The 117,488-nt window shown below is 35.3% G+C and overlaps 2 long non-coding RNA genes, 1 other non-coding gene and 1 pseudogene across 3 annotated transcripts; 2 read left to right on the top strand and 2 right to left on the bottom strand.

The window, feature by feature from the left end:
* Window positions 1–2,186: 2,186 nt before the first annotated feature.
* Window positions 2,187–2,303, bottom strand: LOC120362943 (5S ribosomal RNA; annotated as a pseudogene).
* Window positions 2,304–12,741: 10,438 nt separating this feature from the next.
* Window positions 12,742–72,788, bottom strand: LOC141581191 (uncharacterized). Its single transcript, XR_012513720.1, has 3 exons — window positions 72,460–72,788; window positions 48,221–48,337; window positions 12,742–12,955 (listed from the first exon to the last, which is right to left on the bottom strand). It is a non-coding gene; the product is annotated as an uncharacterized LOC141581191 (long non-coding RNA).
* On the top strand, window positions 69,679–100,672 carry LOC104652914 (uncharacterized). The gene is made up of 3 exons (XR_746202.1): window positions 69,679–69,859; window positions 84,447–84,621; window positions 100,257–100,672. It is a non-coding gene; the product is annotated as an uncharacterized LOC104652914 (long non-coding RNA).
* On the top strand, window positions 97,302–97,408 carry LOC120362835 (U6 spliceosomal RNA). The gene has a single exon (XR_005578637.1). It is a non-coding gene; the product is annotated as a U6 spliceosomal RNA (small nuclear RNA).
* Window positions 100,673–117,488: the final 16,816 nt, after the last annotated feature.

Genomic DNA, 117,488 nt, shown 5'->3' on the forward strand with positions numbered 1-117,488 from the left:
ATTTCACTAGAATTCTGAACACACGAGTACAGGAGTTTTGGTAAACATGTGTGTGCATTTCGATTGGGTCTATCCCTAGAATCTGAAATGCTAGGCTGTAAGGTATGCACGTATTTAGCTTTAGAAGACACTGCCAAACAGCTTTCTCTGAGGCTGTACTAAACTATACCTCATGCCAACAGTGTATGAAACTTGCAATTGCTGCAGAGCCTCGCCAGCACCTGGTATTGCCGGTCTGTTCTCATGATAACAATTCTGGTGAGGAAGTACAAGTATCACATTGTGGTTTTAACCTGCATTTTGTCAATGAGTAATAAATAGGAGTAACTTTCTCTGTACTTATTGACCATTTTAATGTGTTTTATGTGAATTGTTTAAGTATTTTGCGTATTTTACCATTAGATTTTCTATCCTTTCCTTATTGTTTTCAGGTGTTCTTTACAAAGTCTAGATATGATTTTTTTTCTTTTTGGTGGGGTAACTTTTTTAGAGTTACATTCCTTTTTAATTCATTTAATGTTATCATTAGATGAACAGAAGTTATCCATTTATCTTTTTGCTTCAGTTTAAAGCTATTCATGTCCTGTTTCTGAAATCTTGGGCTAGTAAGTCATGAAGATGATTGCCCATGCTTTCCTCTAAAGCCATTATTGTTTTACTTTAACCACATAGACCCCAGTCAATTTTAATTGATTTTTGTGACTTGGATGAGCAGAGATTAAGATACTTATTTTTCTCAAGTAATCCATTGACGCAGCATCTTTATTGGAAAAACTACATGTTGCCCAGTACACAGCAGTGTTACTTTTGTGATAAATTAAGTTGGCATATATATGGGTAAAGAGCGGGGGATAGGGAGATTGGGGAGGGAACGATATGGGGAGAAATGCCAGATATAGGTGACGGGGATGGAGGCAGCAAACAATATTGACATGTAAGCACTATGCAACAACCCTGCATGATCTGCACATGTACCCCAGAACCTAAAGTACAATTAAACAAAACTATTTCTTTTTTTTTTTTTTGATTTTTGTCTCATTTATTAACTCTTTGAATGATGCTAAAGATTATTGTCTCATAATGAGGGAACTAAAATCTAATTCATTAAGAAAATAAAACAAGACCCTGGTATTTCCACTCTGTTACTTGAGGATTTTGGAATGGGGTGGAAGCTAACTCAGATGAATTTATTTTCTGTAGCCTTAGACACAAACTATTTCTTAGTGAATATATCAAACACATGGTAGAAAATTAAAGAGAATAGTATAATAATCCCATATTATCCATCTCAAAGCTTCAATGATTATCAGCTCATGGACTCTTTTCATATACAAGCACTCACTTCTCTCCACAATCCCAGAGATCACATTATTTCATCCATTGATATTTCAGTATATCTTTCTGAAAGATAAGCTCCTTTTTAATAACGTTCTGTATTATCATACTGAAAACTAACCATCACTTAATATTATAAAATGTCCACTTAGTGTTCAATTTCTGAGTCTCATACATTTTTAAGGAGCTGTTTATCCAAATTAGAATTAAAAATGTTTGTAAGCTGGGGCAACATAGTAAGAGACCCCATCTCTTAAAAAAATTTGGCTGGTTGTAGTAGTATGCACCTGTGGTCCCTGCTACTCCAAAGGCTGAGGCAGGGTGATCGCTGGAGCCCAGAATTTTGAAGCTGCCGTGAGGTATGACTGTGCCACTGCACTCCAGCCTGGGCCGTTAACAGAGTGAGAGATCCCAGCTCTTAAAAAGAAAATGCTTATACATTGTAATTGGTTGATAGGTCTCTTCACTCTCTTCTAATCACTACATTTTTCCCTCCCTTTCTTGTGTGTGTGTGTGTGTGTGTGTGTGTGTGTGCGCATGTGTGTGTATGTGTGTGTTCTTTGTGATGCATTTTTAAGAAGCTGTTTCATACGTTTAGTAGGGTAGTCCATATTTTGGATTTTGTTGTATTATTCAATGATGGCTTCCCATTGGAATAGGATTGTTGTAAAAAAGTATTGATTTCTAAGTACTGAAACAAAGCAACAGTTACTTCATTATCACCAAAGTGGAGTACTAGCTTAAATTTGTTCTAATAATACCTAATGTTTAGGTAGGAAATACACCTACTTTTGTAAGCAGTTCATCTAAGTAAATATCCATAATGGGTTTTATTTATTTTTATTTTTTAAAGCCTACAGCATCCAGTATTCCTAGGTGGTCTCCCATCAAAGTACTAACCAGGTCCAACCCTGCTTAGCTTCCGAGATCAGACGAGATTGGGCGTTCAGGGTGGCATGGCTGTAGCCGCCTTAATGGGTTTTGTATACACCGTCCAAGGGCGTCTTAACTCTGGCACTATGGACACTTAGGGCTGTGTGATTCTGTGTTGTAGGAGGATGTCCTACACTTGGGAGGACGTTTAATGCTATCTTGGCCTCTTTACTCTAGATGCCAATAGCAACCCCCAGTTGTGAACACATAAAACACTTGTTGTCATTCACCCACTGTTTGCCATTTTTCATCCCTGTTCTTTATATTTTCTCACCTTGATCTGTTCTAAGTTCCTTGAGAACAGGTGCAGTGTCTTAAGGATAGAGTTGGGGTTAGTGATCATTTTTCTGCCTGAATTGGGGATAGTGATCATTTTTCTGCCCGCCACCCCACCCATAGGGTGCTTCTGAGGACCAAAAGAGATAATCCTCGAAAATAATCCCTTTGAGCACTTTGAAGCGCCCTGGGAAAAGTGCTGGACATTTTTAGATCCTGATATTGGTTTTGCCTCAACATTTCCTGCAGTGTTGTGCTCAGCCCACTGCTATTGGCTCCTCCATTTCAAACCAAGCATTTTTGTGTAGTCAGCAATGTTTTTCCATCAATTCTTCTTTCCTTCTTCACACAAATCAACCAACATTTTCCTCTTGACTTAATTCCCACAGTTTCAAGTTACAGCTTTCCCGGCCTTGTGTCTCAGCTTCTCACACACTAATCTTTCTGTGTTTCCCACAGTCAACCTCCCTATTTCTACTCCATTTACCTACACTCCCACCATTCTCTCCACAAATACCCTCCCACGCCATTGCTTCTAATTTATGTCTTCCTCTTCTTCTCTATCTTAATAACATTTTGTCTGCTAATTCCTAAAAATCCGTTGATGTATTCCCTTTTGTATTTCCTAAACATATACAATCATTTTTTACTACATTATTACTTTTGAAATTATTGAGTGTCAAAGCACAAAAAATAAAATTTAAAAAGTTAAATAAAGCATAGGTCCTGCTCTTGAGGATCTTGGGGAAGAGGCAATGGATAAAATAACTTCTGTGCCAAGAGGTCTTCTTATAATGATGCCTCTAATGGTGTTGTAAGACTCACAGATGAAGCAAAAAATTTTGCCTTGAATAGGTAAATTATATCAAAAAAAGTGGTGCTTCTATTTTGTTTTAAAAGGTGTTAACTGAGGAAGAAATAGGGAAAAGGATTCTAGGCCTGGAAAAGATCACAACTCTCTCCTGGTATGAAGAGTATTCCTTAAGATGGATGCATAGAGTCTCCGAAGTTGAGTGCCTAGAATTTTGTTCTATGGATGCTACTTCATTGGTATATTTTAGTCATAAATCTTACACACTCTTCTATTTGGATTGAAATCTCCAACAGAGGTTGGGCTATAAATGGCATCAAATACCAGACTAATCCACTCACTGATATTTTGAATAAGCATGGCACTGACAGTATGCCCCAGGTTCTGAATGTCCCGCAGGGCAGCACATCACCCTTTTCAGTTGTCTCTAGAAAGAACAAAGTATAGGTCACTTTTCCTGTCCAAAAATAGTCAGCATGCTATCGTGGGCAACTGATTGTAATTTCAAAACAAAAAAGCCACATAGAATTCTCTTTCATACTGGCCATTTGTAATGAAGAAGAGATTTCAATTCAATGAATACATAAGGCAGTCTAATTGCCTTTTTCTTCATGGTTGTGGTCAGCACAAGAGAGAAAATGTCTCCGTTTTCTTTACTTCTTGCTACTCTTTCCCTTTCTCTTCCCACTCCTACTCTTCTTCCTCCCTGTTCTGTTTCTTCTTTTCTTCCTCTCTTTTTCTTCCTTCTTTCTTTCCTCATTTTTCCTTTCAAATCAGAGATCCTATCTACATGACAGTTGAGATTCTCCTGGCTGGATGGGATTTGTGAGTGAGTGTGTGTGTCTGTGTGTGTGTGTGTGTGTGTGTGTGTGTGTGTGTGTGCGTGTCTATCATGGTTTGGGAGGAAATGCTGAGAAAACGTACTCGAGCCTGTCAGAAAGGCCTGATCATGCCCTAAGTCTTCTAATTCTTCCACTAATTTCGTAATGAACACTAGACAGCCTTTTATTTATAAGTTGGTATGCAAAGGGAGGTAGTTTGTTTTCATCCGTTTGCTCCTCTCTGTGCAGTTAGTAGGGTTGATGTGCCTGTTCCTGCTGCAGATGCTTCCTCGGTAGATCCTGAGTTGCTTGGCTGATTTTCAGGAGTTTCAGGGATACTCTTATTCTACCATGAGTGAGTTTACACCGCTAGTTGATTTGAGAAACATACATCACGTTTAAGGGCAGAATAAAACTTCTTCTTTTGTCAAGTTACAAAAGCAGCAAATCCTTACTGGCTGTAGTCCTCTCTGGGGAGCCAATGCCAGGCAAATTTATTCTTTCTATCCGTTGTGATAAGTAAATCTACACAGTGAAATGTCCCCAGGAAGATCCCTCCATGTTGGACATATTGTATAATTGCCTTCTTTTTTGATTCTTTCCTGTTCATGCTTCTTCCCTTCGTATTGACATTAAGGTTTTCTAACTAATTTCTCTCTCTCTGACTTGGTGTTGAGGTTCATTGCTAACAGAGGGTCACAATCCTCTCCCATCCAGACTGTTTATCCCCACATGACTTAAACAAATCACTGATAAATATACTCACAACATTATAATCCCTTACAAAATACTCACCACAAAATAATTTAAATCTTGTTTAAAATGTTGAAAGATCATTTTGTATGCTTTCACCAGCTGACTGAGAGACAAAAGTCATAGAAGGAGGAAATTCCAAGTCTTGCTAAAGATTACTCTGTAAAAGATAAATCTTTTCTTAAGTCAGAATACAGCTTTCTATACTTCTTGAAAAACTCTTAGCAAGTTAAAATTCCCAATTCATTTTGTGTATAGCTTGACCTTCCTTGTTAATGTCATGACAGGCATCTATTACACTAAATTGATAGCTTGAAGAGTTCTGGATCAACATCAGGCAAACAAGAACAGGAATAGACTTTATGTAAGGGCTTGAAGGAGACACCATCACAGTCTGGCCTTCCCTTTCTCTCCCCAGCAGTTCTAATCACATGGTATGAATACATGACCACAGAATCTAAATACATGACCTGGTAGGAGCATTTCTGTGGTCACAGGGACAGATGGCAAAACTTCCAATTGCATCAGCTCTCTCCTTGCTACTCAAGAAAAGGCACATGTTTCTCGTAAAACATGCTTTCATCCTGCTAGGGCAGAGACTGAGAATGGCTGGAAATCACTTTTCATAGTCGTCACAGAGTCCCAAGAGTGGCTTAGGTAGACTTTTCGCCCTTCTGTGCTTATTCTTAGCACCTAACAAGAATCAAAGTTTGAAAACTTGTCAGCTTCAAAAAATGTCTTAAGTTGCTTTTCAGCTGTACTTTCTTTTCCTATGTCTGAAGTGGAAGGAAAGTAGCTGGAAGTAAAATACTGCATTAAATTTTTTTTATACCTTAGTGAATTAATATATTCTACTTATATGGACTTTTTTAAATGAAATGATTATTAGGGAAAATATATGCTGAAACATCTTCAAAACTTACATTTTTTCACATAGATACTAAACTAAAAGAATTTAATATGAAATTCTTGAATATAAACTAAGAGCTGATGTGTTCAGAGATAACACTTGAAACAGTATCAAGGTTATCGGACATAATCCAGATGTGTGTCATCATTTACAAAAGTAAAGCCAAAATTATCTTGAAAATTACAAATTTGGTGGGTTATTTTTAGTGTCAGCCAAGAGGAAAACCCAGGGTTTGTACCGTAACAGCAGTGCTTGGTTTTTATGAGTCTGGAATGTAGTCATCAACACAGCTGAAAATAAGCAACAGCATCAGTGTATGCTGGAACAGAGACTGCATTGCAGTCGGTGTGTGTGGACAAAGACTAATTCTTAGTATTGTTGGAAAGAGTGACTGCCACATCACAAACCGCTACTGTTCAAACTTCTCAGAAGCTGCATGCAAAATAAAATAAATAAAACAACCATCCAGCAAAAACTTTACACAATACCACTTCAATTTCAATAGCATCCCGTCATTTGACCAGGATAAATAGGTTTCATATTCATATTCAATCTATGAAACCAAATATTCTTTAACTAATAGGATAAGATGATGTCTCTTTGGGGGCAAGGGGGAAACACGTGAGCTTTTATTCTTACCTGAAAGAAAGCTTTGGAAACTCTGGGAGTAAGCAAATGAACACAGCACATTGATTTGTTTTCTTGTGAAAGTAAAAGTCAGGGGAACTGTACAGCTACAGCATGGCTGATGAAAACCTTTAACCTATTATGGAACTAACATGTGGTCATGCTTTCTCCTCAAGCAGCTACATTCAGTGAAGCTGGGAATCTTTTTGCTAAGGCAGGAGGAAATAATCTTGAGGGAGTGCATTGTCAATAATCAGAATTCTGCAGAACTCAGAGGCTAGGTGTGCGCAGTGGAAACTGAAAATGCCTTTGGCTATGATGCCACTTACACATCGAACACCTCCTTACATTCTTCTTTTCCCGAGAAAGAGGGGAGGTCAGCAACACTCAGCTCTAACAAAGGCCTTTTGAAGCAGGTGGAGCTGAGATTGTGGCCACGAACCAGCCCTGGCTGTGATCAAGCCTGTTTTAAATACGCTCGTCTCTTGGAATGCTTGGTTGTTGGAGGTAAAACAGTGAGGTCACAGATATATAAAGAAATGTAATAAATATAAAACAGGAATGATTTGATTCTGTTTTGTATCAGTAAAAATGTAAATTTAAATTACGCATAGCAAAAGAGAATATTCTAACTGAGAAAAAAAAAGAAAATGAGAAAAGAAGAAATTCAGAAAATATAGCTTGGCTTGCAATATTCATACTCGGGTTTCTGCTTAGTGCTTTTCAGTATGTCATCTCATTTAGCCCTTTAATTGTCATCATATCTTTAATCTAATGATTAAGCCAATATTTAGCAAATAAAAAACTCAGAAAGGCTAAACAAATGGCGCAAAGTCATAGACACATAGATAAGTATAATATGAGAAACATAAAACAAAAGCTATGAATGTAAGAAATGAAAGGGTAAAGTTGGCTTCAGATGTCAAAAAAAGGAATATTAGAATTATTATGCATCAAATATACCTCTAAGACATTGAGTAAGGAAAGACTGACTATGTAAGCTTATGAAGAGAGATTGAATTTAAAATTGGAAAACAGTTGGCAGAATGTTGAGGAAAAACATGAAAATGTAAGGTAGGACTTTCTAGAACACATAAACCAGGACTCTTCAGAAAGTAACTATTGGTGTCATGCTCAGAAAAGAACCAGTCCCCAGACCCAAGACACAGATGCTACATATGGTATCCCTTAAAATGGAAGAAATTAAAAAGTTAAATTCTCCAGTGCCTTTATTGAAGATTTACCTGAAATCTTACCCATTTAACAAAATTGCTATATTATTATCTCTTAATACTTATTTGTAAATGAAAATTGAAACATTTATTCTTGAGTTTTGTCAAGTAAAATGTGGTGAAACTGGCAGCCCAGTTACTTGTAAACATTTTAAAAATAGCTTGGGAATGGATTTGAAATTGTTAGGTATGCCTTGCTGACTCCTTTCTGGTTATTCCTCCTACTAATTTGGTGCCACTAATTGCTGTAGGCTTCTATTATTAAAATGTGGTTAGCGAAAAGGTTATGAGTTATGTCCACATTTTGCCTTTGAGATCATAGACAGTGAATCTCAGTAGATTATAAAGGGTAGTTTTAGTAATCTGGCTGCTGTCATACTGAAGCTATTTCTCATGACTTGCATACACATGTGGACAGATTTTTTTTTTTTTTAAGAATAAGCTCAGAAAAGGATAAGCTGAAAAAAAACTTAAAATCATTTTCAAGAGTTTCATAAAGGTTGGTAAAATGACAAGAGTGATAAGAATTTGGTAGCTAAACTCTTTCTCTGGTCTGGATACTCATTTCACTACTACTATGAAATTATCCCTTACTTTCTTGTTCTTTTCTTTTATTTGTCCATTATCTTATTTTCTAATTAGTCTGAAACCATTTAAAATGTTTTGTAGGCTGCACTGTGCATTCTACATAAGTATGTCATCAAATACAAGAAAACGAATTCTGAAGATTAACGATAGAGTGAAAATGGCTTATCCTCTGTAACCATTTAAAAGGGAATGTTATGATCTATTTCAATGTCATGTACAAAATAATAAACAAAAATTGGAGCTTGTTTCAAAATCAGATTATAAAATTTGAAGACTGTGAAAGAAATGCCAAATGAATAAAAGTTTTAAAATTCACAGCAAATTTATAGCTTCATTTTGAAGTCAATGAATTGTGAATCTATGTATGTTGAAATAATGAACAAATAACTTATTCAAGGGGATGTCTAGAAAATGTCCACTGACTACAAGCTCAGAGTAAGTACGTGAGAAAAAAGAAAAATAAATACAATATAGTATTTAGAAGAAAATGAAAAACACCAATACTTTGGATGCCTTGGATTCACTTCCTGTTCATATCTTTGTTTTAAAATCGATCTGAGAGCATGGAAAAGTATGCAAAGACTTGATTTGGTGTGCAAAAGACAAAATGTCAGTGATGTCAGTGACTACCACATACTCAGAGTGAGAATGATAAAGGGTGGGAGGGAAAAATTGGGCTGCAATCAAAATGAACTGCCGCAGAGGCTGTACATGCTTCTCAGATTTCAAGTAGTTCTAAATCTGAGGCGTGAGATGACACCTAGACTAGTTGTATTGGTAAGTTCAGAATCACTCTACATTCATTATCCATAAACCTGTATTTTCAGAAGAGTTCAAACCTAAAAATTCTAGAAAACAGAAAAGAATGAATGTTATGAAGAGGCAGGAAAATACTGTGCTTTCTGCCACTATGAAAAGAACGGCTTAATTAATGACAGAAATTAGCTTTAATTAATCATCTATTACCGGTATTGCAGATTTCAGTTCTGTTTAAATCTTCATGATATAGTGACTGAGGTTAATGCAAGAAAATTGCACATGCTGAACTCCTTTCTTGCAGTAAAGTGATGAAAAGAGATAGGAGTCAATTACTGAGAATTTTTTAATTTTGATAAATGGTTATTTGCATCTAATATTGAAATGCAGCAATTGAACCATAAACTGACTATTCAAAGCAAGGGGGCAATTGATCTGGGAACTCAGCAACATGCAATGGTTATTTTCAGATTTCTACAATGTAATAGGGAAAAATGTCTGACTGCTGTTAAGGACAGAAGAATGAGGCCTCTGAGTGTACAAATCACTGAAACGAGCAAGAGTCTTGTATCAAAAAGTAGATGGAAACTTGACAGGTAAGCACTAATGAAAATCTAGTTTATATGAAGATAATGTATTTGAGTTCTGCTGGTTTAGCAAATGAGAAAGGTTAAATGGGAATACTTTTAGTTTTCAGCCATCTGATCCACGTAATGATCATTTAAAAAATCACAGTGGTCAACATTTCATAAACAAAAGGCAGCAGTAGATCACTAGGCATATTAAAAAAAATGTAGAATTACTTCAACTCAGCATCACTACCTAAAAGGTGATCCAATACAGTTAGAATTAAGTTTTTGCGTTTAAATGAATATGAGAAAAGAGTGATAGAAAATTGAATAAGAAATAATTTTAAAACTATAAAATTGAATGAATTGTGTAATATTTTTTAAATGGAGTGGCTGAAGCTGAAATTTAATGAGCAGTAGTGAGCTTCATTTTATTAACAAATATTTTTAAAAGGCTATTACGTGTGCTCTAGAAAATTAGTGATACCAAATGTTCAGTATCCTTAAGCATGTTTTTAGGTGAGAAGTTAATCTTTCAAAAACACTAATGATACTGATTTGCTTGTTAGCTTGAAGAAAGAAGATAAATGATATTCTTTTATCTGTGTATTCCTAGGGGCTTATCCTTTTCACTGAGGAAATTAATTACCAGCACTCATATCCTGATAAAAATCCCATTCTCTCCTTGAAGTTCTCCTTTTTTTTAGTAATAAAATGCAATGTTATTTTTCCAAATTGGGAAGTTGAAATGGGATGGTCATATGTCAAAATCACTTTGAAAAATGAGGTGACAGTAAATCCTGCAGATATCTGATGTCACAAAAACATCATGTTGGAGAGTAGAAATCAAAAGACAAAAGCATAGGTTGATATGACATATTGTTCAATAATGGTAATAATGCTGGCATGTGACACTTTCAACAGCACTGTTACCCCTCTTCAAAAAATAACAGAGAAAATTTTCTGAACATTTTAACTTCCTCAACGTGTAAATAAAGTTGAAAAGAAAAGATTCTGTATTTCTAATTTTAGTAAGAAATTTAGAGCCGAGTAATACGTTAATAAGGTCACAGAAATTGACTTGATCTATAAAAGTAGAAACAAATTTCTGAATATGTTAGAATATTTAAGTCAAGTTTATTGAGGTGTAACTCATATGTGTTAAAATTTATCTTTTAAAAAATATGCAGTTCAATGATCTTTGACCAATATTTACCACAATCAAAACACAGAACATTTCTATTATCCCACACGTTGTATTATTCAATGAATACCCTGTTCTACCCCTGCTCTGGGCAACAACTGATCTGTGTTCTGTTTGTAGAGTTTCCTACCACTTAGGTTTTTTTCAGAAGATCACATATATGAAAGCATACTGAATGTAGCTTTCTGTGTTTGTTTTTGTTTATCTTAGCATGATGTTGTTGAGCTCTGTCATGCCATGTTGTAACATGTATTAATAGGTTTTTATCTCATTGCTGATTTACTAATCAGGTATTCCATCAGGTGGATATGCCAAAATTTATGCACCCACTGACAAAAATTGGGGTTATTATGAGTACAGTTTCTGTGAATAATTGCTTACAGATCTTTGTCTAGACACATAGCTATACTCTTCTTTGGTAAATACCTAAGACTGGGATTGTTTTGGTAAATAGGAGTGAAATTGGTGTGTTTTTCAGTTTGGGGTTACTATGAAAGAAGTTGTTCTAAAAATTTGCTTACAGATTTTTGACCGGACATATATTTTTATTTCTATTTGATAAATATTTAGGATTGGAAATATCTAGGTAAGTAAAGTTTTAATTTATAAGAAACTATTAAAGGTTTGCAAAGTTTAGTTGCTCTGTGTTCCCGCTGGCACTTTTTTTTGTTGTTTTTGTTATTTTAGTAGTTGTTCAGCATTTAATACTACACATTTCCCCAATTTAGATTTGTCCTAAAATTTCTGACAGATTATATTTTCATATTTATCAGTTCAAAACATTTTCTAATTTCCCTAGTGATTTTTTTGACCAATAAGTTACTTACGAATTTGTTGTTTAATTTCCAAATATGATACCCAAAGAGCATACTTAGTATATTTTTAAATCTTTTAAATTTATTGATATTTGCTTTATGGTTCAGAATATGGTCTATATTGGTATTTGATCAACATGTACTTCAAATAATGTGTCTTCTGATGTTATTAAATAGTGTTCAACAAAGGTCATTTATGTCCAATTGGTAACAGTGGTATATATCTTTATCTTTACTGCCTTCCCCCCCATTTCATATCAATTACTCAGAAAAGAGTGTGCCCATCAACTATAATTGTGGATTTTTCTGTTTCTCCTTTCAGTTTTTGCCTTCTAGGTTTTTAAGTTAGCAGTTACATACACATTTAGGGTCATTATATCTATTTGATGGATTGATGTTTTTATCAGTATGCAATATGCCTGATTGCCATTGATAGTATGTTTTCTAAAATCTACTTTGTTGGATATTAAAAAAGGAATTCCATGTTTCTTGTATTTGGTATTAGCATGCATAGCTCTCTTGATCCATTTAACCATTCTATATATTTATGTTTAAAATGAATTTCCAACAGGTTTTTTATATATACAGTATACACATATATACATATATATCTATATATCTATATATCCACTATGACAATTTCTGTGTTTCAACTGAATGTAAATGCATCTAAAGTAATTATTAAAATCTTCAAGTTTAAATCTCTTATCTTCCAGATTGGTTTTCATTTGTTCTCTCTGTCTCTCTTTGGTCTCTTCAAGACAACAATTTGGAATAATTTAATCGTTTTTTATTATTCAATTTTATCTCCATTATTTTATTTTATTTTTTTTAGTAATTGCTCTAAGATTTACTCTCTATATCTTTAACTTATCACAGTCTAAAATCAAATAATAATACTCTACTTCACATACGTTCTAGGAATCCTACAACAGTTTTCTGCCACTCCCTTTCTCCATATTGTAAACTCGTCAATACATTGTTACTAGTTTGCTTTAAAAAGTCAATTATTACTTAGTGTTTTTAAAACTAAGAAAATAAACTTCTTTTATACTTACCTGCACTTTTATAATTTCAAATGCCCTCAAATCCTTTGTGGAAATTCACATTTCCAATTGCTATCATATTCCTTCATTTAATCATTTATTGTAGTTTTTATTTGTTATCAGCAACATCTCTTGGCTTTTTAATATAAGAATATCTTTTTGTTTTGGTCCTCAGTTTTGAAAGATTTTTATTTTGCTGAGTACAAAACTCCATGTTGATAGAAGTGGAAGGAGAATCATGTAGGATAAGATGACCAGAGAAGCCTGCTAGTAAGCACACTGTGGAGAAATAAAAAGGGCGAACAAAAGTAATAGGATTTGTCAATTAAAACACCATTCATGTTCCACAGGACATTGGCTCCGTATTCTTTAGAATTAAGGAGAAAATATAGATACAGCTATAGATAGTAGCCATAGCTTTTTTTTTGCAAGAAGATTGGTAGGAAAATTAGGAAAGAGAATAATAGATAGGACAGGATAGGATAGGATTTAAACACGCACACACAAAACAAGGGCTAGTTGATAGAGCAAGTTTCAGAATCAAGCAGAGAGAGTTGAATTTTGCAGTATTCGTTTTCTTTTGCTGTGCAACAAATTCTCACAGATAGAGCAAGCAAAAAAAATCAATTCCCATTTATTAGCTCACCCTTCTATAAGTCAGAAGTCTGGAACAAGGTGGCGGGGCTCCTTGCTCAGAGTATCACAAAGCTAAAATCGAGACTTCAGCTGGACTGACTTCTTACCTTCAGGACGTAGGGGACAATCAGTCTACAAGCCCATGCTTGTTCTTGGCTGAATTCAGTTCCTTTCAGGTGATGTTCTCATTTCCTTGTTGGTGTTAACCAGGGCCTGGTTCAGTCTCCAAGAGGGCACTCCACTTCTGGCCATGTGTCCTCCTCTATCTTTGAGCAAACAGTGATGCTCTGAATCTCCGAAATGCTCTTTTGCAACCATCTGGAGGAACCTCTCTGCTCTTAAAAGAGTTACGTGATGAGGTCAGCCCCACAAGGATAATTTTAACGTCAACTGATTAACACTTAAGACTTTTAATTAGATCAGCAAAATCTCTTCACAGAGATACCTAGATTTGTATTTGATTGAATAACTTAGAGAAATTGTGTACACACAAGGGACCAGGAATCCTAGGATTTCAGGGGAAGGTGTATTAGAACTCTGCCTACTACCCAGTACAAAATGACTTGACCTAGTTAAAAATAGAGAAAAGTGGCCAGGTGCAGTAGCTTACACCTGTAATCCCAGCACTTTTGGGACGCCAAGGCACGTGGATCATAAGGTCAGGAGTTCAAGACCAGCCTGGCCAAAATGGTGAAACCCTGTCTCTACTAAAAATACAAAACTTAGCTGGACATGGTGGCAGGCACCTGTAATCTCAGCTACTCAGGAGGCTGAGGCAGGGAATTGCTTGAACTTGGGAGGTGGAGGTTTCAGTGAGCCAAGATCGTGCCACTGCACTCCAGCCTGGGCAACAGAGTGAGACTCCGATTCATTGAAAAAAAAAAAAAATCGAGAGAGAAATGTATTTCTTTCTCTATTTTAATTGAGATAAGATATGTGATATTTTATTGTATAAAGAATAATGAAACATTAAGAATACTTTTATGAAGAAAAGGAGGAAAGTTGAGAAATAAAAACTACATGGAAAAATTATCAACTGAATATTAGAAAGGCAGGAGTAAAACTGATATTTTGAGGACTATGCAATAGAATAATCAACGTAAGTTAGCGTAGGAATCCATACTTCTCTAAAGACCTTTTGGAATCTGGCAAGAATGTAGCTACGAAGAAATTACTGTTACAATGGAGAACATTCAAGCAATTAAGAGATCCTTCGCTGTTAGAGAAGTTACAGTGAATGGCTGAATGTGTAGTTTAGAGTGATAAGTTGGTCAAGAGAAGACAAAAAAGCTCTGAGGTACTGGAAATTGTAGTGTTTAAAATAGGAAATATTATAAGTCATAATGAGGAGAAAAATAGAAAGTGGTACATGATAAAAAGCTAGAATGCTGCTCTTGAATTTAGATCTAGAATCAAAACATTAAAAATACATTTTTTCATCAAATGACACAAGTTGATAGTAATGACAAAACGTGATTATATGTTGATGTGTGGCTAGAGTAGAGATAAAGAACATTACTTAATAGGGTACATAATACATAATATAACATAATAATGTACATGACTAAAACATTCTGAAGCCAGATATTTTAGTCAGGGTTCTCTGGAGGTACAGAGCTAATAGGAGATATATGTGTATATATATATATATAAAATTAACTCACACAATCACAGGATCCCACAGTAGGCCACCTGAAAGCTGAGGAGCAAGGAGAGACAGTCTCAGTCTCAAAACTGAAGAACTTGGAGTCCGATGTTTAAGGGCAGGAAGCATCCAGCATGGGAGAAAGATGTAGGCTGGGAGGCTAGGCCAGTCTCGTCTTTTTATGTTTTTCTGCCGGCTTTGTATTCTAGCTGTGCTGGCAGCTGATTAGACAGTGCCCACCCAGTTTAAGGGTGGGTCTGCTTTCCCCAGCCCACTGATTCAAATGTTATCTCTTTTGGCAACACCCTTGCAGACACACTCAGGATCAATACTCTGCATCCTTCAATCAATCAAGTTGACACTCAGTATTAACCATTACCACAGGATAATAACTTTGATTTTTTACATTTTTAATGTGCTTTTGTTTTAGTCTTTATCCTACTTATTATATATGCACATGCAAGGCCGGAAGAGTCAAGTAGTTTTTTCTTATAACAAAATAGAGAATTTATTATACCCTCTCTGTCAAATTTGCCTGACTATAGAGGCAACTATTTTCAACTTTTAAGCTGATGTTTTAAAGATTTGCTTACATATTTCAAATATCAGAATTATATACTTATGTCTTGACTTTCTGTTCAATTTTAGATATTCTCTAATTGTTTTCTCCTATGAAGAAATGAGGTTTAGCAATCTTTTAAACTCAGCCCTTACCACAATTGTGTATCTATTTTCTTTCTTTCTCTCTCTCTCTCTGCATCTCTTTCGCTTTCTCTTTCTCTCTCTCTTTCTCACAAACACACACACAATCTTCCCCCATGTTATCAGTATAATTATCTCATAAGTTTGATTCTATCAGTGTTTACACAATTACATGTATGTAAATACTAGTCTAAGCTATTTTGTATACTAAAAGTATTTTTCCTTCTTAATCAAATTTTTCACCCTCGAGTTGAAAATTACCTTATTTTTACATGCTTTTTTTTATGTACTTCACACTAATTCAAATCCAAGCTCTTCACCAATTGTCTAAATTTCCTTTTAAGATGTAACATTTAAAGGATAAAATTTACCTTTTGAAGACATCAATTCTGAGGACTTTGGCATCATTCTGGACTGATTTTCCTTATGCCTGCTATACATCTGTCTTCATGGAATTTTCATGTTACCATGACCCAAAAGATGCCCTTTACTTTTTCCTATATTTTCTGTATTTCCTGCCTCCACCTTTGTTGGCACATAACCTTATTTTAATGAAGCTCATTTAGAGTAGTTTCTTGATAAAAGTACCTGGTAGATTATTTGCAAACATTGGACATCTCTACCGTAAGATTTATGGTTTGGCTGAGTATCAAGCCCTAGGTCTCATAATTTTCTCTTAAAATCTTGTAGACAATGCTTCATTGTCTGTAGCTCCCAGTGTTGTTCTTAAGCAGCCTGAGGCCTAACTCCTGAGACTTTTCATGTGATTCATTTTTTCCCTCCCTGGAAATCATAAAATCTTATATTTGCCCCCAGTGTTCTAAAATTTCATGTCGATGTACCTTGGTATGGGTCCATTTTTAAGTCTATTTTGCTGAGTGCAGAGTGGGGCTTTGACTCTCACGACCCTGGTCCTTCAATTGTAAGAAATATTCTCAGTTATTTAATTGATAGTTTTCTCTCCTCAGTTTTTATTATTCTCTCTCTTTCTGGCACTTCTGTTACTTGGATGCTATACTTCTTTTACTTTTCCTTTTTTTAAATACACTTTTTACTTAATTTTCCTTTCTTTTTAAATTTTATATTTCTCTGCTTTTAGGGAGATTTCCTCAACTTTATATTTGGATATTGCAAGGGAATTTTTTTAAATTTTGCTGAATTCTCTAAGCATATCCACAAAATGCTTTTATAATGTAGTGTCTCAATTTCCAAAATTTCTTATTTTTTCTCTGTTTATTTTGATCCTTATGTTTTTTAACTTGGAAGTCCACAGGTGGCTGGTGATCCTTGAGGGTCTGCTAATATTTAAAAGTAGGACACTGAAAAGCTGACTTAGAGCATTGAGCCCCCAAGTGGAACTTGAAACTGTAATCTTCACTATAGGTTTTGTCCCTTTCTTAAAAAACAAAAAAAAGCATTTTTTTTTTTTTCTTGGCTAAGTCGATTCTCTGTATAATGATTTTCAGCAGCCTAGAGATTATAATCTTGGCTGCTGTCATTCTGGAAGATATGTTGGGGAGAGAGCTACAGGATCAATATTCAGTATTGTAAATGTTTGTTTAATTATCCTATGTTCAACAGAATACCCGACCTTTAAATGTCCCCTAGTCCAGAAACCTTCCATCTTGCCCACCTCCGTTCATTTTTTTTGGTACAAAATAAATCCTATGGAGACATACAATGATTGAGAAGAACTGAGGTTCTAATTTCTTCTTTGTTCTTTTTTAAATTGCTTTTTTACTTATTGATTTTATTGAGGAATAGTAGGCATGCAATAAATCCCTTCTATTGAAAGCGTACAACCCAATGAATTTTGATAGTTGTATTAGCACATAACCACACAACCACGATCAATATATAAAATATATCCATCACTCACAAAATATTTCTCACATCTTTTGCAGTCAATTCTTCCTTCAGTCCTTACCCCAGGCAACTACTATAGTTGATTTTGCAATTGATATAAATGGAATACAGCTTGTAATCTTTTGTGTCTTGCTTCTCTCAGAATAATGATTTTGAGACTTATCTATGTTGTTGTATTCACAATGATTTGCTTCTTTTAATGCTGAGCAGTAGTCTATGGTCTAAATGAACTTCCTTTATTTTATTCATTTTACTATGAATGGACCCTTGAGCTTTTTCTAATTTTTGACCATTTTGAATCAAGCTGTTCTGAACATTTAGGTATAAATCTTTATGTGGACATAGCTTTGTTTCCAAGGCATAAACACTAAGGTGTAAGATTACATTTCTAAGAAACTATCAGTTTTTCAAAGTCATTGGATCATTTTATAGGTACTTCACATCCTTGTCAACACTTGTTACTATCCATGTTTATAATTTTAGCCATTCTAATGGGTATATGGTTTTAACTGTTGCTTAACATTTTAAACGACTCATCCTTGTTTTAATCCACCTTGCCCTCATTTCCAACAGAAAACTGGCACTACAAATTTATATTTTTTAAAGGGTATTCTGTAGTATAGATAGGGTTGTTTCTTGGCTTTTTTTTTTTTTTTTTTTTTTTTTTTTTTTTTGCAATGGGTTAAGAATTCAATTTTCAGCATGGGGAGAAATGACAGATACAGGTGAGGGGACGGAAGGCAGCAAACCACACTGCCATGTGTGTACCTATGCAACAATCTTGCATGTTCTTCACAGGTACCCCAAAACCTAAAATGCAATAAATAAAAAAAAAATAAAAAAAATAAAAAAATTAAAAAATAAAAAAATAATAAAAAAAAGAATTCAATTTTCCCAGATGGCCAAATCAATTTCTGTCTATTCATGTCCTTTCTGTCTTCCAAAGTGCAGTTGTTGTTATATCTACTCTACTTATCTTTGTCCTTGTATGTGTTCATATTCAAAAGTCCCTCAATCTTACTGGGATTTTTGGAGGAAATATAAGAAACAGGTTGTATTTAATATATCATCTTCATCCCTCTGGTATTTAACAGGTTTATTTAACATTTAAAATTGTTGTCAGAGCACAGACAAGGTTACAAGTAAAACAATTAATTAGATGTTAAGATACATACTATGAAAATAATGAGAGAAATGATGGTGTATGATACATAAGTGTAGATTCAAAAAGGCATATATATTAAAAAAGGAGTTATTTTGAAAAATTATTCTTATGTTGGTGTGATAGTTTGACAGGGCCTTGTGGAAAAATAAGGGGTTAACATATCCTGTTTTTCAGAGATCATGGGGAAGTAGTAGGAGAATAAATTTACTAGAGAGAGATAGAGAAAACATGAAGTAACTACCTCACTAAAATAGAAGAAGGACTCATTTACATTGAGGCATTTTGATTGTGTTTTAAGCACTGAGTGCTTTGTTACACTAACAGCTCCTCAAGGTGTCATATTTGATCTGAAATATACTTTCAGATATTTTGGGGGATCCCATTCAAATTTTTCATGGGATAGAAAAATAAATTTAAATAATCTGCATGACCTTTTTCACTATTCCGTGTTTTCAACAGAAAGCCTGAAAACACCTAAATAAGCTATGGTTTTTATTTACACCCCTTTCCAAACATCAGTCTTTTACAAATAATCTATTTATTCATTTAAAAATATATTATGAGTGCCCTCTATGTGCCAGGGATGTTTTAAATTTCAACTTCAAGCTTCTCATAAACTATTTTAATATTCTTAACCATTTTACCAGAATTTAAAATTTTGCTATCTTAAATATTTTAGTTATTACACTGTTTATAACAAATATACTCTTTTATAAGCTAAATTTGTAATCAAAGGAATCAGAAGACTGCTGCTAAAATTTAATGATTTTTCTTGTTAATCTCCTCTAATATCTCTCATAAAAGATTCTTCCTCTGTTCAGAAATCCTCACCACTTACAATTCTTATTTTCATTGTAAGAAAAAAAAATTCTCAGCTTTTACCTGCAATTAACTGTTCAATTTACTGCAATCTGACTTCCCCAGCTTTCCACTGAAACTCCTCTTAACATCATTAACAGCTACCATTTTGCCAAATGCTAAGTATTTACTCTGTCTCTATCTGCAAAGTTTCAGCATCCTTTCACAAAGCAGATCCTGTGTCTTTTCTGAAATACGTCTCTCTGTTGGCTTCCATGATGCCAGTATCTTCTATTTTTTTCTTTCCTCCCTGGTTACTCCTGTTCCTCACTTTTGCCTCCTTGAATGAGTGACATCAAAGATGTTCATTTTATTATCACATTATTGTTTGATGTGTCACATTATTTGTCAGTGTGTTGCCACACTGGAATTTAAGTGTTAGAGGAACCATATTTTCTTATATGATAGAAATATTAATGAAAAAAATCAATTGCTTCAACATACAGTTCAATTAAAGGAAGAGCTATATTCCATTGTGAAACGAAAATGACAAATAATACTTTTTTTCTACAACATAATCTCCTCTAAAGAGTTTTGACACATAATTCTGAGTTATTATTTATCTAGAGCAGTATAATCAGAATAAAGATATCCTAGAAAAAAATGTAATAGAGAAAAGTTTAAAAGTATCAGGATTGTTTAACCTCGAATAAATATTTAGGATGGGCGTAATAAATCTATTAGATTACTCCAAAAGTTCTTATGTGAAAGCTGAGATAGATAAAGTCAGTGTACATACAAAGATAATAAATAATCTTTTTATAGGAGATAATATTCTGACTTGGGAGGGGTGCTGATTATCAGAGCTCTTTCTAATTCTCGAAGAGCTTACTGCTTAGCTCATAGCATTATAGTCACATTTAGAATAAATTGTCTAGTCTGCAAACTTAATAATGCAGCATAAATGATGGCCTTTGGAAGGTCAGTTTAAGCTACCCATGTTTGAGAATGGCTATTTGAAGAAAAATATCAATATATCAAGGAAGCAGAAATATAAAATATGTTACAATTTTCTGATAGTTGAACTTGCTGTTAATGTTTAGTCCTTCATATATTTTTACATACCTATGACAAGAAATTAAGTTAGACAAGCCTAAATTACTCATTACGTTTTACATTTGATATGTGGAAAAACCCATGGCAATTATGAAGTAACGTTATATAGAAAGGGTTAAATTTTAAGCTATTTATGTACAAGATTAATTCTCACCAGGTATTTACTGATGTAAAGATAGGATGATATAGCTTAATCTCACATTCAGTTATACTGTGTCACAAACTAGAAAGACTGAAGTGCTTCGGGTAGCCACGTCTTATAATCGTCCCCAAAAGAAGTACTATAGATAAACCAAGCCAAGATTTTAAAATATGCACTTGATAAACAGCCTAGCATTCACTTTTATCTGTTTTATCAAAGTGGATGTTTTAATAAGGGGGGGAAACCCTAGTTTCTTTTTTTAACCAATGTCCAAATGCAACTTGAAGAAGTTGGTAGGAACATTTTAAAGTTATTTTTTTAGAATCTTTTACAAAATGTTTAGAGTGGCAAGATGCAGTCCGTATATCCAATAAGAATTTTTAACTACTGGTAAACAATATATAATGCGTGTTTTTAATGGGTTTAAATGTATTTTCCAGCTTTTAAACAATTAAAATGTTAAACATTATAATTAAGCATTAAACATTAAAACAATTAAACATTACAATTTAAATGATAATCATATTTATGTAGAACTAGATATAAAAAATAATCGAGTGATGAGAAATACAATAAATCAAACCATCAAATTGACATTGTATAATGTAAAGAGTTGGGTGAGACAAAGCAGTGTCTTCTTTGGGAGAAGTTGTGAGTGGAGCAGTTAAGACATGTGGTCTTACCTAGACAATAGGTCAAATAAACTGGCTACAGTCTTTTGTTTGTAAAAAATAATGACATACATTAGCAGTAGACCAGCATTAAGAGTTTCCTGTTTTTCTTTCAAACTGTTGACTGTTAAAAACACATCTGTAACATAGCTTGCTATTACTGCATTCACTTGTCCATTGAATTTAATACATTAAATTTTCTCAGTTTTGAATAAAGGTGAAAAACTCTAACATTTTATTTCATAAAATGATTCTGGGATTAATACATATATTTCATTGTTGGTTCTTCCCTTAGTCCTTGCAGCTATTAGATTTATTTATCAGTAGTCTCTTCCATAATAGAGACTATCCTGCAACTTGAAGATTATTTACTTAATAAAATTCACATTGCTACTCACCAGATACTAAAACTAGGTAAGCATGCACTGAGCCACCCAGCACCCAGATGAGTTAAATTCATGTTGCACTATTACTAAAGATTAAAGCGCAGTTTTTTTAGTGATCTATAAAATTCTATATTTGAGAGCATTTCTGAAATACCATACCAAGGCTTGAAATATTTCCATACTAAAGCATCTATTTCTACCCGAGAACAAAATGATTAACATGTTACATAAAAATAAAGAGGTAGCAACAGAAGTTTATAATACAGACAGTGCCTGAAAATTTATTCTTTTTTAGATCAAATTAAGTGGTGAGCTCTTATATACAATTCTTTTTCTTGATTCACTGTAAGACCAAAAGAAAAATCTAACTCAACTTAAAGCTACTTATTTATAGCAAGTATCATATCTATTAAAGTGCTATTCTGAGTTTCATATAGACCCATTATCTATGTCCTATAACATGACAAATTAATATAAACATATCTCCCATCTGCAGTCCAAGTGTACAAAGATTATCCACCTGATCACAGCTGGAGTAGAGGCAACCATTATATAATGATTTAGCTGCAAAGCTAGCCAAAGGCATTTTTAAGACCACAACTAGTCAAATGCTCCTGTAAACTTTTAGAAAAATAAGAATGTTGAAATTATTAATTAAAAATGAAAATCTCAAGCTTATATGTTTACATATAGTTTGAAATAATTTTATTCTCTAAATAGTTTATGCATCTGTAATAAAATGACTTTCATTTTGTTTAAAATGTTTTTGTTTTATTTAACAAATATTCAGGGATTTTTTTTAGGTGATGAAACGTATAATCTTTCTGGATATTAATTTTGAGAAATACCCTATTTGTTAGCCAGTTTTATGATCTTGAAGAAAGTATTTTACCTTAGGATGTGATAGATGGGAACATTACTTGTCCTATCCACTAAATGAAGAGACTGGACAGATGATTTCTAAGTCCTTCCAAATATTACATCAGCTTGAATTCACAAAATGCATATAACATTTAATTTAAAAAAAAAAACAGTAGTGTTTGCTAGAAGAAACTACAAACCGAGTGATGATTATGTTTCAGTTTAACAAGGACTATTCAAGGAGGCAGAAATAGAAAGAAGAGTGGAATGGAGGAGATGCTGATTAAAAAAAAGAGACATCACTTCATCACTCTTTCAAAACCGAACCCCTCCACCACCAAAAACATCCTGAAGACTGGAATTGAACATCTAAACATAAACTAAAAACAACAGCATAAGCAACAGAAGATAATATGCTTTCAATTTCAGAAAAATTGATTATTTACAGAAAAGTCAATATACTCCCTAGAATAGCTGTATAAATAATTTACCATTTTAAATATAATGGATTGTAGTCTCTAGAGTGTTTGTAAATACAGCTATCCCTCATTATATGTCAACCTAAAGTGCAGAAAACTCAACTTTAAAAAAACTAAAGAAAGAAACTGATGTGTTTTCAATCAAGAGAAATCATGAAATTAAGAATTTTCAAAGATGTAGTACATTATATGCTAGTGCATAGTACTCTTTAGTGAAATAGTAAAATATTCTAAGCCCAGTGCATAATAGAGTAGTATCTGTAATAGAGGATTGAGAGAGAGAAAGAGAGCTTCTTAAGATCAAGTAATATCCAGTGATGGATAACATGCCTGTGATCCCAGGGATGGACAATTGAAATGCCAGTGTTAGAAAAGATGGTATGTGTTTTTAAGGAATGCTTTTAAGTGTGGCAATTTTAGCAAAGAAAAAATTGAGCTATTACTGTAAGACTACATATAGTAGGATGAGAATTATTATAGTATCATAAAATATTTAACTTTTTCATTATATTTTTCAAATGGCTTTGAGAAGCGTAATTTGTTTTTTTCTATGTTTGAGTAGTTAGTCTTCTCTATAAAAATAATTATAGCTTTAACAAGTTTGTTGGACTAAACATACAAAAACACTGCAAAATCTGCATGAAAACTAGTCTAAGTCAAAATTCTCTTAGAAATAAATTGGTTGTTTCCATGTGGAGAATTCCAGGAATTGTACAGATTCTATACTTTTGACTGAAAGACTTTAGAGTAATACATATTAAAGATCTCCTCATGAAGAAGTAATATCTACAGTTTCACCAGAGTTCTCAATTTAGTTTGATTCTCACCCTCTACACCTCGCTGCCCTCCTACTACCAATCCCCCAACCAAAGATGGATATTAGGAGGCCATGACAAGTGACATAATTTGCAAACAGGCACAAGTGTTTCAGTGTGACCTAACTAAAGTATTTTTCCTGATAAACTACTTGGTATTGGGGGAAGGTGACTTGTGAATTACTGGTCAGTGGAAGGCTTTCTGTTCATGTAGATTTAACATAGCTCACTACTGTGTTAGCTTTTGCATTATTGTCTCCAAAATATGACAAAAGCATTTAGAGGAGCCCCCACCTTCAACCAATTTTCAGTGTAGCCTCCATTTTCCAAGCTTCCCTTGACTTTACCTATTAAAATAAGCACTCACATATCTTAAAAAACCATTTTCCCTGAGGTTGCACTATGATGATCAACAGAAATTTCTTTGCCAGGAAAGATAATTTTATCATTTTATTTTGAGTCATTCTGCCTAAAGTGAAAATTACATTGAGCAAAAAATTCTACTGAAATTGTATATTTTACATTGTTATGACAAAAACTTAAAATATTTCACATAAAATTTTAGTGAATTGCTTCAAAACAAATGTCATTAGACCTTTTTCTCACTTTCAGTTTTAAATAGACAGATGATTTTCTATGTAATGTTTTAATATTTAAGCTATGATGTTTACATACATCACTAATCAAATACCCATCAAGTACTTACTGGTTCTTTGAGGAGAAAAAAAAAAAAGAGTACTTAGTGTTCTTTCTTTTAAGCAGTAAAGTTAAATATAGCCCCAACAGAAAGCCTGAAAACACCTCACATAAGCTATGGTTTTTATTTACACCCCTTTCCAAAGAACAGCAAAACATCAGTCTTTTACAAATAATCTATTTTTTCATTTAAAAATATATTCTGAGTGCCCTCTATGTGCCAGGGATGTTTTAAATTTCAACTTCAAGCTTCTCATAAACTATTTTAATATTCTTAACCATTTTACCAGAATTTAAAATTTTGCTACGGTAAATATTTTAGTTATTACACTGTTTATAACAAATATACTCTTTTATAAGCTAAATTTGTAATCAAAAGAATCAGAAGACTCTGATTGCTGCTAAAATTTAATGATTTTTCTTGTTAATCTCCTCTAATATCTCTCATAAAAGATTCTTCCTCTGTTCAGAAATCCTCACCATGTACAATTCTTATTTTCATTGTAAGAAAAAAAATTCTCAGCTTTTACCTCCAATTAACTGTTCAACTTACTGCAATCTCACCTCCCCAGCTTTCCACTGAAACTCCTCTTAACGTCATCAACAGCTACCATTTTGCCAAATGCTAAGGATTTACTCTGTTTCTATCTGCAAAGTTTCAGCAGCCTTTCACAAAGCAGATCCTGTTTTTTCTGAAATACGTCTCTCTGTTGGCTTCCATGATGCCAGTATCTTCTATTTTTTTCTTTCCTCCCTAGTTACTTCTGCCCCTCACTTTTGCCTCTCCTCTTCTTCTCCCTATAATCTAAATGTTAGAGTACCTTAGAGCCAAGTGCCAGGCCCCCTCCTCTTTTCTGGCTATGCCGTTTCCTGGATGATCTCATCTAGTACGTTGGCCAAAATAACACTTTATCAGTGAATTTCATTCCTGTTGGATCTATGGCCTTCTTTTATATAAAATATTTTATAACACTGCCCTCTTTACTGTCCCCAAATAAATTTCACAAATACTGTAAATGACTTAGAGGTATGATTAGAAAAAAAGTCAATACAGCAGCCTAACTCAAAGACAAAGAAGAAAGGAAATTAATCTACAACAAATAATTTAACATGTAAATTTTTAGAAATGTCTTTATTAGCAGACATTTGTAGGTCATGTTTGTACCTATTTATAATGAATTTGTAAGTGAGACAATCAAAAGTTATTATATGCAAGAAGCAAACAAATATAAAAAAAGTATAGAGAGATAGAAATGGTCTGGAGAATAAAATGTAGTCTAGAATGTTGTAATATGTACAATTCATTTGTATATGGTAAGAAAATAACTACAATGGGAATAGGAAAAGTGGCCAAGGTAAATTTTGGACTGTTGAAGTGAAACCAATAAAAATTTGATGTTCTGTGAAGGAAGTTTTTTCTAAGTACACTACTAAAATAATTCTTACGTTATTGCATGGTATGAAGTCGTGATAAAGTATCTCAAAATCTCAAACGTATTTTCTCTCTTAAAATTCCACCACCAATGGAAGCCTACATTTAGGCCCTAGTGCTTAAGGCATGACTCTACTTCAATAGGCAGCAGGGACTCGCGTATAGATAGAAAGAGAGGCAGCGATATAAGATGCTGTAGAGAAGTTGTGTAACACCTCTGGGGGCAGAATGAGACCAGCACTGAGAAACAACAGGCAGCACCTAAACAAATATAACCTTTCCATGTCATTTTCACCGTAGTTATTTCTTATCTTGGCAGTGATGTATCTTTTTTTAAGTTTTATTAATGAAATTTCTTAATACATGTGCACTATTTTAATTAACATTAGGTTCTGAGTCTGTTGCAAGGGGTTTTGTCTGTTGTATCAGGGCTACATTACAGCACTAAAACTCTTGATTTTTAATAGCTGCATTACAGCACTGAAACTCTTTAACACTAAATATATGGTTGGAAATACAATAATACATCAAGTATGAGACAAATAAACAGAGTATACAATTTATTTCATTATTTTAAGATAATATATTTGCTTCCTTCTTAACTATCTTTTCGTAAGTTCTTGAGCTTCTTATGTATCTGCTTGTTGAATAAAATAGAATTATCATGCAATTAATTACTGCCAATTTATCTTTATAAGGTATTCAGCTGGGGAGAACATTGAAAAGTTGTGTAGGACATGGGACAATAATTTGTTTTTCCAAACTGTCATACACCACTCCTGATCATCTAGCGTTCCCAGCTACTGATAGCCAAATGTCAATAGAACCTCTGAAATCACTGTCACGTCTAAGTAATATACACATGAAATTTCCAGACATCCCAGGATGGCAATGCAGTCTTTACTGTGAACCACACATCTCCATGTGGACAATTTTGTGCCCAAACCAGACTTAGATCCAGCTACCTACTTGACAAATACCTAGGTGTTTTCTTTGGTACCTTCCTTTCCATACTGCCTACATCTAATCTGCAACATATCGTATTCACTTTATTTCCAACAGATATTTCAAATACATTCAATTCTTTCTATTTCCACCATCACTTCTCCAGTCCAAGTCTTGATTAGTTCTCCCTTCCACCAATGTGGTAGTCTACTAATTGTTTCTTACTATTCTATCATTGTTCTGATTTCAAATACAACCGACAGTATAAACATTTTAAGATATGCATCAGATCACACCACTCCTTCACGTAAAATCCTTCAATGAATTCCTAATGTTCTAGATTAAATTTCAAGTTTTCCTATGGTTTGCAAGGCTTTTGATGACTCCTTCCTATTTCCTTAACCTCACCATATGAATTGTTCCTTTGCTCATTCTGTTTCAGGTACACCGATTCACCCATTTTATTTTTTCATGCAAACTGTTTTTGCACCAGGATATAATTATTATTTTCTTTTCCAAGAATGCCTGCTATGACAGTTTCTATTTGGTGTGCTCATTTTAATTCTACAGGTCTCAGTCCAAATGTTACCTTCTCTGACAGGCTTTCTCTAATCATACCATCTAGTTGAATTCTCTTATTTGTAATTTTTCTTTCCAAGTGTTTATTATATTGTCATTATGTGTATACTCTTGTGTTTCCATGCTTTTTATTTTTCTTTCATACCAAAAAAACATGTTCCACAAAAGCAGGAAACTAATCTCTCTTGTGCTTCATCAGATCCCCAGTTTTAGTAAATAACAGAGGCTCAATAAAAATGTGTTAAATTAATGAAACATTTAAAAACTCCATCTATAAATCATATAGCAAAAGTATTCTAAATTCTCCAAAATTCAGTGTCTTTTAAATCTGTTATAAAGCTATTTCTTTCTTCTAAGGTTGATAATGAGAAGAAAACTAACATTGACAAATACTTTTGGGGTTGACATTTTGATCTTTTAGTGATGTATAAATCAGACAGTAAGTTGGCTCAGAGATAACTCAAGGGTCCCACCTGTACCTTGTCTCCTATTAATATAACTTCCATTTTGCCTAGCAGGAATTATAATTCTACAAAAGACTGATTGATAATTTAACTACCAAACAAGGCCTTGAAATGGGGAAAGAAGAATCAAAGTTAGTCCTTTCCGATGAAATCTAGTACCTTCCCTAGCTTGAACCACAGCCTACGACTCTAAATATGCCTCAGGCATCGTGAAGCAAATGAGAGAAGAAGAGCGTCAGAAATGCATCTGAGGATTGTGGCATATCCAAAAGGAAAGGCAATGATACACTTACATGAATGTATACACTGAACAGACGTGGGAGAAATATTTAAAATCAACCAACAAACGTAAAACACTTTCAAATGATTTCAATCACTTTGTCAAAACTTTTTAAAATTTTGATTTTAATTTTTAAATGGATTTTATTTTTCAAAATAGTTTAAGAAGTACAGCAAACTTTTGCAGAAAATCCAGAGTTCCTGTATACCCTCAGCACGTATTCAGTATCTCCATTATTAACATCTTGCACCAGAGTGGTACACTTGTCATCATCAGTGAGTCTATATTCACACATCATTATTACCCAATGTCCAGAGTTTACGGTAGGGTTCATTGTTGGTGTTGTACATTCTATTGGTTTTAACGTATATAGACAGTATGTATGTATCCACCGTGATAGTATTATACAGAATAGTTTCACTGACCTAAAAATCCTTTGTACTCCGCACGTCCATCCTTCCCTCTACCCTAATTTCTGACAACTGCTGATGCTTTCATTGTTTGCATAAGCTTGCCTTTTTCAGAATGTCACATAGCTGGAATTATATAGTATACAGCCTTTTCAGGTTGGCTTCTTTATCTTAGTAATATGAATTTAATGTTCCTCTGTGTCTTTTTAGATGGCTTCATATGCCATTTCTTTTTAGCACTGAATGATAGGATATTTATCCATTGACCTCCTGAAGGACATCTTGCTTCTTCCCGAGTTTGGCAATTATGAATAAAGCTGTTATGGGCATCCATATGCAAGTTTTTATGTGGACATACATTTTCAACTCATTTAGGTAAATCCCAAGGAGCATGATTCCTGGATCATATGGTAAGAGCGTGTTGAGTTTTATAAGAAACTCTCAATCTGTCTTCTAAAGTGACTGTACCATTTTGCATCATTGCCAGCAATCAACGATATTTCCTGTTGCTTCATATTTGGTGTTATCAGTGTTTAGGATTTTTGCCATTCTAATTCTATTCGATGTATATAATATCTCATTGTTGTTTTTATTTGTAAATTACTGGTTATATATGATGTTGAGCATCGTTTCATATGCTTATGTTCCATATGTATATTTTCTTTGGTGAGGTGTCTCTTCAGGTCTTTTGCCCATTTTTTACTAGTTGTTCATTTTTTATTGTTGTGTTTTGAGGTTTATTTGTATATTTTAGATTGCCATCTTTTATTAGGAAAAAAAACCAATATTCCTTTTGGATATGACTTTTGCAAACATTTTCTCACAAACTGTAACAGATTTTCTTGTTCTCTTGACAATGTCTTCTGCAGAATAAAAAAATTTAAGTGAAGTCCAACTTATCAATCCTTTCTTTCATGGATTATGCTTTTGATATTGTATCTGTAAAGTCATTGCTATACTCAACATCTTGTAGATTTTCTCCTGTTATATTTTAAAGGTTTCATAGTTTTGAATTTTACATTTAGGTGTATGATTCATTTTGAGTTAATTTTTATGAAGGGTGTAAGGTTGTAAGGTCTGTGTCTAGCTTTAATTATTTCTATGTAGATATCCAATTGTTGCAGTACCGTTTGTTGAAAAGATTGTTTTTTCTCCGTTATGTTGCTTTTGCTCCTTTATTGAAGGTCAGTTCACTATATAAACATGAGTCTGTTTCTAGGCTCTGTATTCTGTTCTGTTGATCTATTTGTCTATTTTTTCATCAATATCACACTGCCTTGAATATAATGGCTTTATAGTAAGTCTTGAAGTTGGGTAGTGTCAGTCCTCCAACTTTGCTTTCCTTCAATATTGTGTTAGCTGTTCTCGGCCTTTTTCCTCTCTGTATCAACTTTAATAACCAGTGCCCTTTTTTAAACAACACCTTCAGATCTAGTGACATTAAATGTATGTAGATCAACATATATTACATATGTATATGATAGATATACTCTCAAAATTACTGTGCAATAGATTTTAATAAATGGTATCTATTTTAAACATCAAGACAAATGACTTCTGAGTGGAAGTGCTCAATAAACAAAACTATCATAATATCATCATCATGATTATTATTAACAGCAACAATCATTTCCACCAAGGTGAGAAACTCTGGTTAAGTGACTTGCCCAGTAAGATAGCCGGCAAGTTAAGAGAGTCCAAATCCAAGTCGACTGATTTTAAGCTTAGTGTTATTTCCACTCCTGCATGCTATGCATGTTGAGGCAATAAATGCACTCTAAAATCATTTTTTTCCATTTTTTTAACTAGATGAAACTTTTATGACTCCATGAAGAATACAGCAGAAAACAGGCTTTGCAATTAACTGAAACCCAGCTCCTAAAGATGGCATTATTTAGCCCTATCTTTTTCCAAGCATATAGAACTTCTCATCCTGAGAAAAGTTGAAGAAAGTATGGCCTAAACAATATTATCATGTAGTTGAGATACTTTTTCCATGGAATTTTCTCGACATTTGAGGGTTTTCAATAGAGAGTCAGCCTGACATACTAGAGGAAAGAATCATAGATTTTGGCTCAACATTTTTTTTTTTTGAAATTCGCTTGGTTGTCCTGAGACTCCAATAAAATGCTGGATGAGAAAATTCTCTCAACACTATAAAGTACAAATATACAGGTACACTACTTTATAATTATCAATGTGTCACTTTCTAAATTATAACTGTATAATACTGGAAACCTAATAGCCTATCAATAAATAGTTGATTAATAAATGAATGTGAAAAATTCATAATAAATTAATAACCTTTAATAGTTATTATTTTTAATATTATATAAATAGATGAGCCATTCAACCTATTAAAAATACAAAGTGATAAAATGATTTCTGTAGGAAAACTAATAACCAATTTACAATTTTTCATATTAAGTAAACTATACATTTATTTCATATTTGATTATGTAATAGAAGCTATTTTCATTTCATTGATTATATTCATAAAAAATTACTATTTTAAATGTTTATAATATGCTTAATGTATATATATAATGCATTAATTTTTATAGTAACATAATTTCAGAGTGACAAGAAAATAAAACAATGCAATAGAATTTATCTAAGAGAGATGTCTAGGTTTTTACTGGAGTGACAAGTGTTCATAGTCTCTCACCTTCAACTGTAGGAAAACAGTTGTACAAATGAACACTACTTAATATAGTCCTTTTCTTCTATATTGAACTATATTTCAGTTAAAACTTAAAATTTGGTGTAACTGAAAGAAGAAAAAGAAATTAAATACATTTCAAACTAATTTTAAAAATTTATTGGAATCTTTTTTTTTTTTTTTTTTTTTTTTTTTTTTTGAGACGGAGTTTCGCTCTTGTTACCCAGGCTGGAGTGCAATGGCGCGATCTCGGCTCACCACAACCTCCGCCTCCTGGGTTCAGGCAATTCTCCTGCCTCAGCCTCCTGAGTAGCTGGGATTAGAGGCACGCGCCACCATGCCCAGCTGATTTTTTGTATTTTTAGTAGAGACGGGGTTTCACCATGTCGACCAGGATGGTCTTGAACTCTCGACCTCGTGATCCACCCGCCTTGGCCTCCCAAAGTGCTGGGATTACAGGCTTGAGCCACCGCGCCCGGCTTGGAATCATTTTTGATATTAAACTTATTATTTTTATAGGCCAAATTATAAGAAATGGGATATCTGGACATCTACTGGGGAAATAATACATGTTAAAATAAAGCATAAAACAAAATTTCTGCACATGAACTATACTATTTTAGAGTAAAGCTATGCAATTTACAAGGTAAACTTTATAAAGACAGATGAATATTAGGCAAATGTAGAGTTGATTTATTTGCAGATGACATTCTACCTAATTCTCTTCCAGCTGTCCAGATGCTAGAAAACTTTCAACACAAACTGTACCTTTTTCCCATAGGTTATTGGGGTACAGGTGGTATCTGGTTACCTAAGTTCTTTAGTTGTGATTTGTGAGATTTTGGTGCATCCATCACCCAAGCAGTACACACTACACCCTATTTGTGGTCTTTTATCCCTTGTCCCCCACTCACCCTTACCTCCAAGTCCCCAGAGTTCATTGTGTCATCCTTAAGCCCTTGCATCTTCATGGCTAAGTACTTTTTAAAGTCCCACTGTCACCATGGGCTGACCAAAGAAAGGAGGAGATCACTGAGCCATAAGCTAAAAAACCTCACTGCTGATTTTGCTTGTCTTGGAGATTTCAAGGGCCTAAAGAAGGCAGGGGTGAGAAATTCTGGCTGTTACTCTAACCTGTGAGAATGCTCCAGAAGACACAGTTTTCCTGCCATAGGAAAAAAAAGAAACAAAGAATACAGAGAGAAATGTTAGAAGTTAGGGAAGGGTTTGCACTAGAATGGAAGGGAAGAAAGAAATGTTTTTGACTGGGAGTTGGTGCGCCCACTCCAGCTGCTGGTTTCTAATCTGGAAAATGCCCATGATGCTTTTATTCCTTAAGTAACCCAAGAAGTATTCAGCTTTTGGGAGGAAACACATATATTCACATGCAGATACTCATATTTATAATTAATTATACTTACATTTCTAATTACATATAATACATTAAATCATTTTTCCTTCACTTTAACATGTAAATTGTTTCCTTCTAGTAATTTCTATAAGTCTAATTTCCACTTCCTTCCTGAAAACTTAGGACCGATGTTTATTTTGCTGGGAAAGAGAAAAATTAGCTATCATTTGACAATAGACAGTTTGCACATTTTTTCTAGTAACTCCTTCCTCTCTTTTTTCTTTCTAAGCTTGGCAGTGACAAGCAAATATTAACAAAATAAACTCCTTAACAGCATGAAGGTTTAGTAGTTACTGTAAAGCACAGTTCTACCTAGTAGCGTCGTCAATTGCAGTGGAGAATGTTTCTCTTCTTCCTGGGCACGCTGTAGGACTCACTTTTTAGAGTCTTTGCAGGTAAGTGAGTCAATGGAGTACGAGTAGAAATGATATTCCCCATTTCCAGATCTGACCTTTAGACTCGCTCACGCTGTGTTTCATACTCTTTTTCTTTGCTCATTTACTCAGCCAGGTGCAGAGGATTCCACTGAGAACTTTGAGGCTTTAGGAGAGAAACATATGAAAGAAGCCTGGGCCCCTGAATAGCAGTGCACAGAGAGCCTTTTACCCCATTTACCTCACTGGACTTTGACAGAAGCAAGAAATAGATCTTTATTGTGTTAAATCGAGATGCTTAACTAGTACAGAAATTCAGGAAGAACCAGCGTTTGCCATGATCTGGGTAGTTTGGGTCTCTGCCCTACCTTAGCAAAAGAAAGTTCTGATATATAAGAAATTGAGACTTCCACATAAAGCACAGCCTTTCTCCCTGTGGCATGCAGGCACGGACTGTGAAAGATGTTTGCAGCTCTCTTCAGGCTCTCTTGAGGTCTAAGTCATTTATTACTGTCAGTTCTGGAATAATCATTTTCCATATCTAGAAATCAGGACACATAATTTGATAACTCACAATTCAGAGAATGTGTCCATTCCTTCAGTCTAATTTCTTGTTTCATCAAGTATTGATTTATACTTTTCAAATACCCTTTGAGTCATGTTATGTGCTAGACAGTGTACTAAGCGATAGAGGTTACAATGGAGCGCAGGCTATGGTACCCTGCACAGTATTCTACAGACTGTAGGCACTCAACAAATAATTGAGTGGTGTGAGGAACACAGGGAGGTGCTCCCCATGCCCCTTGACCCTTGATGTAGAAAGGACACCTTGACACAAGAAATGTAGAAAAGACTTCCTATAGCCAGCCCTCTCTATGTAAATGCTTTCTTATGATGTGAGACACTTCCTGGGATTGAGTGACACCAGAGATACACAACCAGCCAACGTGTAGCTAATGTGATCTTGCCATCTCTGATTAACCACTAGATACACACATGCACTCTCTCTCTCTCTCTCTCTCTCTCTCTCTCTCTCTCTCTCTCTCACTCTCTCTCTCTCTCTTTTTCTCTCTTTCTCTCCTCAGTATGATTAATTTTAAATGGGCAAATTGAAGCTCTCTGGCTGTTTTTCTTCCTGATATTAACAACATAGTCAACTTGTCCACCTTACTCATTTTGCCTTTGAAAGAAATATTGATTTTTAAAGCTCTAAAAATGACAAAATTATTAAGTTATAAATTTAATTTGTTTATTACAAAGCGTTTTTATTACGAATCATACAAGACTAAAATTTCTTGATGATGTTTCTATTTTTAGATGGTGAGATGTCTAAATAGTATTTCATTGCATTTAAATATCTAGGAGGCAACAATTACCAAGCTTGTGACAAAGATAGAGAATGCATTCTAAGCCAAGCTCAAAAATAAGAAGGTGCTACTGCATTTTTTTTAACAGGAGGAATTAAATTCCTAATTTTCATCTTTTTTAAAAAAGTTAATTCCTTGTGTAAGCATTTTGCACAATGTAAGTACAGAATATTTATAAAGTCTTTGGAGAAATCTAGCCAAAACATACATATTTGCACATTTTCCCTTTGACATATGTACATATGCACATACACTTAATGGTGTAAATATTGCAGAAAACTACCCCATGAAAACTGAATGTAATTTATTTATTTGTGTGTGCATTTTTGATATCTGAAAAACAATCAAAATAATAATTTAAATATAATGAGTTCTATAAAATACATTTTTATGCATGGATAATTTTGGCAAATATTAACTGAGGCGTATGTGTGTAAAGGCCAATCTAACTTTTCACATTATCTCATTCTTCCACAAATATACTAAACAGCAGTGTTTATACTTACTGCCATAAAGTATTTTTGTATCTTCAAGAGTGCCTTTGGGTTTTTTATCTGTAGGAAGGCTTTGATTGCCAAAAGTAGTTTCATCAACAGTGGAAATTAAAAGTAACCTTCAAGAGCCTTTTAGACATGAGTAGGCTTTCTGGGGCAACTCTGTAGGAAAACTGACTGAAAAAGATGGGCTATTCAGCAGACACTGAGCTGAATAATTTAAGTGTGGTGAGCTCAATCTTCTTTTATGCTATTTTCTCATTGAACATTGATTGAAATGTCATTAAAAATAATGAATAGCTAAATATATGTTACCCAAATTATTTCAATGCCTATTATCTAAAATGATCAAACGATTTTCATAATGGATCCCATTGTGGAAGGCTCAGTTTTTTTGCTGTTGCCTGTTCTTGCTGTTCCTGTTGTGATAACTCAAGGCACACTCATCAGACTCCACGTGAACTGGCTGGAGTGACAGTTGGTGAATCAGCAGTTGGTCAAATGATGAACTAGAGCGTAGGCTGTCATTCACATGTTTCTCTAGTGAGGACTAATCTTATCCCAGGAATGATGTAAACTTTTCTAATGTTATTATCAAGGGTTGAATTGAGCATTCAGGAAATACTCCACATGCTATAATTTGGTATTCGGAAAATTAGATTCCATGCTTTGTGTAATTCCTCTTTAAATATTTTGGCAACAAACAAAATGTCTTTCAAACCCTTTCTCTCTAGCCTCTGAAAATCATTTGACATGCTGGCATGATTTGGCCCAAACGTACTATTTCAGTGCTTGTCTCTATGGTGGCATATTCTAATGATCTCAGTAGATTCCCAGAACTTTCCATTAGTGTTCACTTCATCCGTGCACATGATCCATCAATTTTATTTTCTAATAATATACATGCATTGCCACTGTTTCTTATAGTATATGTTTCTAAGTACAGAATTCTTTCTAGCTCAGTGCTCTCATCTTGCGTTACCAAAAATTTAATTTTGAAACGCTTTGGCCGACGAATAAAAATTGAGTTTAGTATGGCAATCTATTTAAAGAAAACTTATTATGTGTTTCTTTTTGCCCCTGTATCTTAACAACCTGGAAAATTTGAAGTAATATCGTGATCTCATTACCAAAAGCAGTAACTTAGCATAACCACAATTTAAATTAAAATGCCTAAGAAATATTATGGTTTATATTGGACCTAGTCTGATAGAATCACATCTGTTGACTTCTTGACAGAGATCTACTTACGGTGTATTTATTTGTGTATTCTGGGATATAATAGACTCAAAATTAGTTACTACAATCTCAGATCACATGGTGTATCTCCTCTCAAAAGCAAATTCATATTTTCTACCTCTACCAGTAGATGAAGATTTATCCATATATCAACAAAAACTAAAAGATTATTTAAAGTAAATGAAAACATGGTCAAATACAGTCCAATGTTTGGAATAGAAAGGATCTTATTTGAAATGACATTTTTATTTAAAATACAATTTTTACAAACGTTAACATTTTGTGGAATTAATATGCTAAAATTGTATGAACAGTCTGCACCATCCAAATGTATCTCAGTCATGGAATAGCATGCAAACCCTAACTAAATGTAAGAGGGAGACAGCTTTAGGATTTTAATAATATAACATTGCAAACATAAAGCAGTTTTAAATAAAGCCGTTAGTAAGACAAGTGAGTTAGAAGAAACAAATGTGTATATCTACGCTACTATAAAAATGTGTTTTTATTTATAGTGGCAATTATTTATTGATCTTTTAGGACTAACAGATAACTTGCATATATAATCTTATTTAAGTGGAGACATATATATATATATATATACATATACATATACAAATACAAATACATATACATATACATATACATGATCTGAGTAGATACATGTATATATATATCTATATATATATATCTATCTATCTATCTATCTATCTATATATATATATATGATACCAGTAGATTCCCAGGACTTTTCTTGGAATATATTCCCAGGAAATGTGTTATATATATCTATCTGATTTGATATTGGGTCTTGCTAGGTTGCCCAGACTGGATGGAGTACAGCAGTGTGATCATAACACACCGTAGCTCAAACTCCTGGGTTCAAGGGTTTCTGCCACATCATCTTCTTGGACTACAGGTTCATAACACCACATTGGGCTAATTAATTTCTTTTTTATTTTGTAAAAATGATGTCTTACTAGGTTGCCCAGGTTGCTCTCAAACTCCTGCCCTCAAGTGATCCTCTGACCTCAGCCTCCCAAAACACTAGGATCACAGGCATAAACAGTGCTGGCCTTATTTTATGTTTTTTGTTTTTTGTTTTTTTTTTTTTAGAGACAGGGTCTTATTCTGATGTCTAGGCTGAACTGCAGTGATGCAATCACAGTTTACTGTAACCTCAAACTCCTTGGCTCAGGCAATCAGCCTCCTGTGTAGCTGGGACCACAGGCATGTGCCACCATACCCAGCTAATTAGCCAAAATATTTTATATTTGGTACTTTAACTTCATTTTCAAAACTTAAAAGACAAAACTTCAGTGATGTTTTGATAAGTATTCTGGGTATTTTTTTTAAATGTGATCTTTGTTTAATCCTAATAGTTGTTACATGGTTATCTAGAGTTCTGCAATGCTATGCATTTGTCTCTCTTTTTCTCTCTTTTCTTAAAATTCAACTTTTATTTTAGATACATGGTGCATATGCAGGTTTGTTACATGTGTATACTGCACCGAGGTAGAAACATAACACCTGATAAGTAGCTTTTCAATCCATGCCCCCTCCCCGCTTCTTTCCCAGTAGTCTGTGGTGTCAGTTGTTCCCACGTGTATGTTTCTGTGGGCTTAATGTTTAGGACCCACTAATATGTGAGAACATAGGGTATTTGATTTTCTGTTTCTGTGTTAATTCACTTAGGATTATGGCTTCTAGGTCCATCTATGTTGCTGCAAAGGACATGATTTCATTCCTTTTTATTACTCTTCATTATTCTATCGTGTGTAGGTACATTTTTGTAATCCAGTCGGCTATGGATGGGCACCTAGTTTGAGTCCGTGGTCTTTACTGTTGTGAATAGTACTGTGATGATGGTCTTTGGGGTTTAATGATCTATTTTCTCTTGGGTATATACCCAGAGATGGTGTTGCTGGGTCAAAGCCTTCCCTTTTTTCCACAGTCTTGTCAGTATCTGTTGCTTTTTTTTTTTTTAACTTTCTAATAATAGCCATTCTGACTGGTGTGAGTTGGTATTTATTTCACTGTTGTTTTGATTTGTATTTCACTGATCATGATGAGCATTTTTTCCTATTTTTTTGGCCACTTGTATGTGTGGTTTTTTTTTTTTTTTTTTTTTTTTTTTTTTTTTTTTTTTTTTTTTTGAGAAGGGTCTGTTCATGACCTTTTCCCATTTTTAAAATCAGGTCATCCATTTTTTTGCTTGTTGATTTGTTTAAATGTCTTATAGTTTCTGGATATTAGTCCTCTGTTGGATGCATCGTTTGTAGATATTTTCCCTCATTCTGTATGTTGTCTGTTTACTCTGTTGATAGTTTCTTTGCTGTAGAGAAACTTTCATTTAATTATATTCCACTTACCAATTTTGTCTTTGTTGCAATTGCTTTTGGGGACTTAGCCAAAAATTATTTGCCAAGGCTGATGTTTTATTCTACGATTCTTATAGTTTGAGGTCTTATTCTTAAATCTTTATTGCATCGTGCATTAATTTTGGTATATGGTGAAAGATAAAGGTACAGTTTCATTCTTGTGCATATGGCTAGCCAGTTACTCCAGCACCACTTATTGAACAGAAAGTCCTTTCTCCATTGCTTATTTTTGTCAGCCTTTGTAATGGTTGTAGGTGTGTAGCTTTATTTGTTTATTATTATTATTATTATTATTATTATTATTATTTTGAGATGGAGTCTCGCTCTGTCCCCAGGCTGGAGTGCAGTGGTGTGATCTCGGCTCATTGCAACCTCCGCCTCCCGGGTTCAAGCAATTCTCCTGCCTCAGCCTCCTGAGTAGCTGAGTAGCTGGAACTATAGGCACAGGCCACCAAGTCCAGCTAATTTTTGTATTTTTTGCCGAGACAGGGTTTCACCATGTTGGCCAGGATGGTCTCGATCTCTTGACCTTGTGATCCACCTGCCTCGGCCTCCCAAAATGTTGGGATTACAGGCGTGAGCCACCACGTCTGGCCTGCTTTATTTATTATTAATGAGCTTTCTATTCTGTTCCGTGTGTGTCTATTTTTGTACCCGTATCATGCTGTTTTGATTACTGTATGCTTGTAAGTTTAGCTTGAAGTCAGGTAGTGATGCCACTGGCTTTGTTCTTTTTTGCTTAGGATTGCTTTGGCTATTTGGGCTTTTTGTTTGTTTGTTTGTTTTGAATTTCAGAATGTTTTTCTGTAATTCTGTGAATAAGGACATTGGTAGTTTTATATGAATAGTGTTGAATCTGTAAATTGCTTTGGGCAGTATGGTCATTTTAACAACTGATTTTTCCAGTGCATGAGCACGGACTGTTTTTTCATTTATTTGTGTTTTCTCTGCTTTCTTTCAGCAGTGTTTTGCAGTCTCCTTGTAGACAATTTCACCTCCTTGGTTAGTTGTGTTTCTGAGTATTTCATTTTTTGTGTGACTGTTATAAACGGAATTGGGTTCTTGATTTGACTGACAGCCTGTACATACATAATTGTTGTATAGAAATGCTACTGATTTTTATACACTGATTTTGCATCTTGAAACTTTCTAAAATTATTTATCAGTTCTAGTAGCCTTCTGATTGAGTCTTTAGAGTTTTTAAAATATAGAATAATACTGTCAGCAAAAAAATACTTTCACTTCTTGCCCTTCTGTTTGGATACTTTTCATTTCTTTCTCTTGCCTGATTGCTCTGGCCAGGAATTCCAGTACTATGTTGAACAGGAGATGTGGGAGCGGACTTCTTGTGTTGTTCCGGTTCTCAAGGATAATGGTTCTAGCTTTTGCCTATTCAGTATTTTTATTGGCTGTGGTTTGTCACTGGTGGCTCTTATTATTTTGAAGTGTGTTACTTTGATGCCTAGGGTCCTAAGAGATTTTATCATGAAAGGATGTTGGATTTTATCAAAAACTTTCTGTATCAATTGAGATGATCTGTGGTTTTTGCTTTTAACTGTGTTTATGTGGTGAATCACACTTATTGATTTGCATTTGTTGAACCAACCTTGCATCACAGGAATAAAGCTTACTTAATTGTGGTGAATTATCTTTTTGATGTGCTGCCAGATTTGGTTTGCTAATATTTTGATGAGGAGATATATATACACACATACATATATATGTGGTCATGTCTCTGCCAGATTTTGGTGTTAGGGTAATGCTGTCTTCCTAGCATAAATTAGGAAGAAGTGCCTCCTCCTCAATTTTTTGGAATAGTTTCAGTAGAATCAGTACCAGTTCTTTATATATCTAGTAGAATTCGGCTGTGACTCCATCTGATCCAGGGCTTTTTTTGGTTGCTGGGTTTTTATTACTGATTCATTTTTAGAGCTTGTTATTGGTTTATTCACATTTTCAATATCTTCCTGATTCAATCTTAGAAGATTCTGCTTTTCTAAGAATTTACCCATTTCCTCCAGATTTTCTAATTTGTGTGCATACAGTTGTTCATACCATTGTCTAGGGAATCTCTTGTATTTCTTTAGGAACAGTTGTAATGTTGTCTTTGTTGTTTCTGATTTTACTTATTTGAATCCTCCTTTTTTCTCTCTGTTAATATGGCTACCAGTCTATCAATCTTGTTTATTTGTTTTGAAGAACTAACTCTTATTTCACTGATATTTTGCATGAACATTTGCATCTCAATTTTTTTTAAGTTCTTCTCTAATTGTAGTTATTTCTTTTCTTCTGGTAGCTTTAGGGTTTTTTTGTTTTTTTTTTTTTATCTTTTCTAGCTCCATTAGGTTCAATGTTTGATTGTTAATTTCAGATCTTTATAACTTCTTGATGAAGATGTTTAGGGTTGTAAATGCTTCTATTAACACTGCAGTAACTGCATTCCAGAGATTTTGGTATATTTTGTTCCTATTTTCATTAATTTCACAGATTTTAAAAATGTCTGCCTTAATTTTGACATTCACCCATAAATTATTCAGGAGCATGTTGTTTAATTTCTATATATTTGTGTTGTTTTGAGACATTTTGATATTGATTTCTGTTTATATTGCATTGTGGTCTGAGAGTTTGCTCGGTGTGATTTCATTTTTTTTTAATGTATTGAGACTTGCTTTATGATGAAGCATATGGTCGATCTTAGAATATATTCTGTGTACAGATGAAAAAATACATATCCTGTGGTTGTTGGGTAACGTGTCTGTAGATGTCTAGTATGTCCAGTTGGTCAAGTGTCATGTTTAAATCCATAGTTTCTTTGTTAGTTTTCTACCTTGATAATCTAATGCTGTCAGTGGGTTATTGAATTCTCCCACTGTTATTCTGTGGTTGTCTAAGTCTTTTAAGTCTTTTCATAGGACAAGAACTTATTTTATGAGTCTGGGTGCTCCAGTGTTGGGTGCATATATATTTAGAATAGTTAAGTCATCTTGTTGAATTGTACCCTTTATCTTTGTGTAATGTCCTTCATTTTCCTTATTAATTTTTATTGGTTTAAAATTTAAATATTCATGGACTATATCATCAAATATATTTTCCAAGTTGCTTATTCTCTCTCATGAGTACAAAGGAGTTATAGATTTTGTCTCTTTATGTAATCTCATATTTCTTGGAAGTTTTGTTCATTTCTTTAAACTTCTTTTTCTTTTGGTTCTTTTTTTCTTTCTTTCTTTCTTTTTTTTTTTTGGTCTGACTGAATTGATATAAAGAACCAGTCTTCAAGCTCTGATATTTTTTCCTCAGATTAGTCTTTTCTCCACTTAATATGTCTCACTGTATTATGAAATTCTTGTAGTGAATTTTTCAGCTCTAGAATTTAAACTCTAGAAAAAAAATTTTTAGCTCTAGAAAAAAAAAATTTATTTTTTTCTTAAAATGGCTGTTGCTCTAGAATTATTTTATAAGATTCCTTGAGCTCACTGGATTGGTTTTTAGTATTCTTCTGCATCTTGTTGAGTTTCCTTTCCATCCAGATTCTGAATTCTAGGTCAGTCATTTCAGTCATTTCAGACTGGTTAAGAACCATTGTTGGGGAGCTAGTGTACTCATTTTGATATAAGGGGACATGCTGGCCTTATGATTTAGCAGAGTTGTGCGGATTCTCATTTTGGAGGGTTTGTGTTCATTTAACTATATCAGTTGAGTATAGTCACTTGGCTTCATTTCTGGATTCGTTGAGAGGACCAGGGCTCTGCATAGGATTTTTATGTGTGAGTGAATTCTTGTGCTTGGTTTTACAAGCATATGTATTATTAGCAGAATAATTTTTGATGTTGTAGTTTGGGCTGTGATATAGTAGGCAGTGCTTAAGAGTAATGACTCATCATTACTCTTAGACTAAAACCCAACTGCATCACTTTTTTGTACTTCCTTCAGTTTGTGGACATGCTCTGTGGCTGAGGGGAGGGAGAATACTCCCTCACCAGGTCTGCTTATGGCCCATGGGGAAGCCGCCTTCAATCACTGGCACCATGTCCACATTTCTTTTGTTAGGTGTTCTGGGCTGTGGGGCTCCCTTAAGGTAAGGCTGCAGTAGGGAGATATGCCACAGTCTTTCTGGAATGGCCCTTCAGAAGGAAGCACACCCCACTTCCACCCTGGCCCAAGAACCTGTTCATCTCACCTGTTGCAGTACTTTTAAGATGTGGGCTCCTTTCCTGCTCAAGTGTAGGTCACAGATCTTGGTTCCTTCTCCTAAGCTATGTGCTGCAGCCCTGGGGGCGTCCTATGGCTCAGGATTGGATTCTGGCTGTGCTGAGGGATCTCATGTGCTCTTGGGTTACCAGGAAAGTACTCATGTGGAACAACACACTCAGGCAGGACTGCAGAGGCTGCACTGTGCACCTATTTCTGCAGAACAGTTAGGCATTGACCCTATGAGGGGCCAGCGGGCAGGAGGGCTTATGGAATAGATGTACTCTAGTCCCACAGGGAAACCAGCCCCACTCTCTCATAGCTCGGAGGTCAGCTAAGGGCAGTCCTCCTAGAGGTACATGGGGATCCCTGGGGCATGGGCATCTATGGCTTTCTCTGGTGGAGCTGCCCAGTGAACACAAGCTCCCGGGCTCCATGCTGTCTGAAGGTTTGTCTCTGCCTGCTCCCTGGGGAGCTCCCCCAGACAACTCAAAAGTCTATGAGGGTGTGGGGTCTCCTGTAGCTAGGATCCCAGAGGTCCATAACAAGGGTGAATCATCCTTCACTCACTTCTTTCCCTGGAACCATTCAGGACCAGGAGCTAGCCCTAGCATTCAGGTACCCGGCATAGGGTTCCCAGCTTCCTCCCTGTTCAGTCTCAGCTTCAGTATCACCTCTTCATTGAATCTAAGCATTTTCTCTCTGAAGACATTCCCAAATTATGGTGGTTTACTTGATAATTTGGTTTCTCTGAATAGGAGCGATACCTCCTGGCTACCTCTAATCCGCCATCTTGTTCCCCCTTCCTTATGTCCTGTACTTTTAAAGATGTCTAAAATGATCAACATTATACAAGAAATTGACTGAGCAATACTGCAATATAAGTATTTTGTAAAAGTAAGAATGCACTATATGTTAATTTGAGTGATAAACACCAGATTCAATTTGTAGAAAATTCTTTGGTCATATTTAATATGACCAAAGGTAAGAGAAGTAGTAGCAATAATGATCCTTTATTATTTCTTAGTACAATCATATTTTAGACTTGTGGTTCGTTCTTTCCCTTAATTTATTATATATATGAATATACAGATAGATGCATATATTTTATTTTGTGCTTTCAGAATAGTCAGTCTGCTAAACTTATTTTTCCTAATATTCTTCCATTTTGCTTAACAGACTCATACTTCTTTAAATTTGCATTTCCTTCTCATTCTTTTTTAGCCTTTCCCCAATTTGCTTTTCTTCTATTTTTAACATATTTGATTTCTTTTTTAAATTCTAGAACCTGTTTTTTAAAAAATCTGAATAACATTCTCTTTGTCCTCTGATATTTTTCCCTATTCAGTCTGTAAGAACTACTCATTTCCACCATATTTTAGCTTTACTACTCCAATGTCCCTGTTCTCCACCTGGTGTCTATAAAGCCAGTGAACAATAGCAAATTCAAAACATCTTTCCAGAACACACATTGAGACCCAGAATGTATGTTTTAAAATGTATAGCACAAAAATTATTACTTATGAATAGAGTATTGAATGTGATCAGTGATCAGAAGATTTTGTGTGTGTGTTTTATGTATGAATGTGTGTGCACATGCATGTGCATGCATGCTATATTAATTTGAATTTAACAAGAGATGAATTAAAATTGGTGGGTGGAAGCAAGCTACTCATTCAAAATGTATCAAGATAGAGATAAGTAAATATATATAGTGAAAGATAAAACACCTATCTGTTTAGATGTAGGGATGCAAAGCAAGAGTATGAAAATACAAACGACAAATTAACTTCCTTATCAAACATAGCCTACATCATTCTGCTTGTGTGTTTTAAATTTCATCATGGATTTAATGAAAGGCACAGAAGAAACTGCAAGGTGGGGTTAGAAGCAGACCACATTGGAGATTCAGAAACTACAAACTATGAACTATTTGAACCAAGTTAAGATATTTGATTGAAGATATTTTATCTACAAGGAAAAGAGGAAGATTATGACGCTTAGTGAATTTGAAATATATGACCCAAAGCTCTTTGCCAGCACTTCTCCAGTTTGTTCTAGACTAGACAAAGAACTTCATTTAAAGTACAGCATGAAAAATGATTCTGACGAAAGGATTTGTTAAATGTTGTTACAGAAGTCAAGTACAAGGCCATCAAAGTCATTAATTATAGAATTTATATTTACTTATTCAGGGTCATGCCTGCTTAGTCCTCCCTGTAACTTCAGTTTATTCCATTTTAGTGATTTCATGTAATTTACTCTAGAAAAAATTGCCTTAATGATCCAACTGGACCAAAATAATATGATAATTTAAAAAAGCCATTAAAATTACATTCAAAATCTGAAATTGAGTGAATCAGTAATCATGAGATCATTCAAATATTGCATCTTAGTCCTCATTAAATCCATTGATACCATGTTTTTCTCAAAAACAGCATTATTTAGGCCAAAATGGTTCAAGCTATTTTGATCATTTATTTTTTATCTGGTCTGGGACCCTGAGTCCAATACTTCACTGAGTAGAAATCAATTGCTAGTAATTGTACCAAGTTAAGTACACAATATTGGAAATCAGAATACAGCCTGACACTTGATCCAATCTTCAATGCATTTATGGTCTGAGTCTTTTACTTCCTTAGCTATAAAATAAGAGGATTAGACTAGATTCCTACAAATGGTTGCTCCCATTTTAATGCTTTAATCCTAGGAATCTACTGTATTTAAAACTCCAAAAGAGCTATATTAAAGGACAGTGTGACAATGTGAATATGGATGTTGTAAAGAGTTTTAGATAAGACTTAAATATTTACAATATAGCCATCTTGCTACATAAAAGTTTTTCTCCCAGAGGATATTTCTAAATTATTCTTTGGCCTGTCTTGGCTCTACAGATAGACCAAAAAAGGCATCGTCCATGAATTGTGCATGCTTGTAAAGCACACAGAAATATTAGAAAGCAGTCTTTAACCTAAATAGAAAATCAGTAAAATAGCATCTTAAATTATCTTGTAGCCTGATGAAAATTTAATTACAGTATGACATAGAAATATTTAGGAACTGAAGAAGTTTTCTAAGTACTTTGTAAAAGGAAAGAGAGATTGACTCTTCATATGTTCATGAAGTAATTGGGAGAGTTAGGCGAATTGGAAGAGGACTCAGACGTGAAATGAACTAGGTTTCATGTAAGTGAAAGACAGAAGGATGGCTCACACACGTGCAAATCAGATAGTACCATCCTACAGTACTTAGGCCAGGGAAAAGAAGGAGAAGAAAGAAGATAGCGTGCAAAACTTTTGCTTAGATTTTGGATGGAAGGTGAAATGTCAACTGGGCTAGCTTTCTTGCTGGACTGGGCACATAGCAAAAGGGATCCCATGAAATCGGCAAAAAGAATTAAAGAACGTGCACATCAACTATTTGTAGGTGCACATGATCTCCAGTTAGTGATTGATACATCAGAGTGTTTGCCTTTGAGATGTGTTTCCCCGGTAGTACCTAGAAATTAAGCATAAAGAAATTACCAGTGTGGCTATTTCTCAAGGATCTAAAAATAGAAATTCCATTTGACCCAGCAATCCCACTATTGGGTATATACCCAAAGAACTATAAATCTTTATACTATAAAGACACATGTACACGTATGTTCATTGCAGCCCTGTGTACAATAGCAAAGACCTGGAACCAACCCAAATGCCCATGAATGATAGACTAGACAAAGAAAATGTGGTACATATACACCACGGAATACTACACAGCCATAAAAAACGATGAGTCCATGTCCTTTGTAAGGACTTGGATGAATCTGGAAACCATCGTTCTCAGCAAACTGACCCAAGAACAGAAAGCCAAGCACCGTATGTTCTCACTCATAGGTGGGTGTTGAACAACGAGAACACGTGGACTCAGGGAGAGGAGCATCACACACAGGGGACAATTGGGAGGGCTAGGGGAGAGACAATGGGAGGTGGGGAGGGAGAGGAAGGTGAGGAGGGATAACATGGGGAGAAATGCCTGATAGAGTATGCACCTAAAGTAAAATAAATAAATTTCAAAAAAAGAAACTACCAACACAGTTAAAATCTTATAAATTCATTAAATGAATAGAAGATAATGAAAGACCAACAAATTATGCTTTTAATGAGCTTATTTCAACTTTGTAGTCATTTTCTACTTCACCCTTCTTTTTTCCACATATATTTTATAGCAAAAACACACAATTATTTCCATGTGGGTGAGAATTTGTGTTATAGCCACAATATTATTGTTGAAGCATGTTTAGTTTCAAAGTGTTTACAATAAAATGACTCTGGCAGTGTGTTGCAATGTTGTGAAAGAATAATAAGAATGATCATTAAAACCAGAGTAATGAACAAAACCAGAAGCCACAAAGAAACCTTTCCATGAGAGCACTTCCAACATTTTCTTTAAGGATAAATATATTCTTATATTTCCTTATAGGGAGAATAATATATATCACATGCTGGAAGAAGAATAAAATAATTTAAAAAGAGAGAACTAACCACACACAGAATGTAATTATTTTTGTTACTCTTCAAATTATTATGACAGGAGTTGCACAATAACGTTTACTAAGCACAAGCTTCAGACTTCATCACATTGGGGTTTAAAACCTGAGTCCTAGGAACTTGGTCATAAGCCTCAATCTCTGTGAATTTGTTTACTCATCTATAATATGCAGATGATAGTTCTGAGCTTATAGAATTTTCATTACAATTAAGTGAAATCACAAAGCCAAATCAGCTCCTCTTAAGTGATAAAAAGTGGCAAACTTTGTTGTTACTATTTTAATATTTGTTATGAATATTTGTACTTATTACCTTTTTTAATATCTATAAGAAAATATAAATATTTCCATTTCAATGCATTCAATAATAGCTATGTTCACTTATAAATGCTTCCTTCAGTTTCTTTTGGTTTGTTAAACCTTTTTTTTTTTTTTTTTTTTTAACCTTAATTGAGATTGCTCTGGTTTTCAGTATGATAAAGTGTAGGTCTCTATTTTAAACATCTTTTCTGGGAAGATATGTAGCTATATGATTTGCAAAATGCACAGCTTATAGGTCTTGTAACTTTAAAACATTTCCCTTCCACTCGCTGCCTGCAGCTCTTCACCTCTTCGTTTCGTGGTCACCAGTTGAATACAAACTCTCTGGTTTTAAAATGTTATCTATGTAAATTCTTCTGCCACAGCTGGACAAGATGCGTTCAAGAGTTTTTCTGTTTCCTGTGTGGTGAAGCAGCTTTCCCCTAACGACTATTTCCCATCAGTACCCACAAAGACCTACCTTCTTAACCACTGTTTCAACGGTTTCTTACCACTTCCACCTTTCAATAGAACATTTCATTTGGAAGGACGGTCACAAATACTTGTTCACTGGGCTGTTTAGACTGATAACATCTCTTGGGACTTGAACACTGATGCACAATTCTCATCTGGGAAAAAAATGCAACTGTCAAACATTGGCAAATAATACCCAGAATGAAAACAACCCTTTTCTGTCTCAATGCCCCATAATAGAATTTGTTTTGCTCTCTTAGAGGATAGAATTCTTTATCTTTCTTTCTGAAAGTCAAAGTAAAAACATTTCATTACCTATTTAGCTTACTTTAGCAAAAATTTGAATATATTTGGATTCAATCGTGTTTTACTGATAAATGTATTGAATTTTTAGTAGAAACTTTAGATCTAAGAATAAAAAATTAAATTAGATTAACAAACATGGTGACATAGGTTTAATTTTCTATAAGGAATTAGAGAATTTTAGTACTTTATTCTAATAAAATAAGTAATGTCAAGCCTTTTTTTTTACATGTTTATTATTTTTCACCTAAAAAGGCCTATGTATTAATTATTAACTGCAAATTAATAAAAACAAATTATAAGTATTATGTCTACATTTCTTATAAGGAAATAATATCTTAATACAGCCTTTAAAAATCATAATTATTTTACCTGCTTATTTGTAAAATACTAAATTTATTTGAATGATTTTTCATGAATTAAGGAATTATAAAAGTTTGACTGTCATTTATATATCATGTCTTGATCTTATCATTGATTTTTATTTGCTGATTTTATGGTCTTTGCTCTTACGGTTTTCATACTATTATATGTTTCCAAGATACTTCCAAATAGAGTTTTCATCGAGTGATGGTAGATGAGAACATTTTCTAATTCACAATATTTGATGGTTCAAAATTATGTTGTGGCTCAAAATTACCCCTTCCCCTCAATAAGCACACACTGATAAACAATGACATGTGTGGAATAAAAATGACAAGAAAGAATGGCTGTGTCACAACACAGGCAAAACTGAGAGCTCATGTTTATTACTGTTTTCAGAAAGTGTATACTAAAGAATACTAGGTTTTCAGACGGTGAATAGGTGTTCCACATTTAACTACCAACATGCCAGTGTGTCCTGGAATAAATTGGATAATATCTGGATGAAATCAAGTTAAATAGGAGTTTTTACACAGGTCTTCTCATAGACTGTGATGTGTTAACACCGTGAGCATCCCAGAGGAGGATATGGTGCAGAGCTCTTGAAGCACCTCCTAAAACTATGAAACAGCCTTCGGCTCTAACAAATATTGGCAAATTATTAATTAAGAATCTGTTTACACTGTTTTTCTGTACATCTAAATAACCACAAATCGTGTTTTTTCTTTCACAATATGTGACTTCCTTTCCTTTCTCAATGTCACCACCCTAGTCTGTGTCTGGGCTTTTTTACCTCTCTCTGCCCACCTCTAGTTTCTCTCATTGTTCCATCCTATGAATTTCATCATATTAATCTTAATGCAGCTCTAACAAGATCACAAATTTCTTTGAATATTTGCCATGGCTTCCTTTATGAATAGCAAAAATCCTTTAAAATATCATCTGATATGCAAGGGTATCTATAATGCATTCCCAACCAACTTTCTAACATTTTTTTCAAATGACATTATATCTTGGTCCTCCTGTTTGATGAATTGACCTGATCACCAGTCATGTCAGAGATTTCTTTTCTCTGATCTTTTGATCACATTAGTCCTTTGGAATATGCTCAACCAGCTTGTTTGTATTGAAATCCAGCGTAGTCTATTCCTGAGTTCGAATTTAAATGAAATTTCTAGCATGGAACTCTCTGATCCTTCCAACAGGACACAGCCTTTCCCTCATCTGAAACTCCATATATGCTTCTTACAAAACTTTTGAGGTTTACACCATATCTGTGTCTAGTTGCCTCAGTTGCTTGTCTAAACTGTAAAATGGTTTAGGATAGGAGATAGAACACTGGGGAGAGATTTCTGCTAGGAATTTCATAGCTTTAGTCAGTGGTCTTTTACATACATACTGGCTACAGCGGCATACATCTGATGAGTTTATTATTCTGATCAAGTAAATGCTAAAAAAAATTCAGAATCACTTTTTTAAGAGCGATAAGATGCTCATATTACCTTCAGGAAAACAGCTTTTATTATTTTATCCTCTTATAGTTTATTAGATACACCAAATTTAAAGTGTATTTTTCAAATATTTTATATACCTTCATATTTGCTTTTATTGAATGGGAGATAGAAAAAAAGATTCTTATCTCCAAAAGACTACATCTTCTTTTCCTCCTTTTACTAGTGCTTTTGCAGTCCTGCAAGACCATAAACCATGCTAGCTCCTGATCGTGCCTTAATGTTAAAGATGGCTCCTGGGAAATGCCTGAGTGCATCATATCTAAAAATCTCTATGAACATTAGACATTACAGTGATTTTTAAATTTCCCTAAGACAAAAATAAAATATTTTAATTAAGTAGAAAATAAATAAATATCTATAAATAATTTTACATTAAAGCAATTAAGAAAATGTCTCCCTAAGCCAGCAGTAATTTCAGGCAAACTATGGAGCCTTACCAGGACTGGAAGACCGTTTTACCTCTAGGATAATCTGGTCATTAGAGCTGTGGAGAGGAACTCACAAACACAAATCAATGTTTCCAATAGGTAATACTTTATGCTATAGACTGAATCTTCATTTTTATTTATTTTATTTTATTTTATTTTTATTGCATTTTAGGTTTGGGGGTACATGTGATGAACATGCAAGATTGTTGCATAGGTACACACGTGGCAGTGTGATTTGCTGCCTTCTTCCCCTTCACCTATATCTGGCATTTCTCCCCATGCCATCCCCCCAACCTACCTACCCCCCACTGTCCTTCCCCTATTTCCCTCCAACAGACCCCAGTGTGTAGTGCTTCCCTCCCTGTGTCCATGTGTTCTCATTGTTCAACACTCGCCTATGAGTGAGAACATGCGGTGTTTGATTTTCTGCTCTTGTGTCAGTTTGCTGAGAATGATGGTTTCCAGGTTCATCCATGTCCCTATAAAGGACACAAACTCATCTTTTTTGATGGCTGCATAATATTCCATGGTGTGTATGTACCACATTTTCCCTGTTCAGTCTGTCATCAATGGGCATTGGGGTTGGTTCCAGGTGTTTGCTATTGTAAACAGTACAATGAACATTCATGTGCACATGTCCTTATAGTAGAACGATTTATAATCCTTTGGATATATACCCAGTAATGGGATTGCTGGGTCAAATGGGATTTCTATTTCTAGGTCCTTGAGGCATCGCCACACTGTCTTCCACAATGGTTGAACTAATTTGCACTCCCACCAGCAGTGTAAAAGTGTTCCTATTTCTCCACACCCTCTCCAGCATCTGTTGTCTCCAGATTTTTTCATGATCACCATTCTAACTGGTGTGAGACCGAATCTTTAAAACAATTCTATTCTCTTTCAAAAAGCCGTAGGGATGCAGATCCTGAGTTATACTGAGGAACCTTCACCAAGAGCATTATGATAGATTTCCAACAACTAGAATCCTTTCTTGGAATGTGTAATGGAAAGAAAAGGTCCACTTTCAAACCTTCCTCTCACCTTTTACCTTAGGTTCACAATAGACATGATGTTAAGGGAACTAATGTGTCCATATCCAAGGTTGTTTCCCTGTCCTTAATTCAAAGCAATTTTGATAAAAGTAAAGGTGAGTTAGCTCTATGGATTTTGGCTCATGTAAGTGAAGGTTGACTTCAGAGCTACAATTTACATGTGGTAAGGCTTTATTACTTCCGGTCTATCTACTGTCATGGAACTGACAGGTGGTAGGTTAATGTACATAGAACACATACGTATATGTTTGACATGCTTCCTGCTAAGGTGCACGTAGATTATTTAGACATCTGGAATCAATTTAACAATTGTGTGAGCTTTACGTAATAGCCGTTATCTGACTTAATGATTTTAGTGGTTGCAGTGGCCAGGGTTGCCCATGGTCCTGGCATAGGAAATCTGAATTGAAGAAGATTACTTCCCTTTGGGCTCTTTCACTAGAAGAGCAGTTTGAATCAAAGAGAAAAATACCTGCTCAAACTCACTATCAAAATGGGATAATGGTAAATGGCAGCCTGCGGGAAATCTAACGACAGTTTAATTTATTTCTTTAAAGAAGGGACAAGCGTTATTATTTAAAATTAGCCCCTTATCTTACTTATACTTATTCTCTAGGCAAATACTTTGGAATGGTTCATAAGCCATTTCTTTTTAAATTTATACTATTTGTCACTCTCTATTGCTGCCCTGAGTGACTTGTATAATATAAACAATTTGGAGGTAAAACCAAGGAATGATATGGTTTAGTCAGGCTTCTAATTTAATAAAAATAATCCTTTGATGTCTAAAACATTTTTTATACTATGCTGATGAAATAAGAATATGGGAAAATATTGCCTCTGTGTTTTATAGCCCTAACCAATTATACAAAGGTATCAAGCAGGCTTGACTATTTTCATGTTTGGACAATTAAATGTCACTTAATCTCGATTTTTTAAAAAACATAGCTAAGAAGAAAAAGAATGTTGCTAAAATAAGTGAGTATATTCAGATGGAATTTTGATTCTAAATAATGAATAACCATTAATTTTAAAATTTAGAAAGTGCAAATAATTTAGGGAGAAGATAATAGTGAGTCTCAACAAATGACATTTTATTCAGCCAGCAAGAGCAGCTATAAATGTAGAAATTGTAAATGTTGTTAGACTTCTGCAAGGATAATCATTAAGCAGAAATCTACTGATTACTAAGCAATTTTTTCTGCTTGGGTCCCATGAGAAATTATCCAAGTTTTGGGATTTTTAAAGGAAATTGGGATCCAATTGTATTACCCTGTTATATAACAACAAATTTCTTGCTTAAAAATAAAGGTAACACCAAGAAAAGCCCTGTAACTACCCAAATTATTTAAATACTATTATTTAATGATCTTCTCTTTCATGCAAAATTATTTTCTTAATTATATATTTAGATAATATTTTCTCAGAATGAACTCCTAGTATTGTTTATGCCATCTTTCAAAATGGAAACCCAAATTATAGCCTTCTTTTTTCTGCTTCTCAAATACAGCTATCAGCCTTCAAACAAATTGTTGACCAGGATTCTCAGTCAAGCAAACTCTGAGAGAAATGGGGCCGGACACGGTGCCTCAAAGTTGTAATTCAGGGAGTTCAGGAGGCAAAGGTGGGAAGATCAATTGAGCCCAAAGTTCAAGACCAGCCTGGACAACATAGTTAGGTCCCTGTCTCTACAAAAATTTTTTAAAAATTAACTGCATATGGTGGTGTGCGCCTGCAGTCCCAGCTACTAAGGAAGCTAAGGCAGAATGATTGCTTGAGCCTAGGAGTTCACGATTGCAATGAGCTGTGATCACACCACTACACTTCAGCCTGGGCAACAGAGTGAGGTCCCATCTGTATTACAGAGAGAGAGAGAGACAGACAGAGAGAGAGAGAGAGAGAGAGAGAGAGAGAGAGAGAGAGAAAGAATTTTATGCATATATAAACTATTGAAACCTAATAGAGAAAAGGAATAAGCAAAGAAAGTCCTTATTAATCTCTCACTAAACATATTAGTTCATAGTTTAAGTTGCCTTTGGTGCAAACCATCCTTTTAATTTTAGATCCCAGATCAGTAATATTTTCTTAAAGCCTATACCACAACATACTACCAAAATTAGAGTGCATAAGAACAGTTCAGAACAGATACATTTCAATTTAAAATAGTGAAAAATAATGTGTTATCCTAGGCCTTACTTATTTCAATTCTAATTTATTTGATATAGCTGTTGTATTCAATGAAATGGACTAAAAGAATATAAAGTCAAATATTCATCTATACACCAATAGCATCGATCCATTTTCAGGCTCTAGCAAGTAGCTTTACAAAGCTGCTACATTTGTTGCATAAGTAACATTTTAAAATGGGGAGACAGTATCTGCTACTTAAGTTGACACATACTTCATACCTAACATGCCAATACATGAAGCATTGCTCAGAATCAGCCTTTCTATATATAAAGTAAAAATAACGGCCAGTATTAGTGAATGTCACCTATGTGGCAATTTATATACTTGATAATTTATCATTTAGAGAAAAACGGAGGCTAGAAGAAATTAGCTTGAATATAGGTCAGACTTTTTTACATTAGACTCAACCCTGCTTGCTCCATGTATTTCGATGACAAATTAAGCCAAAGGAGGAGGCTTCTCTCACATGAAGGTGGTAGCCAAGGGGCTCTTGCCACCCACAGCGCTGAGAAGATCAATACATGGCAGTCATAGACCCATTTGCAGTGAGCCAGCAGGGAGTGTGTCCTACAGTACATTAATCTCTATTCTTCAACACAGTAGTCACATTTTAGACGTTCGTCAGAGAGTTCAACCATAAAATGACCCACTTGAGATATCTAACACTTCAAAGATGCAATCTAAAAATGGCCCTATTTCTCATTTTGAAATCAAAGCTTTCATCCTGTTAGAAGCTTGAGCTTTCATTCATTTAATTTCTTTTCAGCCCTGCTCTGAAGCATAGTGCTGCTCCTAAGAATGCTTTCAGTCTAGAAAAGCAATGGGCATTCCTTCAACGCGTTAACTCCGTATTTATTTATAGTGCTCCTGCTAGTTCCAGGTATGGCTTTAAAGTTACAGCAGAAAACAAAGCAAGTCCCTGACCTCAGGAAGCTACATTCTAGTGAGAGACACCTGTTTCTCTCTCCATATAGTCACTCGATTTTCCTGAACAAACCAGTAAGCATGATGAAGTACACAGAACAGAACAATATTACATAACAACAAGCAGGCTTTGCTACCCACCCATCCTATCTACCCCTGCAACACACACACACACTTTCTTCCAACCCGGCGGTGCTCTCCTTCCCCACTCCTTCGCTGCTATAGGGCTTAGCACTCTCGCTGCCCCAAGGGAGACATTATGACAGAGCCAGAACATCATCATGACAGAAAACTATTGGCTTTATGAAAATATTAACGTCCAAGGTTCAAGAGAGAAGAACTGGAAAAGTGCAAAGCAGTTTCCTCTGCTCTGGGCGCGGTGGCTCACGCCTGTAATTCCATCACTTTGGGAGGCTGAGGCAGGTGGATCACGAGGTCAAGAGATCGAAACCATCCTGGTCAACATGGAGAAACCCCGTCTCTATTAAAAATACAAAAATTAGCTGGGCATGTTGGCGCGTGCCTGTAATCCCAGCTACTCAGGAGGCTGAGGCAGGAGAATTGCCTGAACCCAGGAGGCGGAGGTTGCGGTGAGCTGAGATCGCGCCATTGCACTCCAGCCTGGGTAACAAGATCGAAACTCCATCTCAAAATAAATAAATAAATAAAAAGGATAAAAAGAAAAAAACAACTCTGAAAACTTAGAGAGAAAGAGAGTGGGAAAAGAAAACAGGAAAGTCAGATTTGGGTGAGGGTCTCTTGAAAGAGCTGAGGCATCCGCTCTAAGAGATGAGTGGTAGAGAGCCAGGAGACAGCCAAGGAATTGGAAGTAGAAAGACCTTGCCGTCTTCTGAAAGGGACCAGATGTGAGAAATGCTTTCGATAATCCTGAACCGTGGTAATAGTTGACATGCAATATCAGCCTACTGAATCCAGACAAAAGCTCATCCAGCTCCCTGGCCTTTCATTTTGCAGTGTGCACAGCATCTCAGAATGTCTTCTGCCTTTTAAAGGGGTGAGAAATGCAGGGAGAGAGAAATTCGACTAAGAAAGCAGAGAAGGTGTGGACTGATAGCAACTTGGCCAACTCAGTGGAGGCAGCAGGGGGCAGATGAGCCTGGGGGCCAGCTGAAAGCACATGCACTCTGGGGACACCAACAGATGTTTGGTGACTGAGGACTCAGTGTTCTCTCACCCATCCCTCAGCAACATCCCTAAGCTTTAGGACTCAATATCCCTAAATTAGATGCATTCAAGGGAGAAGTGGTTTAAGGAAAATCTGAAATGACTGAATTTAAACCTCTATTTCCTAAAATTGCTCAAAATTGACTACTATTGCATCTTCTGATATAAAATACAGAGGGTCTTTAAAGAGAGGTTTGGTTGCATTATATAAAAATTTAAAAATTACATTTTATGCCTAAATGCTCCATTAGATGTATTGTCCATGTTACAAATATAAGGCAGTAGGCACAGCGTATAATGTTATCATTAAAGTTGTACTGTAGATGGCAGAGTCAAAAGGCTTCCATCGATATTTATGCTTTGCTTTTCAAACGAACCGACTGTCCTCTTATTTCACGACAAAAGTCATATGCATTATTAGTCTTATTTCAACATGGTAACGTTAAAGATATTGGCTTCATGCATGGTTCATAACAATACTTTCGATTTAAATTTCAACACCTCACTTAGGAAAATGTGGATAAAAACTTTTCTTACGTCAACTCATATAGTCTTTGAAAATTTTAACTAATAAAATATTTTCAATTTGTACTTTCATAGAAGATCTAAAAGGATTCTCCTTGTGAACAAGGGACACTTAAGGAAAATAAGATAAAATTCCCACTTTATTTTTTGTATCCTTTTTGAGCTACTTACTAACATCATGTAGAAATAAGCTATTAATTATTAATAAAAATAAATTATGCTTTGAAATAAAATTATTTCACAGATTTAATACAGGCCTGTGACTATAATGGGGTAACTCGTAAACTGATAGACACCCAGGCAGAGTTAACTGAGAAACATTCAAACAAAATTTCTACCGCAGATTGCTTATATAGCCAAACAGTGGAAAAAATAAAAGTACTTCTGGGGGTTATATCTTTTGGCTCAATGGGTAACATATTTAGGTACTAAACAAATAAATGCAAATCTTTGTGGTTTTTGAAAAAAAAAAAGTCAGTGGATCATTTTAGATTAACAAAAGCAAAGAGGATTAATGGCATTTTTAATCAGAAAGAAAATTCAGCTTTACCAGACTCTCCTTACTACAGAAAATTCAGACCACTTCCAACCGAACTAAACATGATTGAAAATAAATCACTCCTTTTCTTCCTGGCTGTTTACTCATGTGTTGTATCAAACAAATAAACAAGCACGCATATAAATAAAATACTTACTTCCCCTAGGTAAAAAAATCTCAATGTCAGTTTTAACAAATACTCTATTTCTGTCATGATATCCAGATTTTCGCTCAGATGGTCCTATGATTAATGTTCTTTAGTTTGCAAAGGTGCTGCCTGGCACTGGATAGGCTATTAAAGAAGTGGTCTGATCATTGCAGAACAAAATACAACAAAAGCCTGTCTCAATCTGAATGCCTCCCATCCACTGATGCAATTTAAGACGGAATTCGCTTTTTATGAAGTCAAATCACATTTAGAGACGTATTGTTGCCAAAAAACCAGTGTCTCTCACATGTCTGCCTTGTTCATCCTGCACTAATACAATTTGTTTGTTTGTTTTGGTCTAAATATAGGACTCCTTATTGATAAGCATAGTTTTTATTATCTATTTAATTAGCAAATTAAAATCAATTTGGAGGCATAATATGGAGGCTATCTAAGGATAGTAGTGAGTGAGAATAACCAAGGCATAGTCACATAGCACTGGAAAAATGGGCTAGAATTCTATCCTGGCTCTGTTACAAGCAAGTTGAGTGGCCCTATGTCAGTCATTTCACCTTCTGGGCCTTAGTTTCCTCATCTATACAATTGGCGGTTTGAAACTGCAGAATCTTAGCTTTAATATAATTCTAACATGGTGTTCTCTAAGTTTCATCATATTAATTTTGTACCATGACTAATGATATGGTTTGGCTCTGTGTCCCCAGCCAGATCTCATCTCAAATTTTACTTCCATAATTTTCACATGTTGTGGGAGGGACTGAGTGAGAGATAATTTGAGTCATGTGGGCAGTTCCCTCATACCGTTCTCGTGGTAGTGAATAAGTCTTATGAGATCTCATGGTTTTTATCAAGGGTTTCCTCACTTGCATCTTCCTTGTTCCCTCTTACTATCACCATGTAAGAAGTGCCTTTCACATCCCATGATTCTGAGGTCTCCCCAGCCATGTGGACTGTAAGTTCATTTAAAACTCTTTTTCTTCCAAGTCTTGGGTATGTATTTATCAGCAGCTTGAAAACAGACTAATACAGTAAATTGGTACCAGGAGTGGAGTATTGCTGAAAAGATACCCAAAAATGTGAAAGTGACTTTGGAACTGGGTAACAGACAGAGGTTGGAACAGTTTGGAGGGTTCAGAAGAAGATAGAAAAATGTGGGAAAGTTTGGAACTTTCTAGAGACCTGTTAAATGACTTTGACCAAAATCCTGATAGCAATATAGACAATAAGGTCCAGGCTGAAGTGGTCTCAGATGGAGATGAGGAACTTGTTGGGAACTGGAGCAAAAGTGACTCTTGTTATGTTTTAGCAAAGAGACTGGCAGCATTTTGCCCCTGCCCTAGGGATTTTGGATCATTGAGCTTAAGAGAGATAATTTAGGGTATCTGGTAGAAGAAATTTCTGAGCAACAAAGCATTCCAGATGTGACCTGGATGCTGTTAAAGGCATTCAGTTTTAAAAGGGAAGTGGAGCATAAAAGTTCAGAAAATTGTAGCTTGACAATGTGATAGAAAAGAAAATCCTATTTTCTGTGGAGAAATTCAAGCCTGCTCTAGATATTTGCATAAGTAATGATGAGTTGAATGTTAATCCCCAAGACAATGGAGAAAATGTCTCCAGGATCTGTCAGAGACCTTTGTGGCAGCCTCTTCCATCACAGACCTGGAGGCCTAAGAGGAAAAATGGTTTTGTGGGAAGGGCCCAGGCTCCCCATGCTGTGAGCAGTCCAGGGACTTCGTGGCCTGCATCCCAGCCACTCCTGCCATGATTGAAATGGGCTAACATAGAGCTCAGGCCATGGCTTCAGAAGGTGCAAGCCCCAAGCCTTAGCAGCTTCCACATGGTGTTGAGCCTGCAGGTGCACAGAAGTCAAGAATTGGGGTTTGGGAACCTCTGTGTAGATTTCAGAAGATGTATGGAAATGCCTGGATGCCCAGGCAGACGTTTGCTGCAAGGGTGGGGCACTCATGGAGAATCTCTGCTAGGGCAGTGTAGAGGGAAATGTGGGGGTTGAAGCCCCCACACAGAGTCTCTACTGGGACGCCACCTAGTGGAGGTGTGAGAAGAGTGCTGCCATCCTCCAGACCCCAGAATGGGAGATCCACCGGCAGTTTGCACCATGCACCTGGAAAAACTGCAGACACTCAACACCAGCCCATGAAAGCAGCTGGGAGGGGGCTGTACCCCACAAAGCCACAAGGGCAGAGCTGCCCAAGACCACAGGAACTTCCTCTTGCATCTGTGTGACGTGGGTGTGAGACCGGAAGTCGAAAGCGAGCATTTTGGAGCTTTAAAATTTGACTGCCCCACTGGATTTTGGACTCGCATGGGCCCTGTGACCCCTTTGTTTTTGGCTGGTTTCTCCCATCTGGAATGGCTGCATTTACTCTATGCCTGAACTCCCATTGTACCTAGGAAGTAACTAGCTTGCTTTTGATTTTACAGACTGATAGGTAGAAGGGACTTGCCTTGTCTCACATGAGACTATGGACTTTTGGGTTAATGATAGGATGAGTTAAGACTGTTGGGGACTGTTGGGAAGGCATGATTGCTTTTGGAATGTGAGAACATGAGATTTGACGGGACCAGAGGTAGAATGATACGGTTTGGGTCTGTGTCCCTACCCAAATCTTATCTTGAATTGTACTCCCATAATTCCCATGTGTTGTGGCAGGAACCCAGTGGGAGATAATTTTAATCATCAGAGTGGTTTTCCTCATCCTGTTCTCAGGGTAGTAAATAAGTCTCATGAGATCTGATGGTTTTATCAGGGGTTTCCACTCTTGCAGCTTCCTCATTTTCTCTTGCTGCACCATGTAAGAAGTATCTTTCACCACCTGCCATGATTCTGAGGCCTCTCCAGATATTAGAAACTTTACGTTTAATTAAACCTCTTTTTCTTCCCAGTCTCGGTATATCTTTATTAGCAGCAATGAAAACAGATTAATACAACTTTATTTTATTTCCAGAAAAATAACAATCCTTTTTATTAACTGCCTGACACACTTCTATAAATTATTTTTCTCTATTTTTTGAGTGCATATGAATACAACTTTATTTTTAAATCTTAGCATTTTTCATGTGACTTTGATTTTATAGTATACCTTCATTTTTAACCAAGCCATTGATGAAAGTGTTGGATAAGATGATATCTAATGCATATCACAAGAAACCTAACTCAAGGCTGACAGTGATTCAAAGCTTGGTATTATTTGGATGTGGTTATTTATAACTCAAATAATAACTTTATTATTATTCATTCAACATTCACTCATTTTATCTGTGGGAATACTATGGAAAACTGATTAAATCCCTTTTAGAAATCAGGATATATTCTGATAGCTAAGGTCAGTGTGCATGTTCAGATCTCTGAACATGAGGAAGCAGAGAAAGTTACACTTTATCTCAGTGTTAGGTTATAGTAAATGGGTGAGTCAGAAGGTGCTCTATAGAAGGAAAAAGTATATTTCAGATAGAGATCTTTTTACCCCAGAATCTTCCCCTTCTTCACAGACACACACACACACACACACACACACACACACACACACACACACACACTCCTGTTTATTCTTACTCCTGGTGTAATTACAAGAAGAACACTCTATCAGTGAGTCAGTTGTTGAAAAGATGAAGTGACTGTTAGCAGGTGAAACTGTGTCATACACTGTGGAATCTGAGACTGGTCAAACTCAAGCAACACATCATGTTAGTAGGAACACATCAGGTTAATAAGAAATCTAAGAGTAGAGAAACTCCCAAGGGCAATGCCAGATCGATTCTTCTTAGTAGGTAAGAAGAGGCCACAGTGTCTAGAACTAGTGTGGGCACTTTGAAGTTATTTCCAGGTGAACAAGACGCATTTTTGCAGCTGAGGTCTAGGGCAGCTAGCTAATGTTAACCACTCAACAGATGAAGACACAAAAGAGATCACATATTTCCAAATGTGTTCATCATACCTGTGATATTCTCCTGCTACACAGTCAAGCTCAATCTGTACAAGCCACGAAAACCACAGAGGGATGAACAGGGATATCAGGGCAGCTGCTTCAATAAGGAGTCACAATTTCTTTCCTTCTGCAGAAATTGAAGCAGTTTTCAGTCCAGGAACCCGCTGATGGGAGGAGAGGCAAACTTCTCAGGAGAAGGACCTTACATTACCATGACAAGTATGTAGATAACAATTATCCAGTTCTTCGCAAAAAGATCTGTGGTCATTTGCTTAGGTAATTATTCACTGGGGAGAAGGAAACACTGAAAGAGTTCAAGCACTGTTTCATGTAGGACTCAAGCTGACCTAGATAAATAGGGCTGGAAGCAATACCATGCCCGCTATATTAGATTAGGTGTGAATGGGCGCTGAGTAATAAATGCAGGTTCTGGAGGAGGTCCAGCTCACTGTGGGTCTCCTAGGGCTATGCATGAGCATTTTCTTGCTCCTCAATATATAATTAAAGTAGGCACATTTTATGATTGGAAAAAAATCCCACTCTGGTTCCTTGGCCTGTGAGGTAGAGGATACTGTAAGAAGAAAGGCCAAATGGAAGCCTCTGAAATTGCCCTTATACGCTACAGCCAAGAGAGTAAATCAAAAACAATACCTCATTCTGGAAAAACAACCACACTTAGTTGCATTATTAAAGACCTAAGGATGCATGGGAGGTAATCCTGATGATATTACCATTTATTCACCAACATAAAAACGTCAGATGAATCTTTGAACATAGGAGTGAGCTACCGTAATTCAAGTAAATGTATGCCTTAATTGTAGACTTTGTGTCACATAGGGTATCTTTGCTGGAGCAGTGTATTAGCTCAGTCTTGCATTGCTTTAAAGCAATACCTAAAACTGGGTAATTTATGAGAAAAGAGGTTGCACTGGCTCACTGTCCTGCAGGCTGTACAGGAAACGTGGCATCTGCTTCTGAGGAGGCAGCAGGAAGCTTCCAATCATGGCAGAAGGCAGAGGGAGGGGCAGGCCTGGCATGTGTAAGCAGGAGCAGGAGAATGGGGTGGGGGGAGGTGCCACACATTTTCAAATGACCAGATCTCATGAGAACTCACTCACTAGTAGGATTTGATCAGCTCACTCTGAATGAAACAGAAAATAGATACCATGAGCAGAGATTCTGGCAGCACCTGGGCCACATTTTCTTTTTTTAATCAACTCCTATTCCAAGCCGTTTGACTCTGCTAACCAAGGAGACTTTGGAACTCATGGAAAACTGGTATAATTGGAATATGAGTGTGTTAAAGTCACAGCAGAAGAACTGTGGCAAGGCAAGCTATGGGAGTAAAGCATTATTGCCTGGGAAGAAGGAGAATAAAGAAGTCGATTGCAGGACGACTCTAGCTTTCATGGATTTGTGGACTCACAGAAGAAGCTTTATATCTTCTGGACCTATCCTACAATTATTTTCACTTGTGTCGTAATTGCTATCTTCTTATATTTTGGAAAGCCTTAAGAAGAAGGATGACATTCTTCTGAGTGAATATACAAGGTGCCTCTGGCCCCTAGAGATTGAGAGGGGTGTGATGAATGAGTTCTTCTCTTCCTAGAGGCTGAAAGAGTTCAGTGGAACTAGAGAGTGAAGAGAATTCCTCCAGGTGCTTTGGCAAGAAACAGGCAACCCTCTAAACTGTGTGTCAGAACTATTCTGCTTTTCTTACCAATGAGATTCTGAACACTTTGGAAGCTCCAACCTTTAGATCTGAGCTGCATGAGACAAGAACTCAGAAAAGTTTCCCAGCAGTCAGAAAGGATGATCAGGCAGACTAATCAGAGCATATTTGCAGTGAAATAAAACTGCTTGTGGGGAGAGATAAAAATATAAAATACAACATTCAGAACACTTGAGATTAAAGAAAATCTGTCTTGTGCTAAAACAATAGCAAAAGCAAAATAAAACAAAAATCATTGTTTTAGGGTAATCAATATAATAGCTGGATTGAAAGAGAATGGCCAATATGGAAATCATAGTAAGTAACTTAAGAGGTCAAGCACAAGTAACATTTCTAATGATAAAGCAAAAATATAGAGAGACGGCTATCATGAGGGAAAAGATAAAAGGACCGAAGACTAGATTCATGAGATACAATGTAAACGTCAGAATTTTCAGAAGGAGAAAAAAAAAACAGAAATGGGAGAGATAATAAGTGAATAAATTGTTTAAGAAAATTCCCCGTACATGAAGAAAAAACTAAAGTCTGTACAGCAAACAGACTTTAAGAGTTCTAAACTGAATTGATGGATAAGGAAACAAATCTAACATTTTATCCTGGTGAAATTCCTAAAGTCAAGTTTTTTTAAATACAGAAGCCTCCAAACAGAAATAAAAGTTGTCTACAAGGTTTGTGGAGAAGGTATGTTTGGCATGGTATTTCTTATGAGTAATAGTTGTCTAGAAAAGGGGGAAAGGATTTATAACTCAAGAATTCTGTAACAATTTGAGATATTATTTATTCTAAAATACACAAGAGTTTAGAATACATACCACACAAATACCTTGCATGAAAAAAATTACTCGAAAAAAGACTCACACCAGTCAAAAGGGAATTCAAGAAAGAAGAGGGAGAAGGAAGATAGTGACCTATGTACCTATCCACCTATTGGCTCATTCATTTGTTTACCTACTTACTTACTCATTATCTGGTTTTCCATCTATTTTTTCTATCTTAATAAATAAAATCTAATAGTAGGTCATTTAATGCTAAATTTAAAAATCCTGAGGCCAGGCACAGTGACTCCCATCTGTAATGCCAATACTGTGGGAGGCTGAGGTGGGAGAATCACCTGAGCCTAACAGTTCAAGGATGAAGTGAGCTATGACTGTACCACTGCATTCCAGTCTTGGCAATAGAACAAGAGCCTGTCTTTTAAAAAATATCTTCATATTGAAACAGCATCTTGCAAAGAGTGGAGAGACCTAATATAATTATTTCTAAGGTTTTCATCTTCCTTTGTTATTGTTTTGAGGAATGTGAGAAAGATCAGAGAACACTGAGTGTTGATTAACACTGCGTGTCTATGTCAATTGGGAGCATAGTTGATCTTCTTAAAATAATAGTAGAGTCATAGATATCAAATTAGAAGATCAGGAAAAAGGAAAAACATTAAGAGGACGGAAAACTATAATTGAAACAAGACAAAAAAAAGAAAAAGCAAAATAAATTGGCTCAAATAAAACAATAAGAGAAAGAAAAAAAGAAAAGAAAAAATGTAAGCCAATAATCAACGTGAGATATACTAATCTCTACTCTAAATGAGAATGGAATGAATTTTGCCATTAAAGGTAGACTCTCACATTGAGTAAACATAACACCAATGTACATAATGCTTACAAAGTCACACTTAGAACAGTTGGTAAGGAGAATTAGACAGTCAAGGAGTAAACAAAAAGAAAAAATATAAAGAAAAAGTGGAAGACTTGAAGTGACTATCAGAAAAGGTGACATTTAAGGCTAAAAAAAATACAAGAACCATGGATGGCCATGATATAATGATAAAAAGCTACTACAAATTGCCAAGTTCCAACAGTCGTCGAATAGAGAGCATGACACTGTGTACCGGCGTGAACAAAGTCAGAACTGTGACTATAAAGAAGCGTTACAGAGCAGGCCTCCAGCGTGGCAATCTCCTCATCTTGATGGCATGGAATCTCCAACTGCCTTGAGGACAGGTTTAAGGTAACAAAGTAAGTGATTTTAAGTAGTGTACTCATTGTCTACATGCAAATGTGGAATGAAAATAGGTTAAAACAAATGTTATTTACACATGTCTAGTTGAGGCATGTCCAACAAAAATGTGTCATGTAAACCTGAGAAGAAAGACCATGTTAAGGGCTAGCCTCAGACAAAATCACAAAATAACAGAACTCACAAATATATACTTTTTTGTCACTTCTACGCTCCACCCAGATGCGCAGTAAACCACCTACCTACTCAGAGCTAGCAGCTTTGTGAGTGTTCTGAAAATAATCTTGTCTTCGTTCTATTTACTAGCAAGGGAAATGGAAGAGAATTGACTGACTCCGTTCAGAGCACTAATTTATCTTTAGTCTTACAAATAATCAGATAATATAACTGCAATCGCCTTTCTGCCTACACATAAAGCTAACCCATTCAAACTGAAGAGGCAGCATTGATTCTCTCTTCCTTCTTAAGAGTTAGGCAAAAATAAAACCAGCTTAATCCATTCTGTTAATTGTTTAATGTATAACATATAATATGCTTATTGACTTTTGTTCTTAAGGAAGAAAACTCTGAAGATTAAAAATGGGGCAGAAAACCAAAATGATTTAGCGGGAACACACAATTGACTAAGAGATAAATATATAGAGAAAGATAGATTAAACAGCTTCTATTATAGCTAATCTATGAGACAGCATGTTTATGTAAAATAAGCATATTTAACTTCATGTTAACTTTCAAAATCATACTGAAAGTCTGTCCTCAATTTCCATGTGCCTGAGTGGTATAATGGGAAGAAAATAGTACTTGTTATATTAACAAAACACTTTTAATTTTAAGTTTTACTTGAAATTTTGAAGTGATATAAAAAACACAACGTGAAAACAGTGCATGTCATTATGTATGTTTCTGAGATACTCCTTTGTTATTTATTAAAACTTTTAAGGGGAAGAGAAAAGTACAACAGATTTTCAAGGGGGAGGAAAAAGATGAATTCTTATATGGGTCAGAATATACTTGAACTGAAAGTAAAAATCAATCCAGATTACCACTGTCTTCACTTTCATTATAATTCTTTGTAGTTATAATTTCTAGAGAAAATAAAGAAAAAGTGGTTGGTAACAAAATGCTCAAGATGTATATACCTTTTCCATTATTGCAAGATGTCAAGGGGTCAAGGGCAAGGGTGTCCACGTTCTTAGTGGAAAGAGATGTGAATTGCATTCCATTTTCCATCACCAACTTGCCTGGTGGTCTTGGGTGAGAAAATTTATCTCACGAAGCCTCAGTTTCTTCAACTGTGAAATGATAGGGTTAGACTAGAGAAAAACTATAGTTCATTTCAGCCCTAAAATGACTAGGATTATAGTGTCATAGCTAAGTAGAGATATCGGGGCAGCCTTTAATTATTGGTGGTGTTACCAGTGCTTAAGCCATATGGAACTTCTTCAACCTTGGCTATATCTATCACAGAACAAAAGCTTGCCATTTAAAAGAAAAACTTTCCAAAATATTTCTCATGCTTGCTCTTCAAGTTTATTTCTAAAGGGGACCAAAAGCCATTTTCCGTAATTAGTAACAAACTACATTTTCTTTAAGGAATAGTAGTAAGGGTGACACAGAATAAGAAAGAGATCCCCAAAGGGAAGGTTCTTCCCAAATATTACCATAAGAGTTGGATCATAAAATGATTAGAAGTGGAAATTATACCTGTATAGTTAGTTTGGGCTTCTCTTGAAAATTGAATTCCAACAGTGTTTTTATTTTAATTTGGCGAAAAATGATTGCAGAAACTTAATGAGACATGTAGTCCTCCTCTTTGATTAAAATTACGCAAGATGTTAGAACTACAAGCACAAATCCTTCCATTCGTCTTTCACTTTCTTGTTTTCTAAGAAGAGAATGCCAACAACATGGATTCCCCCCCACCCCCCGTCCTTCTCTTATGCACTACACGAAAAATCTGGTGCTACCTAATTATTTCCTCAGCCTAAGCAATAATAATAATGAGCATTTGTTGAGTACTTACAATGTAGGTTCTAACCTAAGTATCACACAAGTGTTACTTAATTTATTCCTTATAACAATCTAGAAGGTAGATATCATTGTAACCTACCATCTGTAGATGAGGGAGCCGAAGGTCAGAGTGGGCCCAGTGTTGCATGGACAGGAAGCAATGTGGCCACCTGGCTTTAGAGCGTGCGTGCTTACCCACCAGAGGATACTTCCTCTCCACCCTACAGCACACATGGAAACAAGAGGTGAAAATCTTAAAACGAAGCTCAGTTGAATTATATAGATCCTTATTGTAAGTTCCAAATAAAATTCTGGTGGTAAGCTATTTAAAGTTCCAATTCCAAGTACAGGGATGTCCATGGAAGGTTTTATATAGTATGTGTAGAACCTGTCCATGGCTGGGTTTTCTTTTGTTCAGTTTTCTATCTCGGCACCTGGCATATGGTAAATAATCTCTGTGTCTTTATTGTATAAATGAGTATTTTAACACAGTATTGGAATGCAAGTTTTAATCTGAATCAATCTGTTTTAGATCTGTTTTGTATACACGTTTAACTTGATACTTTTGAAGCATCTCACTTCAAAAGTATGTAATTTAAATAGTATGAACTGAACTAACAGTTTTTTACACTGTGAGAAGACACAAAACTATTAGAGATTGTTAATAACAATGATAACAAATTCAGTTTGTTCACTATTTGATCTTCTTTTCAATGAAGCCTTTCATGTTTTATTTGAGGAGAAAAGAAGAATGCCAAAACCCATGTGGGTTCCCTCTTCAGTCTAACATGTACTTTTCTGAAATAACAAATGTAACTGAGAAGCTTGCCTGAGTGGCATAAAAGAGTCAGCTAATTGGTAGTCAGCCTTTCTTTTTATAGTTGACTATATGTCTAAATGTTGATTTAGGAGAAAGATACATTTTTACTAAAGAAAGCCCTGTATGCTATATTAAAAGTGTGATGACTTTGCTTTTTTAAAGAATCCATAAGCCACACCCATCTTCTCTGAAAAGTTCAGGCTACCATGTGGCTTTCTAGTGTACAAAACTCCTTCTTTCTTGTTAGATCTCTTTCCTAAGTCGGTATTTGCACGTTGACCCAAACAGATTGGTCTAGCTTATATATCAGTGACAGCAACCAGTCATTTTCTTAGAATATTGTAACTTCTTTTATTCTTATAACTTTTTTTCCCTTAACTCTGAAGTTTTTCTAAAAGCCCCTTTTTTTACATCTTTCAGTTTAAAAGCCAACTTTTTAAATGAAGATTTAGAGACCATATTTCCAATAATGTTGCAAAACAGAGGCTCTTATAGCAGCATAAATTATAAATGTGAGATAATCAAATTTTCTAGAGAAACAAAACTCAATATTTATAAAAATACCAATTCTCACATATTAGTTATATTTTACAACATTTAAAAAGTAACGTTTGTCTTTCATTAAATAATATTTATCATCAGCCCACCAGTCACTTGATTTTTTTTTTTTTTTTTTTTTTTGGGACGGAATTTCGCTCTCGTTACCCAGGCTGGAGTGCAATGGCGCGATCTCGGCTCACCGCAACCTCCACCTCCTGGGCTCAGGCAATTCTCCTGCCTCAGCCTCCTGAGTAGCTGGGATTACAGGCACGCGCCACCATGCCCAGCTAATTTTTTTTTTGGTATTTTTAGTAGAGACTGGGTTTCACCATGTTGACCAGGATGGTCTCGATCTCTCGACCTTGTGATCCACCCGCCTCGGCCTCCCAAAGTGCTGGGATTACAGGCTTGAGCCACCGCGCCCGGCCCACTTGATTTTTAAAAATACCTTTTCAGTACTCTATTGAACAATAAAAGTAATGAAGCATTTGAATCACATGCTTTCATTAAAACATAGACAATGCAAAATAAAATCTGTAATTGTAAAATTAAGCTGGTGGTCATGAAGTACTTTTGAAACTTTGTGTGCTTCTGTATTGATTTTTTTTTACATTTGTAATAAAATGCAGACCCATTTTAAGGAGAAAAATGACTAATAAGATGAGAAAATTATTTTTAAATATAAATATAACTTTTGCTGTTTCTTTTATCATTCACAACTTTGTTTCTCATAAGTGTTTTTTTGTTTAAAATTATTCATAAATGGCATAAAATATCAACTTCAAAAATATAATGTATTGAAGATGAGACTCTCTCTCCATATATGTACATATAAATCTGTATATACGCATACACACACACACATATACCACACTTAAATAGCTGCTAATTCCGCCAGTACAAACAGATAGTTTTTCTCTAGTCTATCTTCTGTGTATCAATCAATAAGTTATGTATGGAATACATAGTATCTCTTTATTATTCAAAAATCCTCGTGAAATAGATATGACAATTTTATTTCTACTGATGAGGAAATAGGCTTAGAGAGTTTGAGTAATTGGCTCAAGTCACCTAGCAAATGAGAGAAAAAGCCAAAATTAAGCTACAGCAAGCCCTCTGTATCTTAACATTCCACTCATTCCTCCAAAACATCTACTAAATGCCATGTACTGTATCTATGACGCTTCCTTTTGCTTGAATGTGGCTGATAGCCATCCAAAATAAATATACGTACACAAAGGATGACAGCTCAGATGAAAATTAAGCAGGGCGCCATTGTGGGTGATGACCAGAAGATGGCAACTACTTTTTGGTTGTGACCAACAAATACTTCTCTAATAAGGTGGTATTTAAGCTAAGATTTGTGTGTCAAGGAGGAAATAAGCATAAGAAGATAACGGGGGAGCAGCTGTGACCATAATGCAGAGGTAAATCTTCAGCTATTCAAGGACATTCAAGGACCAGAACTTTACCGGTATAGCGATCACACCCTGAATTAGGGAAGAATGATCTGCATTAACATTAGAGAGGTCGAGGCAGGGACCAATCAAGTAGAGTGTTGAGCAGTCAAGTAATCTGGTTTATCCCAAGTGTTGTGGAGAGATATTGGAGTGTTTTAAGTAGAAGAATGGCATCATCTGGGTTTCATTTTAAGTGGATGACTCTAGCTGTTCTGCTGGAAGTGGATGTAGGAAGGGAAAGGAGATCAAATCTATATTCATAATAATTACATGTGGATACTTAGATGTGTAGATTCACGGAAAATTATAGGCATGTTGAATTTAAGACACTTACATTTTAAAGAATATACTCATATTAATAATCTTGAAATTATCACCTTGCACAAAAGCACAAAATTAGAGTATATGCTTTAAAAATGTCCCATTCAGTGAAAAGCTATTGAAAACATATTTGTAGATTTTTAAAAGTATTTTAGCAAACAGCATTATGAAAAGTATGTTTACAATAACGTAGAATTTAATGTGTTGCTTTAAATAACGTATGTTATGGCTTTTTGGACAATAGCACTTCACAGGGTTTATGACTCAGGCTTTAAAGTAATATTCCAAAATGACAACACAAATTCTAGCGAGTGAACACGCTTTTGATGTAGACTGATTCGATAGCACTTTCTGACTGCTAATGGAATGTTTGACACTTAAAAGAAAGCACATTAGGTACTAAAGCATTAATTTGTTGTGAAGCTTTGATTATTTCTTTTATTTTTGATATTTTTAAGATAGAATACCACTTTTAAATCTCTGATCACAAAAGATCATTTTCATACTATTCTTAGCACTTTAGAGCTGTTTATCAAACACATTTGATGTGATATTTGGTCCTGCCAGGGTTATATAGTACAGATCTAAAAATGTTCTTTTTTAAAACCACAATTCTGCAAATAAATAATATTTAAATAGATGAAAATTTAGAAAAGTGTCCTGAGTCTTCATTACAACTAAGCAATTTTCAGAACAATTTTATATGTTTGATACACTGGTACTTACTGCTGTTATGAAATCAGTTAATTAGTATAGAATAAAGATATAATCATGATTTCTCAATATAGACTGAACTAGTATATGAAAACACATTCCTGGAAGAAAACATGTATGTATAAATCTGCTTATATTATAATGATATTACCATATGTAATATTAAACATTATTCCAAATCTCTTTACCATTTAGCAATTCTTAGGAAAGTACTGCTACCTTTCACATACAGCATGGATGTGCCACAAAGCGTGAGCACAGCCCTAGACTATCTTCCTGTTAATAGAAAATTCCCGGCCAGGCGCGGTGGCTCACGCCTGTAATCCCAGCACTTTAGGAGGCCGAGGCGGGTGGATCACAAGGTCAAGAGATCGAGACCATCCTGGTCAACATGGTGAAACCCCGTCTCTACTAAAAATACAAAAAATTAGCTGGGCATGGTGGCACGTCCCTGTAATCCCAGCTACTCAGGAGTCTGAGGCAGGAGAATTCCCTGAACCCAGGAGGCGGAGGTTGCAGTGAGCCGAGATCGCACCATTGCACTCCAGCCTGGGTAACAAGAGCGAAACTCCGTCTCAAAAAAAAAAAAAAAAAAAAAAAAAAAGAAAGAAAGAAAGAAAATTCCTTTCATTTCATTTATTATTTTTATAGATTTTTAAAAGAGTTAAACAAGGTTAAATTTGTTTTGTGCTTTTATGTGTGTTAATGAAAATCATTCTGCCAATACAGGCAGCAGTTATGAGTGTAGCAGATAGAATGTTCATTACTAATAGACGACAAATACTGTAGACCATGGAGAAGTAAAGCTAAGCTGCTTTCCTTTTATTTTAATAATAAGGCCCTCATAAAACCTTTAGAAAACTATTATCATTTACATAAAAATTAATTTCTATTTTTTCTAATATTATGTATTTGTGTTATGCCTTTAGAATAACTTCTTACATTTCACAGTTCAAAGGAGTTGGAGCAGATTTTGAAAAAACAAATAATTAGCAGTTTGAGTCTATCTGTCTGCAGTATTTACTAGTCTGATCAATTGCTCACTAAGCTTGTTATTTTACAAAACAAAAAGCACATATTTTAATTTTCCTAGGATTAAAATGTTTAGGCTCAAATATTTTATAAAATTTTATTTAGTAAAAGTATTTATTGAGCTATTAACATGTTCAAAGCAATGTGTTGGATCCCTTGTTATTAAAGACGAATAGAATACAAATTCTGCCTTTTAGAAGGTTATGGTCTAAATGAGAAGATAAGCACCTAAAATAAAAATGGGGAAGAAGTACATTCTTAGAAGCATATCTAGTAAGGTGATGTTGGAGTTGAGAGATGGGACAGATTGCTTCCCAAGACACGGAAACTTCTTGGAGTAATTGGCATTGAGTTCTAATATGTGGTAGAATTAAAATACATGATCATATAGAGAAAGACTTTTCAAGGATAACACAAAAGCAAAAGGTGAGAAGTAGTTTTCTATTGCAGAGTAAGCAATTGTCACTAATTTGCAGCTTAATATAACACACATTTGTTACCTCAAACTTTCTGTGGATCTGGAACCTGGGAAGGGCTTAGCTGAGTTCTCTGGGGTGAACAAGATTGCAATAAGAATTTGTTTGGAAGTGTAGTCTCATCTAAACCTCAACTGGAGAAGGATTCGTTTTTGTTGGCAAAATTTAATTCCTCGCAGTTGAAGGACTGAGAACTTCAGAGTCTTGTTGATATTCCACTGGAGACCATCCTCAGCTTTCAGAGGCCACCCTGTGGCAAGTCCCTTGTCACGGTGGTCATCCAGCCTACAGCCTACAGCCTACAGCATGGCAGTTTAGTTCTTTAAGTCCAGCCAGGAAAAAACTAAACTTTATAAGACGATTCCACAGTCTTCTCTATGTAATCATTAACACGTGATCGCATTACTCCTAGCTTATTTGCAGTATCCTATTGGTTAGAAACAAGTCACAGGTCATGGTCATACTCAGGGACAGTACTATTCAAGGCCATAAGTATCAGGAGATAAGGATGATGGGGGCCACGATAGAGTCTATCCACCACCAAGTGGAAGGTCAAAGTTCTCGTTTAGCTGAAGGACACGTGTCCTGTGACACATGTACACAGGACAATCAGGTTGCAAAAGCAGTTTGGGTTCAGGTTGTGGAAAGAATTGAATGTGCTACACTGGAGTTGAACATTATATTTTACATACAAGAGAAAAGCATTTTTACATTTTTGAATAGTAGAGCAAACTTAATGGAAAGAGGCTTCAGAAAGTTTAATCTGGAAGTGAATCACAAAATGAATAAGGAAAACATAATTGGTTTAGAAATAAAAGTTAATATATTAACTTGTTGAAGGAATGAATTTAATAATGAGTATTGTTATAGAAAACATGACTGTAGAATTAGAATTTAAAATGAAACTTTTGTTTCTTAAACTGAATTACAAAAGGGAAGGGTGATCAGTAACTCACCAGTTCCTTACTAGGTGAAAATTACAGACTTCCCTTTATCCACACATAAAATGTAAGATGTTGTTTGGGAATGTCTATACAAGAAGGAAAGGTGGGTCTGTGAGACACTCAGATGTGGAAAATGAGACTTTATATTACTCATCAAGGGGAAGAAAGTGAACCTTGTAAACATAAGTTACCATCTTTAAAAGATTATATATTTAAAAAGAATAACAGTAGTATGTCTAGGAAAATATTGAGTATGTATCATTTTGTGTAATTAAAAAAAATTTCACTCTCCCTTTTACAGCACCATCAAATTAAAGAAAAGCTGATTTTTTCATAAGCATCATATAAGGGAAGTGGAAATCAGGATAAAGAAATATGACAGATGGAAATAAATAGAAGTTCATAATAAAGAGACATCAGAGAGAGATAATAGTAATAACTGACATTTTTAGTCTAGGTAATTAAGAGGTTAGTGATAACCAGAAAGATATGTTCAAGAAAGAGTAGGTTTTAGGACCACAAGAAAAATACTAGTTTATATATACTAAATGTAAATGGTTTCCAGAATTGCTGCTGAAGATGTACCATGCATGCTAGAAGCCACGGGCAGTCAGGAGGAGAAAAGTGGATTCTTGGAAGTCATTAGGTAAAGGTGACAGTTAAGAGCATTAGACTGAGCAAAGTTACCAAGGAAGTGAGTGTAGTGAGAGAGAAAAACAAAGACTGTGAACAAATCTTTATGAAGTATCTGTATCTCAAAGATGAGGAAGCAGAACTGGAAGAACTTGAGAGAGAGAAACAGAAGCCGTGATTCTAAAGGTAGCTACAAATAACAGAGAAAGGGTGGAGTAGTAGCTCAAAAGAGAGAATCATCTAAGTAAGAGTTGCAAAGGTGAACTTTTGAGTGATCAAGCGAATATTGCAGCAAGCAAGTCTAAAGTAATAAGACAACAGATCCTGGAGAGGATGTGGAGAAGTAGGATCACTTTTACACTGTTGGTGGGAGTGTAAATTAATTCAACCATTGTGGAAGACAGTGTGGCGATTCCTCAATGACCTAAAAATAAAAATAGAAATCCCATTTGACCCAGCAATCCCATTACTGGTTATATAACCAAAGGATTATAAATCATTCTACTATAAGGACATATGCACACCAATGTTCACAGCAGCACTGTTTACAATAGCAAAGACCTGGAACCAACCCAAATGCCCATCGATGATAGACTGGATAGGGAAAATGTGGTACATATACACCATGGAATATTACGTAGCCATCAAAAATGATGAGTTTGTGTACTTTGTAGGGACATGAATGAACATGGAAACCATCATTCTCAGCAAACTGACACAAGAGCAGAAAATCAAACACCACATGTTCTCACTCATAGGCGACTGTTGAACAATGAGAACACATGGACACAGGGAGGGGAGCACTACACACTGGGGTCCGCTGGGGGGAAATGGGGGAGGGATGGGGGTGGGGAGGTGGGAAGAGACAGCATGGGGAGAAATGACAGATACAGGTGAGGGGAAGGAAGGCAGCAAACCACACTGCCATGTGTGTACCTATGCAACAATCTTGCATGTTCTTCACATGTACCCCCAAACCTAAAATACAATAAAAAAATAGCCTATAGCAAAAACTTTCTCTGTTAGAACTTCAAAAAAAAAAAAAAAGAAGAAGAAGAAGAAGACATGGGACAAACACAAAGTGAAATGCATGTGACACACATAAATAACTGACTTTAAAAGAGATACATCTTTAAAAAACAGTATTCTTATGGAAAATACACTGCAATCTTGAGTTGGTCCGCAGGTGCCAGTTTGTGATCTCTAGTCCATAGTAATATATAATCCAGAGAAGACAAGTAGAATGAAGTTGAAGAAAACTACTGTTTTGCAAGTAAGAGTTTCTTGGTCATCTCTTTGTGAGAGCCATTTTATTAAATGGTGGAAGCAGAAACTGAAGCGTAAGATATAAGGAAACAGAGGGTGATCAGGACACAAAACCGTTATCTGGTTTTACAGTAATGTAAAACTTGGAAAAACTCTGTCATGTAGTCGTGAAAACAGCCATGAGAAGGTTATGGCTGTTCACAGGCAACAGCGGGAATGAGGAGCCAATACAACAGTCAGAACTGGGAGTGGGGTCAGCAGTGGTGGCCAAGGAAGCAGCAGTTCAGCCATACCTATTGGATTGCATCTTGCTGGTTTGCAGGTTACTTCAAAACCACTAACCATTCCACCTCACCAGCTTCCCCACAGGTTTCGGAAACCACCCAGTTTTTCAGTGAATAATTTACCTTGGGAAGGTGAAGGGAAGTTATTAAAGGGGCAGTGGCTTGATCAGCTACTTGGGTGATGGAGGTTTGATTTTTTTTTTTTTTTTTTTTTTTAAGACAGAGTCTCTCTGTTGCCCAGGCTGGAGTGCAGTAGCACAATCTCGCTCACTGCAACCTCTGCCTCTGGGGTTCAAGCGATTATCCTGTCTCAGTCTCCTCAGTAGCTGGGATTACAGGCACCTACCACCATGCCGGGCTAATTTTTGTATTTTTTTTAGTAAAGACAGGGTTTCACCATGTTGGCCAGGATGGTCTTCACTCCTGACTTCATGATCCACCTGCCTTGGCCTCCCAGAGAAACTGCTGGGATTGCAGGCACGAGCCACTGCACCCAGCCTGAGTTTTTATTCTTAGAAGACATGAGTCATGCACAGTTGTGGAATGGATGGGGACAGCCATGGTAAGGAGTTATATTCCAGAAACAAGAGGACAGTCTGGTGGAATCAGGCCCTGGAGCAGGACCACAGGGACTGGATCCCAGGCATAGGTAGAGACATGAGCTTTTGAGATAGAATATGGTACTCTGCTGTTGACAAAATTCAACAGCCCTTCATGCTAAAAACTCTCAATAAACTAAGTATTGATGGAACATATCTCAAAATAATGAAAACTATTTATGACAGACCCACAGCCAATATCATACTTAACAGACAAAAACTACAAGCATTCCTTTTAAAAACTGACACTAGACAAGGATGCCCTCTCTCTCCACTCCTATTCAATATAGTATTGAAAGTTCTAGTCAGAGCAATTAGGCAAGAAAAAGAAATAAAGGACATTCAATTAGGAAAAGAAGAAGTCAAATTGTCCCTTTGTGCAGACGACATGATTGTATATTTAGAAGACCCCATTGTCTCAGCCCAAAACCTCCTTAAGCTGATAAGAAACTTTGGCAGAGTCTTAGGATACAAAATCAATGTGCAGAAATCACAAGCATTCCTATACACCAACAATGGACAGAGAGGCAAATCATGAGTGAACCCCCATTCACAATTGCTACAAAGAGAATAAAATACCTAGGAATACAACTAACAAAGGATGTAAAGATCTCTTCAAGGAAAACTACACACCACTGATCAAGGAAATAAGAGAGGACACAAACAGACAGAAAAACATTCCATGCTCATGGTTAGGAAGAATCAATATCGTACCATACTGCCCAAAGTAATTTATAGAGTCAATGCTATCCCCATCAAGCTACCTCTGACCCTCTTCACAGAACTGGGAAAAAACCACCTTAAACTTCATATGGAACCAAAAGAGAGCCCACATAGCCAAGACAATACTAAGCAAAAAGAGCAAAGCTAGAGGCATCATGCTACCTGACTTCAAACTATACTACAAGGCTACAGTAATCAAAACAGCATGATACTGGTATCAAAATAGAGATATAGACCAATGGAACAGAACAGAGGCCTCAGAAACAATGCCACACCTCTACAACCATCTGATCTTTGACAAACCAGACAAAAACAAGCAATTGGGAAAGGATTCCCTGTTTAATAAATGGTATTGGGTAAACTGGCTAGCCGTATGCATGAAGCTGAAACCGGACCCCTTCTTTATACCTTATACAGAAATTAACTCCATATGGATTAAAGATTTAAACTAAGAACTAACACCAAAAAAAACCTGGGAAGAAAATCTAGACAACATCATTCAGGACATATGTACAGGCAAGGACTTCATGACTAAAACACCAAAAGCAATGGCAACAAAACCCAAAATAGATAAATGGGACCTAATCAAATGTAAGTGCTTCTGCACAGCAAAAGAAACAATCATTGGCATGAACCGACAATCAACAGAATGGGAAAAAATTTTTGCAATCTACCTATCTGACAAACGGCTAATACCCAGAATCTACAGAGAACTAAAACAGATTTACAAGTAAAAAACAAACACATTCAGAAGTAGGCGAAGGATATGAACAGATACTTTTCAAAAGAAGACATATATATGGCCAACAAACAGATGAAAAAAATGCTCATCATCATTGGTCATTAGATAAATGCAAATCAAAACCACATTGAGATACCATCTCATGTGAGTTAGAATGGTGATCATTAAAAAATCTGAAGACAACGGATGCTGGAGAGGATGTGGAGAAAAAGGAACACTTTCACACTGTTGGTGGGAGTGTAAATTATTTCCACCATTATGGAAGACAGTGTGATGATTCTTCAAGGATCTACAAATAGAAATTCCATTTGACCCAGCAGTCCCATTACTGGGTATATACCCAGAAGATTATAAATCCTTCTGTTATAAAGACACATGCACACTTATGTTCATTGTGGCGCTGTTTAAGACAGCAAATACTTGAAATTAACCCAAATGCCCATCAATGATAGACTGGACAAAGAAAATGTGGCACATATACATCATGGAATACTATGCAGCCCTAAAAAATGACAAGTTCACGTCCTTTATAGAGACATGGATGAATCTAGAAACCATCATTCTCAGCAAACTGACGCAAGCACAGAAAACCAAACGCTGCGTGTTCTCACTCATAGGTGGGTGATGAAAATGGAGAACACTTGGGCACAAGGAAGAGAACAACACTCACTGGGCTAGGTGGCGGGGTGGAGGGGAGGGGAGAGGAGGGACAGCGTGGTGGGGAACGGGCAGGATGGGGAGGGATAACACCGGGAGAAATGTCTGATGTAGGTGACAGGCGGGTGGGTGGGGGTTGGAGACGGCAAAGCACCATGGCATATATGTACCTATGTAACGATCCTGCAGGATGCAGGATGTGCACATGGACCCCAGAGCCCAATAATAAGAAGAAAGGCCAAAAAAAAAAAAAAAAAAAAAAAAAAAAAAAAAAAAAAAAAAAAAAAAAAGAAAAAGAAAAGAAAGAAAAAGAAAGAAAGAAAGAAGAAAGAAAGAGAAAGAAAATGGCACTTTTTTCTCTAACTCTGTAGAAGAAGGAAAGTGAATACCTGGAGTTAGGGATTCATTTGAAGTGGAGAGGAGATATATCAAATAAGCTCCCACTGGAGAGTTCTGGTCTCTAGCATCAGTATAATGACAGGAAACAGCAGGAAGAGCACTGACACAGGTGACTTGGGCATGCCTGTGTCAGGCGTTCAGTTTTATCCTGATGAAAAAGGTGTGGTCTTCAGGCTGCTAAAGAACAGTGGCTCCGCGAGGTGCAGTGGCTCACGCCTGTAATCCCAGCACTTTGGGAGGCCGAGGCGGGTGGATCACGAGGTCGAGAGATCGAGACCATCCTGGTCAACATGGTGAAACCCCGTCTCTACTAAAAATACAAAAAACTAGCTGGGCGTGGTGGCGCGTGCCTGTAGTCCCAGCTACTCAGGAGGCTGAGGCAGGAGAATTGCCTGAACCCAGGAGGCGGAGGTTGCGGTGAGCCGAGATCGCGCCATTGCACTCCAGCCTGGGTAACAAGAGCGAAACTCCGTCTCAAAAGAAAACCAACAAACAAACAAACAAACAAAAAAATAAAATAAAACAGTGGTTTATGTTTCACAGTCCGCATGACTAATTTCATGCTCTTCTCTTGGGTTCTATCATGTCACAAATATTTACAGAGTTTCAATAATATGCTATTTCACATAGTTGTTTCACATACTTTATTGTTTATTAAATTATGTTTCACACTTTATTGTTTATTTTTCTGATTAGAAAGTAATATTTTCTCTTTGTATAGACCTATACCGAAGAAAAATGAATATAGTATTATTTAATCAGTATTTCTTGAGCATGTACCATGGATCAAACCCCATATGAGCAGTTAGACACACAACAGAAAACAAAACAGACAGGACCTTGCTGTATAAAACTTAAAATCTAATGGAAGAAACTAAATTCTATACAGATTCTCCCATCACACCCTGTCCAGGTAAACCCAATTTTGTTTTGTGTATATTCTGCCAAATATTTTTCATATTTAATACACTTCAGATAGTGTGTATCACATTCTATGAATTATATTTTTCCTTTTTGCTGTGTAAAGATTAGGGCAGCTTCTTGTGCATTCAGATACTAATTTTGAAGTTTTAGACAAGATGACCCAAAAAGGATGGTAAAGAAAGAGCTTAGAGCTGGAAGGGATTTCAAACATGATCCATCTCTTTACAATCTCTCTTTAAAATCTTCTTATTCAAAGCTGTATGATCAAATAGGTGCATTTACATGAGGTAACACACATTAAGTAATTTAATAAATTTTGAGTGTCCCCTTTCAGCAAGATGATATTCGAAATATGGTTTGCTCACTAAAGCAAATTTCTAAGAAAATGTAATTTTTCTGAAACAAACAAAACCCGTAGAGAAGAGCAAATAATAAGTACTTTTGCAAAATTCATAGTCTCCAGTTTATAAAATAAGAATTCAAAAAAGAAAAAAGAAGAGAAAAAATTTCAAGCTAATCTGGAGTATGGGGAGGCAGATTTCTTGATTTTTCTGGCTGCGGTCATATATACTAACATTTTAGTTTTATTCATCTAGATTATTGGAATAGTGGCTGTTTTAAAGATACATAAGCATTTATATTCTCTGTCAGCTATCTCTGTAGGGAAAAAAGAACGTACACAGTAGAGCACATGAAAAAAATGCATGCGTGATGATAGAGTTGTACAAATTTATTTATTTTGGGTTATTATAGCCCTTTCACCCTTTATACTCATTCAAACTCCCATTTTTAAAAAAGCATTCCTTCTACAGGGAACTGCACAGAAAATGTGACATTGGTGATTCTGCTTACTCTGCTACTAAGAATGTAAGAAATAGTTATAGTATATGTCACTATAATTTATGACTGGGCAGTGACAATAACTTAAAGACACAGAATAGAACCCAACTACCTAGCGTTAAGTAGTGGATGAGCTTGGAGTATATCATTTTGTTGATATTTCTATCTCTAACACTCAACAAATTATTGCCCCTGCAATTCCTTGCATTTTTTACTTCCTGGAAATGTCACATGTAATCCAACATAAAATGGAGACCATTGGTGCACTTTTCACTCAGTTTGTTACTATAAGTAAGAGGTTTTTTTTTTTTTTTTTTTTTTTTTTTTGTTTTTTCTTTTTTTTTGAGATGGAGTTTCGCTCTTGTTACCCAGGCTGGAGTGCAATGGCGCGATCTCGGCTCACCGCAACCTCCGCCTCCTGGGTTCAGGCAATTCTCCTGCCTCAGCCTCCTGAGTAGCTGGGATTACAGGCACGCACCACCATGCCCAGCGAAGTTTTTGTATTTCTAGTAGAGACGGGGTTTCACCATGTTGACCAGGACGGTCTCGATCTCTTGACCTCGTGATCCACCCGCCTCGGCCTCCCAAAGTGCTGGGATTAGAGGCGTGAGCCACCGTGCCCGGCAAGAAAGAGGTTTTAAGGTAAGAGCTGAAATATTCAACCCAATTCAATACAACATTTATTGAATATCCAGTATTATGGCTGCACTATAAGAAGGTACAGTAAATGCTATAAGTGAGGTCTTAAATACAAAACAAAACAAAGCAAAACAAAACAAAACAAAACAAAACAGAAAATTACTACCTCCTTATGAGGAAGGGTGGTTGGTATTGAACACTTTCTTTCCCATAGGGCTCACAAGTCTATTGGCTCTATAGCCACTTTTTGAAGGAAAGCTAAGAGTAATAAATTAAGACTAAAATAACAAAGGAAAATATTATTTAGGAAATTTTATCCATAAGGTCCACCCTGCTGTAAAACAGTAAATGTATCTAAATGTTCTGTTTCGTTTGCTGCCAGTGGAGAGGCTCATAAGAGTTGGAGATGTTATCCCAAAGTGTTTTCAGATAGGATCTCGGTGGCATTTCAGTTTAATCCTCCCAGTTCTTTAGGGGACCAACTCCGAATTTATCTTACAAGAGGGCAGTAAACATAAAGATTACTCCTCTGGGCCTTCCCTAACCAGATTTTCAGTTATTCTCAGACAGAAGGAAAAGTGTATCTGCCTTCAGAAGTCTGTCTACAAAATATTCTCTCCTGTTTGTGTTTAAAGAGTCATCTCTCAGGAACAGCAGCTGTCTCTGTTACAGCAATTCCTTTATTTATTCATTTGCTTACAACCAGCATTCGCTAACTGCATGAGGCCTACAGAAGACATCAAGATATACAGGGAAGTATTATAGAGAATATTAGGATGAACACATAAACTAGGAATGCCCAGCCTAGACTTGAGCCATCAAGGAAGGAAAAGCATGCTGAGACTGGAAATACAAAGAATCACGTCAAGTGTGTGTGTGTGTGTGTGTGTGTGTGTGTGTGTGTGTGTTTTCCCAGAAAGTTCCAAGCAGGTTGACAGAATACGCAGTTTCAGAGACAAGTGAAATTCCTTTAGAAAATTACTAGTAACTTACAACCTTGTGTTATGCCACAATTTAAACGTTAGGTGTGGCAGGTTTTACATAAGCTTTCTGCATGTGTGTATAAAGAATGAATGCACAAGTTGAGAAAAAAAAAAAAAAAAAAAAAAAAAAAAAAAAAAAAAACCTTTGCTTCATAAACACAGGCTAACTTGCTTGATGTAGACAGAATGAGGGGAAACTTGGAGCCCTGAACATTGTTGTTTTTAATTTCATCCTACTGAGATACTGACCCTGGCTTTTCCTGTGCAGCTTCCTGTGTTACTGTCTGTGTGACATTTAGAAAGTTAGTTCACCATTGGAGCCTCAGTCTTGTCGTGTGTAAATTGGGAGCAGTAATCGTACCTATCTTAAAGGGTGGTTGTGTTAAATGAATTAGTACATATAAAGAGCTTAGGACATTGCTTGATGTGTCTCCTTGTAAATGTTCTTTTCCTTTTCCTGTGAGATGGAGTCTCATTCTGTCACCCAGGCTGGAGCGCAACGAGGTGATCAGGGCTTACTGCCACTTCTGCCTCCCGGGCACAAACGATTCTCCTGTGTCACCCTTTGAGTAGCTGGGACGACAGGCATGTGCCACCACACCTGGCTAATTTTTGTATTTTCACTAGAGATAGAGTTTCACCATGTTGGCCAGGCTGGTCTCGAATTCCTGACCTCAAGTAATCCACCTGCCTTGGCCTCCCAAAGTGCTGGGATTTCAGGCGTGAGCCACTGCACCCAGCCATGAATGTTAATTTTCATTATCATTATATATTAAAATTCTTGCAAAAGTGTGAAAAAGAAAAATTAACCCACTGACTTTGAGGGATGTATATTCTGATTATCCCTTACAGTAGGGAAAATAAGTTGTCTTTAATGAAACATAAAATAGTTCACCAAGAGCCTTCTTAGTAACACCAAACCAATGGCAACACAAAAGACAGAGTTCACTTTAACTCTCCGAGATAAATCAAGTCCATTTTAAAGTAACTAAAATGGTTCTCTCTCTCTTTTTTAAAATAATACCATTCCCTAAACCCAAAGGCCTAATTCTGCTTGAGAGCTGTTTTAAAATATGACCTGTTTCTTTCAAGTTTCTCATTTTATTATTTATCCTCTTGGCACTCCCAACTTTTAAATAAAAGTGAATGTATTTCTTTTAAATAAGAGGAGGTCTGTGCAGTGCTCACGTCTAGATTCTGATAGTGCCAAGAGAATTTTTTTTTTCAAAGCAACAGTTCATGCTCAGCCAGCGCCAAAACGGAACTTAAAGCTCAAAGGGTTTGACTAAATTTAGAAACCACGATGTTCAAGTGGTTCTAAATTTGACAAAGCTAACTAGAAGCTAACCAAAATCGTACATAAAATGATCTTTTTTATTATGACAACGGAATGGACAAGATGTTATTATCCTAAATTTAGAAAAATCAGACCAATAACGAAAGATGAACAACTTAAGGCTGAAAATGAAACAAATGCATTCTTATTCCAGAATAAGGAATTATAATATCTTCATGAATATTTTGAATGACTTTTCTGATGTTATGAAGTTGAAAATATCAAAAGTACTAATCACATTAAAAAGAAAAAGAGAAAACTGTTCCTATCAAGTGTGTGGTCTCTATGGTAAAGCTTCCAATCTGAGTTTCAATAGTGTCAAGAGCAGCTGGTGTTTGACATAGTTCATAAAATGAATTTGAGTTGTCCACCTGGTTTTTCATTCCAAGCTTGTATATTTCATACATAACATTACACAGTGATATGTTAAACAGAATTGACTTAGTCTTTTTTCTGTGTCTGATTATTTTAATTCTGTGTGACATTTCTTGTTCTTAAAGCTTTCTGTTTTATTCCTAGAACATGCCTTTGCTTCATTCATGAGGCTACCATCAGGTACACTGATAAAAACCTGCTGAATTGTTTTTCCAGGGCAGAAATTTTAGGTTGTATCAGGAAAGGCAAGATTAACTGCTAACATACTACAGTTGTACTTTGAGAATATAGTGAAATTATTATTTTAAGAAATAGTGAAACAATTAAATGCATATGATGAAATTTTCTACTTTATTGTAAAATAAAATATAGAATAGAGTACATATTAAGTTTTAGCAATAGTGCTTTAAAAATAATAGTAACACAGGATTTTTACTAATGTCAAAGTTATCACTGGAAGTTAACTTTGAGTCAAGTTAAAGGTGAAAATCATGCATCTTCTGAGAGAAAGAAAATTTTCATTAAAAAAAAACTTTATAGTCCAAATCAAACTTTAAGAGCACTACTCCAGTTTCACTGGGTGTTCCCCAGTCCTTCTACTGGCCTTTAGTGCAACTACCTAGATTTCCTAAGGGTCTCTATTAAAGTAAGAGCATTTTCATTTCAGAATTCCTGTGAGCAGGTACACATAAACAGATAGCAATAGAAGCTAAATTTTAAAATGATGAACCTTTTCCAATTCGATCACTTCTGATCAATACAATGTCTGATTTTCATAAGACCTCAACTAAAATTCAAACTCAGATGTCAAGAAGGTTTAAGTAACCCTCCCTCCAGTCTCTGTAAGTATATATTAGACTTGGAAACCAATAAAGTTTTAGACCAGGAAGATTATCGCATGTAATGGGAAAGCTGAAACCCTAATACTTTTATTGCATATCTGCCTTACTTCCAAAAATAATTTCTTGCCATGTTCCATGAACATGAATGCATCAGTAAATTACTTTGGATCGTGAATTTGTACCGTTAACAGTACCAAGACTCTGGGTTTTCTGTTGGTTATTTATCTCCAAGTTCATCACACAGTATTTGAACAAGGCACCAAGAAACTAAATTAAATCATACTGAGTAATTGAAGGTAATTGCAGGTCATTCTATTACCGTCTACAGGTAAATGCAAAACATTTTATTCAGGGTTTAACAAAAGTATGTTGATAGTTCTCTTCACAGTAACATATATTTTTATTGTAAGGACTTAAAATATGCAGATAAGCAATATATGACATGTCCAAAAATAACTAACATTATGATCTGGGGGTGTAATAACTTTATACATGTTTATAATTTGATTTATATTTATCCAACAAATCAGTTAGGATCCAATCAAGAGAGGAAAACCACAGGGTAATTTGAAGAAAGAAGTTTGTGAGTTTTTTTTTTTTTTTTTTTTTTTTTTAACTGTAACGGAGGTTTGGAGTAATGGGGAAGTTGCAAAAGGCAGTAAAATAATTTTAAGAAATATAGAAATAACAGATATATGGACTAGCCACTATCCCTGGAGTTGAGCTAGAGAGGGGCCAAGGGGCCAAGTGAGCATGCTGTGACCACAGGCACTCTGCTATTGCCCAAGGGAGGGAGCAACAGGGAAGTGGCTTGCTTCCATGAATGGCAGGAGCCATGTGCAAGAGAAGCCACAGGCTCCCAAGAGTGAGGCTGGATGAGTGACTGAGTAAATGAATGAGTCTCATCTTACTTACCTGACATTTTTTATCAACTTTTAATTGATGATTTTCCTTTCCTTTTAGTGCTGTCTTCTAGGTCTTCTTCCCACTCTATACTCTCTCTGGGAATCTCTTTACATCCCACAGCCATTGAATCTTAAAAATAATACAGGAAACAATTGAATGAAATTTCCAAGAACTTAAAGATATAGATCGCTTTTTTTCCCTAACATCTAGAACAGTACCTACCATAGTAACAATACCTAATAATATTTGCTAAATAAATAAAGAAAAATTCCACTGAAGAATCGACATAATAGATATAACATATTTAAAAGGATATCATTATGAAATTATAGGACAATCCATATAAATATTTGATGCTAAAAACTTTTGCAAAGTTAAAGAGGATCACACATGGGATTTATAACATAATGTTTAGAGTTCTGAAAGAAGACTAACTCCAACCTAGAATTCTATGCTCCATTTAAAAAATTAATCAGAAGACAAAGATTAAGTAAAGCAACTTACAGACATGTTAGATCTAAAAATATGTATTTGGGATTCAACCTTCTGTGGGAAGATATACATCACCAAAATAATGGAATAAATAAACAAGACATACGATTAATGAAAAATGATTATAACACAGGAGAAGTTGAAAAGAATTCAAAGAATTCCTGGAATAATTATGAAGGGAAATCCAAATACGTCAGCCATTCTGCAAGTCTAGAAAGCCCAAGGCTTTTGAGAGCATGAAGACAAAAGCATGAATATCTCCAGGAAACACAAAAGGAACCAATATATTCATGACATGTTACCCAGTGAGACTGACCATAAGCAAACATAAACAAAACAATTTTTATAGGTGTTTCAGTGTTTGCAGCAATCTATGAAAAAGAAAAGACAAAGGATTATTTAGATAAGGGTACAGATCTTAGTAAATGACCTGGTTCGTAAGTGAACAATACAACACAACTTTTACAAAGTTGAGTGCTGAACACTGAAGTAGTAATTTAAATACAAATTCTGATATAATTTTATTGAGAGGAGGGAGAGAGGAGTGGAGGGCATTTGAAAGACAAAGGAATCTTTTTCTATTTTATTTGGTAGATATTTTTATTTCTATGATCTCCCCCCTTTCAATAAAACTGTATCAGAATTTGTATGTACATTACACTTCAGTGTCTCCTCTCCCTCTTTTGTCCCTAGGGGCCAGAGTTTTTGTTATTATTTTGAGTCATTGATTTTTAAACAACTAATACATATTAGCTTTGGGGAGTTTTTTCTTGTTGTTTTTGGGTTATTTTATTGAAAATATGGGGTTAAGGAGCAGAGGATTTTCTATCTGAGAAGATAAGATGAGCAAATAGAAAATAAAATGTTGAAGTACACAATGACTGGTTTCTAGGACTCTTCTGTCACTAACTGAACTATCGCAATGTGAGTTCCTGCTGATTTTTCTATCGTCAATCTCTCCCTTTAATCCTGTCTTTCACGGGGTTTCCAAAATTATCTCCTAATCACAGATCTGCTCATTCACTTCCTTGTTCAAAAGCCCAAAACAACTACTGACTGACCACGTTAAACTCCTCCGTGTGACATTTAAGGCTCTATCTAGTCTAACTCCAACCTAACCAGGGTTTATTTCTTTATTAATCAATGTTATAAAGCTACATCCTAGCCGTAAAATGTTATTTTCTCATCTCGAAATAAGACAATCCTTTGGCATTTCCATCCATTTCTCTTTTGTTAATTTTGATAGGTTTGGGGGGCACAGGTGGTGTTTGATTACATGAATAAGTTCTTTAGTGATGGTTTCTGAAATTTTGGTACACCCATCACCCAAGCGGTGTACACTCTACCCAATATGTAGTCTTTTATCCCTCAACCTTCCCCACTCTTTCCCCTGCAAGTTCCCAAAATCCATTTCTTGGCCCAGAGTTCCTATCTTTTGCTCTTCCCTCTTTCACCTACCTTCTTTTCTATTTTTTTCATACACAAGACAGAAAGGCCCAGGAAAACTTCTCCAGTCACCTGAATTGACATATTATCATCCTTCCTCCTGTGTTCCCACAGTGCATTATGTTATTATTATAACACTAGCAACATTTTGTTTTGGGTCACAGTATGTATCTTACACCCATCTGATCCACAGGACAAAATTCCCTCTTTCCTTGAGGGGAGAATCCCTGTGTCTTACTCAGAGGCATGCTTCTGTGAATGTTTAACACGATGCATACAAAGAGTAAGTATGCAAGAACTGCTTGTTGAATTTTAAGCAAAAATTTTAAAATTGCATAAATATGGATGCATATTACTGCTAATATTCATAATGAGGCTATCAAAGGTGTGGCCAAAATGTTCTAAATACAAAATATTTTCATGTTTTGTCATTTAGAAGGAGAAATTCAAGACTCAGCAACCAATTTTTTAAAGGCTTCCAATGACTTCCAAAGGCTTCAGAAAATTATTCCAAAAGTTCTAGAAAACTTACGTTTGAAATAATTTATACAAAAATTATTGGGAAAGCCCTAACTGGTATTTCCCAGATATATCGAAATTAAATACAGTAAGAAAATCCAAAGTCTCATAGGTGTTATAAATAGTGGCATTTTTATTAGCAAGATAATCTATTCAATTCTACGGAAGATACAAAACTGAGAAAGTCTTAATAATTGTAAGCTAGAGACCTACAGATTTTAATGCTTGACTTTTTTTTCCAAGACTGCTCATTCAGTCATTCTTCATTTATTTATTTACTCTTCAGTATTTTTTTAAAAAATGTCTATATAGTTCAGGAGAGATATGCATCTACAAAGAAAGAAACTTGGTGAGGTTTTTCCCCCCATCTACTCATTCTCTTTGTCCTCTAACAATTTATGAGTTGGTCGAATACATCAACTTTCAAATTTGAGCATGAGTGCTTTCGTGCAATAGTCCAATTAGCCTTGTAAGGCTAAACATGTCAATAACAGAAAGCCGAGTGTATTTTGCAGCAGGGTTTTCAAGCATCTCTCCACAGCAACTGTGTCAAGTATACTCACAGCAGATGTGAGCAGTGCATGTGGTGCAGTTTCCTAAGGCTCTATCTGCAAATCAAAAATACTTATTATTAGAGACATCACAATTTGTACTCCACTTATTTTAATATCTTTTACAAACTTAATGAAACAACTCCAGCTGTGACAGGTCAATGTGGAAAGAAGAAATTAAATGTGCAATGAGTGTTGTTCTTAAAACTTAGAAGCTCCCAAATTATATGTAACTCAACATTTCTTGAAGGACTTTTACCACCCTGCTAAGTATGAATACATTGGGGCAACACTTTCATAAATGCCAGGTTGTGAAATGATTTGGGATTTAAAAATATTTGAATTCCAAAAATTAAAAAGTGAGTAACAAATAATATCAAGATAAATTATTTATCAATAGTCATTTTAAATGTCTCTGCAATCATTTTCCTATTTTATAAACATCTATACTGCATACCATCTGCTGATGCTTATTTTAATTCATAAAAAGACTATGTTTAAATCAAAATGTAAGTGACAGAATCAGAACAAAAGGGAAAGGGCAGGAGAATAAAGTGAATAAATTCCAAATATGACTTCTAAAGGCAGACAATATAAAAGCTATAATCTTAGTTTAAGCCTTACACTCCTTAAACACAGTAATTACAAGACATCTGCTGGGAACACAGCTTTGCTATTGGATAACCTTAATTGCCCTGTAATATTTCCTGACACTCCCCAAAATATGCCCCATTGCTAATAATTCATTCACATTTCAGCACCATTATTAACTACTAATTCAAACAATCAAGACAAAGACAATAAATGGATGACCTTGAACAATTACCCACTCAGTGAACAGAATTTATTTTGTGCTTTTCAAAGATGTGAATGCTTTCCTGCGACTGTGAATAGCACTCCAAAATCAGGCAAATGCAGACAAGAGAAAAAAAATCATGGCATAAATGCAATGTTCCTTCTCTGATATTCTTAGAGGAATAGTGTCAAAACTTACCCACATATTATGTTTTATCTAAGAAAAATAAAAGGAAGTATGAAGTTTTAGCACAAAAAATATTCTCCTTATAATAAATAGAGATAATTTAGTCATGAATAGTCAAGTATACATTCAGTTATTTCCTTTTTGTTTCAACCTGTGAGAACATTTAAGAATCACATAAATTCAGAGCCAGGAAAAACATTCACTACTCACAGCAAAATGGTGGGAGTTTAATGGACAGCTCCTCAGGGGGCTCCTCTTGCAAAATATTTTAAACACAGTCTGCCAAGTTAACACTCCCTCCCCCTCACCACCTCCTTGTTTCTCAAGAAATTTGAATTTTTAAAGAAATGTTGTACTCTTGGCCTTTTCTAATATGGAATGCATTAAGAGAAAACCCATAAATAAATGCTTACATATGTTTGTGAAAAATAAAGCAGACACCTCAAATTGATCTATTTGCCAACGGAGGGGAGGAGGAACAGACACAGCTGAAATTAAGGCCAGGGGAGTCGCAGACGATATGGGGAACCTACGTGATGTTTCTTGGATGTGTGGTGGGGCGTAATCTGGTTTGGTGTGATCCGGTTATAAACACAAGAAGAAATGATGTAGAAACATGGGTTAAGCAGAGGCATTTCAGTAGGGAAAGAGTTTTAGCCTTTTTTTCATGGTCTGAAAAACCCCAGCAAAAATACTGAGTTTTTAAATACCCAATCAAACAAAGAAAAGACAGGTTTTGAATTCCATTGACAATATGTGATCCTATAAAACAATTGTCATAACATTATGACATAACATAACAAATGAGTAAAATATATATGTGTGTATATATATGTGTGTATATATATATATATATATATATATATATATACACACACACACACACACACACACACATATATCTCAATCAGCTTTTGTATATGGGACCCTCTAATTCCTTCTCTGCCTTTTCCTCCTCCTCTTTCTCCTTGTGCTTTTCTTTTAAAATTTTACTCTTATGGATTTCATTATACTTAAAATGTATAATATTATAATTTTTCCCAGTGTTTAGAGAAAAGGTCTTAGAAGACAATTATTTCTAATTATGTCACATTCCCCCTCCATCCCAATGAATGTTTGCCAAGCATTTGTAAAGTTCTATGATAATTTTTCACAAAGGAAAAAAACAAAAATATTACTTATATAAGCATTTTATATACATTTAGTTCAGATTTTTTATTTTAATTATTTCTGCTTGATTACAAATAAAATAGAATTTACCCACACAAACTTTACCCATTCATTTGTTTTGGAAATTTTCTGTGTTCAAGAATTTTTTATTACAACATTAGAGACATTTATGTTAGACCATATATTATGTAATACAGAAGAAACATTATTTGATCGTATACAAGTAAAAAGAAACTCAACCAAAATGATAAAGAGACAGGTTAAAAAGCTGATGATGGGAAGTTGAGGAAGAACCTGAAACACTTATTCCTCAACACTTGATCAGAGGTGTGCAAAACACACAGCAAAAACATCAGCCAGAAGAAAGCCAGAGATGAGAACATATCATTGGGAGATTCATCTAAGTCCAAAGGTGGTTCCAGGATCACTAATTATGCAAAGCAGAGAATGGGAAAATAATGATCAATTATCTACATGTTGGGCCATATACTAGAGGCTTTTCATAAAATAGGTTTACCTTTGAAGATATTACAGTTAGAATGACAAAATTAATACCCAATATAACTCAAGTTTTCTTTACAAGCCTCAACGTAGGTGTTGATAGGGTCACTGTCGAATGTGTGCACATCTATGTGCATTTACAAAAAGAATTTCATCTTGCTTCCCTCAAGGTTTCAACTTGCTATTTCTGGAAAACCCAGAGAAGAGTCTTCTGTGTACTTCACACTAATGTATTTTCATTCCTTCTCTTCTTCCTCCACATTTCCCTTTTGGTACTTAAAGTCCCTGGAAGGTGCAATCTCCCTCTCATCCACAGCCTCCGCTCTTAGTGAGAAAAGCCAACGTCCACACCAAGGGCATGATCATCCTCTGCTTCCTGACTACCCAGCTTTGAGATTCCCAAGAGTTTCTGAGCCTTCCCTAACGCCCTCCCCGCTTTAGAGCAATGAGTACATTCTTCTGTCCTCCAACTCATGCTACATATTGCTCCACACAAAACTCTGTGAGCCCTGTGTTTTCACAAACTGCCTCCTGGAACTGGCGTCTGCCTGCAGGGTCTAGACCTGAGTTCATTCCGCAGCTCAGAGACTAGGCCATAAGCTATTTTTCCATGTTTTCTTCTCTCACTGTGGCTCCATGCAAACATTTTCACTTCATGCAAATGTCCCATGTAAATAACATTGCATGCTTATTGCTTTGAGCTTCTTTACCTATGGTTTCTCATTTGATCCACGAAAGAAGGTGATGAGGCCGTTGCCCCCCTTATCCCCAATGTGCAGATGGTAAATTGTAGTTTATCAAAGTTGAATGACTCAGCCAAAACCACTAGGTAGTAAGTAGCTGTGTATGGCCTCAGATCATGCAAATTCCCTGTGCTAGTCCTAGAGTTGTCTGGATTCCTAAAATCGTCACAATTTGGGGTATGTTGGAATGTCTGCAACACGTGATATTATGGGAGGTAGCGTAAAAGATGGTGCTGATGATAAGCGGTCACATGAGGTGTCAATGCAAGGAAAAGGCAGCTCCAGAGAAGGCTCATCAGTCCTGAATTTATTAAATCCTTGCTGCTTGTTTTTCTTGGAATTACTAAACTTTTCAGCATGTCTCAGGTCAAATGAACACCTCCACACTGCTGAATAGAACCTATGAGGCTCTTATTGTAATCCCTTAACTACAGAAGCAAATTTGGGCACCATTAACCTAATCTATGAATTAGATTCCTGTGACTTGCTCATGGCCATATAGAAGTTAAGTGGCAGTCAGGCACGGTGGCTCAAGCCTGTAATCCCAGCACTTTGGGAGGCCAAGGTGGGTGGATCACAAGGTCAAGAGATTGAGACCATCCTGGCCAACATGGTGAAACCCCGTCTCTACTAAAAACACACAAAAAAATTAGCTGGGTATGGTGGCACGTGCCTGTCGTCCCAGCTACCCAGGAGGCTGAGGCAGGAGAATTGCTTGAACCTGGGGGGCAGAGGTTGCAGTGAGCCGAGATGGCGCCACTGCACTCGGTGCCTGGTGACAGAGCGAGACTCTGTCTCAAAAAAAAAAAAAAAAAAAAAAAAAAACCACAAAAAACAAAAAACAAAAAAAAAGCTGAGTTTCAAAGGCAGTCAGTGGGGCCTTCTCAAAAGGAGTGCCCAGGCAGCTAACTTTGTGACATTGCACAGCAATTTATTAAGAAAAAGAGACATAAGCCTAATTGACTGGGTGTGATACATAATTTTCCAACGTGTTGTTTGTCAAAAGAGTAACATCCTAGTATCTCCGCAATAAGCTTCAGAGTATTTCAAAACAAGGGCCATGGTCAGAATAATTTAGTAGAGAAACTTGATTCTTCTATAAGAAGTCATGTGGGGAACATTAAATGCTTAGCATACAAATACTATTTAAAGTAGGCAAATGCATATCTTAAAGTGACCTTTAAATGGATATTAATGTTTTTCTCCAGCACTTCTTTTGGGAAAGCCTGACTGCTTGGGTTTGAAACTCAGCTTTGCCACGTAACATCTGTATGGTCGTGAGCAAGTTACTTAACCCTTCCTTTTCTGTAAAATGGGTTATATAATGTCACCTTCGTCATATGCTTGGTAGGAAACTTGAACAAGTTCACATGTGTAAAGTATTTAGAGCAATATCTAGGCCATGACAAAGTCTCTTTAAGTTGGCTTTTTTAAATTAATGTAAGAAAAATAACCTGAGGCTGCTTGGTTGAATCAGACCAGCAGGTGTCCCTGATTTTTCTGGAGACTAATTCAGTTCTGCCCTCAATAAGTGTCTAGAGTGAAACTTCTGGCGTAATGTACACACAATAAGGAGTAGGAATGAATTTCAGACCACAACTGTAATTTATTTATATCTTTGGAACTCATTAAATCTCATACCTTACTCACAAAATTCTTGATGTTTGATTTCCATTTAATTTTGGCGAAATGTGCATTTTCCCATACAAAGAAAAAGGTCCAGGATAGATAACTGGCTATCAAATATCCAGCTCTTGCTAAATAACATTTTGATGAGAGGAAGGTAAATTAATCAGACATGGTGATTAAACCTCTTTAAAAATGCACACATACACATAAAGGGAAAAGTGAGTGAGGGCACTGTAGAAATCCATTTCAGCAAAATCCTAAATATCACTCCACAAGCTCATGAAATGTCTTGGTCTTGTTTAAAATGGATGCATTGTTGAGCTACACAATTCTTTTTCACTTTAGAGACACTCAACTACGTTTATATATAAATTGCTACTTCTATAATTTTATTAAAAGAAGAAATGCTAAGTGAGTTTCTTTTTAATTTGTATAACCAAAACTATTAATATCCACTTAAAGGTCAATTTTAGATATGCATTTGTCTACTTCAAATATCTGTATGCCAAGCATTTAATATTCCCAACATAATTCCTCATAGAAGAATCAAAAAAGTTTTTCTAATACATTATTCTGACCATGGCCCTTGTTTGGAAATAATCCAAAGTTTATTCTGTAGATTTTAGGATCTCACTGTTTTGAAAAATAACACATTGGAAAATTATATACCACAGTCCACGAGGCTTATTTGTTTTTCTTAAAAAATTGTTGGACCATGTTATGAAGTTAGCTACATGGGTATAAAGACAAAGGGCATCTCTCTTCTAGGATTAATAAAATCTCCAGAAAGAGAATGAATTGTCTTTTTTATTTCTTTTCTTCTACATCGTCTTTAATTTTTTTAAAATAACTGTTTAAACTGAAATTGTGTAGATTAAATTATTTTTGTTTACTTGCCATTTTCTTTGCAGAATACCCCAAAGTTTTCAGCTAAAGTTTCGGTTCTAGTTTTAACTGCATACTTTTGTTTTTCTCATATTTCATTTCAGATACTGGGCCAAGCTCAAATTAGATTCATGTTTTCTGTGCTTTTTTGAAAAAAGTATTCCACAATTTCTATACAGCTATGGATATGTATGTTCAGAAAGATTTGGTGAGACTAAAAAGACATGCTGTACAATATGAACCTCATAATTTATCCTACAAAATTCTCTGCAAATTGTTGCCATTTTTAAAAAGTAAAGTAAAAATAAAATACATCAAGCCTAGCATGAGGATAAATGAACTTATTTAAATAACAAGGACTTTAAAGAAAACATGACTTCAAGCAAAATTACCATTTTGCATGACAGATCTCATTATTGCTGCATATTCAGTGTGTTTGACCAAGCTTCAGGAGTGTAACATGCAAAGAAAGGCTTGTGCAATTACTTTATGAAATATTTATTTAGGAAATGAAAGCCCAGTTCCATTTATTAATTGCATTTTTAAGTAAATCATTTGGAAATATCCAAATATTATTTTATACAACAAATAGTGCTGTTCTTTGATCTCATATCTTAAACTCTGCCTACATGAAATACAGAATGCTTTGGATACTACCGTCTCACAAGGCTCATGCTCAAAAGTATGTTTGCATGGATCTTAGAGACATCAGACTCCTATTTCTCACTTTGGAAACTAATGTTGCCAGATATCAAATGAGTAAGCTCAGGCAATACCACACACGGGAGCTTGTCAGCACTCCAGGGAACCGTAGAACAATCGAATGGGTCAGTTGGTAAACAACTAATAGGAGGAAGCTGTGACATCAAAAAGGCAAGACCTGGGTTCCAATTCCAGCTCTACCTCTCGTTCCTCTTACCCATGTTACAGAGTATTAAAAGTTATTGTCATTTTAGGTCTGGATACTAGAGCAAAACTGCCTTGAAAAGGCTCAACAAAGAGTAAATCTATGTCTATGTGTGAGAAGGTAAGGTCATGTGAGGCCACCTGGGTCTGATAACAGGGCTTAGGAGCACTCTGGTCTAGATGCCATGCAGAAGATGAGAAGCGAAAGCAATGATTCTGACCAAATGAGAGAGTTCAGAGAATGAGGTAAATAGCAGCTAATGAGAATGTAGCAAAAGCTTCTTCTGAAATAGAAACCCATCAAGTTTTGACAAAGTCTACAAAGAAGACAGATGGATACAAACATCTTTGCAAAGAAAGCATCTAAAAGATAGCAATAAGCAGTTCTAGCTTCTAAAATAATGTAACAATTCTCACCTAATTAAATTGAATGTTGGCAGGGATAAATCTTATAAGCTATTGTTGATGCATAAATTTAAAAGTAGATTATAGAACAAATTTTATTCCTGTGCATTAGGACAAAGCATGCTCACTTCATAGTGCCAAAATTTGCAAATAAACATATAGAACATATACATTATAGATTATATTTGTATATATTATATATGTATATATGTTTGGAACATATATATACGTCTATACATATAGACATATATACACATTATATACGTCTATACATATATACGTATATACACATTATATACGTCTATACATATATACGTATATACACATTATATACGTATATACGTATATACACATTATATACGTATATACATGTATATACACATTATAAATGTATATATATACACATATATATAATGTGTATATACATGTATATATTATATATGTATATACATATACACATATATAACACGTACATATGTATAACATGTACATATATAGTGTATATATATGTATATACATATATAGTATATATATGTATATACATATATAATGTACATATATGATGTATATATGTATATACATATATAATGTATACATTATGTATATACATACATATACATTATAAATGTACATGTTATATATGTTAATTTGCAAATTTATATATAGTGTGTTCATGTGGTTTTAGTTTATTTTTCTCAAGTTACTTATTATTATTTTCGTGTTGCATAATTGCATCTGTGTTGCTGTAATACTTATCTATTCAGTAGATACTGTATGCTGGGCACTGTGTTAAATATTAGGAATCTGAAAATTGTGTCTGCTCTTGAGGAGCTCTCAAAATGTTTAGTAAAGACATCATCAACATATATAAACTTACACTATCATGCACCAGATTTTCTAATAGATTTATGTACAAAGTACTATGGAAACACAAATGAGGAAATAATTCTGATTGAGAAAGAGGAGGACCCATTTTTAAAGGTACACAGAGAAGATCTGTGATTGGGGCATTGAGGAATAGAGAATATCCTATGCATTCTAAAATGTTTTCAATATTGTTGAAAAGACTTCAGCAATTATTTAGTGCAATTGCTTAATTTTAAACATGACTGAAATGAGAGTTGAAGCTGTTAAGTTAGGTGGTGAAAGGCACCGAGAAGAAAAGGCAAAGAGAAATAAAATACAAGGATTTCCTTGGTTTTCAGGTCACCAGACTTTCTGTTTCACATAGGGACTCTATCCCTGATCAGTGGCCCTTCCTCCACAAATCCTACCGGTAAGTCCCGTTGAGATCAGTTAATATAAGTACAATTTAAGCCAATTAATACATGTCCATTACTGAATAGGAAAACACTTAAACTCAAATCTCAATTTAAAAAAGACAATAGCCGGGCGTGGTGGCTCACGCCTGTAATCCAAGCACTTTGGAGGCCAAGGTGGGTGGATCACCTGAGGTCGGGAGTTCAAGACCAGCCTGACCAACATGGTGAAAACCCGTCTTAAAATAAATAAATAAATAAATAAATAAACAAACTAGAAGGTTTCGTGCTCACTTCAGCAGCACATATACTAAAATTGAAATGATACAGAGAAGATTAGCACGGCCCCTGAGCAAGGATGACATGCAAATTCGTGAAGCATTCCATATTAATAAAATAAATTAATTAAAAAAATAAAGAAAGAAGACAATGATTCAAACAAAAACCTACAAGTAATATTTTTAGTTGTTGTTTCAAGATGTTCCCCATTTACTTACTTCACTTGGTAGGAAATACAATGTTTGTCTCTATACTGTTTACTTTGGCATAGAAGAAGTATTATACAATTTCTTTTTTATTAAAATGCCAGAAATCCTTAAATGACAAGTGTTATTTATTATTTAGAATACCCCTTGAAACCCATAACCATCTGAAAACTACTTGCTAGGATCTGGCAACTTTGAATTGGGCCTTTTGCCATTTTGACAGATGGTCAGAAATATAAGAAGCCAAAATACCATATATGTGCACTGATTGTGAAAGTTTTGGGTGTGATTCTCAGCTTAATCACCCACATGGCTTTCAATGCTGATTTCCATGACCATGATTAAAGAGAAGAGCATGGGGAGAAAAAAAAAAAAAAAAAAAAAAAAAAAAAAAAAAAAAAAAAAAAAAAAAAAAAAAAAAAAACCACACACACACACACACACAAACAGCTCTTCATTTGGTAGTTAGATATAGATGCTCAAGTTCTTCTGCTATCTTTTAGTTCTCTTAATAGATAATCCATATTCATTTTTAAAACTATGGAAGAGTGCATTTTGAATATCGGTAGACTTCCGTGTATTTCGAGCATATGCTTTTATTTGGATGTACCTTAATCCCAGAGCAGACAGACAACAAATTTGGCACTCAAGTATGGAATGTTATGCTCTCAGATGGTATGAGCAGAACCTTGATTGATTTAGATTTAATATTTTTCTTATAAAAATATATTTTGTTGCAAGTTTAAGTGTTAGTTACATGGTTACTCCAATTTGTACTCAAGGTTTTAACAGAATAACAAATAGCTCTTTATATTATTTTGGTCACTTGGAATAACTAAATTAGTTTGGCCATACGGTGAACAAATGGCAATTATTAACTGCTCATTGATTAACTATTACAATAACACAAATGTAACCATATTTGGGTCAATTTAATTAAGTTATAGGAAATCTACCTCTGCATTACACTACCTATATCATCTTTTTTAAGAAGCCAGTGATTGAGCTCAATTAATTATCACTTTCAATATAACTAGATGAATACAGTTAGTTTGTTAACTAAATGCTGATATAGTTATTAGCATCAGTAGAAACCTTTCACCACATATTGATTATATATTGCATATTAATATAATTTTAATACATGCTGAAATGTATTCAGTATTTCTATCATGAAAATTGTCAATTTCTACAATTTTTTTATTTCCATTAAGTGTGATTCTTCATTTTTTTCTTTTCAATCATTAAATGATAAAAAAGCTTAATATTTCAACCATTATTCTAATATAGAGCAAAAAAAATACCTATTTTTGCCTTTAATTTTAGCGCACTGATTATGATTCAATGTTAATGTTAATGTTTGAAATATTAAAGGATCAAGTGATAAATAAAATGTAGTATCTTATTTTCTTATTTATTTTTATTAAATGAGAAATTATATAGTTTAATGGGCATAGTACTGTGGAATCTCAAGAGATAATATGTGGTACACATTTAAATAAATGAAAATAATCATTAAAACTTCCCATAAAATTACTACACACCAAATAAGATAACCATACTGACTGATCTTTCCCATTGGGGAAATGAAATAGGAAAGACGATTGGCCTGGCTGTTTTCCTGTGTTCATCCAAATGTCAGAGGAGTATAATCATCTCCCAACTCCTCCATTCTTTCTCCAATTTGAAAAATCGTATGTAGGGGAAGATCTGGCACATCATGTGAAATATAAGTTATATTTACTAATTTTTCTTCCCACCCACTTGCCCTTCATAATGAGACATTACTTGATTGGTTATTTGAGGATAGTGGTAATTGAAATGCAGATAGAGATCCTCTTTTGCACTTGAACTGACAGTGACGCCCCTTAGAGCTCTTAATAAATAAGCCACAATGTAAATTCTTTAGAACTAAGCAAAGGAAAGCATAGACAATCTAGATTTTTTCATACATGACTCAAATTTTTACAAGTCTATAAAAGTTCGATCTCCCACTAGTTGGGTGGGATGCAGAATTAGAGAGAGGTAGTTTAATTTTTTCAGTTTTTTCACCTTTGGCTCAGTAATGGCTAAACTGGAAGAAAAACGGAAGGGAGCAATTCTTAAGTTTATCTCTCTAGTAGATTTTTTTTCTTAACCTAATCCCTACCTATACCATCTATAATAACACAGCGCATCATATCAAAAGAGCTTCAAAGATTAACTAGGTTATTTTGAGAGGAAGTAGGTGCTTTCTCACTACATATACACTATATATATATATATATATATATATATATATATATACACACACATATAATATGTTTATAACAATCTATATGTTAATGTTAATTGTATATAATGTTAATTTCTAAGTGTATAGTCTTCATAGTTTGGTAGTACTGCTTTGGCATATAATAGCATAAAATATGTAGACATATTGATGAAGTTTTAAATCTGATCAAGGAAACTTAGATGACTTTTCCTAATAAATGTTGAGGCAGAGTTAATAATATATCCTTGTGGGGAAGTTAATACATATAAATAAAATCATACAGACCGAGAAGGAACATATTAGATTATTATAATACTGTACATTATTTTATGAAGTTTTCAAGCAGATAAACATCATCTAGTTTCTTTACAGACAGAAGAGAAAGTTCAAACCTTATGTTAGATACTGAATGGAACAGAAAAGAGAGGAATTTTTAGTATGAAAATCTTCTATTTATTTCCAGATGATCTCTGTGGGCTAAAATTCATTATTTATCTTACAGAGAAAAAGAATAAAGTTCAGGATTTTCAAAGGCCATGGCTTATAATAGCCCAATGAATACAGCTATAAAACCTGCATGCAGAATTAGCATCTATGTGATGTTGCATCAGAGTACAAGAAGAAAATGAATGTTAAATATTGTTCTTGAAAAAAGTCATTCTATTGTAATTTATGATACATCCATTAGTATTACAGAAATGTCACTCTTAATAATTTTATGTTTTAATCACAAAAATGTTAAGCTTAGAATAAGATTTTTTTTCTAACTAGTGAATTGTTTTTTCTCTGTTTCCCCATGCTAGGGAAAACCTTAGATTGCTAATGTTAATATATAAGATAGGATTGATATTACTATGAATACCTAAAGAAACTGATCTTTGATTTAAAATGCTTATGATGTTTCTATAATTTAGTCCTAAGAGGAAAACACACACACACACACACACACACACACACACACACACACAGAGGCTCTCTTGAGTTTTACCAATTCTTCCACTTGAAAAGAGGTAGAAAGACAACTGGAAGGGGACTGCAAAATATTAAAAGCAAAACCACCCCCTGTTCTCTGATATCATCCAAGGTATCTTTATTCCTTGGCTACTCACATGTTAAAACTTAACAAGGCAGAACTTCCTTTGCTGTCTCAGTAAGAGAACAAGAAAGGTACCCAGTTTTAAAATAATGAATAAATCTATGACTTTTAACAAAGAAAATACTAGCATGTTAATTAATATCTTACTGTATTTCCCTGAAGTCAAGAGATGAGTCATTTTTCCTACAACGTTAGGCCTTATCTGATAATCAAAGTGACACAATGTATGGGCCATTTCACTGAAGATTCATTCAGCATGCTCTTATTTATGACCCCGTTTCAGTGTTTAATCTTGTGTCAGGTCATCCAGTTCCCACATTATACTATGGTTTACTATTACGCATGCTAGTCTTCTGGTAATTGACATTTCATTGAGGTTGGCTGAGCTCACAAATGGGCATTAAACTTTAGAGGTCATGAATTCTGCTCTTTGAAAATACTCGTTTGCATTAGTTTGTATTTTCACCATTTTTTGCTTGCTTAGCTTGAGTTTCTCCTGAGCACCAATATTCCTTTTTCTACTTTTTTTAATATGCCACTTTGGGTGAAGTATATTTGTTTATGTGAATTAGCTTTTCAATATCTCAGTAATGATTTTTTTTGCATTGTTTCTGTTTTCTTCAATTCTTTGCCAAAATATGACACAATTTGTATGCTTGAGTTTACTAATTATTCACTACATTGCCAAATGGGTCTATCATTTCAAATTTTATTACATATTTACAAAGTAATAAAGTTCTATATAGACAACTAAGGCACAGTAGTGAAAAGAAATTATCAAGTCAGTTGATGATTTCCCTTTTTTCCAAATTTGTTACGTATCAAGAAAATGTTTAAGAATAGTTACTTATTGCTTTTAAATTGTTCTTTAAAAAGCCCACTTAGCATCATGGGTGCAAATTAAATTTTATTACTTCTTTCACTTGTTACTGTGTCCTGTGTTACAAGTGCTTACGCTAGAAGCAAAATTTCTTCAAGGTGGCATTAAAGAGGTCGTGATATTTTTAAAGTTTAGATTCGGGAAAAACCCTGATGTCCTTGGAAGTGTGTTGCTGTAAGAATTGGCAAACATAACTTGCAGATGTAATTCATTTTTAATAAATGAATTTTGAAAACAAAATGAGTTAATTAACTTTTCACTAGTCTTCTGTGCTTCTCAAGCACTAGGTATTTCTGCTTTAATGAGATCATTTGAATTGAACTCCAAACATTAAACTACGTTTGCTTCTTTTATTATTGCTATGCTATTCATTGGATGATGTGATGGTAAATAGACACTTTCTTTCAGAAGCTGGTGTAATTTTTGTGTGAATTTATAGGATTAATAAATTAAGATGAGTCTTGGAAATACCAGATGTAGGTGATGGGTAGGAAGGCAGCAAATCACACTGCCATGTGTGTACCTATGCAACAATCTTGCATGTCCTTCACATGTACCCCAAAACCTAAAATGTAATAATAAAAAAAAGATGAGTCTTTAAATTTTTGCATAGCATTTCAGAGATATTTCTATAGTTTTAAACTCTCTTCTGGAGTTTCAAAATCATGTTGAGAATTAGCCAAACTACTTCGTCTCCTCCTCTTTCTCAGCTCTGCTTGTGATCACACACCTGACACACTTGGTTCTTTTTCATTGTCCTTGAGGGACATGGGTGAACCCATGTTTGCTCTGACGCAGCTGACATCAAGAACATACAGTAGAATACATGTGTAGGAACACATTTGGCATGAACGTTTATGTACATACAAGGTATACATTTGTAATTTAAGTTTCATTAGCACAGTTTTCAAATGTGAAAAAAAATTCTTGTAAAACTGAATTTAAAGCAAACGTGGTTTCACTTGTATTAATACTTCTTTTTCCATCAGTGGGAGGAAAAACCCACATATCAGAGAATTAAACTGTAGAAAGGATTCATATCAATACTGAATTTAATCTTCTCTCAAAAGGTATAATGGGAGTGAAGGATGTTCACAGAAGCGGAGGAAATACCAAGACAGGTTATAAAGCACTGAAGTGCTCAGCAGGCCTTCTAGAAACACATTGCTTTACTCTTTCTTAGAAAGCAAAGGATGATATTTAAATTTTCTTGGTTTCAACATTTTTTTTTCTATTCAAAAAAAATGCCGTGCAATATCTGTAATTATAATTTCTTGAGCCCCCATCATGTAAGCCTTGGTCATGCACTATGCAAAGGAAGCTTTGTTATCCCTATTTTACAGATGAGAAAATGTCAAGGCTGGGATTTTTTCCATGATTTGGACATGTAATATATTAAACAAAACACATATTTAGGAACCAAAGCCAGTTTAACTGGTTTTAGAGCAATGTTTGATTCTTTTCTTCATAATGGCTGCTTAATAACTGCTTTGTTTAAACTTGTGTGTCCAACCTCATCCATGGTGATCTTCCATATCACCTATTTTGTTGTTATTGTTTAGAATCTCTCAAGTCATTCATTTATTCATTGGACATATAATGATTGATCTCCTGGTATATGCCAGCCACTGTGCTGGACCTGCTCTTCTGGCCTGAAAAATATCTAAATATTTCATGTTTACAAATACCATTGATGATGTGGTTTGGCTGTGTCCCCACCCAAATCACATCTTGAATTGTAGTTCCCATGATCCCTACATGTTGCATTGTGGAAGGGACCTGGTGGGAGGTAAAAGAATCATGGGGGCAGTTTCTCCCATGCTGCTGTTCTCATAATAGTGAGGGAGTTCTCATGAAATCGTTTTTTTTTTTTTTTTTTTTTTTTTTTGAGACGGAGTTTCGCTCTTGTTACCCAGGCTGGAGTGCAATGGCGTGATCTCGGCTCACCGCAACCTCCACCCTGGGTTCAGGCAATTCTCCTGCCTCAGCCTCCTGAGTAGCTGGGATTACAGACACACGCCACCATGCCCAGCTACTTTTTTGTATTTTTAGTAGAGACGGGGTTTCACCATGTTGACCAGGATGGTCTCGATCTCTTGACCTCGTGATCCACCCGCCTCGGCCTCCCAAAGTGCTGGGATTACAGGCTTGAGCCACCGCGTGCGGTTTTATAAGGGGCTTTGCCCTCTTTTGCTTGGCGCTTCTCCTTGCTGCTGCCATGTGAAGAAGGCCATGTTTTCTTCCCCTTCTGCTGTTACTGTAAGTTTCCTGAGGCCTTCCCAGCCGTGTTGAACTGTGAGTCAATTAAACTTCTTTCCTCTATGAATGACCCAACCTCAGGTATGTCTTTATTAACAGTGTTAGAATGGACTAACACAAGAGAATTCTAAACTTAACTTTTGAGAGCCACAAACTCCTGTTCTTTCATTATTTTTTGTTATGTAGCAATAAAATATAGCAGATAAGCTAAGAACTTTCTGAGTATTTACTACAAAATCTTAAAAGACTCCATTTTGCATTTCTAGGTTGTTCAATTGTTATGCCATAAATCAAATGACATCAAATACTTTAGCCATAAAAAGGGATATATTTATGTATTTAAGAAGGTATCTTGTTTCTTCTAATAGAATAATTCTGACAATTTCATTCTGAGTGTAGTTGCATAAATGAATCTCTTTTTCCTTTTTCTATTAATAAAGTGCTTTTGGAAATAAATTACTTCACTTTCGGTATAATGGATAGGGACATTAAACACAAGAGTGTGGACTGTTAATAATGACTGCAAGTCACTTCTTTTTTCCCAGGAATTATCTCATAAATTTTGAAATTGGGAACTGACTACTAAGTTTGTCTATATTTCTCAATATAAACCAATAATAAATCGATGTATTATACTAAATTGAATAATGAAACATTCATGATTTGAGGGCTCTCCAACAATTTTATACCGTTTAATTCCAACTGATACTCTGCTTATCACCAGAATTAAATCAGACTATGGGTCATGTTTTAATAAAGGAAGTAAAAATGTCTCTAAGTATTTTTGTGCAGACAGGGATTTAGGAAACTGTTGGTTTTTATAAAAATTCTTACAAAACGGCAGCAAATATTGTAGCAGTGAACTCTCTGATGGCCTTTCTAGAATGACTGACAGAACACTGTGGTACTCATTTGCCAGGTGAACTAATACTTTCTAACACAGAGAGGAAGACTGAGAATCAGGAGTTTAAACTGCAACCATTGAATGCAAGAATACCTTAACTTGGCTGTGATGCAGGGATCAGGAAGCCTGAATCAGGCCCTCTACCTGAGAGAAGCTTCTACCCTGGAAGCAGAGTCTGGTCACAGTTAAAATGCCATTAACATCCAAGACAGTAGAGACTGGACTCTGGTCTGCCAGGACTTGTGACCACCCTCGGGGTCTCTCAACTTCTACAAGGCTGACTCTGGCATCTCCATGACTTGACAATAGAGAATGGCCATTAATGGTAAGTTGTTTTCAGCCTTTTGGTACATCTAATTGAAGAAACAAAATTTACATTGCTAATCACGATTACAAGGGACACTGAAAAGTATATTTTTTAACTTTCCATACTCTGCAGAAGGGACAGGTACACAAAAATGTCGAGTACTAATTAACCACAGTTAGCAGAGTTTCTATAGTGAATAAAACCATTTTTCAACAATAATTAGAATAATGTAAGGGAGAAATAGTGTCACAAAGCATCAGGAAACTTAGTGACCTAGACTCTGAAAGGTAGCCAAAAGTTTTTAAGCTGTATGTAGACAGCTCCAACTTTTTGTGGTGGTTTGACTTTTGGTTTTTTCAATTTAAGAATGGTATAAAAACAATGAGCATTCAGTAGACACTACACTTCTGTTTTTCACTTTCAGCACAATATTCAATAAATGATGTAAGACATTCAACCCCTTATTATAAAATAGGCTTTCCACTAAAAGGTTTTTTGTCCAACTATAGGCTAATGTAAGTGTTCTGCGCATGTTTAAGGTAGGTGGGCTAAGCTGTGATGTTTGGTAGGTGCATTAAATGTATTTTCAAGTTATGATATTTTCAATTCACGGTGAGTTAATCAGGACGTAACTCCAATCTAGGCCGAGGGGTATCTGTATGTGATTTGGAGAATGCGTACTTTCATACATCATTAAGCTATACTGGCAAGCTGGAGTTTATTTAAAACCATTACAGTTTATTTTAAGCTTTTTTCTATGAGACATGACTACTAGAGTGGAACTTTAAAATTTTTTCTTTGGAACCACAGAATTTGCTACTATCTTGCTACCAGGTTTTCTTCTGTCTCTACATTTCTTTCCCCAGGTTCCATACCTCTTGCTTTAAATAACAGTATTTTAACTCCAAAATGAATATATCCACATCCCAGATCTCTCCTTTGCATGCCAAACTTGCGGTCCCAAATTCATATTCAGCCTCTCCTCTTAAACACCTCATGAATATGCCTTGGAAATAGAGATCTGATAATCCTACCAATTAGAGTAAGAACTAATCTGTTTCTTTCTTATTCCCGATCGCAGTAAATCATGCCACCTTTCATCCAATTACAAAAGATAGAAACTTGAATTTCCCTTTTGGCCATTACTTACGTTACATCACTGAGGCACTAGCCCAATCTGGTTGAAAGGGTACTGTTGATTTACTCTTTCCAGCATAGTTCTTCCCAAATTTTCCTCATCCCAGTAAATGTAGGTGCCTTTACCATCTACCTGATTGCTCAGGCTAAAAGTTTTGGAGTCTCTCCTGCTGCTTCTCTTTTCCTTATAGCACGCATCTAATCTATAAGTCAGTCCTGAATGTTCGGTCCTCAGAACATACTTCGAATTCGCCCACTCTTCTGCATCCCTGATGCTATTCCTTCATTCAAGCAATCATCGTGTCCTCCCTGCTTTACAGAGACGGACTCCAAATTCACTTTCTACCTTCTACTTGTTACTCATCTAATCTATTCTCCATGAAGCCAATGTAAAACCCTGGCTACTGCATGAAGATCAATTGCAAAACCTGTTTAATGGCTGAAAAGCCTGTTGTAATTCATTCCTGTCTACCTCTCACACCTCATCTCATTCAACTCTTCTCCTCCTTCACTACACCACAGCCATATTGGAGTTAGACAATAATCTGTCCTTACAATAAAATGTCCTCTTTTCTAAGTCAAAGCATTCATTCCTACTGTTCTCTGATTCATGACGTCTAATCTTTTAGAAGAGCCGTAACACCAGCTTTTTGAAAGCTTTTGTGCCCATCATGTCTAAATGAGCTTCTTCATTAAACTCTTTGATTTCCCTTTGCTTATTTTCTCCTTCTGAACTGTTGACCATCTGTCTTCCTCATTTGACTTTATGAGTGCACATGGGAAACTGTGTAATATTGTTGTTTCCGTATGTATCCTCAGTATCTAATAGAGTTCCTAGCACATAGCAAGTGATTAATAATTATTTATTACAGCATTCTTCCAAAGTGAAACGCTAACATCTCAAAGTATAAGTAAGATTTCTACTGATTTTCGTATATATACATATATATATATATATATATATATATATACACACAATGTATATGTGGATTAATATTTTATATATACACATATTAATTTAAAGAGTTAGAAAAGCATTAAGCTTTCTAAATATTTGTGTTGGCATGATTTATCACACTCTGACAGCTAACTCCACGCCTTCTCTGGTCAGTGACATACTCCAAGGGAAAGTCAGTGAGAATTTCACAATGGAAAGTGATCATAATGGTTTCTGTGTGCCTGAGATATGGATTTACTAATTATATTTTCAAATTTTAAAAGCAAAAATGCTCAAAAAATTGACAAGTGATCAAAAACGATTCTTGGAATCAAATATGGATTAAAGATACCACAAAATAGATGTGAAACAAATGAGAAAGAGGCAGAGCTAACCCCTTTTCTCTTTATTCACTGGTCATGTTAAGAAGCAAAAGTAATGACATTCTAGTAAATTCTGAACAGACACTAGTCAAACATTTGAAATGATCATGAGGACAATTTTTTTACCATATGGCAAAGCTGAATTTGGGCATTTTGAATATACATTATCCACCTTTGAGACTTACAACATTGTATTCAGTTATGCAGTTACTTAAGCCTTCTTGATTGATATATAATAATGTTTCTTATTATAAAATAAAGGCATTTTACCAGAAAATATGAGATATTGATAAACAAATCTATTAACTGAAAATTATCTGCAATCGTGCCATCTAAAGATGACTTATACTTGTCATCACTGCTTCATACATACAGTTAAAGCCATTGAACCAAAATGGGATGACTTCAAATTGATCAATAAATGTTCATGAACACCTGACATATTTATCCAAAAAGCAAGAAAAAATGACAAATAAAGTATTTTCATTTTAAATAATTGATATTTATTAAGATGCATAACTTTTTAAAATGCTTATAATGAGCAGTCATTTTGTGCTAAAATGTCGATAAACGTTTTCCCATTTAATACTTAAATAAATCCATGAAGTTCCTATTTTTGGTTATTCTTATTTCACAAGTGAAGAGACCGAGGCTAGGAGTATTAAAGGAGTTTGATGGAATCATTGGGAAGTTGAAAAATGTCAATCTTCCTTCCTAAATGCAACTTTTTAGTATTCTCAACTAGAATTTTTAAAAAATACATGTGATCCCTAGTTGCACTTTCTTCAATGATAAAGATTTTAATTGTTAAGAGTCTCAGATTCTAGGTCTTCTCGCAAAATTTCTTTAAAAGATAAAGATTGTTTTAGCCTTCTGTGGTTGAAGTCTCTCATCTATAAAATAGCATAATAGTGTTTATATTTATAATGTTATTGTAAGGATGAGGTAATACATATGAGAGCATCTAGGAATAAATATAAAAGTCACAAAATATATGTTTTTTATGTTAAGAAAGGGAAAATAAAGTATTCATTGTGTGCCCATGATACAAAAAATTGTCTTAGGTGCCATGCTTATCCTTTGATTTTCAAAACAAGTGTGGTGTGTGAAGTATGATTTAGTTGCTGCATTTTATAAATGAGGAAAGCAAGACTTAGAAAAGGGGCTGTACATAGTCAAATGCTAAAAATAAAAATAAAACAACAAAATAACAGAACCAGATTCAACCCAGGTCCAGCTGACTTCGAGCCGAGGGAATGCCTGAGGTTGATATGTTGTGTCAACCTGAAATTGTTTATTTCCATCAAAGAAATGGTTGAAGATCTGCTTTTCTCTGGGGATAGTATAATGAGAGATCCTTTACAAAAATAAACCAAATAACCAAATAATTACCATTAATATGTACACTTAAAACATGCACTTGTAGACATGTACACACACCAGCTCTGCTAAGCTGTTTATGTATATAAACTGTTTTTTCAGTATACATATATTCAAAATTCGAGCTACCTCGTAAGTTTTACATTATAAAATGTTTAAGTTTTACATTTTAAAAAGTTTTTAAAAATGTATCAGTATTTCTTTACAAACGTATCAGTATTTCTTCTACTACAGAAAAACAAAAGCAAAAACCCTATTTTATATGAAGTTTCACAGCGTTGTGATTCTCATAACTGCTGTGATGTGCCACATGTACCTTCCTAGACAGTAACATTACCTCATGGTATTTGGAAACACTGATTGTAAAACAAACACAAATACTATGAACTGGAGTGCAAAATTAATATACATTTTAGATACCACAAGACTTTAAAGAACTTCCAGGTTTCTGATAATCCAGTTTAAGTTATGACCTTGTGGGGAGGGGTACACATTACTTACTTTTGTGGTTAAGGGATTGTATTAGATTTCTTCAGGTCATGCTAAATTGCAAATAAGCTAAAATTACTGAGTGTGTACAACTATTTATTATTCACATAAATAAATTGTTAGCAGATACCAGCAGCCACAGGTCAGCCGCTGTCTTTGCTTCTGGTTGTGTGTCAGGTTTGGATTTACTTCCCCTTACTTTTTATTCTGAGAGTCAGGCTACAAGAACAGACATTGCCTGGCACACAGTAAGAGGGACATGAACAAGAACATGGGCACAGACTTTTGCTTTTACAAGGTGTGCTGCTAAGTACCTATGCATGAAGAGTACATCACATACACTCCCATATCATTGACCAAAATAAGTCACTTATGCCAATGGGAAAGGGATATGTAATCCTCGTATGGAAGGAAGGGAGTAAGTTGAAAAAAATAATTCAATCCATCACAGGCACTTTGTGGGAAAGTTCTTGGAAGCGGTATAACATAACATCCTTTTATATTCATGGGGAGCCAGTGATGCTCAACTTATTCACTCCTGTTTAACGAATCAAGGAACCGAGTCTCAAGTATGTGAAGCAGCATGCTAAATGTCAGCCTCCTACTTTCTGTATTCCGTCTCCGTAAGAATGTTCTTTCATTACTTCTCTGACTTTTGGCCAAGAGCAAGTGAAGAATCTTCTTTCTATTACCACCACAGAGTAGATAGCATACTCATTTTTGTGTTTCTTTAATGTGTAACACAGTTGATTGCTTATGGTATTGATTCTATTTGGTGAAATATAGTTCATTCAGTCATTTATTCATCAAATATTTATTGATCATTTCTCTTGAGTCAGGTACTACACTAGACACTGAGGATAAATCTGTGAGTAAGACAGAAACACTCTGCTTTCATTGAGTTTGCATGAAGTGGGAATATTCCATTTTTTAAAATACAGGATTTGATTGCTTATTTTCTCATAATTTAAAATCTCCCTATGAATTTATGTTAACCTAAGTCTATTTACAAATGGAAACGACTACTAAAGTCATATGTGATTTCATTATAGAGAGTGATAAAATAGGATAAGAGCAGAATAAAGACTATAAAAAGAGGATCAGATTCTGGGATCCTTGGGGGTTCATCCTGCAAAATCATTTTTTTAATTTATAGTTTTTCTCCTGTCATTCTAGCCCCTTCTGTGCGAACCTTTAAGGTTTTCATATTTCCAGGAAAAGGTGATTAGTATTTACTTTCAGATCCTTACACTTAAAATGGAAGATTAATGATCAATAAAGTAGTCAAATGTGGGCTGTGGTTTTCCTAGAAATATCTTGATGTCCTGGGGGAGGCAGCCTGAATCAATGGCTAAAAGCAAAGTAGAAACTCAGGTACTAATCATTGCCTTGTGACGAACGTGCCTCAGGGTCACTGGCTTCATTGTGAAATCTTTAAATCGGGAGGTACAATTAATCTTTAAATCGCATGGAACATTTGTTACAAGTTTCTAGCTATTATTCTAAAGATTAGAGATAAAACAAAAATTATCTTTGCATGTTTCTATCACTTTTGCTGCTTCTTTGTACCACATACTTACTCTTCACATTTACGCATTTCATTTTACTATACACTTGACTCCACATTTTTGACATATATTACTTTTCACTGTCTTCTTGTCTAGCTTAAAAAGCTGTCAAGACGTGGTTTCCCACCTTAGGAGAAGACACTGCTTCCTAGCTCAGGAATGGAGCAAATACTTATCGATCATCAATAACAGCGAGACAATCCAGAAGACACAGGTCAGCCATAATAGACACTGCCAGGCTCATACTCTCATTTGATGTGCTTTATTTGTCTCTATGCTGCTTTACAATTTTCCCTATTATAAAGTTTATGTATATGTTAATGATTAACTAATCAATATATTTGTATGTATATTAATTATGTAGAAATATAAATTATTACAACTACATTTCATTGTGATAGCCATTAGTTAAACTAGTCATTTCAAAACATTTAGTAGGAATATTTCTACTAAATATTCAAACTAAAGTAAAATGACTGACAAAGAAAAAAATCACCTTTCAAAGCTGGAGAGACAAAATCAGTATTATATCTAAAAATCTGAATTTCAGGCAAACTTGAACTTGGTTAGGGGGGATCTGGAGAAGAGGAAAGGGTGATAAGAAAGCCTGAAATCACATTGTCCAAGAGTTCCCTATGTCATCGGCATACGTCTGCATCCACTCTCACCCTTCTCTCCTTTCTTTTTGTTCTTGTCTTGTCTTAGAGGAAGCATTTCCTCTTCCCATATGCAAGGTTAACCCCTCTGGTGTTCATGCCATTCTGACAACTCCGTGTGGACCATTAATACTTTCTCTTTGCACAGGCCATTCTCTTTATCTAATATGACCAACTTGTTATAATTCACACACACACACACACACACACACACACACACACATACACGGAAATTTCAATTCTGCCTACACATCGTTCTCATGATATTCCCTTTACAGCCAATCCTCTCCCTCACCTTTTGTCTGGCCTCTTGCCTTGCACTCCTCTGGAACAGAGTTAACTAATGCCAGCAATTATTTCCCACTCCAGAGCCCTCCCTCTTTCTCATGGAAGTATATAGAGGAAAGTGTGAATGGTCAGATACTCTCAGATTGGAAGAGAATGCCTGGAGCTATCTTGCTGTAAGACGGAAGGTTTTTATGGTATATATTTTACCTGAGAGATAAATGGAATATTTTACTCACACATACGCATATATCTGTATTTACTTAGATATAAAGATGATTCATAGCTGTCTTTTTGCACAATGAAAAAAATGCTATTTGAATATATTCGCTATATCTAAAAGCATATTTTGAGGGCCTACTCAGAGAACTCCACTGGGCTTAAATAAAATACAGAAACAAACCTGGTTTTTGTCTTCATGAAGCGTCTAGTCAATAGAGGACATCAAAATTAATTAACCATACAAATCTAAAATTAAAGCTTTCTTAAGTACATGAAAGGAAAAGTATTATAGATCAAATTTTTAATGTCCTCAATGAGAGATAATGTGCACACAATGAACTAATTGACACTATTTTTTAAAATATGTAATATGATGTTAGTTATTCCTTGTATTTTTAGGGTCAGTTTTCCAATTTTATTTTCTTTATAAATCTAGCTAATTTTAAAAGTAACTTTAAATAGAGCCCAGATGAATTCCTGGTTTCACTTATAAATTTAATTAATTAAACTCACCTAAGTATTTTAAGCTCCATATTTAAGTGTATTATGTTCTACTTCCTTTTAGAATATTTCAATTATATAAACAGCAAAATGTATGAGGATTTTAATAATTTTTAAGAATTAGACAGAGAGCTTATAACTTAAGTGAACCTTATGTTTTCTTAAATGTTTTGATTTTCAATACGTACTTAATACAATTTAATCTCAAAATCATGAGTCTAAATTAATATTCAAGAATACTTTAAAAATTGGTGCCCCGAGTCTGACCTATTACACTAATAAGGTATACATTCTAAAATATTTTAAGTACATAAAAATACACCTGTAATCCAGCACTTTGAGAAGTGGAGGCAGGTGAATAGCTCGAGCCCAGGAGCTTAAGACCAGCCTGAGCAACATGGAAACATGCTATCTCTAAGAAAAAATGACAGAGATTGGCCAAGCATGGTGACATGTGCCTGTAGTACCAGCCACTCGCGATGCGAAAGTGGAGGATGGCAGGTGCCCGGGAGGCGAACGTTGCAGTGGGCCAACATCGCTGCACCACTACGCTCAAGCCTCGGCAACACAATGAGACGCTGTCTCAAAAAAGAAAAGTCCGTATGGCCTTGTTTAAACAGCGTGGAATATTTTGTTGTCAAAAATTAACACAATAGTTATAATTAATATCATTGTAACTATATTGATCTGAGGCTCTGACAATTACAGAGGAAAAATCACCCCTGCAAATAGCTGAATCCTTTCACATGACAGAACTAACAATGTAACTGTTAGGCCTCATCATTCCTTCACTCTCTGGCTCTTTGCCTACTTTGCAGCAAACACACCCGAACCTCACCTATCCATATTTCCTTCTTTATTGTATGATGTCTATATTTGCATATTTGAATTTTCTGTTTCTTTCTTAACCTTTTCTGCTCAAAACTTTATAATTGTACCGGCAGTGATTTCCTTTATACTTCTATGTGTATTTTGCAGAGTACTGAAGAAATATATTAACAGAAAAAGAAAAATCACGTTGTTAAAATGGATGGAGGCTGCAGAGCATGGGGAGTGATCCAGAAATCTGCCCAGGGGTCCCCTACTTTTTTTGTTCAGACATTAACTGTGCATGAACAGGGGGAGTTAAGATGAGATCTGGAAAAGGACAGCTAGTAAGGGGTCTACGAGCAGAACGAAGACCCTAGTTTTGGGAGATGTAAGATTTCCAATGAGCAGAGTAGAGAGAACACACTGAGCAACCCAGGTAGTTAAGTGAGTCCTCAGAATGGTTACATATTAGAAACAAGTAGTCTTAGAACTAAAAGTCCACTCTAGAAAAAAACTAACATTCCCATTATCTTGAAAGGAAGGCAATGGTAGATTCATTACGATAAAGACACGATACCAGAAAAGAGTTAAAAATTATTAGGCACGAGTAGGAAAAGTAAAATGTGAGCCTCTAGCAGGCAAAAGCATTAAAACATGGGAGGCCGGGCGCGATGGCTCATGCCTGTGATCCCAGCACTTTGGGAGGCCAAGGCGGGTGGATCACGAGGTCAAGAGATCGAGACCATCCTGGCCAACATGGTGAAACCCCGTCTCTACTAAAAACACAAGAAATTAGCTGGGCATGGTGGTGTGTGCCTGTAATCCCAGCTACTCAGGAGGCTGAGGCAGGAGAATTGCCTGAACCCAGGAGGCGGAGGTTGCGGTGAGCCGAGATCGCGCCATTGCACTCCAGCCTGGGTAACAAGAGCGAAACTCCATCTCAAAAAAAAAAAAAAAAAATTGTTAACATTTGTTTAAAACATAAAGAAAAAGATGATCATACGTGAAAAGGTGAGAAATCTAAATCGAGTCATGAAAACTATTAAAATGAGCCAAAAGAAGATTCTAGAATGAAAACCACAGTAAGTGAAATGAAAACCTCACGAGGTAGGCTGAAAGGCGGCTCGGCACTGCAGAAGGAAAGATCACAATGTGACTGTGCAGCACGGTGCTAATTACCCAAATTGAAACTCAGTGAGAGAAAGAAGCTAAAATAATAAGCAGAGCCTCAATGACCTGTGGGACTGACAAGCAATCTAACACATGTATGAACCAGAGGAAAGAGAAATTGGGGCGGAAAGTATTTGAAATATGCCACATTTGCAATCGAAGTTGCAATAAGTCACTTTCTAGCTTCCCTTTTGTACCCATTCCTTCCCAGAATGTAATCACTCTTTCCCTCCAGTAAAAAGCTTTCTTTCTAGTTATTTTGGATTAAAAAGGAATCAGACAATGAAGTACATTTTTCCTCTTTTCCTTTTTCATTTGTTTATGGCCTAGGTCCTCACCACTGGCTCATTTGATAATCCTTACTCGATTCTTGTTTTAATTCATTTAAAACCAACATTTGGACTAGCAACTGCTGTTGCAGTTACCATCTGATTAAACTGAAAATAATCCGTAATCTGCTGCCATTCTCTGAAACTCATCTGTCACTTGCACTGGTTAAACGGTAGTGTTTAATGGCGATGTAATAGGAATCCCCACCGGAGAGTTTTTTAAGTCTTTGATGGTGGCATTAATCTCTGTGTTATCCCTAGGTATATAGAATTGCACTTGGTTTAATATTTTGGTAATGACTGGGAGTTTTAGGTGACTTCCCTTTGTCTTGCCTGACATAATAGCCTTTAATTTATCCACCAGAGAATCAATATGAGGATTCTGCCAATTGCTGAAAATCATCTATTCCAACTACACACTCAAGAACTGAGTATGAAGTCCTGAGAAGAGTTTTGAGAACTCAATGAGCTTACTATGATGTGAGCTCAAATCAAAAGTCTATCACTAAATAGTGCTCAGAAGTACTGCCATCTGCCTGAGAGCCTGTGGAGGCATTCTGGATTTGTAGGAATTAATACTACCTCAATCCAAGGCCCACTAATATCTGAAAAAATGGAGGTGTTTTCCTTTTCTCAATGGAGAATTCTCTGGTACATTAGAGCCAGTCCAGGGGTTGTTTGTTGGAAAATCTAGAAGATGTTCTTTGACTATGATTTGACTCTTTTGACAGGGCCTTACTTCAAGTATTTGATTCAAGTGGCTGGGCCCTGTGAATTGGCTAGCTGCAAATCAGGAGACAGGGTAACAATTCTCTATTTTGATGCATCATCTCAGGTCTCTTTTACCAGATGAATTTTCTCTTAATAAAACACAGAAGATTCTTGTGGATTGCCCATCTCTTCTGACTTTGGAGACTCTCTCACCAATATTTATGCATTAATCAGGCCAATCTGTGGAGCAGGCTTATATGGAGGCCTATCATAGTTAGCTCTCTCACCTGGAACTAACATTTTACCACCACCGCTTGACATGACCAACATCTCTCATTCTTCTTAAAATCAGCTCTGGAGTCCGTTACCAGCATGCTTAGTCTATAAAATGTTTCCATAAAATTACTTTTCAAAAAGGCTATGTATCCCTCACCAATTATTTTTTCTTAATGCTTGGATGAAGGGAGGGATATTTATGTTTTTGAGAGTGCACAACCTTTAAAGTCTTTGGATTCCTTCTCTACATTGTAACAATAACTATCTGCTGTCTCAACTGTATTGAGCGTGGGTCACTTTTGAATAAAACCAAACTAGCAAATAATTCAAACTACTCATAACTGTTTGTGGCCAGATTCCCTGGTAAGTGCATCAAAGCTGATAAATTCAGCTTGATTTAAAATTATTTCTCCTTCCTTGTTTTATCACCTCAGAATTAATTCTCATACGTATTCTCCAGAGATTTGACTCTATAAATCAGTGAATTCTTGCATTTCTCTTCTAAGAAGAGCTACAGATCTGACACTTACTATTAGGTTTGGTAACCACACAATTTCTCTTCTTTGTCTTAAAGTCACAATGTGTCAAAACACTCAGATTTATACAAATATGTAGCTATAAATAAAAAAAGAACCATGTTCTTTTCACAGTTTTATGTGCTTTGTCTGGATACCCAAGGAATCATGCTATAACCATTGCCAAATACAAGATCTGGTGCAATGTTTATAGCTTCATTTTTATAATTATTAATTAAATATTTGACCTTGTCCTTGCAAAGTATTTGTAGGAAGCATTACTTATAATTATGTAAACAATATAATTGCCATTTCTATTTTTTTTATGTTGTTTCCCTAAGAGTAAAAAACAAGTTAATTTTGAATTAAATTGTTCTAACATTTTCTTGATTAGGAGGCAAAGTCTATCTGAACAGCAGAGCAAGCTTTTTTTTTTCGATGAAGTTTTGCTCTGTTGCCCAGGCTGGAGTGAAATGGTGCCATCTCAGCTCACTGCAACCTCCGCCTCCCAGGTTGAAGCAATTCTCTTGCCTTAGCCTCTCAAGTAGATGGTATTACAGGCATGAGCCACCACGCCTGGATAATTTTTGTATTGTTAGTAGAGACAGGGTTTCACCATGTTGATCAAACTGGATGGTCTCGAACTCCTGACCTCAGATGATCCACACGCCTCGGCCTCTCAAAGTGCTGGGATTGCAAGTGTAAGCCACCACGCCCCACAAGAGCAAGTTTTCAAAGTGATAAGTTCTCCCCTCATTCCCAGATTTTAGAGTTCCTGCATTTCTTCTCTTAAAGTATAAAATCCAAGACTGTTTTCAAGACACATGAGGCTAGTTATTCAGAGAAGAATGCCTTTCTCCAAGTCAGTATCACATCACTTTCTTACCCGGTACTCCCATATAGAGAGCAGCTTGCTGTT

This window comes from Saimiri boliviensis, chromosome 14 (assembly GCF_048565385.1).
Source record: "Saimiri boliviensis isolate mSaiBol1 chromosome 14, mSaiBol1.pri, whole genome shotgun sequence".
Classification (NCBI taxonomy): domain Eukaryota; kingdom Metazoa; phylum Chordata; class Mammalia; order Primates; family Cebidae; genus Saimiri; species Saimiri boliviensis.